Source organism: Callospermophilus lateralis, chromosome 2 (assembly GCF_048772815.1).
Source record: "Callospermophilus lateralis isolate mCalLat2 chromosome 2, mCalLat2.hap1, whole genome shotgun sequence".
Classification (NCBI taxonomy): domain Eukaryota; kingdom Metazoa; phylum Chordata; class Mammalia; order Rodentia; family Sciuridae; genus Callospermophilus; species Callospermophilus lateralis.
This window is the reverse complement of record NC_135306.1, coordinates 124,088,655-124,232,833: the sequence shown is the minus strand read 5'-3', so window position 1 is coordinate 124,232,833 and position 144,179 is coordinate 124,088,655. Positions and strand designations below refer to the sequence as shown.

Genomic DNA, 144,179 nt, shown 5'->3' with positions numbered 1-144,179 from the left:
TGTTAATTTTGATCTGATTCTTTTTCTAGTTCTTTGAGATATAAGGTTAAGTGTTTTATTTTATAATATGGGTATTTATTTTAGAACTTTTTTTAGTGAATCCTATGAATTTTGGTATGTTATATTTGAATTTTTGTTTTTGTCAAGATTTAAAATTTTTTTCCATTTCTTGTTTGATCCATTAGTTGTTGAGGTACAAAGTGTATTGGCTTTTGTCCTCTTATTGATTATTTCATACTAGTATGATCTGTAAAGATACTTGAAATGATTTTAGTCATCTTGAATTTGTTATGACTTGTTTTGTAATCTAACTTATGATCTGTCCTGGAGAATTTTCTTTGTGTGGTTGAGAAGAATGTAGATTCTTTTGCTGTTGGATGAAGCCCTCTGTATGTCTATTTGGTTCTGTTTGGTCTGATGTGTAGTTCATGTCCAACATTTGCTTACTGATTTTTCTCTCTGGAGGATCTATCCATTTTTTCGAGTATGGTATTAAAATCTCCTACTGTTGTTATATTGGTATCTATTTCTGTTAAGACCTTTGTCTCATGTTACAGTTTGTTTAAATATAACTATCCCTGCTTTCTTTTGATTTTTATTTGCACAGAATTTTTTTTCTACCTTTACTTCCAAATTATGTGTTCTTACAGGTAAACTGAGTCTGTTGTAGATTTTTATCCACTCAGCTACTGTGTGTTCTGATTGAAGATTTTAATCCATTTACATTTAAACTAATTGTCAGTATGTAAGGACTTACTATTGCCATTTTGCTAATTGTTCTCTGACTGGTAGTTCTTTTATTTCTCTGTTGGTGTCTTTCTTTGTGATTTGATGATATTCCACGTGTGCTTTGTTTTCTAACTCTGCATCTTTTGTTACCAACTGTAGGTTTTTGCCTTGTGGTTGCTGTGAGACTTATGTAGAACATGTTACAAACATAACAGTCTATTATAAACCAACAGTTTTAATTTCAGTTGCATACAAAAATTCTCCCCTTTTGCTCTACCTCCTCCCCCTTACATTTTATGGTTTTGATAGTATTACATCTTTCTTTATTACATATCCATTAACAAGCTATTGTAGCTATAGTTATTTATATATACATATATGTTTATTTATATAAATAACTTTGGACTTTGTGCTTGCTGGGCAAGCACTCTATCACAGCCATACTCCCAGCCCCTTTTTTCTTTTTGACCATTATATATTAAAGTGATTTATATATAGTCATTACACATTTTGAGTATTCTGAATTTTATTGCATTATTTATCTTTTTTTAATATATATATTTTTAGTTGTAGATGGACACAGTATCTTTATTTTATTGATGTATTTTTATGTGGTGCTGAGGCTTGAACTCAGTGCCTCACCCATGTGGGACAAGCACTCTACCACTGAGTTACAATCCAGCCCTGCATATTTATCTTTACCAGTAAATTTTACACTTTCATGTGCTTACATGTTACTAGTTAGTATCCTTTTATTTCTGCTTGAACTCTTGGACATTTCTTAAACCATTGGTTTTGTTTTGTTTTGCCTTTTTTTCCTCCCTCTCTATTTTTTGTGGTGCTGGCCATCAAACCCACAGCCTCATTCATGCTAAGTACATTACCTATAATTGAACTATATCCCTAACCCTCTAGTATTCCTTGTAAGGCAGATATAGTGGTATGAATTCCCTCAGCTTTTTTTGTCTGGTAAACTGTATGTCTCTTTCATGTTTTTGAAACAGACATTTGCCAGGTAAAGTCTTGATTTGTAGGTTTTTATTTCCAAACACTTTAAATATATCCTTGAACTCTTTCTTGACCTTCAGAGTTTCTGCTGAGAAATCTGCTGGTAGCCTTTTGGGGTTCCCTTGTATGAAATGCGTATCTGTTCCCTTGCTGCTTTTAAAATCCTCTCTTTTAGCTTGACATGGTGTCATTCTCCCATAGTTCCAGGTGTTGGAGGCTGAGGCAGGAGAATTGCTTGAGTCCAGGAGTTCAAGGCCAGCCTGGGCAATATAGTAAGATCTCACCTCTACCAAAAAAAACAATTCTCACTTCATTTTTGATTTTTGACATTTTAACATGCCACAGTCCTCTTTGGGTAGAATGTGTATGGGGTCTTCTGAACTCCCTGTGCCTGGACATCCATCTGTCTCCCTAGATTTGGGAAGTTTTCAGCTCTTCTCTAATTTTTTTGCCCATTTTGCTTTGAACTTGTGATCCCCCTTCCTCAGCCTCCTGAGCCATTGGTATAACAGGCGTGCCCCACTGCATCCAGCCTCATTTTTTTTTTTTTTTAATTACACCTTTTTTGGTGGGGAGTAGCCTTGCATGTGTTCTGTGTGTTTTTTGTTTGTTTGTTTTTGTTTTAATTTTTTTTCTTAGTTGGATTGGCCACAATACCTTTATTTTATTTGTTTATTTTTATGTGGTGCTGAGGATTGAACCCAGGGCCTCACACATGCTAGGCAAGTGCTCTACTGCTGAACCACAACCCCAGCCCCATGTCCTGTGCGTTTATTGGCACAATTAACTCTGTAGACTTTCTGTACTGATTTTGTTGAGGAAATATCTTTATCTAGGGTGAGTGTGATAGCTTTGACTCTGTAGGATGCCTAGTGGCATAGTCTCTATATGACTCTGTTAGCTGAAGTCATTATGAGTGAGGAGTGCAAGCATCCTGTATCCAAGGAAGCAGCAAGGGTTGTTTGGGTCTTTGGTGGCAAAGTTGCTGCAGACTGGATTTCTTTTTCTCATGGGAAGTATCATGGCCAGTAGCATCTCTCTTGGCACCAATTCTACTCTCTTGGGCAGATTAAAATAATAAAACCTTTTCATTTATTTAACAATGGCTTTTGAAGAGCAGATGCTTTTAATTTTGTTGGTGTCATTTTTTCAACTTGTTTCTTATAGATTATGTTTTTGATCTTTTTTTTCATTCTGGGGTTTTTTCTTTTTTCTACTAGAAGTTTTATTGTTTCAGGTCTTTCATTTAGAAACTTGATCTATTTTTAGTTTATTTTTGCATATGATATGAGCATCAGTCAAAGTAGGGTTTTTTGGCATATGGATATCCAGTTATTTAACACCATTTGTTTAAAAAAGAAATAGAATGGTGGTAGATGTTAAATGAACTGCTTCCTGGAACAACTTTGAGAAGCTGTAGTAATTTAAAGACAAGTGTTTGAGAAACACAGTGTATGTAGATGAAAATATTTGATTTTATATTTTCCAGAGGGAATATGGTAGATTGTGCCTCAAATATAATTGAAGAGTAAACGTTATCGAAAGTTTAGCAGTTAATATAATATGAAAGATAAAATTTTAGGAATACTGATTTACAATTTCTGTAATACTGTTAAGCTTGGTAAGTAAATTGTGTTTAACAGTTTTTCAGCTTGTGCTCCTTTCTAGGTTGATATCTCTGGTGTGTTAATTGAATGATAGAAAATATCAGAATATATCACATATTAAGAATGTGTATGTTTTATGATAATATTGTTTCTCTAAATGTTTTTGCTATGAGTTGTTATCAAGTAGGTTTGAAAGCTACTTTTCTAGAATAATCAGATTATGCTTTTGGTATGAAACAATATTTAAACATATTTTTCTTATGTTTTAGGTGTGAGTTCTTGATACGAATGAAAGGGCAAGAGTTTGTTGATGAGATTCAAGCTAGATATCCTCATCTTCTTGAACAGGTAGTTGTATTTCTTAAATTAATAACATTGAATTCTGCTATGTGATAATTACAGAAATAGTATTAGAAGTGATATTTACTTCTGTTTGCTTATTAATTCTAGTTACATAGTTTGTGTCTGTATTAATAACACCTGATATTTAATTTTGTTACCAATGTGTTTGTTCAGGGCTCTTTAAAAAAGATTCTTTTTAATTTTTTAAAAAATTTTCATCCTACCACTGAATAAATTTGCAATGGGGTTGAAGAAGGATTTTAGTGGCTTTATTTTTTTCCAGGAAACAAACAGAAAAATAACTTGTTAGAGGTTGAGATCTTTTGATAGTAATCCAATTCAAACCTTACTGTCCAAATAGAATGAGAAAACATTACTATATCTTCTTACTCCTGAGGTGGGAGAAATACTTGAATTCTAATTTGGAATTGAGTGAAGTTTAAGGAAGGATATATAATTATGGTAAACAAAGCAAAGTGAAGTATGTGAATTACCTGGTTTTCAAAAGAGCATATACATTTATTTAAAATAAACTTACTGTAGTGCTACTGTTCAGATTGTTTTGAGATTACTGATTTTACCTTTTAACTTTTCTCCTGTTTCATAGCTGTTGTCAACTTCAGATACTACTGGAGAAGAAAATGCTGAACCAAGTATGTGTGAAAGTATTTCATATATAGAATGAGAATGTTTATAAGAATGTTAGGAATGAAAATATGTTTTAAAAAGAGAAGAACAAGGGGATGTTTCTGAAGCCTTAGGAAAAAATGCTGGGAAATTAACAAATATTATGTACATACTAAGATTCATGACATATTAAAGGTTTATAGAAAGTTTTCCAGTATTTAAAGTACTGATAATTCCAACTGGGAGACAAGACACATGCAAACAACAACAATAAAAAACAGCTCAAAGCAAGGTCAAATGAGAGGTACAGATATGTCCTCGGAAGAGGAAAAGATTGTTGTGACTACCATGATTTAGAAACGGCCCAGTTTACATTTGAAGTAAGAATCAAGTTAGATGTTAGGTATTAAAGTCAGATATATAATATTTCAATGCAAGGATATCTTTGAATTAGAACTTAATTTTAGCCATATCTGTTAGTATTTAAATATATATATGTACATATATTATGTGTCCAAAATTATTAAAATAGTATACCGTTTTATGTACTAATCACATCTGCAAAGGGGTGCACTCTGTTCTTTGGACAACATTTCAAGGGGAATTTGCAGATTTGTAACTGAAACAGAGAAAAGTGACCACCATATGTGAGTACTAGAAACTGACTTAGAAGGACTGGATAAAGGATTAGGTGACATTTGAACAGAAGGAGTATCTTGGTACATGGTAACTATCTCCTGTAATGGAGCTGGGAGAGATCAGATAAGTCATGGTACTCATTGTTATTTAAAATTTGTAAACACAGCTGTCAAGTGGACTGCCCTGCAATCTTGCTGCAGTTCCCTAATAAAAATCACTTTGCCAATCTTCAAAATGGCTATCTCACAAACAGAACCACCAATCTACATTATATATCTATATTTTTCTTTTTGTTCTTCTATAAAACATGAATTGTTCTTGTCCTTAATCTAAGACTGACCCTTTTCCTTATTCTCTGGATTCTTCCCCCTTCCTACCGGTACTGGGGGATTGAACCCAGGGTACTTTTACCACTAAACTGCATCCCCAGCCCTTTTTATTTTTTATTTTGAGACAGGGCCTTGCTAAATTGCTGAGGCTGGCCTTAAACTTGCAATCCTCTTGCCTCGGCTTCTCGTGTCACTGGGGTTACAGACATGCACCACTGTGCTGGCCTCATTCTTTGGATTCTGTTATGATGTTGCTTTGGTAGTGATTTGCCTTTGTCATAATCACAGAGAACTGCTGTTAGCAAGTTATGATCTGTTAGTTAGCTTTTGATGTAGTTGAGTGCTTTATCCTATTTTTTTTCCTTCCTGTTTTTGTTTTTGCATCCCGCTGCCCCTTGTAACATTCCACATACTCTGCCCACATAGCAGGACCTCAGCCTGTACCCGCCCTGTGCCTGTGCTTTGCCCTCCTTAACATACCCTCTTTCTTAGCTTCCTTGATATTAGACTCTTGGTTTTCTCCTATTTTCTTCATTGATCATGAACAGTTTTCTTTGCTGCTTGCTTTTTCTCATTTCTAAATGACGGAGTACCCTTCCTGTTTAGCTCAAATTTCTTTCTTTTTCCTAGCCCCAGTCTATAATGTTCAACCATCTGTTTAAATTGCAAAAATACTTCCCATCTTATAAGGTGTATCAGAGTTAATATTGCAAAGCAATTTCTCTTCATCCTTTATTCCTCAGATTTGCTTCTTTTCTGGTCTTCCCCATCTCAGTTAATTGTACTTAATTAATGGTATTTGCTAAGGTTAAAAGTTCTTAGTTTGTGTATTTAATCTATTAGGAGTTCTTATTTCTGTCTTCACAACATATTCCAAATATGACTGCTTTGTAACCATCTCTGTTACTATCAACCTAATCCATAATATCATCATCTGTCATAATATTTTAATAGTTTTTCCTGTTATTCATTTTACCTTATTTTCCACAAAGCAACCAGAGTCACTTTTTGAAAGCAAAACAATTTTATCAATCCTCAGCTTAAAGCCCTCCTAGAATATTCTGACAAACTTAGAAAAAAAACAAAAGATAAATTTCTTATGGGCCTCTATATCATCTGGGCATTGTCCTCTCTGATCTTCTACCACCTTCCCTTTCTTGACCATGTCAAGCTTTTCCCTTGTTTTAAGGGTTTTGCACTTGATTCTGGTGAGAGACTTCTTTTCAGGTATTCCAGTAGCTCACTCTTTCCTATCATTCAGGTCTTTGGTTTTGTTTTTATGGTGCTGGGGATCAAGTCTTTGTTTTGAAGTTTTTTCTTCAGATAGGGATTCCACATGGATTTGAACAAAGTTGTCCAGAATGCTTTTTTGACAATGTATGTTTTATGTTTATTGGAACAATTTTCCAGCAGATGGCAGTAAAGTTTCTCGAAGAAGTATGGCTGTAATTTCACAAAATGCCATATGAACTAGCATTTACCCTTTTACCAGAAAATGCTTCCCCAACTACCCTCTCTAAATGGCCTCCTGCCTCCTACTTTCTTTTTTAATCACTTATTTTTTTTCCTTCAGAGAATCCGTTTCTATATAAAACCATATTACTTGCTTACTATTTTAACCACATTTTTTATTACTACTTTACATACATTTTTGGGTGAACCAGTCTTCTATTTTATTATACTTTTTCATTTTATATTATTTGGTTCCAGCTATCCACAAGCTGGATAGTTTCTTTTCATTCTTCCTGTGATACTCTTTTTTTGGGCGGGGGGAGGGTGCTTAGGGTTGAACACAGGGCCTCATGCATACTTGGCAAGTGCCTGGAGATAATTTTTCACTTTTATTTTTATAGCATATTGTTTTCCAAAAATGAATATATATGAGAATCATTTGGGTGAATTTTTAAACCGTAAAATTCCTTTCTCAGGTATGGTGGCAGAGGCCTGTAATCCCAGTGACTCAGAGGCTGAAGCAGGAGGATTGCAAATTTGAGGCCAACCTGGGCAACTTAACCAGACCCTCTCTCAAATAAAAAGGGCTGGGGGTGTGATAAAGTGGTAGAGCACCCCTGGATTCAATCTTCCGTACTGGAAGAAAATAAAAAAGAAAAATTCAAATTCTTCAGCCTTTTTTCCTAGAGAGTCCTTCATTAAATAGGTCTAGGTTGTAGTCTGGTAAGTGGTATTTTTAAAAGGTATACCATATTAATTAGCCATTATCGAGTTCATTATCGAGTTCAGATTTTTAATAGAGTTATAGGTAAATTGATGCATATAATTCATCTTCCTGACCAGGATGTGAGAATAAAGGTTATGTCATAGTCATTTTTTTCCCCATAGTTTATGAATTTAATACCTTATGTGGAATTTAATATTAGCAAATGTCTTTTCTAATAGTTGTTCATTTGGGACCTGGAGAAAGTTCTTCAGAAGATGCAGTCATGATGAATACACCTGTGGTTAAATCTGCTTTGGAAATGGGCTTTAGTAGAAGTCTGGTAAAACAGACAGTTCAAAGTAAAATCCTAACCACTGGAGAGAATTATAAAACAGTTAATGATATTGTATCAGCACTTCTTGATGCTGAAGATGAAAGAAGAGAAGAGGAGAAGGAAAGACAAGCTGAAGAAATGGCATCAGGTATTCTGGAATGTTAATTATCTACATTATTTTTCAGTGAAGTTACTTACTGTCTCATGTTGCAGGACAACATCCTTTTCTCGTACCTACTTAATGCTGGTAACAATTCTTAGGCGTTTCTAAACTATATCTTCTCTACTACAACTCTCTCAGTTGCTTCTACTTAAGAACCACTGACTATGGCATTTTTCTGTATGATTATTTCCTGTTAAGATTCTCTTAGTTATACTAATCAGAATTTTTAACAAAAGCTCTTTTCTTGAGCAATATTACATTTCTTCTTCATACATAACAAATTTTAATCATTTTTAAAGGCAAAATTTTAAAATTCGCTACAGATATTACTTCTACTTAAAAAAAAAGTTCCTTCAAATAATATTCTTAATATATTTTTCTCACCAACCAGGAGATCCTTTTATACATATAAAAGGATCTCCTAAACAAGGGAACTTAGAATGAAATCCTAGGGTTTGATGAGAACCCTCTGTCCAACCCGAGGATGGTATGGAACTGATTTTGGTATTCATCTAGATTGTTTTAAGTCTCAGCCTCTCAGAACAAGTAATCATATATTCCTTAAACCAGTATTTGTTGCATATAAACATCAGTGCTAATACTGTGCTGATCTTGGTGATTGTTCTCAAGGAGCATGTAGATTAGCTGGGAAGAATCATGCAAACGACAGGATTAAAGAGCTAACAAAGATAAATGTTGCATAATGTAGTTTAAATTGCAGTATTGGGTTGTAAGAGACTGTTCTTTTTAAGCTTGTAAAGTAGTTAGGAATAATTTAAGACACCCTTATTGTGTGGCCATGGAGCAAAATGTTTAAGACCCATGGATTGAAATAGATTTGTGTTTAAATTCTGGCTTTTTTCAGTTACTAGGTTAGCAGTTCATTCAGCTATAAGTCAGCTTTCTGATCTATAAAATATGGACAGTAATAGTACCTATCCCACAGGGGTACTGTAGGAATTAAATGAGATATTTCTAGTAAAATACTTGAGCACAGTGCCTGGCACATAAAATTTCTTTTCTGTTAATTTTTTATTGTTGTTTTGGTGCTAGCAATTGAATCCACAGCTTCATGCATGTCAAACATACAACACTGCCACTGAAGTACGCATCCAGCCCACCTTTTAAGTATATTGATTTGGAAAGTACGAGTGGCTGGTAAAAGAAAGGATCCTAGGAAAGTGAAAAGATTTAAGGATTATAAAGCAGTTAAGCTCATGTAGAATTACTGTTGTCAGTGTACTTACCTTAATTTTGTGTCTCCAACTTTGTGTATGTTTCAGAATAGTCTTGAATTATGGATATGGGAAGGTTAGTATGTGAAAGGTCAAATAAGGAACAGGGTAAAGAGCTAAGTGTGCTAATCAGAGAACATCATTGGAATAACCTAACTGATCTGTAGATTGGAATGGGAAATAAACAAAACCAAGAGACAGCTCTTGTGCTAGTAAAATTGGGAATGATGTGGGATTTTGAAAAAATAAAGAACAAATTTGTTATCAGTGAGGCACAGATTGTGGTCAGAGAAGGAAATTTCATAGTTTTAAATGAATAGAGCTGTTCATTTCTAGAAAGTTGTAAATGGGGAAGGAAACTGGACTTCTCTTTTTATAATTTATTTCTAATGAGATTTATACATTATAGCAGTGTACTTTAAAAAAATGTTTTAAGTCTGAAAATAAGCAGCTTTATATAGTGATTGGGGCTCCAAAAGGAAGAATTATGAATAATACCATAGCAACTTATATTCCATAATAGTAAATTACTTATGAGATTTTATGTGATTTGAGATTAAAGGAGAAACATTTGCTTTTTAATAAAATCAAGCTTGATTCATATGTAATGTATTTAAAAATTTTTATAAATGTAGACAGTTTATTAAAAAAAACCCAGCCAACTATGTGCCAGATATTATACTAAATTCTTTTTGTACATTAATCCTCAAAACTCCAATAGACTGTTATTTATTTGTATTTTACAGATGAGGAAATTGATTGAGGTATATGGATGGGGATGTTAGAGAACTTGGCCAGTAAGTGGCTAAGCTTGTATGGGAACCTAAGTCTTATCTTGACTTTGTAGCTGAAGCTCTGCAAAATTATAGTTCTGCTTTCTGAGTATAAGATGTTCAAAAGAACCACTGGTCTAAGACACCTGGTTTTGCACCTTATTCTGGACAAGCCACTCATTCTTTTCTGAGTCTTTTTCTCTATCTGAAAATGGAAGGCAGTAATACTTGCCTTGTTTGATTGTTAGGGTATATGTATCAGATGAAACAATTGATATGCAAATGCTTAAAAAAAGTAAAGTGATATAATGTAAATAGAAGTATTATTGATTCCATGGTGAGAAACATTTACTACCTTTATATTTGCTGCTTACTGTCAACAGAATAAAGAAAACAGGGTTCTAATATGTGTTAGTATCTCAACTTTAAAATTATAGAAATAGAGACCCTTATTTTCTCTATTGTTTTATAATCTTCTGGTTTTATAAGTTTTCCAAATGAGAGACTTTAGAATGTAAATAAGTCATTTTGTTCTTTTTCAAGCCCTGTTCAGTAGGGTTAGTTGTTAATGACTATATGATTGTAATGGAGGAGTTTAATGGATTTTTTTTCTTTCTTTTTTTAAATAAAGATGATTTGTCATTAATACGGAAGAATAGAATGGCTCTTTTTCAACAGTTGACATGTGTCCTTCCTATCTTGGATAATCTTTTAAAGGCCAATGTAATTAATAAACAGGAACATGATATTATTAAACAAAAAACACAGATACCTTTACAAGCAAGAGAACTGATTGATACCATTTTAGTTAAAGGAAATGCTGCAGCCAACATCTTCAAAAACTGTCTAAAGGAAATTGACTCTACATTATATGAGAACTTATTTGGTGAGTCTGATGGGAAAATCATTTTAAGAAATCCTTAGCATTATGTTAATGTTTCTGACAAGCAGAATAAATCCAATTAAAAAATTTAACTTCTGCACCAAAGGTGGTATCTTTTATTGTCCAAGTAATATACCTAAATGTAATAGTTCTTGATAATATATAGCTTTCTGTAATGATATTTGTATCGTTCATTGGATAGTATGTGAAAAAAAATTAAACAGTTTTGTATTTACCTTCATAGAATGATGATTTTTGTATACTTTTCTTTCCTCAGTGGGAAAGAATATGAAGTATATTCCAACAGAAGATGTTTCAGGTAAAATAGATTTAAGACTTAAAACCAATGTGAAATATTAACCTTTTTTTTGTATCAGATGTAAAGTGAAAACTGAATTTCACTAAAGTTCTTTTTGTTATTAGGTCTGTCACTAGAAGAACAGTTGAGGAGATTACAAGAAGAAAGAACCTGCAAAGTGTGTATGGACAAAGAAGTTTCTATTGTGTTCATTCCTTGTGGTCATCTGGTAGTATGCCAGGAGTGTGCCCCATCTCTAAGAAAATGTCCTATTTGCAGGGGTATAATCAAGGGTACTGTTCGTACATTTCTCTCATAAAAGAATAGGCTAGGGCTGGGGATGTGGCTCAAGCGGTAGCGCGCTCGCCTGGCTTGTGTGCGGCCCGGGTTGGATCCTCAGCACCACATACAGACAAAGATGTTGTGTCCGCCAAATACTAAAAAATAAATATTAAAATTCTCTCTCCCTCTCTCTCCTCTCTCTCACTCTTTCTTTAAAAAAATAAAAAAAAAAAATAAAAGAATAGGCTATATTTTAGTCTTTACCAAAAAGCCTTTAAGCTGTTGTTGAACATTGCAAGCCATCTAAAATTAAAACAAGGAATGTTTGGTTCTTTATTTAGTAACATTTATGTTCTATTCTATTTAGGTATGAATAATCTTATTTCAAAAAGGGATAGTATTGTATATTTAATCTTAATCCATTTAGTTGTAAGACTTGTTTTTCATGAACTAAATCAGTATGTAAATGTGAATACAGGAAGAATTAAAGGAGTAGTGTCAGTGTTGTTATGGGTCATTTCAGGAGTTACTGGATTTGGTATTTATGAAAGCTTTGAGTACTACATTACAGTATAGTTGAAAAACTGTAAATTAGTAACACTGGAATTCATCAGAGTTGTTGACAGATTCTTTGGTGCTTTTCACTTGTTTTGTTAAGTAAGGATTTTTCTGTTACTGATAAACAATATTTCCCCTAACCTGTGAGAAACAATAAAATGCTTTATAATTATTGTATCATCAAAATTTATTTTTTTACCCTATTATAAAAAGTAATTTTCATCTGTGTTTACTCATTTGCTATGAAGTAAAAAATTGAATTCATGAAACAAATTATTGTTTTTTAAATATGATTCATGGGAATTCCTTTAAAAGACAATATAGTTGCTTTCTATAATATAGATAAAATGTTGGATTAAAACTGAATCATTATCAAAACTCTTAGTAAAATTAGATAAATCTACATTTATTTTTTTTTAAATAAAAAAAGCTTTGTTGCATAGGTGTTGATAGGGTGAGCAGATAGGAAATGGACAACTGTAGATACCTCCTTTTTGGCACAAGCCTATTTGCCCTTTCTTACATCTAACTCTCTGACAGACCTTGGAGGCGAGGTAGATATAGATAGGAGGTTTAGTGTTTAAAAACTCCATTTTCCTTTCTCCACTAGTCTTTTAGATTTCTTCAAATAGAGAATATGCTGAGAAGGGTGGGTGAAAATTTCTCCGTCCTCCAGTTTCTTCTCTTGCATTTGTTTCCCTCTTAATGTTCTGATACATGTCTGTAAATGCAGGTGCATACATCTAGGTTCAAGACCTCATATCCAGTAAGAGAAAATCTCATTTTATAGAAGGAATGTAAAGTGAATTTTTTATGCCTTAAGTTTTATTTATTTATTTATTTTTGAGGTACTGGGGATTGAATTTGGGTCCTCTACCTCTGAGCTACATTCCCATCCCTTTTTACTTTTTATTTTGAAACAGTGTCTCGCTGGGTTTCCTGTCAGATTTTGCAGTCCTCCTGCCTTAGCCTCCTGAGTAGCTAAGTAAGGATTTTTCTGTGGTTATCTGTTAGTATGCCAGGAATGTGCTCCTTCTGTAGGAAAATGTCCTATTTGCAGGAGTATAATCAAAGGTACTCTTTGTACATTACTCTCATAAAAGAAAAATAGGTTATATGTTAGTCTTTACCAAAAAGCCTTTAAGCTGTTGTTGATCATTGCAAGCCATCTAAAATTTGAAAAAGGAATGATTGGTTCTTCAACACCTGTATCTCAGACCTAGAACTACAAGAATTACAGATGTATCCCAGCAACCCCCTAAAAGTTAATAGATACAAAACATTGTTAATTTTTCTTTTATCCTGAATATTACCATACCTGAAGAGTTTATCAGCTCTTTTGAGGAGTAAGATGAAGTTCTTTAGTCAAATAACCAGTGTATCTAAATCATAGAACTAATCTTGAGTTGAGATACAGCCAGGTGGTAGAGAACTTGCTTAGAATGTACCAGGCCCTAGGTTTGATCCATAGCACTACAAACAAAAATTTCCCCACCCTTGGAAAAACAATCCCTCTTGTTATTATAAAATGTTATTAAATCTTTTATTTTGCTTTTTGCTTAATATAATAGCTGCTATATATCAAGGAACCACTGTGTGCCATGCAGAGTCAGAGGTGTTTTAAATAATTGAAATGTGCTCTGGGCTGAATTTTATCCCCTTTGAAATTCTTGAGTTCTAATCCTCAGTACTTCAGAATGAGACTGTTTTTGGACATAGGGCTCTAAAAGAGGTAATTAAGGTGAAATATGATAATATAGGTGAGTTCTAATCGACAGCCTCTAAGAAAAGGAGATTTAAAAACAGGCACACAAAATAAAGACCACCTGAAGACATTGGAAAAGATGGCTACTTAACAAGCCAAGAAGAAACCAAGCCTGAAAGAACTATGAGAAAATTTCTGTTACTTAAGCCACCCAGATTGTGGGACTTTGTTATGGTGACTTAAAACTAATATAAGGTGGTTGGTACTTTAAAGGACATAAGCTCTAATCTTTTCTGCAACTCCACAAAATAAAATTTGAACATGGGTCTCACCTGACTTCTTATCCTATGCTTTCTGAACTGTACTATGAAGCTATATTGATGTTTTTAAAAGTTGCATGGACTTATAAGAGTTCTACTTAAGTGCTTATCTAAAATTGCCATAATTTTGATCTGGAGTGTCACCCTAAGGCCCACATGTTAAAGGCTTGGTTGTCAGCTGTGGTGCAATGAGGAGGTATGTAGAAAGGAGGTTGGTCCTATAAGAAGGAAATTATCTCACTGGGAGCATGCCTTAGAAGGGATATTGGAACCCTGGCTCCTTCCTCTTTTGTTGCATCCTAGCTACTGTGACTTGAACAGGCCTCATATATCATGCACTCCACCAAGATGTATTGCGGTGCCACAGGGCCAAGTAATGGAGAATTATTGAAACCTGTGTGACTACAAGCCCAAACAAACCTTTCCTGTTCTTAAGTTGTTTATGTTGGGCCTATTGTCACAACAACGAACTATATAAATGATGTCGTTCATATTTTATCCATGTGCTGAATCCTCACACATGCCTACATCTTATAAGGTTTTATTCTCTTACCCCTTTTGTACTCTTAATGTTGGTCTGTGTCCTAATAGATGCTCATCATGTTGAGCAGATAGATGAATGTCAGATGCTTTGTTAGTTTACATATTGCCTTATTTAATTATTAAAGCGAGGGGCTGGGGATGTGGCTCAAGCGGTAGCTTGCTCGCCTGGCATGTGCAGGGCGCTGGGTTCAATCCTTAGCACCACATAAAAATAAAGATGTTATATCCACCGAAAACAAAAATAAAAAATTGTTAAAGCTATACAAGATACAATATCCCTTTTTATAAATTATAAACATGGAAATGAAGACTCAATGAAATGATGTAGACTGCTGGAGATAATAAGTGGTAGACTGAAATGTGTATGGTCCATGTAGGGGATCCTCCAGAACATGTATCTTTTTCTTGATATTATACTTCAGTTGTCTACTTTTCTTGTGTTTAGAAAGAATGTTTCTTCACCTTTTTAACCCAAATAAGGGGAACTATGTAAACATTTGTTAGACTTTTGTTTTTGTTTTTCACATTCTTTCTGAAAAGAGCTCAATTTCTGGGTCTAGAGTTCTAAAAAACTACCTGTTGACTGATACTGAAGCCAGAAGTAGGCAGTCAGTATAGATAGGTAAATCGAGTCAGGTTGGATCAAGAAGGACAATTTTGAGTCATTCTGGGAAGTTAATGAATGTGTCCTGGGCTGCCCTTCCCTCTTCAGCCTACCTTTTCCCACATTTTGGCTAGCCCACCAAGCATTTCCTATGAGCATTTCCTAGGCCTAGAGGGGTGTGTCTAGGAATGAGGCAAGGAGAAGAGAAAGGGCAGGAGAATAAAGGAAGGACATATAAAAAGGGCAGAACACCTCGCTTCTTGAGATACCAGGATACCAGCTATGGCCCTGCTCCCTTCCGGGAGAAGTCTGTTACTCCTTTTAAAATAATCCCTGCTTTATATGCTTGCCTTGGCGTGCTTCTCTAATATTCAGACTTCATGTGAGGAAGCAGAACTCGTCACTGATAACCGGCGGTATCACTATTCCATAAGTAAAAGGACACCATCAAAAATTTTTCTAGAAATGTTAACATTTTAGTGAATATCCCCTACAATACATAAAAACAATGAGTGCATAATAACACAATTGGATTTGTTGATCTCAAAATCCCTTTTACAATTCTAAAAATTAAGGAACCCAAAGAACTTGTGTTTATGCACGTTTAACATTTTGTTACCATGTTAAAAATTAAAACAAAAATTGTAAAATATTAATTCATTTAAAATAATAACTATATATACACATACTATGTATATATACACTATATACTATATAGTGTATACACACACACACATACTATATGCTAGTGTAACACCTCTTGAAAAATAAGAGTGTAATGGTTAATTTGAATTGTGAATTTGGATTAAGATGTCTAGGATTGATTTATGGGTGTGGTCTAGGAATGATTGGCATGTGGGATAGTCAACCGGAATGGAGACCCTCCCTAAGAGTGGGCAGCACCAACCAATAAGATGATGGCTTGGATGGAATAAAAATTGGAAGAACAAGGAAGTAGCAGCAGATGCATGCTGGGTTCTTGTAGAATGGATTCTGATTGCTGCTGCAATGGTCTGAGAATATTGGACTCTTGCTTCTTCACTCTTCTAAAGTGGACTCTCATAGTGATTCTTCAGAAGCCTTTGACTAGGGTAGCACAGTTGAGCTCTCTTGTTCTGGGGCTTCAGCCTCTTGGATTATGCAGCTCCTGGTTCTTCTAGCTCTCTAGCCTGCAGATGGCCATTATGAACTATCCAGCTTCTTGTCACGTAAGCCAACCTAATAAGTCCCCTTTTTATAATTATACTTCCTGTGGATTCTGTTTCTCTAGAAAACCCTAATACCAAGAGTGACATTGTTTTAGTTTTAGCTCAATAGAAGACAGCTGGATTCTCATGTGCTTATATGTCTAATGATACGTTTTTGTGTGTATGATGAAAATTCAGCCTCTCAGAGGTATATATTTGGCAAAGGAAGAATTTTTAGATAATTGTAGGTATTATTTCTTGATGTAATGTCAAAACTTGACAAGTGGTAGTTTCTTAAAGACAGTGGAGAGCTGGGAGCTATGGCACATGCCTGTAATCCCAGCAGCTGGGGAGGCTGAGGCAGGAAGATCATGAGTTCAAAGCCAGCTTCAGCAAATTAACGAGGCACTAAGCAATTCAGTGAGAACCTATCTCTAAATAAAATACAAAAAAGGGTTGGGGATGTGATGCTCAGTGATGAAGTGCCCTTGAGTTCGATCCCTGCTACCAGGAAAAAAAAAAAATTTTTGGAGTATAGATTAAACAATGTCAGTTATCTTTTTAAAAGGTAAAATTTTTAAGAGCCATGTTAGATTTATTGCAAAATGAGTGGAAATTACAGATAGTTCTCATATACATCTGTGTCTCTACACATGCACATCCTCTTCCACTGATAACATCCCACACAGCGGTGGTTCATTTGTTAGTTAATGAACCTACATTGACACATTATCAGTATTTTGTCAGTTATTCTTTTAAAGATGCTGTTCCATGAACAGAGAGCAAATTCAGCTTAACAGTTCAATCACAGAAGTGCCTTTCTTTGAGAAAATCTTTGTACTTTGGTTAAGTAGAAGCTCTTTTTGTGCACTTCCCATTTTGTCACATATTATTCATATTATTAAAGCGATATTGATGTTTACTCAAGGGTCAGATTTCATTCACATTTTTATGACTTCACTAGAGATAAATTCTTTTTTTTTTTTTGTACCGGGGATCAACTCAGGGTCACTCAACAACTGAGCCACATCCCCAGTCCTTGTTTGTATTTTATTTAGAGACAGGGTCTCATGAGTTGCTTAGCAAGCCTGGCTGTTGTTAATCCTCTTGAACTTGCAATCCTCTTGCCTCAGCCTCCTAAATTGCTGGGAATACAGGTGTGCACCAGCATGGTCAAAAGCATTTTTTTTTTAACTGAAAAAAAATGCTCAAAGCATTTTTTTTTTAACTGAAGATATGTTTTGATGCCACTATCTCAATTCATGTAAAGGTGTCAACAGTTTGACCACCATTGTTTTTTCACCATCAGTGCAAATGTCAGCCCAGTGAAAATGGCAAATAACTTTTTAGGATTTTTTGGTTTTGTTTTTTAGAAATCCCAAAAGGATTTCCAGGACCTGCAGAGCCTATGAACTACCGTGTAAGAACTATTAGCATGGTAAACATTAATCTTACTTTTTTTAAAAAATATTTTTTTAGTTGTAGATGGACACAATACCTTAATTTTATTTGTTTTATTTTTATGTGGTGCTGGGGATCAAACCCAGTGCCTCTAGCATGCGAGGCAAACACTCTACCACTGAGCCATAACCCCGGCCCCCAATTTTTTTTTTAATAAAAGTAAATCCAAGAAGAATTAAGGAAGAACTTTAGTTCACTCAGGCTTCCTTGGTATAGTGGGAGCTCTCTTTGCACCTGCACTTATGTTTTTGGTACTTTTGAAAGAGAAACTTGGTAGCACAGTGCTGTCTTGCCTTGTCTTTGTCTTTGGTAGCTGGTCAGCCTGCCCACTGAGCATGTACTGTATTCCTCTGTGACTCTGGCATCACAGAAGCCTGCCTTGGTTTTTCAGTATTGCCAATGACTGGCAAATAGTTTAAATATTTTGGGATTTGTATTAGGAAATCTACACCTAAGTGTTTTCCTCCAAAGCCTTTTTGGTAATAAAGGTGAGTTTTCATCTCTATGTGATGATTCTTTTTATCCTTTATTGGTTCTTGGGTGGGAGGGATGTAATTTAAAAAAATTATTTTTTTAGTTTTTTAATTTTTTGGTAGTGGGGATTTAACCTACAGGCGTTTTATCACTAAGTTACATCCTCCTTTTTATTTTTTATTTTGAGACAGGGTCTTGCTAAGTAGCTGAGGATGGCCTTAAAATTGTGATCCTCCTACCTCAGTCTCCCGAGTTACTGGCATTACAGGTGTGTGCCACAGACCCAGCAGAAGGGGTGTAACGTGCCCTACAAATCTGTAGCAGACCTTATTGATCTTTTGGTGTATGCATGGTTATTCAGGGGAAGAGGGATAGCTTAGTAGAAATGGAAAGACCATTGTAATAGTGCTAGATCCTGTTATCTTTCTGGTATAATGGTGTCTATAGATAAGTTTTAACTAGAATCCTTGGAGCTTTAAGCCTTAACAGCTCTGGCAATAAAGGGTTAATAGGTGAGTAAGTTGGTGTCTATAGACAGGTTTTAACTAGAATCCTTGGAGCTTTAAGCCTTAGCGGCTCTGGCAATAAAGGGTTAATAGGTGAGTATGATATTACATACACAGCTGCATTGCTCAGTATGGTGTAGGAAAAAAAGCCCTGCATTTCAAATCTGAAGACTTTGGGTCTCTTGGTTCTCCCATTTAAAAAGGCCTTTGACAAAGCCTTTATAATTCTCTGATCCTTAGGGTTTCTGTGAGCATCCGTATCTGCTCTATTTATTCCTTACAGGGCTATTATAAGGTATAATGTGGGAATGTACATAAAAAGCTTTGTGTTCTTTATTAGTGGACGATGCTAATGACAGTGTCATGGGTCTGATCTGCAAGTAGCAAGCATCCTGTTCTGTATTTGACCTGGACAAACTGAGGCATAACATTATGCTCTACCTAGTGTTTTTTGTTTGTTTTATTTTAACACGAATATCTTGTTGTAACAAATTTAAACAAGTATATAAAAATCAAGTATTCATGTCCCACTTAATTTTTCCCTACTACTACTATCAATTCCTACCCAGTGGTGATCACCATTAAATTTGATTTGCATTTGGTGTGTGGTGTGTATATGTACACATGCATATATATGTGTGGTTTTATGAATGTTCTTTATATTACTTTTTTCACTAGACATCATAATTTCATGGCTGGGGATATAGCTCAGTGGTAGAATACTTCTTGCCTAGCATGTACAAGGCCCCAAGTTTGATCTCCATCCCACAAAAAAGCAAACAAAAACTCAATTATAATTTCAGCTTCAAAGCTATAAGAAAATCAAAGCATTTTTTATCTATTTATTTGATATGTAAAATCTTTTTAAAAAATTTTTAAAAATCTTTTGTAATATTTCTGACAAGTATTTGTACAATCTGTTTCTAACAGCTTTGTCTTCCTCTTGAGGAAGCTTATCCCTTCTGAGAATATTTTGATTGCTGGCATAATTAATAATATAGCATAATTTTGGGATGATTGGGGAATGTATTACACACACAGGTGAAAAATCATGGATATAGATGTAGAGATTAGTGTTAGGTTTGGCACATGTCAAGGTACAAAGGTGCAAAAGAATGAACAGGAAGATGCACTATGAATTAGAGCACATTGCTCCTGTTTCACTGAGGCTCAGAAAAAGATATTTTAATCCAAGGTAGAAAATAAGTGACATAAGAAAAGTTCAGATAAAGTGCTGTTGGTATGATTTTCAAAGAATTTTAGCATAAGTTGGATGGGTGCGTGTGGTTAGTATGTGTGAGACCCTGTGTTCAATCTAGCACCAAAAAAAAAAAAAAAAAAAAAGCTAGAGTTGCATATCAGTTGTGTACTGAGAAGTAAGATAAGAATATACAAAGTTGGAAAATGGAGACAGGTCAGGGAGGAACATGAAAACAAAACTGCATGAAGCATATTTGGAAAAAGTGAATATTCAGTGAAAATGAATAATGGAAAAGAAGGTTGGGAACATAGGCTAGAGAACCGTTTTAAGAATATTATGAATTAATGAGCTTTTTGTTGTCTAGACTTCATTCTGTGTAGGTAGAGAGGAGCAGGAGGAAGAGTTATGGTCAAAATAGTTATTTACAAAGAATAATGTGGCAGAACTGAATTTCTATATTAAAGGGAATTGGGAAGGCAAGCCAATTGGGTTCAAAGCTAACTTCATAAAGCATTATAAGTAATATTGAGAAAATATGATCTGTGTCAGAAAATGGAGGGGATGCAGATTATAAGATAGTTAAGCCTCCCTTAAATAGCCATTGAAGGTAGCAATTCGTAAAATGTTGGGAATGCAGAAGGACTTAAATGGAAATCTCTGCTTGGATTTTCTGTAATTCACTTGATGTTACATTTCCCATCTCTTCTATTCTGGCTTTAATTTCCTACAAAGGTTGGTACTAACCCAAGAAAGGTTTTTGGTTTACCACCCACAAAACATTTTTTTTCCAATTTTGGTTAAATTCACCTTACATCAAACGAACCATTTTGAAGTGTAAAACCATTTTCAGTAGAATTTAGTATTCTCAATATGTATCCATTACTTTATCAAATTCCAAAACATTTTCATCACCCCAAAAGAAAACACCATACTCTTTAAGCAATCAGTCTTCATACCTTCTTTCCCACTGTCCCTCACAAACATTTGTTTTTGTCTCTCTGGATTTACCTATTTTGGATATTAAGTCATTTGTTGATGAATTTGGGCTCTTTTCACCTTTTGGCTAATGTGAAAATAGTGCTGCAATGAATGTTCATATATTTGTATCTTGAGTACCTTTTCAGTTCATTAGGGTAAGTATCTACAAGAGAAATTGATGGATCATATAGTTATTCTGTTTAACTCACTGAGGAACTGCCAAACTGTTTTCCACAGCTGGTGCACCTTTGAGTTTACATTTCCACCAGAAATTCACAAGGATTTTCATTTCTCTACATCTCAACCATACATTTCTTTTTTCCTGGTACTAATAATTGAACCCGGGATCTCACATGTGACATGCTATGAATGCACCTTTAAACTACATTCACAGATTTTTTTTTTAACAGACATCCTAGTGGGTGTGAAATGGCATTTCACTGTGGTTTTAATTTGCATTTCCCTAATGACTGACAGCAAGCAGCTTTTCATGTGCTTATATCATCTTCGAAGAAATGTCCATACATGTCCTTTGTTCATTTTTAAATTGGGTGGCTTGTTTTTTGGTTGTTGAGTCCTAAGAGTTTAGATACTATATCGTTATCATTTATATGATTTGAAGATATTTTTTGCACTCTGTAGGTCTCTTGACTTTTTTTTTTTTTTCTCTTGACTTTTTGATGATGTCGAGTTTGTCAAGTTTTTCTTTGGTTGCTTTTGTTCTCATATCTTAAGAATTCATTGTAAAATCCAAGATCATAAAGTTTTAGAGTTTCATTTGTTTAGGCATTAGTCCATTTTAGTTATTATTATTTTTTTTGTATATGGTATAAAGTAGGGTCCAACTTTGTTCTTTTGCATATGAATATCTAGTTGTTCCAGCACCATGTGTTGAAGAGACTGTTCTTTCCCCATTGAATGGTCCCTGTCAAATATCAATCAGCCATAGATTATGGGCTAACTTCTGGGTTCTCGGTTCAGTTTCATTGGTCTATATATCTATTCTATGCCAGTACCACACTGTTTTGATTACTGTAGTCTTATAGTAAGTTTTTAAATTGGGAAGTGTGAGTTTTCCAACTTAGATTGTTTTGACTATTTGGGACTCCTTGCAATTGGATATAAAGTTGAGGATAAATCTGTTGGAACTTTGGTAATATGCAATTGAATCTATAGCATGCTTTGAGTAGCATTGCCATCTTACCATCGTTAAGTCTTTCAATTCATGAATCTGGCAATGTTTTCCATTTAGTTTTTTTTTTTTTTTTTTTAACTTTCAGCAATGGTTTGTAGCTTTCCATGTACAAGTCTTTCCTGTTTGGTTATATATCTTCCTAAGTATTTTATTCTCTTGGATATTATTGTAAGTGGACTCATTTTCTTAAAAAGTAATATTCTTTTGGTTCAATAGGAATAATCTCTAAATTCATATTATCCAAAGATTGCCGGAGAATCTACAGTGGAAGCTTATGGGATTGTCTACAAGCATCCCAGCCCCAGGAGTGTCCATTACTCCCACAGCGTCCAGTGAACTCTTGTTTTATTAGTACAATGTTACCTCACCTGTGGTTACCTTGACTCCCAGGAAAGTGGAAGTATGGAAAGCAGGGCTAATTAGAAACCTCAACCAGAAATTCGGAACCTTTTATAGATTTAGTTATCTTCAGTGAAAGCTGTAGTCGTCCTAAGTATCTATCTTCAATATTTCTGTGATTATGAAAGAACACATACTTATTTTTGTCTCACATTACAGAAAATTTGGAGTAAAGGTAAAAATTAATAAAATTCTACAACTAAGTAAAAAAATAATATTCTTTTAGGATTCAACACTCTTTGTATATTCACCTTGTACTCTGCAACTTTGCTGAATTTATTCTTGTAGATTTAGGGGGACTTTCTATATTGTAGGGTCATGCTGTCTGTAAATAGTAGTTTTACATCTTTCCCGTTTTCAATACTTTTTCTTATCTAATGAAAAAGTGGAACTTCCACTGCAGTGTTAAATACAAGTGATGAAAAAGTGGGCTTATTTGTATTGTAGGTGATGTTAGGAAGAAAGTGACTAGTATTTTATCATTGAACTCATTAGCTTTTTTTTTCTTTAAATAAATGCCATTGATCAAGTTTTGAGGAAGTTCTCTTTATTCCTAGTTTTCTGAATATTTTTACCATGAAAGGATGTTGAATTTTGCCAAATGCGTTTTCTGAATCAGTTGAAATAGTCACCCACCCCCCATTTTGTTCTATCAGTGTGGTATATTGTATTAGTTTTGCCATGTTGAACTATTCTTATATTCTTTAAAATCTGTTTAATATGTTGTTGGACTTTGTTAGTTTTCTCTTTCAGTTATTGAGTTTGTTGTTTGTTTTCTTTTCTTCTTTAATACCCCTGTGCCTGAGTTCCCAGAAATTCCCTTCCTGATCCCATAGAAAAGCAGTAGTATAGGACTTCCAGGAGGACTTTTGCTACATGGTCTCAAACTTTGTGTGTGTGTGTGCACATGTTTGTGTGCGTGCTGCAAATTGAAATCAGCTTTGTGCATGCTAAACAAGTTCTACCACTGAGCTATACTCCTCTCAACTTTTTTAAGTATCAGCAGTAGCATCAACATGGTAAAAGTTCCACATAAAAGTAAGCACTTTAAATGGTTCTTTAACCAATTATGATAAATGTTTTTAATAGAAATTAAATGTTTTATTAATTGATGATAAATATTCTTTTAATAGGAATTGACATAGTCTTCAAGTAGTTAGAAAGTGATAAATCCAGACACTTGTGGACAAAAGACCATCTTTTCCCAAGATGGGAGAGAAATGTTAGTATGCAGGGGTGTGTACTGGTAGAAGGTAGGGGTGGTGGTGCTGAAAAGGACAGAAAGCTGAATTCTTCCCACAACAGAAATCTTCTAGGACTCCATCTTGGGCCTCCAACTCATTTTCCTCTTAAGATTTTTCACAAGGTTGTCAGCTGTTTATATACAAAATATCCTTTAAATTGTGTTCTCCCCTTTACTAAAAGCCCAGTAATGAATCTGTATGAACATACAAAAGTGAAGTAGATATAAAATGTTTGTATTTATCAAATGTTTCACTTTTAATAGGTATTATGTATTTGGAGGTTGTCAATGTATCTATACTCCCATATAGAATAACTGAAAGTATTAAGAATAACAGAATTTTTGAAGCATTTTCAAAGGATATAATGAAATACTTTTTTGTTATAAAAATTTAATGAAAATAGTTTGTATATGCCATATACTATTTCAGTTAAATGGGGATGAAGTTTAAATAGGTACTTACTTCACAAGAGTATACTTCACACTTCACAGAAGTATAATCAAGGTGCCAACAAATATGTGAAAAGGTGTTTAACTTCATTAGTTATAAGGGAAATGGAAAAATAAACCACAGTGCAAAACCACTGCACACTTACCAAAACTACTAAAGTTTGGGACTGACAAATAAGGTGTTGGTGAGAATATGGAACAAAAAGAACTCTCTCGTTTCCATGTGCATGCAAAGTGTGAATCACTTTGAAAATTACTTAACATTATCTGTGAAAGCAGTGCATGCCCATGCACCCACACCCAGCAATTCTAGTCCTACTTATAAACACAAATAAATATATGCAAGTTTGCACCAAAGGTCATATACAAGAATTCACACTGGCATTATTTGCAATGACCAAATATTGGAAACCTGCAAGTATGTAGTAAATGAATAAATTAATGTGATCACAATGAAAGTAAATCAGCAGTCTAAGTAAATCACTCTAGAAGAATCTTATAAGCACTGAGTGAAGAAACCTAGATGCAAAGGAAACATGATTCTGCTATATAAAATTTTTTAAAAGGCAGTACTAGGGCTGGGGCTGTAGCTAAGTGGTAGAGCACTTGCCTTGCAGGTGTGAGACCCTGGGTTTGATCCCCAGCACCACATAAAAATAAATAAGTAAAATAAAGGTATTGCATCTAAATACAACTTAAAAAAAAAAAAAAAGCTAGGGAGGACCAGGCTCCATTGACCAACGAGCTCTCTTCAAATCCCACTCTATAGCACAGGCAAAATCTTCATTATGCTAGCGGAGTCCCTCCCCACATCTAGGAAGGAAAGAATATGTTTAAGAGACCAAATTGATGGTGGCAAAATAAAAAAGCAGACATACAACATGTATCAATTATTTAGATTCTTGGTAAGAAATTTAGGACACCAATTTGTGAGGATAAACTCTTGTCAGAGCAAAATGGAGCACATGTTGCCCTGGCGCTGAGGAATAGCTATGGTTTGGGGTTAAATTTGTGAGTTCACAGCTTTCTGATTAGCAGTGCTGCTCTGTAATCTTGTATTTCTATTTCTCTGCATCAAGGATCTCATCATCTTGGCGTCTGGCTTCCTTGAAGCATCAGTAAGGTGTTTTGGAGTTTTCACGTTGCTGATCTCAACCTTTGTGGAGGTGGCAATAACAAATTTCTGGTGTGTTCCACACAAAGGAACCTATCACACAGAGATCAGTGAAAAGTAACAAGCCACTGTTCAGCTGCTTCAGGAATATCACTCTTACCTCTGTGGCGCTCAGTGAGGATGATCAAGATAGTCCCAAGAATGATGCTCAGTTTTCGCATATGCTGACTGAAGGGGTTTTTGCTGTGGCTCAATAGCTTTTGTGGCACATCTTAAGTAGGATGTAGGTATTTTGTGAAGTTTAACCATCCTGGTACCAATGTTTTTGTCACCACTGTTTTTGTGAACAGTAGCAACAAACTTCTTTTCAACCTTGGAATATATAGGTAAGGAGCATCTGCCAATTCCTCTAACCAAGACAGGGTTTCAACTGCAGTAGAGCTTTCTCTTTCTGTCTTAGGGTTACCCTTTTTAACCATAACAAACATATCAGCCTTTTATGTTTTAAACTTTATCTTTTTATTTTTTTTAAAGAAAGAGAGAGAGAGAGAGAGAGAGAGAGAGAGAGAGAGAGAGAGAGAGAGAGAGAATTTTATTATTTATTCTTTAGTTTTCGAAGGACACAAAATCTTTATTTGTAGGTGGTGCTGAGGATCGAACCCAGGCCGCACGCATGCCAGGCGAGCGCGTTACCACTTGAGCCACATCTCCAACCCCATAAACTATCTTTTTTATTTTGGTTTGTTATATATGACAATAGAATGCATTACAATTCATATTACACATATAGAGCACATTTTTCATATCTCTGGCTGTATACAAAGTGTATTCACACTATTCATGTCTTCATACATGTACTTAGGGTAATGATGTTCATCTCATTCCACAATCTTTTTTACACTCCTTAACCCCTCTCCCCCCCTCCCTTTGTTCTATCTAGAGTTCGTCTAATCTTCCCATGCTTTCCCTCCCAACTCCACTATGAATCAGCCTCCTTATATCAGAGAAAACATTCAGCATTTGGTTTTTGGGATTGGCTAACTTCACTTGGTATTATATTCTCCAACTCCATCCATTTACTTGCAAATGTGATGATTTTATTCTCTTCTATTGCTGTGTAACATTCCATTGTATATATATGCCACATTTTCCTTATCCGTTCATCTACTGACAGGCATCTAATTTGGTTCCACAGTTCCACTATTGTGAATTGTGCTGCTATAAACATTGATGTGGCTGTGTCCCAGTAGTGTGCTATTTATTTTTTAGGTCCTTTGAATATAGACCAAGGAGTGGGCTAGCTGGGTCAAATGGTGGTTCAATTGCAAGTTTTCCAAGGAATCTCCATACTGCTTTCCATGTTGGTTGCACCAATTTGCAGTCCCACCAGCAGTGTATGAATGTGTCCTTTTCCCCACATCCTCGCCAGCACTTATTGTTGTTTGTATTCTTAATAGCTCTATTCTGACTGGAGTGAGATGAAATCTTAATTTTTTAAAAAATATATATACATTTTTAGGTGTAGATGGACATAATACCTTTATTTTGTTTATTTACTTTTATATGGTGCTGAGAATCAGACCCATTGCCTTACATGTATAAGGCAAGCACTCTACCACTGAGCCACAGCCCCTGCCCCCTTAGTTTTGATTTACATTTCTTATGTTGAACATTTTTTTCATATATTTGTTGATTGATTGTATATCACCTTCTGTGAGGTGTCTGTTCAGTTTCTTAGCTTACTAATTATTAGGGGTGTTTTTTGGTGTTTAGCTTTTTGTGTTCTTTATATGCCCTGGAGATTAGTGTGCAATCTAATTAGTGTGCAAGTGGTGTGCAATCTAATTAGTGTGCAAGTGGTAAAAATTTGTTCCCAAAATGTAGTCTCTCTATTCACCTCACTGATCGTTTCTTTTGCTAAAAAGCTTTTTAGTTTGAGTTCATCCCATTTATTAATTCTTGATTTTAATTCTTGCACTATAGGAGTCATTATTAAGGAAATAGGGGTCTAATCCGATATGATGGAGACTGGGGCCTACTTTTTCTTCTATTAGACACAGGATCTCTGGTTTAATTCCTTGGTCCTTGATCCACTTTGAGTTAAGTTTTGTGCATGGTGAGAGATAGGGGTTTAATTTCATTTTGTTGTATGTGTATTTCCAGTTTTTCCAGTGCCATTTGTTGAAGAGGCTATCTTTTCTCTAATGTATGTTTTTGTTGCCTTTTTCTAATATAACTGTACTTATGTGGGTTAGTCTCTGTGTCCTCTATTCTGTACCATTGGTCTACCAGCCTATTTTGGTGCCAGTACCATGCTGTTTTTGTTACTATTGCTCTGTAGTATAGTTTAAGGTCTGGTATGTCACCTGCTTCACTCTTCCTGCTAAGGATTGATTTAGCTATTCTGAGTCTCTTATTTTTCCAGATGAATTTCATGATTGCTTTTTCTATTTCTATGAGGAATGTGATTGGGACTTTGATTGGAATTGCATTAAATCTGTATAGTGCTTTTGGTAGTATGGTCATTTTGGTAATATTAATTCTACCCTATCCAAGAGCAAGGGAGATCTTTCCATCTTCTAAGGGACTTCTTTGATTTCTTTCTTTAGGGTTCTGTAGTTTTCATTGCAGAGGTCTTTCACCTCTTTTGTTGCTTTCCAATTTTTTTTTTTTTTTTTTGAGGCTATTGAGAATGGGGTAGTTTTCCTCATTTCCCTTACAGAGGATTTGTCACTGATATACAGAAATGCCTTTGATCTATGGGTGTTGATTTTGTATACTGATACTTTGTTGAATTCATTCCTAGTTCTAGAAGTTTTCTGGTGGAGTTTTTTGGGTCTTCTAGGTATACAATCATACTGTTGGCAAATAGTGCTAATTTGAGTTCTTCTTTTCTTATCTGTATCCCTTTAATTTCTTTTGTCTAATTGCTCTGGCCAGTGTTTCAAGAACCATGTTAAGTAGAAGTGGTGAAAGAAGGCATCCCTGTCTTGTTCCAGTTTTTAGAGAAAATTCTTTCATTTTTTTTATCTATTTAGAATGTTGTTGGCCTGGGGCTTAGCATTTATAGCTTTTACAATATGTAGATATGTTCCTGTTACCCCTTAGTTTTTCTAGCGTTTGAACATGAAGGGGTGCTATATTTTGCCGAATGCTTTTTCTGCATCTACTGAGATGATCATATGATTCTTATGTTTAAGTCTATTGATGTGATGAATTACACTTATTAATTTCCATGTTGAACCAACCTTGCATCCCTGGGATGAATCCCACTTGATTGTGGTGCACTATATTTTTGATATGTTTTTGTATTTGATTTGCAATAATCTTATTGAGAATTTTTGCATCTATGTTCATTAGAGATATCGGTCTGAAGTTTTCTTTCTTTGATGTGTCTTTGGTTTTGGAATCAGGGTGACATTGGCCTTATAAAACGACTTTGGAAGTGCTCCTTCTTTTTTCTATTTCCTGAAATAAATGGAAGAGCACTGGTATTAGTTCTTTAAAGGCTTTGTAGAACTCAGCTGTGTATCCATCTGGTCCTGGGCTTTTCTTGGTTGGTAGGCTGCTGATGGCACTTTCTATTCCATCACTTGAAATTGATCTGTTTAAATTGTGAATATCATCCTGATTTAATTTGGGCAAATCATATAACTCTAGAAATTTGTCGATGCCTTTGATATTTTCTATTTTATTGGAGTACAAGTTTTCAAAACAATTTCTAATTATCTTCTGTATTTCTGTAGTGTCTGTTGTGATATTTTGTTTTTCATCATGTATGTTAGTAATTTGAGTTTTCTCTCTCCTTTTTCAACTTTTTGTTGTCAATTTTTTCAATTGTTTCTTTTGTTTCAATTTCATTGATTTCAGCTCTGATTTTAATTATTTCCTATCTTCTACTGCTTTTGGTGTTTTTTGTTCTTTTTTCTAGGGCTTTGAGATGTGATGTTAAGTCATTCATTTGTTGACTTTTTCTTCTTTTAAGAAATGAACTCCATGCAGTCAACTTTCCTCTTAGTACTGCCTTTATAGTCCCAGAGATTTCAATACATTGTATCTGTGTTCTCATTCAGCTCTAAGAATTTTTTAAACTCCTCCTTGATGTCTTTTGCAGCCCATTGTTCATTCAGTAGCATATTATTTAGTCTCCAGGTGTTGGAGTACCTTGTATTTTTAATTTTATCATTGATTTCTAATTTCATTCCATTCTGATCTGATAGAATGCAGGTTAATAGCTCTACTTTTTTTTTAATTTGTTAAGAGTTGCTTTGTGTCATAATATATGGTCTATTTTAGAGAAGGATCCATGTGCTGCTGAGAACAAAGTATATTCATTCATTGAAGGATGAAATATTCTATGTCAGTTAAGTCTAAGTTATTGATTGTATTATTTAGTTCTAGTTTCTTTGTTCAGATTTTGTTTGGATGATCTATCCAGTGGTGAAAGAGGTGTGTTAAAAGTCAACCAGAATTATTGTGTTATTGTCTATTTGACTCTTGAACCTGGTAAGAGTATGTTTGATGAACATAGATGCTCCATTGTTTGGGGCATATAAATTTATTATTGTTATGTCTTATTGATGAATTGTTGCCTTAAGCAGTATGAAATATCCTTCTTTATCCCTTTTAATTAACTTTGGCTTGAATTCTACTTTATTTGATATGAGGATGGAAACCCCTGTTTGTTTCCGCAGTCCATGTGAGCGGTATGATTTTCCCCACCCCTTCACCTTCAGTCTGTGGATGTGTTTTCTTATGAGATGAGTCTCTTGGAGGCAGCATATTGTTTTTAAAAAATCAAATCTGCCAGTCTATGTCTTTTCATTGGTGAGTTTAATCCACTAACATTCAGGGTTATTATTGAGACATGATTTGTATTTCCAGCCATTTTTTTTTTTTTAAATTTTTGGTATTCAACTTGACTTGGTTTCTCTGTTGATTAGTTTTTTCTTTAGTGTAATACATCCCTTTGCTGATTCTCATTTTTTTTTTCAATTCCTCTTCATGGAATATTTTACCAAGATGTTCTGAAGTGCAGGCTTTTGAGTTATTAAGATCTTTTAACTTCTGTTTATCATGGAAGGTTTTTATTTCATCATCAAATCTAAAGCTTAATTTTGCTGGGTATAAGAGTCTTGGTTGGCATCCATTTTTTTATTTTTCAGAGCTTGATATTAGCAGCAAGAGAAAGGAGAGGAAGTAAATTTGGGTAGACAAGTAAGTGGGAAGGAAGTAGAGTACATAAAACACACACACACATATATATCAAGAAAAATTAAAAATGTTAAAATAGCAGAAATTGGTGAGGAAAAAATTAACAAAATTAAAAAGAATGCACAACACAACTATAATATACTATTCATACATCCCAGTCCTCAAAATCCTAATTCATATAAAGTACTTGGTTTCACATATGTTGGGGATGTGAGAGCCGGAGAAAGGAGAGGGAGAGGGGGAAAAAAAGAAAAAAATATCTTGAAGGAAGGCATTGGACTTGTTTTGATTGGAGGTCAGTATCTTTCCTGCTTCCCTTCTCATCCAATAGATGGGGTCATCTGTTGTTAGGTGGTATCTCCGCCTCAGGAAGGTGAAGGTAATTAGGGTGTCATTGTGCCAGGTTAGCGGCTGCTGGGAAGAGGAGGTTGTTAGAAACTGGAAGATGGTGATGAAGGTTACCCAAGATAGAGGCTCCTGCATTCAGTGGTGGAGTGTCAGTTTGAGTGTGGGGAGTCCAGCGATGGTGTTGGATGATGAGTTCAGTGGCAAGCTCTGTGGCTTGTAGTGTCAGCTGACTTCAAAGCCTGTGTGAAGTTCCCCGATGCAGGCAGGCTACTGCACTTAGGGGATTACGTCTGCTGTTAATATCAAGCTCTGAAAAAAAAAATGGAGAGTCCCAAGATGGCAGCCACTGGTGGAGCCCCACGTTGGTAGATGGGGGTCCACACAGGGGTAGTGGCATCTTGACAGTTCCTACTCATGGGAAGCTGCCGGGTGTCCTGTGTGGGAGTGGCATCCATGATTTCTGCTTGGGTGGGTGGCCAAAAGTTCTTCGTGGGTGCTGCTGCTGCCACCAATGGTCTCCCTTGGGGAACCCAGTAGTCCAGCATGGGCATATAGTTGGGAGACCTACTCTGACACTGAGGCCTGGACAGGTACGCTGCTTCCTGGCAGAGTAGTATTCTCACAACTTGGATCCCAGGTCAGAGTGACACAGACTGCTGCCTCCTTCTGGGCCGCTGTCTTGGGTCCCACCTATTTACTGGCATCAGCCTTTTTGCATCCAGGTTTCTTCTCTTTAGTGTCCAGTTTCTGGTCTACAAGCAATGAGGGAAGGTGTCTTATCTCTAGTAGCTACCACTTTTAAAATTTTGTCTTTAGCAGTCAATTTGTTAAAGTTTGTGGACCCACTTGTGGTGGCAGTGGCACAGGTGTCTGACTAGTGACACCTGTGGAACTCCTATGGAGCAACAGCCCAAAGCATGGGTCCATGTGGAGGGACCATGGTCAGAGGTCGAGGATGTAATGGCATAGGCTCCCAGAGTCGGGCATTCCAGCTGATAAGTGGGTGCTTATGAAGCAGCCAGGGAACTGGAGGTAAGAGCATGTGTGTGCACATGGCTACAGTGCCTGAGATCAAGGTGACGCCTAGTTCTCTGTGGTGGCTGAGCTGGTGTCTGGGCATATACAAAGAGACAGTGGCTTTAGGATCATAGGAGTGAGTACTTTTGCTGTAGTAGTAGCTTTGGTGTTTGAGATGTGGGCATGCTGCACAGCCTTGGAGCCAGGGTCTGGAGCATGGTCTAGCTTTCAGTGGCAGTTGAACCTGGTGTCTGGAGCACTGACATGAGGACAGGGTACAAACTAGCTTGCTACGGCAATGGCTCCCATGTCTGAAGTGTGTGTGGGTATAGTACAGAGCCCATATATAGAATGTATTTGCACAGAGGTCACAGGTTTAAGCACTAGGTACATTCAGGGTTGGGAAAGATGGCAGCTCTCAGAGTGGCATATACTGGTTGCTTCATGAAGTAAGGGGGTTTTGGGGCTCTCTCTGCTCTAGTGGAAATGGCTATTAACTTTGTGCAAAAAGATGCTGGTGTTCTTAATGAAGCAGCCCAGGTGGTTTATACCCACAGCCTTTACTTTTCTTCTTAGCTCTCTGCCTGTCAAGTATCCAATCCCATCAGCAATCTTTTATATGTGGATATTCTTTGTTTTGCTCCAGATTCTTTAATGGGTCCTTGAATCCTCCCAGGGCTAGATTGGTTTGTGGGTAGCTATACTTGGTACTGTCTCTTCTGTCAACTGAGTGATGTCATTAGCCAACATTCCTGTATATTTCGTATGTAGTTTTTTAGGCACATATAACAATTTCTTAAAAAGGGATTAGCTGAAAAACCAAGAGGACCTCCTCCCCACCTCCAGACATAATCTTTAAATCAAGACCAATCAGCCAAAAGCAAGTTACACAAGCCCAGAATAAAGCCACAGAAAGCTGGGGAGGGAAGATTTATAAAGAAAAAAAAATACTAAAAGTTAGGCTTTTTAAAATCTTAGAATCAGAAAACTGAACTTACTAATAGAGAGTATCTGCTATGGCTTGAATGCTTGTTCCCTCCCAAACTTAAATTGAAATTTAATTGCCAGTGTGACAGCACTGAAAGGTAAGACCTTCCAGAGGTGTTTTAGGTTATGAGGGCTCTGGTGGCATTAAGGGACGTTTTAGCCAGCTTTTTCATCACTGTGACCAAAAGACCTGACAAGAACAATTAAAGGAGTAAAATTTTGGCTCAATTTTAGAGGTTCAGTCCATGGCTGGCCGACTTCATAGCTGTGGACCCAAGGTGAGGCAGAACATCGTGGTGGAAGGGCATGGCAACCAGGAAGCAGAAAGAGCTCCACTCACCAGTAATCTATGTCCTCCAGCCACATTCCACCTGTAGTTCACATCAGTGGATCAATCCACTTAATTAGGTTACAATTCTCACAATACAACCACTTTACCCCTGAAAATTCCTGCAGTGACTTTCATATGAGCTTTTGGGGGATACCTTATATCTACGCCATAACAGGGACTAACACTGTTACTTGGGAGTAGGTTCCAGTCCCTCTTGCTCTATACTCTTCACCATGTGATGATGCACAAGGCCCTTACCAGAGGCTGGCCCCTTGATCTTGAGACTTCCTATCTTTCAGAACCTTAACCCAATGAATTCCTAAATACTTTGAGGATAATCCTATGAAATAAGGACAGGAGTAACTTACATCCAAGGTCATACAGCTAGTAAGTAGTAGAGCAAGATTTAAACCTAAACAATCTTTGAGTTCAGAGCTTACCTAAAGGAGGGTACTTTATTATATAAATAATGACAGCACCTTTTTTATTTTTGATTGCTCCATAATATTTAAGTCACTCTGTAAAATGCCATACATTAATGTATTTGTAGCCAGTGTGTCTTGGGAACAGTATGCTCTTAAAATATTCTGCCTAGCAGAAAAAAAGAGCACATTCACATGAAAAATCCTCCAAGCCGTGGTTCTCAAAACTTTGGTGTATATCACAATAATCTACTGGGTTTATTAGATTGCTAGGTCTACTTATAGTTTCTGGTTCAACAGGACAGGGTTGTGGTCTAAGAATTTGCATTTTAAAAAAAGTTTCAGATAAGGCTGCTGCTTGTCCAGGCAACTACATTTCAAATACCACTTCTTGGGACTGTTAGCTTAGCACCTGCAATCTCCCTTTGGGCTTTTGTTTTCTATTAATTTCTCTTGAATTTCACAAAATGACCAAGCACTAAAAACTTTAAATGGAGAACAAATTTTATTCTAAAAATAGATCTCAGTAACAATGATATACCAAAAGCTGGTCATTATAAAAGAAAAAAAAAGTTCACAGGAATTTCAAAAAAATTTTCTGAGAATACAAATTTTATCACTGTATACTGCCAACTTTCTATTTGAATTATTTCTATTATGGATTATCCAGAGAAGTTTTAAAATCAAAGCATGGCTTCTGCCTGATATTTAAACATTTAATAAGTACATTTTAAAGGAATGCAAAGAAAATCAAGCATTTGTGTAAGTAAACAGAAGATAAATTTATGCTTACTGAAATGTGTTCCAAAGTAATATATTGTTTTATATTACTGATTTTTTCCAATTTCTGCAGATATAAAAAAAAAACTTTACTGAAAGTACTGATATTTGAAGGTAACAAATTATACTGCTTACAGACAGAAAGAACATAATTACAATATTCCCAACCTATAAAGCAAACTTGCAAGGCAAAATTTAAACACTGAGTACTTAAAAAGTGGTTTTCTGTTTTCAAAGTGCTAAAGAAGTAAGTATTCAAGAAAAACTTCAGGCTGGCAACTGAAATATCAAGAATGCAAGAGATAAAACAAGTTCAACTAAAAGGCCCTCACCACTATAAAGTATATCATAACTATATGTTGCAAAGAAATGAATGCAGTGTTTGCACAACCAGTTAAGGCCTAGTAATAACAAACTTACCCATCAGCCCACATTTCAAACTATCTAACCATACAAGTTTCATAAAATTTCCTCCATATTTCATGTGTCACAGATCCAATGATATCCATATTTTGAATAGTTTTTATCCATATCACCACATTAGTTGGCCAAAATGCACAGCAAGTAGACATGATCCTTTTATACCAAATTCTTGACATTGTCATTCTCTGCAAACCACAAGCTGATCACAAAAGCTACCTTATCTTTTGTTCCTATCATGTTCATTAGGAAATCTTAGCATATTTTTAACCTGTCAGAAATTGGTGTGATTTACTTTGGCCTTCTAAGATAGAAATATTATCTTAGTATTTAGTGACTAAATAACTCTTGTTAAAAGTTCACCCTGAGTTTGAGTGCTGGAATATAAACTGTAAAACTAAAAACACTCCAAAATATAATGTGTAATTAAAAAAAAAAATACTGTGCTTTTTTCCTCTTCATTAACATAGTGCATCTGAGAGTAACTCCTCTTAAACAGTGGAGTAGTCTAGGTGAATACCCAAAAGGAAGCAGGAAATTTCCTGATTAAAATAAGAGTTTACTCCAACAATGTACTTAAGTATGAAAATGTCATTTCCCCAAATCTGAGTCAAGTTAACAGTGTATGAAAACGCAGCACTTTCATCCTGCAGGTTTAGTAGCCTGGGGAGAGCCCATAATCCCTGGTTTAAAACAGCATTAATCTACAGTTTTGATAATACAAGGTTCTAAATATTATTTTGGGGAAAAAATGGAGCTTTTTAAAGTTAGATATTTTTACATTCTATTAAAAATTTCTAGGTTTTGAAAGCAGCTCTACATTTCTTCAAAATAGTCACTAAATATAAAATCAAGTGAATATGAAATAAAAGCAATTTCCAGTGGTGACAAAATGATCACAGTAGCAAATAATCTAGTTTTTTCCTATAATGCTAGTCTTACAACTGAGTTTTAAAAACATTGTGTTAAAACACTGCATTTGCCTAAATTACAGAGAAAAAAAGATTATATCAAACTAACACTGAAAGTTCAAAAAGAAATTAATAAAAATACATGCTCTCTAATGAATCATCAATAGGGTGTTTGGGGTTTTAGTTGAAGATTTTATTTTTGGGAAGTATGTATTGTTTCTAGACTAACTACTATAAAACAGATGTTGATGCTTTCTTAAATTATGTTTCAGACCTGGTTTACTCAATTGTGTAATTTCTGCTGGTGGCATCAGTAATTAGGATATATCCAGCTCCAGAAAAGCACTGAAGTTCTTTGTGTGAGCAACAAAGACACTCAGGATCCTGAGTGTTGTGACAATCTCCTTATTTGTGCACCCAGATGGCAGCCTGCCCTTTGGTGATATTGTCTTTCAATTACTGGTCCCATGGAACCAATGCCACAAAAAGTGAGATAGGACTTGTCTTACTATGTATTTGCTAAAATTGAGTATGATCACTGTATAAATTATCTATAAGCTCCAAATATTTAAATACCTAACCAAGCCCCTTTTACCTATAGTAATGATGAAAAAAAATCTATGCACATTTATGTAACAGGTTTTATATTATATGCATGGTGGTCCAATTATGCTTTTTTCTTATTTTTAAGAGAGCATTGTTTTAAAGTAGTAAAACCAAAGTGAACAGGGCTGCATCAATGTTTCTTCTTTCCTTGGTCCTTGTATTTCCTTAAATGATAGCGTCATGTTCATCACTGAAAGTTAAAGTAAAGTAAAAGTTAAAATTATATTGTTTATATTTGTATCAAAACTACTAATAGGAAGCCTGCATGGTGCCCATCTGTTATACCAGTAGCTTGGGAGTCTGAGGCAGAAGGATTGTAAATTTGAGGCCAGTCTCAGCAATTTAGCAAGGTCCAAAATAGCTTAGTGAAAGCTTTTTTTTTTTTTTTAAAAAGGGCTGGGGATGAAATGCTGAATGTTTTCTCCTATATAAGAAGGCTGATTCATAGTGGGTACAGAAGGGGAGCATGGGAGGAACAGACTATCTCTAGATAGGGCAGAAGGGGGGAAGGGAAGGGGCATGGGATTAGAGAAAATGGTGGAATGTGATGGACATCATTATCCAAAGCACATGTATGAAGACACGAATCTAACCCTACAAATATATGCATATTTATAAAGAAAGTAGCATTACACCAATTTCAAGCTTCACAATCAAAATTGTCCCTGCTCAGTATAAAGTTCAAAGTATTCAGTATACCATGGTGGTTAAGATTTCAAACCAACCTGTTCTCAAATCCCAGCTCCTTAAAGGCTATATGACTTTGTGACTTTCTGCCAGTTGGCTATCATAACCATCTTTAAGCTATCAGATCCCTCTTTGAAAAGAACAACAACTTGTAAAGTGTTTTGTTAAGGCTTTACACCCATATCATTTAATCATCACAAGAACCCCATGCAAAAGTTTTTTTTTTTTTTTTTTGGGGGGGGGGGGTACCAGAGATTGAATCCAAGGGTGCTTAGCTTCTAAGCCACACCCCCATCCCATTTATCTATTTATTTATTTGGTACTGGGGATTAACTCAGGGGCACTTGACCACTGAGCCATATCCCCAGCCTATTTTGTATTCATTTAGAGACAGTCTTGCCGAGCTGCACAGCAGCCTTGCTTTTGCTGAGGCTAGCTTTGAATTCATCATCTTACTGCCTCAGTCTCTCCAGCTGCTGGGATTACAGGCATGTGCCACTGCACCCAGCTCCATTTTTCTACTTTGACACAGGGTCTCACTAAATTGCTGAAGCTACCCTTGAACTTGCAATTCTCCTGCATCAACCTCCAGTGCGGCTGGGATTACAGGTATGTGCCACTGTGCCTGGCCTGCAAAAGGCATCTTATTCATCATCTCATTTTGCAGAGAATTAGATGCTAAGCATTCATGTAAATGCTCTCCAGAGGCTGGGCTCTTGACCACACACACTATGATGTCTTGTTTATATAATACACAGTAAAGTGGCTATCTAGTCAACAACAGAACTAGACTCAAAACTAAGTCTGAGGCTAGGGAGAATGTGGAAATTAAGAGTTGCTAATAAATGGGTATAAAGTTTATTATGCAAGATGACTAAGTTGTAAAGATCCACTGTATAACATTGTAAGTAATCCAATATTATACTTAAGAATTTGTTGAGGGTGGATCTCATGTTAAATATTCTTACCACTACTTAAAACACAAAAACAGCACGTGTAACTAAATTTGTCTTCCTCAAACATTCCTTTTAACCATTTCATTCTACAGTCTATGCAACTCCCCCTTCCCCCAGTACTGGGGATTGAACCTTGGGGCACTTTACCAATGAGCTACACCCCCAGCCCTTTTTGAGATAGGCTCTTGCTAAATTGCTCAGGTTGACCTCAAACCCTCGATTGTCCTGCCTCGGCCTCCTGAGCTGCTTGGATTACAGGTGTGCATCACAACATCTGGCTTCTCCATGCAGCTCTTAAGAAACAAAAGGAACTAAATTTTTTTATAAAGCATTATTATTCAATAAAAGGAAAGTTAGAAATGTCTATGAATGATAGATATATGAAGTTTCAGTTTCTTTAATGGGACAAATATTATCCTTACTTATGGAATGCCATTTTTAAAAACAACTTCAAAGTAATTTCTAGCTTTAAAATGGACTTTGTATTTTTTTAGGGTTACATTAAAAACAACCAATTTGGGGCTGTGGCTCAGTGGTAGAGTGCTTGCCTAGCATGCACGAGGCACTGGGTTCAATCCTTAGCACCACATAGATGTAAAGATATTGTGTCCACCTAAAACTAAAAAATAAATATTAAAAAAATACAACCAATTTAAATTACAACATAGTACTTTCTCAGTTAATGGACTGTAAGATGTACCCTAATTTCAGAGATATTAATATATGGAGAAAAAAACCCCTCAAAATGTTGAAGTTACACTTGCTTATGTTATTTTCATCATCTACTGATTTATGCATGAAAATAGGAATTAAGTGAAATTTCTCAGGTGTTTGCTTTTGCCTGCACATTTTCCATATAATACAGGATTTTGGACACTGGCTTCTTTACATTGAGCATTATCTGGTCATATGTATGTGGAAAAAATCATTCCCAAAAGGCTAAAATTATGTACTTGGTACTTAATTTAAAATTTAAAAAAAGCAAGTTTGTTTCACTACTCAGTTAAATAAATGTAAAAATGGCTAATTTACTATAATAAAAAAGTGCCTTTGGTGAAAGTAACCAAGAAAACAGATAAATCTCTAGAAATAGTGATTTAAAAAACTCATCTCAAATTGCTACACACTTTATTTTTGGACACAATACTTTTATTTATTTTTACATGGGGCTGAGGATTGAACCCAATGCATTGCACGTGCTAGGTTACATCCCCTGCCTTGTATGTGTTGTCAGGAATTAATGTTTCTGAATACTTAAACCTCATAAAATACCACTCATTCTTTTAAAATGAGTTTGATATGTTGACTGTCATTTTTTATTTAAATATTTAAAAATAATATTTTTAAGTAACAGAATTTGCTAGATCCCACTTTCATTTACAAAATGACATTTGTTTTGTCAATGAACTGAAATTTTCAGAAACTTTCCATCTATTCATTTAGTATCAATAGATACATTTGTATAAATACTTTTTTTTGGTATGGGGAACTAAACCCAGGGGTGCTCCACCACTGAGCTCTATTCCAGCTTTTTATTTTGAGAAGAAGCCTCTCCAAGTTGCCCAGGTGGCCTTGAACTTTCAATCCTCCTACCTCAGTCTCCCAAGTAGCTGGGATTATAGGGGTGAGCCACTGGACCCAGCAAAGTAATTCCTCTTTAATGTATCAAGAAGTCTGATTTGCTTTTATATGAAATCATACCTAGTGTCAAAAAATGAAGGATCACATGAAAATAGAAGAGAGACTAGTAGAGGAAGGAGACATGGGGAGGAAGAAGGCATGGAAAGGAAGGAGGGGAGTGAAAGGGAGGTACTAGGAAACAAAACTGACCAAATTCTGCTGTTCTCTTTTGTGCATGTACGAATATGTGATGATGAACCTCATGATTGTGTAATTGTAATGCACCAATAAAAGGGGGGGGAGATCATTTCAATGGCCTATTCCAATATTTCCCATAATGTATTCCATACAATACTAGTTCTGAGAGGTACATCAGCTCTACCTGAACAAAAGTAGGTCCATTCATTTAACAAATATTTCTGCCAAAAAAGTTGAGTATTTCATACTGTATTTCACTTTTGAAGTTACTAATGCACATCAGCATATTAAAAGTTCAGGGGAATTTTAAGTAGCCTATTTATTCAGTCCAGCATTTCCCAAAATTTTTTGATGTAAAAGCTTGGTGGGGGTGCACATGTCAATGATAACTGTTAACCTATAATTTTGAGCAAGTTTTAGAAATTATTTATATTTATGTACATTACCAAAAGAATGAACTGGCTCTTGTACACATGCAATGGATGGATGTGTCTATCCCAAATTCATGTCCCAACGTGATATTTGTTGATGGAGACTTGGAGGGTAATCAGATCATGAGGGCTAGTTAGAGGAATTTCTTTCGTTTCGGTGTCTTTGTCATCACCAGTAAAAAACACCTGTTTACCAAAAATGCTTTCTCGTAACAAAAGACATAACACATACTAGGTCCATAGGCTGATGAGACCTGATATAGGATTTTTTGGGATTATTTGAGGTTACAGGTATAAATAAATAAAAATCATTGGCTAAACTTTGGTTAAATTAAGATACAATTATGTTAATAGGTACATGCATCTGCTTTCATTTACAAGTGTAATTGCAGGCTTTATGTTAACAATTTACTTTGGGCAGAGGGAGGTAACAATATATAAATCTATCCTTGAGATGAACATTGGCCTGACTGGCAATCTGTCATAATAGAGATGTGAAGAAATAGCCAATCAAAACTTACATTGTTCTATATCGGATGCCTCTTCTTGAATAATAGATTTTGCAACCAATGTAAAGAATAGATAAAACGCCCAGTGTTAACACAATACCACCAACAAAGCTGCCAGTGTCAAATTTTGATTTTTCATTAAAATGAATGGTTGCTGTGACTAGAAGAAAAATAGAGAACAAGCATTAGTGCATTTTTAAAACATCATAATATATAAACATCATAATTAACTAAAACTTTTTGAATTTCTGTGTATGAATACTTATGTGGGACCAAGGGAAAATTTGGCACAGAAAGTTTTTATATTTTTGCAGAATGGAATGATGTGGTATTTAACAACTTATTTGCAGCACAGAAACAAACAGGTCAAATTTAATACGTACTTGTTAATGATGTCGCTAAACTATTTTGAGTTGTGGTTGTCGTAGATGTTGACATCTGGGATATGTTCTGTGAAACACTTGTTGCTTTGGATGTAGACTTTAAAGTAGTGGAAGTCGTATTTGTTGAGAACCCTGGTGTTGCCATTTTAGAAGTCATTACTGGTTTGGTGGTGACATCTGTCACATTTTTTGAGGCCAAGGAAACTGAAGTTGGTGATGGTTTCACAGTGGTGCTGCTGTTAGATTCAGATGTGTAGTTGTTATGCATACTATCTGCAAGAAAGTCAAGAAACATAAAACTGGTGCTATAAGGGAAAAAAAATCCCACCATACTGTCACTTTCATGAGTACACACAGCAAGAGATCAAACAAATATACTATACTGCAATAAAATATTTCAGACTAAGATATCCAACAGAAACCAGGCCCAGATTTATATAAAAAGTTAATTTTTGTGAAGATATTAAAAAGGTAAAACTCCAAAAACTGAGTTCCTTCTGTGCAAGGAGTGTCTTGACCTCTGTGTATGAACATCTTATCATTATTCATATCACATTATACGGTTTCAACAAATGTTTGTTGACTGGCTGATTAAACTAATCAGTATTTTAAAAAGGGTTTTTAATATCCCAAGTTTCTCCAGCACATCCTTCCACGAACTTCTGAGGACAATCAGTTGCTGCATGTTTCTCACCCCCAGGACTGGACACGAGTTACTTTTTGTAAGCATTATAAACAACACCTTACTGGATCATACCTAAAATTTGAGTATTTTTTTGGTATAAAATATTATTATGTCTACAAAAAGGAATAGGTACTGATTATGTCGACTCTACTTAAATAAAACTCCTAATAATAAAAATGTATTTCTTTTTATTTCTCATTCAGTAAAGGTTTCTTTTTTTGGTCATATTCCATATGACCAAAAGCAATCCTTTCTATGTTAACAGTTTATAAAGTATCTTCTTTTAAAGTCCACAATTTTAACTATTTACTAAATTATTATAACCAAAGTACCCATAGTTGTAGACACTACCTAAAGAGTGAACACTTAATTCAGGGCTTGGGTTGTACCTCAGTGGTAGAACACTTGCCTAGTATGTGTGAAACAATGGGTTTGATTCTCTGCACCATCAAATAAATTAAGGTCCTTCAACAAATAAATTTTTTTTTTTAAACTTAATACACTTTTGTCCCTTTAATATGCTGTAATTTACTTCCGTATGTTTCCCATATCTCAAAAGTTTGTTTTCAAGTTTTTTGGTTTCCTATGTTGCCTACATACATCCACTTTACTCTCTAGGTCCAAAGAGAGGATGGGGAAAAAATTAACCACCTGGCCTGCCTTCTTTCCTTTAGTCAGCACCAATGCCCTCAGGTTTCCTGTATCACTGCTGCTGTCATGGACCAAGTCATTCATACATTCAGTTATTATCATCCTGTCTTCCACAACTATTTTAGAATTGTTCTTGAAAGATTTCAGTATTAATTTTCAACCTAATGATACAGGCTGGTTTCAATAATGTGGCTTATCTGCACTTCAGGTTGTATTACTCACATTCCTGCCACATTTTCTTAACTTACTCTTCCATTGAATAGCACTTTTTTTTTTTTTTTTTAAGACTAAGGGTATTAATACCTTTTTACTACCTATGTAACCTATAGTTATCAAGTATCTAACCATATTTGAACTAATGTTTTTATTATTCAATTCTGAATGCTCTACAAAGATACAATATACTTTAGTATTAAAACAATCACATTTTAAACTGCTGAATGTGTTGTACTGCTTTGAAATTAAAAACAGCAAAGAGCCAGAATTTATAGCCTATCACTAAACAGAATGATCTTTTGCAAAGTAAAACAAGGAACACACTGCCACTTTTGGATTCAACACATACAGACTACCCTCCCCCTCTGCATAAAAAGACATTTCTAAAAGAGGCTTGTACAAAGTCACATGGGCTAAAGAAACAACAGTAGCTGAAATTTTCTACAAATTGAAGAATACGCCAACTGTATTTATTAAATTTTATTAAACTGTATTTCAAGATGTTTACAGGCATGAACTGAAATGGATGGCTATTCTCTTCAAGATTAGAACTCAGAGAACCAGGTGTGGTGGTGCATGCTGGCTCAGGCAGGAGGATCACAAGTTCAAAGCTAGCCTCAGCAACTTAGGCCCTAAGCAACTTAGCAAGATCCCATCTCAAAATAAAAAGGACTGGGGATGTTGTTCAGTGGTAAAGTGCCCCTGGGTTCAATGTGGGGGTGGGGGGGGGTTGGTTGGAATTCATACCTGGGGACCCAACTCCCTTGTTTTGAAATATCAAAAATTTGTTTTCCTCTGCAAATGATAACCATCTCAAGACTGTTTTCTTCCCTCCCTTAACCATTCAAAGGCTACTACCTCCAGGGAGTAGCAAAATTAATACACAGAAGTGTCAGCAGAATAGGCCACCTACACAGGACTTGCTAAGGGGAAGCCCTAGCTGACTATGTCTTAGCCATTCCTGGAGCCTCTTATAAGGCTGAGGCTGGAAAGGTCCAAGGAGAGTATGATGTTGAAGGATGTCCACTGCCACTTCTGCATATGGACGAAAAACAGAAGGATGCTACTTTTCTGCTTGCATCAAGCTGGAAAGGCTTCAAAGGAACTACCTGAAGAGCTGGGCAAGTACCTCCTGCCACAGACTAGGATCTGATTGAAGCCTAAAGGAGAGATGCTTTGGATGAGCTGTATCTACCAACTGACAGCAAAGTTTCTCAATTCTCATGAACCAGACCCTACAAAGATAGCTGGCATACAGATGCCTTAAAAGATAGCTTCCCAAGAGCATAGTCTAGAGGACTGAAGCACCAAAAGCAAGGGTCTGAAGGGGTTTAGCAAGGGCCAGTAGGAGAGGCCCTGCTGCACTGAAGGAGCTAGGACTCCGCAAGACAATTTCCCATGAATCTGCCAAGAAGTACATACCTGCCACCCAGAGGGCACCTATGTCAGAACATCCCAGCCATCAACCATCAATGGCTTTTTCCCCTTATGCCTCTCTAGGCCTGATCTTGTAAAGGTCATGAACAAAAGGAGCTGGGCAATATCACGGAAGGAGCCCTACAATGTCAATTTTCCCACTGGAGGCTTCTAACAATGAAGCAGACCTGGAGTGGCAAAGGAGAGTTTCAATCTCGAATCACTATACAGTTTCATTATTTGAATATTATTCTGGATGGGAACTGTACCCTACTATATAAAACTTAGTCAATAAAATGGGTATATGATCTATAAAACTTCAGCTAATACAGATGGAGGATGAAGCTACCAGGAAGAGGGTGTATATAAACAAAGTTGTCCACACTCAGTGCTATGATTGAACTGTGTCCCCCAATTCATATACTGTAAGTCCTAACCCCTAGTACCTAAGAATATGACCTTGGGGACAGGTGTTTTTTCAGAGATTAAGTTAAATTATCAGGGTAGCCTGTATTATGGTGTCCTTATGAAAAAAAGGGAAAATTTGCACAAATGCTCACACATAGAGAACACCATTTGAACATGAAGGCAAAGGATCATGGTGATGCTTCTTTTATAACCTAAGAAACTCCAAAGACTGCCAGCAAACTACTGGAAACTGGGTACGAATCATGGAACAGATTCCCCCTCTCTCAGCCCTCAGAAGAAAGCAAACCTACTGACACCTTGATCTCCCATTTTAGCCTCCAGAACGGCAGGACAATAAATTTCTGTTATTTTGGTAGTTAAGTCACTCAGTTTGTGGTACCTCCCAATCCCAGCAAACTGATATACTCAACTTTTCTCACAACAAAATTTGCCTGCAACTACACAAAGGGATTAGTGGTTGTACTAATACTTTTACAGATATCTAAAACTAATCTCTGAGATGAAGTAGTAAATACTTATCAAACCAGTCTGAAAGCTTGTTAGTTAAATAAACTTTGAGATCTATAGATTTCAATCAGAGATACAAGCATTTCTTGATCTTAATTCCTGCTTTCAATTAACATTACAGGAAAAAATGAAGCAAAGGGCTGTAATAAGAGCACCTGTGCACTTCCCTCCCAGCAGCTACAGCTGGCAATAAAAGAAAAAGATAAAGAACATGGATATAATGATCTTTTGGAACTGCTGGGGGAAAAAAAAGAGATCAGGCAGTCCAGTCAGTTCCCTCTACCTATTTTGTGATGAAACTACTCCATCAGCTCAGTTTTTCTTATGACAGAGCCTCCATTTACTCTACTCTTTACCACACCAGGCCTGGTGATGTTTTCCAGCACAGTGGGTATGAGTTTCAGTTCTGGATCAGTTCAGCTATTTACTTGTTGGAGTGTCTGATAAGTTACTTAACCTCTCTGAGATTCACTATTCTTCTGAATCTATATTACATAGGTATCACAAGGGGCTGGAAGAATTTACTTTTTGTTTTTGTGGTGTTGGGGATTGGACCCAGGATCTTATGCATGCTAGGCAAGCACTCTACCAACTGAGTTATATCCCAAGAAGGGGCTGGAAGAATTAATGGAGATAATGTTTGTCTAGCACTTGGTAACATGCCTACCCTGGAAGTGCTCAGTGATTTTTTTTTTTTTACCATTAGTTTCATTAACCCTAACCCCTACAAAGCTGCACTATAAAGTTACCTAAGGAAAGCTGCAGGGTAGGCTCAGTCAGATCTCAGATTTCCCAAGATTACCATAATCACCATCTGAATACGCCCCAGGCTTTTTCCTTTGCTTTTCTTCTTGTTGTGCTAGGGATAAAAACCAGGGCCTCAGGTCTCCAGCTCCAAACAAGCCCAAGGACTATCAATGAGGCACTTCCCCAGCCTGCCCCAGACCTTTGCTATTAACACAGCTCAGTGACCTTTCTATCAGAGCAAGATCAGGACACTGTGAAGCAGTCTGCTTTTTCCTAGAACCAAATAAATGTCTTCAAAGTCTGGATGATTTATTCCTCCTATCTTGGTATAACTCTGCTGTGTTATTTGAAATAACTTATTTCTATAACTGAGTCCAAAAATATCTCAATGACACTTTTTTCCCCTTTAACCTAAATATTTCAAAGTTAAGGGTGACAGTTTTTTTCCTCTGGGCATGAAATACACATTTAAACCGACCTGAAAATATATATTCAATTTTTTTTTAAAATCTCACTTATTTTTAAATGGGACAGTAGTAGCTTTTCATTTCCTATTACAGTTGTTAAAAATATAGAGCTATTTCAGACAAACTTTCTGGTGTCACAGTGTTATTTTGAGGAGTCTATAATTCTAAACATGATTTGCAGCTTCAATGAATTAAGTTACTTTTCAGGGTTCCAGGAAATTATTATTTTTAATTTATTTATTAACTTTTTTTAGTTGTAAGTGGACACAATACCTTTTTATTTTATTTATGTGGTGCTGAGGATTGAACCCAGGGCCTCACACATGAGAGACGAGTGCTCTACAGTCCCAGCCCCCTAGAATTTTTTTTTAATCTCTCCTCTCCCATAAAATATTTTATAAACTTATCCCATTAAATAAGTCAGTGTAATCCCAGAAAGCAAAGAGGCCTTCTTTCTCACTGCACAGAGTCATTCTAAAAATTCTTCTCTAAATGCACAGAACTGAAAATCCAGACTTATAGAAATCTACCTTAAAAGAGACCTACCAAAATCTAGATTTAAAAAAAAAAATCTAAAACACTGAGACAAAGAGCCTCATCATCATAAAGAAATGTTTGCTTTCTGAAAATACAACATGAATTCCTAAATTTCTAAGTTGAAAAACTAAATTTCAAGCAGAAAAAATATTAAACAAAAATTTATATATGATTTTTTTTACTGTATACCTCTGTTTTCAGTCCCACATTTTACATTATCGTTTGCTATACTTAAATATTGTATTAACATAAACAGGATGTTTGTTTGCTCTGAACTGAAACAGGCATTTTCATTCAAAGGAATTACTTGCCTTAAAGACAAGTAAAGGATTGTGAATGTCTCTCACTAGTAGAGTACTAGCCTAGCAAGCACAGGGCTCTGGATTTGATACCTAGTGCTTCCATTAAAAACGAAACAACCCAACAACGAGAACAACCAACCAAACAATGGCAAGATGCAGTCCAGGGCTATATGGAAAGAAGCTGAGCAGAGGGTTAAGAAGGTAGCCAGGTAGCTTTCTTGCTCTCAGGCCATCTTGACGGCTGCTCTAGATTGGGGGCTGTCCCGCATCTAAGGTGGGAAGATGGTGGTCGCAAAAAAAAAAAAAAAAAAAAAAAAAAAGACTAAAAAGTCTCTGGAGTCGATCAACTCTGGGCTTCAGCTTGTTATGAAAAGTGGAAAATATGTACTGGGGTACAAGCAAACTCTGAAGATGATCAGACAGGGCAAAGCGAAATTGGTCATCCTTGCCAACAATTGTCCAGCTTTGAGGAAGTCTGAAATAGAGTACTATGCCATGTTGGCCAAAACTGGTGTCCATCACTACAGTGGCAATAATATGGAACTGGGCACGGCATGTGGAAAATACTACAGAATGTGCACACTGTCTATCATTGATCCAGGTGATTCTGATCTCATTAGAAGCATGCCAGAACAGACTGGTGAAAAGTAAAATTTTTCTTTAATAAAACTTGGCAGAGCGTGTTTAAAAAAAAAAAAAAAAAAAAAAAAAGGAAGGTAGCCTGGCTTCTTAGTGCCCTGTGACTGCCTGAGAACACGTTGCAGGCTGGGGTTGTGTAGTTGGTGCCCAGGCATTAGTGTACTTCTGTTATAGGTCCTGTCATTCTACTCCAGAACCACACACTTCACCCAAGATTGGTAACCTCCGCTAATTACAAAAAAGGCATGAACCACAGTCACAAATTCATCAAATAAGTCTCTTCTTTCACTATTTTCCATTTCTGCTCAAAACCTCCAGTCCTATGTGGCCATCCTCACTCTTTGTTATCCTGACACATTCCTGTTAGGCTGGCAGCTCAGTTCTCCACCTTCTGAACACTTGTTTAGTACCTAACTCCATGCCAACAACTACACTAGGAGGCTCTGTTGACACAGAAAAGATCCTTACCAGGAAAGTTCATGGTCTAGTGAGGAAGACAAGGTTACAACAGTTACTGGCCAGGGGCCAGTTCAATTTTCATCTCTTTCCTAGGCATCTCCATCTGTCTTCTATTTTTTTTAAACTCCTAATTGTATTTTCACTATGACTTTAAAAATTAACATATGTGGCAAAACATGAATTAATTTGATCTTTATCCCTAGTTCTTGGCACAAAGCTCTTAAAATCGAAGGACTTTCAGGAGTGCTAAGTCTTTTGTTATTTATAATGTGCCCCTGTGATCATACCTGGGTTTATACCAATGAAGTGACTTACAGTAGGAATCCAAGATAGTATCTGGATGGGGCTCCTTCCCTAAAAGGCCAAGTGACTAGATGGTTAGGAAATTAAAAAAAAAAAAAAGAGTTTATATTATAGAGTTTCAGTTTACCTTTCCTTTTCAAAAAAAATTTTTTTGGGAATAAAGAGTCTCAAAGAAATGCCCTAGACCCTTGTCTTAACATGAGGACAAGGCCAAGTACAGGGAAAACTGGCTGAAATTGTGTAGGTTCACCCTGGTACCACCTCTAATAGTCCAACTCCTAGCAACCAGCTCATTATAAATAATAACAGGTTGATGTCTCTCCCCCTTGAGATCACCCCCATTCTCCCTTGGACATGTATCTTGTTGAGAGCCAAAGCCAAAGGGGCCCCAGCAAACTTCCAGCTGCCAGCTGATTGGCTCCTCTGCGGTGATTCTCATTGGTCTGTTTCCCCGCCCTTTCAGACCACGGAGCTGCTCATTGGGGGACTCTTTTGGCTCTGCCCACGCAACCCAGCCTATCAACCTCAAGAGCAGGAGGAGTGGGGAGGGGGCGTTGAGAGGCTCCTCGGAAGCCGGTGGTGGCAGCTGGGGGCTCTGAGGGAATTCCTGAAGACCTGGGGTGGTGTGGAGTGTGTTCTAAAAATAAAGTTCATTTCTGCTTGATAAGTGGCTCCTGAATTGTGCCCAGCCAGACTGCGGCAGTATCTGCTTTCCTAAATAAACCTGTATTTGCCATTGGTCCGAGCTGAAATTCTTTTCCATCAAGTATGCCATCAAGTATGTTGGTCTTAAGTTCCCCCTTTCTCTGGAACTCCTTGGACCCTTTTTCAGAGATATCTCTTCTCCCATGATACTGGAAGTTGGTATTCATGAAGAGACCAAAGAAACTGCAGCTCCTCCAGTCCCATACCTTGTCTTATGCATTTCTTCCAACTTGGCTGTTCCTGATTTTTATGCTCTATAACAAATAAGTATAAGTAAAGTGTTTCCCTCAGTTCTGTGAGCCATTCTAGTAAATTAGCTAACTTGAAGAGGGGGTTGTGGGGATTCTTAAATTTACAGCTGATCAGTCCAAAGTACGTGATTGGCATCCGAAGTGTGGGCTGCCTTGTGGGGCTAAACACTTAATTCATGGGACCTGACACTAACTTCAGGTAAGTAAACTTGGTCATTTTTAGCATATGCTCCAAACTGTGCAAAGTACTAGAGGTGACACCCAAGAGGTGTCTAAACCCTTTCATGACAGATAAGGCCCCAGTGTCTCTGTACTGTCTAATCTTCTGCTAGTCCCTTCTGCCCCAGCAGAATGATCTGTATTTACCTAACTTTCCCTCAGCACCTGATTCCATGGTTTTGTTGCTTTAACATGTTCCTTCCTCTGTGAGGATAGCTTCTCATCTATTCTCAGCCTGGTGAAGCTCTACTCATGCTGAAGGCCCAGTCCAGAAATTATACTGAAGGTACATTATAAGTAAGTGGCCTAAATATGTGACTTAAAAGACAAAAGATTATTAGACTGATTTTTTAAAACTTTAGTTTTAAACAGAAGAATGCAGGAAAGCATTAAAAATATAGAAAATATTACAACATATAAGTATTAACCAGGAAAAATGGTGATGAAGCTCTATCCATATCATATGAAATAGTCTTTAAGGCAAAAACCTCCATTAGAATTTTTTAAAAAGAAAGAACATTTGTAATCTGACAAGCTGCATTTTATATATGAAATGAGATATATATAAAGAGAAAACTGACAGACCCAATAGGAAAAAACCAGACAATTCTTCAGAGCTTGAATTTTGTCAACACCCCTTAAAAGGAAAATAACAAACAAACCAAAATAAGATAGAAATAATAAAGATTTCAGGAAGAATTTAGAAGTTCCAAACAACATTAACACACTTAACTTCAGTGACAATGTAGAACATGTACCTAACAACTACAGAATTCATACACCAGTAATGAACCTGAACTTCATGATAAATTTCAGGTCTCAATAAATTTGAAGGATGTTATTTTTGGCCACAGTGAATTTCACCTAAAATCAAGAGTAAACACCTGCAAATTCCCAAAGGACTGTAAAATAAGCGACAGCTTCACAACTATAGATAAGGTAAAAAATTACAACAGAAAACTATTTTGATAAGAACTCTGTTATAACTTACTAGGTACAAATATGGCTTGAGTTCAAGCCATATTTAAGACAAAAGTTATAGTTTAAATGCATATATTAGAAAGGGAAAATAAAAAAAAAAAATGGTGGTGGGAAGCAGCACCAGGGATTAAAAGTAGGTTCTTGTGCATGTTAATGAAGTGCTCTCTACTGCTAAGCTACATTCCCTGCCTGGAATATGAATTTCTGTAAAGATAAATTTAGAAAACATTAATCTCTTCCTGGAATTCACATAAATTCCATTTGGGGGGAGAACTTTTGAATGTTGTATCCTCCTTAATAAAATCCATTTTGAGAGGCTTTCTTTAGATATTCATCTGTACTAAGAGATAGAATCTAAAATTCTGTTGGAAAGGCATCCTGAGATGCTTAGGTAGCCAGATACACCTGATTAATAAAAGCTTGAGCATCAAGTTTGCTTCCGAAATTCTTTTTAGCTTTTATATTCACTATTCTAAAAATTAAAGTAGACATTGTACTAAAAGTTTATTCACTCTTTCTTATTTTATTTTTATTTATTTTTTTTTAAAGAGAGAGTGAGAGAGGAGAGAGAGAGAGAGAGAATTTTTTGATATTTATTTTTTAGTTATCGGCGGACACAACATCTTTGTTTGTACGTGGTGCTGAGAATCGAACCCGGGCCGCACGCATGCCAGGTGAGCGCGCTACCACTTGAGCCACATCCCCAGCCCACTCTTTCATATTTTAAACCCTTGATTCTTTTATTCCATCCATTCACTAAGCATTGAGCACCCTTCAACATATCAGGCACTGAGATACAAAGATAGATACATGCTCCCTTCTCTAGTGGAGGGGAAAGACCAACTGAGACAGAGAGTATTTCATGGTAATACCCCAAAAGTATGAAGAAAATGCTTCTTAGCTAAAGATAAACTGAGAAATCATGTATTTAATTTTATAAATTCATAATTTACAGAATTTATTATATAATAACTTACCAGCTGTTTTATACAAGAATGCTAAATACTATAAGAGGAATGAAGATAAAACAATTCAAGAACCTTTCAACCAGTGTGGAATATCAGACATGTACTCTTTTATGTTACTAAAATATAAAGAGAGAGAGAAATGTTTTTATAGAAGATAGAACAGATGCAGTTAGAAGAGAAACAAAGTCTGGAAGGAGGAAGAGACTGGGGGAAGTGAATTTGCATTTTTTCCAACCCAATCCTGCTCTATACAATAAAATGAAAAATAGAAACATTTTTAGCGGAGGCAATTGTGCAAGAATAAAGGGGTAAAGTTATAAGAATGGTAAGAAGCCCAATTTAGCTGAAGCATTGTGGTGTGTGCAATAATTCAACAAATAACTGGAAAGTGTACTATGTGTCAGACATGTGCTAGACACTGGAGGAAGAGTGGAGAAGATATTAAAGGCCCCCAGTTCTTATTTATGCAGACGTGGGGCAATGACAAAAGTAACATGATTCCCTTAATAAAGACCCTGAATCCATCAACCAAGATACAGAAAATTGACAATAGGACCAGAGTGGTCTTTGCTATTATTATATACCTAATGATGTGGAAGAGTCTTTGGAGTGGGTTTGCAGGAGTCTGGAGGAACAGGCTAGCAGAAGCCTAGAATGTTCTGAACAGATTTTAACAGGTAATTTTGGTGGGGGGGGGGCACTCAGAAGACCAGAATGCTGTAAAGATTGTGGGTGGTAAAGGCAATGTTAATGAATTTTCAGGTAGAAACAAGGAATCAGTATACTCAGAATTAGACTATCCTCGTACACCATGATAAAGAGTTTGGATGCATTTTGTCCATGCTCTGAGACTTTGTGGGAGGCCAAGTTTAAAGTGTACCTGGGGAGGAGATTTCAAGAGAGTATAGCTGCAGCATGGGTATTATTGGCTGATTCAGTAAAATTTATATTTAAAATCAGGAGCAAAGAGCAACACAGCAGAAAGATTTGGAAAATTTGCAGTTTGGCTAGAAAAGCAGTGTATGTAAACGTGATGTCAAGGAGGTTATAAATGCTAAAAACAATAAAAAGAAGCCAAATGCTTTACTTCAGAGAAAAAGAAGACTGTTGTTTTGGGCCAATGATGAAGCAGCATATTAAGGCAGAATGCATGGTGCTGCAAAATGTCTCATCTCACGGACAGGAAGCAAAGCCACAGAAAGGTGCTGTGATCCCACAACCTCTTTCTGGCGCATGCCCCCTGTTATGGTTTAGATATGAGGTATCCCCCAAAAGCTCATGTGTAAGATAATGCAAGAAAGTTTAGAGGAGAAATGATTGGATTATGATAGCCTTAACCTAATCAATGCATTAATCCATTTGAATGAGTTAACTATGTGGTAGCTATAGGCAGATAGGGTCCCTGGGAGGGTCACTAGGGGCATGCCTTTGGTGTTTATATTTTGTCCTTAGTGAGCACAACGCGCGCATGCGCGTCTCTCTCTCTCTCTCTCTCTCTCTCTGCTTCCTGGTGGCCCCTAAGCTGCTTTCTTCCGCCATGCTCTTCTGCTGTCACGTTCCACCTCACCTCAGATCCAGAGCAATGGAAACAGTATCTATGGACTGAAAGACCTCTGAATGTGAGCCCCTAATAAGTTTTCTTCTAAAATGTTCTTGTCAGGTCTTTTGGTCACAGCAGCAAAAAAGCTAAAATGCCCCAATGTCCTATGAACCTCCTGGCCCTCAAAGGTTCCACCATCTCCCAATAGTGCCACCCCAGGGAACAAGTCTTTCACACATGGACTTTTGAGGGACATTTAATATTCAAAGCATAGCAGGTGGCCAAGGAAAATATTTGGTATCCATAAACTCAGGGTAAAACTTTCATTTGAGAGATCTAGGCCTGTAGAAAATGAGTGCGCATTTTAAGAGTAAATCCAAAGGATCTATAATTTAGGGAATGTATACAGTTGCCCTTAAAAAAAAAAAAAAAGACACAGGATGATCCAAAAACCACCACCACTGTAGAAATGAAATGGTTAAGTAAAGTATAATGAGTGTCTCCATTTGGAGAACTATGGACTTGGGACATCTTCCCTGGAAGATCTAATGGGTTTAAGCTTAAACAACTTGTAATCAATAGTGTACAAGTTTTCTTTTGCTACGTATGTAACTAATTACCACAAATGAAACATCACCAATTATTAGCTCACAGTTGTGTAGGATAGAGATGCAGATGGACTCAGTAGGTCTCTGCTTACAATCTCAAAAGGCTGGAATGGAGGTGCCAGGTGGGCTGGACTCTAATCTAAAAACTCGGCTTCCAAGCTCATTCAGCTTGCTGGTAGTATCTGGGTTCTTCAGTCTGTAGGTCTGGGGTCTCCATCGTCTTGCTGTCAACTGGGGTTGCTCTATGCTCCTAAAGGGCACCAAGTTTAGTGTCCATTCTACCATATTCAAAACCAGCAAGAGAGGGGCTAGAGCTGTGGCTCAGTGGGTACAGCGTTTGCCTGGCATGTGTGAGGCCCTGGGTTTGGTCTTTACAACCATAAATAAATAAATAAATAAATAGTCCATTGACAACATGGGAAAAGAAAAAACAAACAAACAAAAAAAAGAAACAGCAACAGCTCATTGAGTTCTCAAATCCAATTTCCTTTTCTGCCACCAGTCAGAGAAACCCTTTTAAAGAGCTCATATGATTATGTTAGGTCCCTCCATATAATCTCTTAAGGTCAAATGAACAGTAATGTTAATTGCATATGGAAAATCCTTTCACTCCAAAGATAACAATCACAAAAATGATCTCTCATATTCACAGGAGAAGGAATTATGCAAGGTAGAGGTTAAGATTCTGCTTTCCACACAGTTTTTGGGAAAAGTAAACTTCCTTTCAAATGGGACAGAGCATCAGCAAACTTTCACTGAATTCAAAGGTTCAAAGATCAGGGAAACAGAACTGGCCCCAACCAAGTTCTCTAATACGAATTCACTGAACACACTTGGGGTTCTTTTTGAGGCTAGAGAAATTTTCCAAAAAGCTTTCATACTATTAGGGATCCGGTTTCTGTTTTTTTTTTTTTTTTTAAATTAATTAATTAATTTATTTTTTTAGGGGGCAAAATCATTCATTTATTGTTTAAAGATCACAAGACAACATCTGAATTTCTGTAGCACAATTTAAATGTTTTACTTTTTTGATAAAGCAGAGTATAATAGAAAAAAAATTAGTTTCCAGTAATATCTATATCTCTATTCAGAATTAAGTCTTCCACAGACATGTTACCTGGAAATAAAAGCCTGTTACAATAAGCAAAGCTTCAACCAGAGCGGCTACTTTTCGTGCCAGGAAGAAGTTCATTCCTATAGGAGGAATGATGTGCTATGTAAAATGGCTGTAAAGTCACAGCCTTGAGGGCACTGGAAGTATATTGTCCTATTCCACATTGAGTAGTTCAGTGAACTTCAAACATCAAGTGCTAGGGATGAACATACTAGGCAAATGCTCTACCACTAATCAACAATGCCAAGCCTTAGGGGCCAATATTTGTTCATGTCCTGAATAAATATTTATTAACTATGAATGTTATCTCTCAAACAAGGGTTTGACATAGTGCCACACGTCATAGTGCCACAAAGTCAAAAAGCTCTAGATGGTCCAGTTGGAATGGCAGTTATCATGAATACAAGCAGCAATAAGTATTGGCACGGATATGGGGGGAAAGGCACACTCTTAAATTGCTGGTGGGACTGCAAATTGGTGCAGCCAATCTGGAAAGCAGTATGGAGATTCCTCCAAATACTTGGAATGAAACCACCATTTGACCCAGCTATCCCACTCCTTGGTCTACACCCAAAGGACTTAAAAACAGCACACTACAGTGATGCAGCCACATCAATGTTTCTTTCTTTCTTTCTTTTTTGGGTGCTGGGGATTGAACCCAGGGCCTTGTGCATTCGAGGCAAGCATTCTTAACAGTTGAGCTATATCCCCAGCCACCACATCAATGTTTACAGCAGCACAATTCACGATAGCTAAACTGTGGAACCAACTTAGGTGCCCTTCAATAAATAAATGGATAAAGAAACTGTGGTATTTATACACAATGGAATATTACTCAGCATTAAAAGAGAATAAAATCATGGCATTTGCAGGTAAATGGATGGAGTTGGAGAATATCATGCTGATCCATAAAGAAGGGGTGGGGGCATGGGAGGAATGGAGGAACTTTGGATAGGGCAAAGGGAAGGGATGACTATGTCATTACTCCGATGATACAAATATTGAATAGATTTTATGTAGAAAAAAATAACATGATCAGAATCACTCCAAGTAATTAATAAACTTCACCTGGGTATATACCAAATACTCTTGATGTTCCATGTTCTATAAATCTGTATATAAGAAATGCTAATAGTCTGTATCATAAAATCCACATAAAGAAACAACAATTTCTCCTACCCTTACATACCATTCCATTGTCACAGCAGAGCTAAAATGTGTAAGAAAACATGTATGAAGTATCTTTGAAATAACATTATTAGAGCATTATTTGCAATCTGAAAGGCTATGCAGGTGGTGCTGTCACTCAGTTACTGGAGATTTATGGCCTAAACATGGAGAATAAGCATGTGTAATGTGCAGCTGCCACATAAGAATTTGGTCATTAACAAGCTCAACACACCACAACAAAGAGATATTCAGTCAGCAAAAAAACAGTCTGCTCAAATGTCAGCACAAAAGAAATCCCTAGAGATGACAACTGTACAGTTTAGTATCCACTACTAACTGATTTTAATTCACTGTGTAAAGGCTCTAGAAAATTCAATATTTAATATCAACTTTTTTTCCTGCAAGACAAAGGAAAAAATGTAAACACTAAAATATAAACACACTTAACGTTAGAAATGGTACCAGCTTCAAGATTGCAGTAATCTGTGAAAGCAGGAAAATACTGAACATCTGCTGTAACTATGTTAGGTTTTTCATAATTTTGTAAAAAAAGTTCACATGATCTGTATAATAGCATTGGGAAATGGGTTTGGTCCCCACAAGTTACAGAGGAGAAAACTGACCTACAAAGTTAAGTAAACATTCCTAATTGTTATTGGATATGATGGTAAAGACAGCTTAGCAGAGACCTTTGGATTTGATTTTTTTAGAGAGAAAATCTTTTTTCTTTCTTTCTTTTTTTTTTTTTTTTTTGTAGATGAACACAACATAATGCTTTTATTTTTATGTGGTGCTGAGAATTGAACCTGGGTCCTGCCCATGCTAAGCGAGTGCTCTACGGCTGAGCCACAATCCCAGCATTAGCAGACATCTTTGGACTCCTCCAAGGCTGGTGCTCTTGCTGCTAGTTCTGTCATTGTTTACTGATGAAAATCCTATATAACTATCATGCAAAATATATTGCTATTGACTTTTTATATTCAACATAATTCATTCATTTCTCAAAGTATTACTTTTTTTTTTTAATTCTAAGAGCTCCGTTTTGAGATAGTTTCAACAGAAATGAACTCTGATACCCTTATGAACAATCTACCCAGAACACAGATGAAAAACAGAAAGTAGATTTGTATGTTTTCAGGTTCTTCAGTTTTAAGAGAGAACTTATCCCCTAGTTCCTCAGAACCCAAAAATACTGACCTAATAATCCTACTTTAGGAATCTTGTTAAAATCTAGTTTAAATTGTTAAAGGTGTATATGTATGTCCACTGTAGAACTGTTTAAAAGGGTAAAAATATCCACTAATGGGGACACTATTAAACAAGGAAATCACAAAAAAAATCCAATATAACGTAACACAAATGTGAAAATCAATGAGATAGAGCTATACATTCTGTAATGACTTTTAAATAGCTCCACAAATTATTTGATATGCTTCCTTTCAAAAGGTGAAGCCTAATTCTACATCCCTTGTAGGTAGGCCTAATTTAGAGATTGTTTTCTAATAAAGAGAATATGGCAGATGTCATACCATATGATTTCTGAACTAAATCTTGTAACTAAATGTTGTAAAAAGGACAGCTTCTGCCAGCTCTCTCCTGAACCACACACTCTTAGGGAAGCCTGCACTGAGTTGTGAAGAGACTCGAGCAGCACTATGAAAACCTCTCCTGGAGAAGAACTGAGGCCTCCTGCCAATAGCCAGCCATAGGAGTCACCTGAGAAATGAATCTGCTACCCCAGTCATGATCACGCTTTCGTGACTGCACCACAACTCTGAGCCTAGTTAAGCCACTATCAAACTTCTGATGCACGGGGATCATATTTTAAACTACTAAGTTCTAGAGTTCTGCTATTTAGCAACAGAAAACTAATAATGTTCTAATACAAAAATTAAAAACAAAACAAAACCTAGTAATTCACAGTTCAGTTGAAAATGCAAGTTGTAGAACATTAGGCATGAGGGAAGCAAGGGAATCTCAGATGAAGCATCCACTACACCAATATTTATATATTCATACTAGTTAACAGGGATTGTTTCCAGGACGATGCTGGGAAGAAAAAGGAGGAAGGAACAGGATACTTGCTTTGTTTTAGATGTTTTTGCATTACTTGAAAGATTAAGTTCATATATTTTCAGTTTGCACAATTTTGTAAAGGCCTATAAAAATGTAAAAAAAAAATAATGAAAAAAACTTAAAAAACAGATTTAAAAACTCATCTTTCACGAAAGGAAAAACAAAATTAATTTTAGACACATTGCTAGTAAGTTCTATTATGTGGCTTCCTAGTTGACTGCTGATTAAAAGTGACAAATTGAGGGAGGAGTGGGCTATTAGAGGGAGGCATAATGCCAATACAAAGACAAGATAGTTGAGTCTGTCAGAAAAAAAGGAGACAAAAGCTAAAATAAGCCATCTGAAGCCATTCAAGTATAGGAACAAAGACCCCTTCGTATCTAGAAGCCTTGGAGGATGTAACTGCCTCCCAAGGCTATGATTATAAAAATAATATTTATAAAGTATTACACAGGCAGAACTTTCTCCTACAATAAACCTGAGGTCTACTAGAGAAGTATTTTTACCATCATTTAACAAACTGTAAACAAACTCAGGAAGCAAATGGAGCAAGAGCACAAAAGACCCCGAGTTCTATTCTAAGAGCTCAAAGCTTGTAGATGTGGTCCGTAAGACACCATGGCCAGGAGATTTCCTCCAAACCATCCCACTCTGCACTGATACAATGCTTACTAAGCAACCTCTTTGGACACAGTCTTGGTGAAAAGTAAAAATCTGTTTTCATCATGATATTTGGAAAACACTGGAGGCAGAAAAATCTCTTAAAATTTAGAAGAGGGAATGAGGAATATCTTAATTTGTAACCATTAATTTTCAAGAGGCAGGATATATCATTATGTGTCTCATTATCTGTCAATCACTTAAGATTCTCAAGCAGCAGTCAAGCACATTAGAAACAGATTTTTGTTACAGCCAGTTCTGTGCTTCAATTGTGGTGCAGTCATTTTCCGTGTAACTTTTTCCTCATCTCTAAAATTAGGAAAATAACTCATAGGTTATTGTGTGGAATGTAGAAAACAAGGGTAAAATATCTTGCACAATTCTTGGCAATGGCATTTTCAAGGAATAGTTACCACTGTTGTTACCCCATCAGCATCATTTTATAACAGGGTACAAGCAAATAAAGATGGCCTGGATTTTTGGAGTACAGACCCATTTCCTTCACCTGGGTTCACTGTTATGCCCTCCAATGATACATCTTAATTTTTCTCATTCCACCTCTGAATGTCACATCCACTCAGACCTTGTTCTAATGCTATTCTTCTAATATTTTCCAAACTGAAATTAATCTCTTCCTTTTCTGAGTGTTCACTCATGTTATTTGCTCCTTTAATACTGTGCTTATACTGGTCTTTGATTACAGCTATTTTTTAAAATCAAATTTTAAGAATCCCAACAGTTGCACCTATGTCCAGTTAAGTCTCTGTAGCTCCCACAGTCCCTGGGACATTGTCCTACAACGTTTTTGTTTTGTTTTTTTTTTTTTTAAACTAAACTCCTTTTAAAAAAAATAGCTTTATTTGATTTTTTGTTTTTATGTGATACTGAGGGTCAAAGCTAGTGCCTCACACATGCTAGGTGAGTGCTCTACCACTGAGTCACAACCCCAGCCCTGTCCTAGGTCATTTTGAACATAGAAGGTATAAAATAAACATTTGCTGAGTGGCTATTACAAAAGAATATTGATGCTTATATAGCACAATTATCAAACATTGATAAGGTCATCTGGATTTCTGTAGCTTGGCTTAAGAGACCAATTAACTATAGTACCCTAATCAGAACTCTTGACTTCTTCACTTCTGACCACTGTATCTGGGTCATCTCTGACAGTGATGGGTAAGATGTATAGTACGTATTATGTGCCAGGCACTGCTGTAAGTGCTTTACTTATGTTTACAAATTTAGTCCTCACAACCCTATAAAGTAGTACTTGAAGGAAGTGAGGCATAGAATTTAAGATTATACCATAGTTCATTTTTCTTTTCCCCTAAGTATAAAAGAAAAAGAAGGACTGGGAGATTCAGTTTAATGGTAGAGCATTTGTTTAGAGGATGTGAGGCTGTGGGTTCAATCCCAACCTCAGGAAAAAAAAAAAAAAAAGGGAAGGAAAGCTAATAAAAACTCAAATCATTCACAACAGGAAACAGTTTTTAAAAGCTATAATGACCAATGAGAATTTATTAACCACCGAAACACTCTGTGTTGTTTACAAAGCATATTCTGACACTTCCATAAATTTTTATAACCTCCCATGGGTTAGAATCCATTGTATCCTTTATTTTCCATTTCTCCCTATTCACATTTTAACAGATATTGTGTTTACTGCCCAAAGGTAAAAGAGGTTTCTACTATCTATCTTTTATAAGCAATTTTAACTAATCTACTGAAACAATTTTAGTTACTTACCTCTAACTAGTGTGAAACTAAAGCAAAATGAGCTTCACATCTATGGGCACCGGACTTCTACAGGAACTTCCCTTGCCTGAGGACAACTGCTTTGAAGTTAACTAGATTTCCAAAGCACATGTAATATGATATTTTAAAAACAAAAAAAAAATTTAACTCAAACTCTTGAGTAGAAAATTAAGATCAATTTTTTTATAATAATTAATTTCCACTTAAGGAGATGACTGCATAATTTATTTTTTGCCATGCTGGGGACTGAACTGAGGGCCTCCTGCAAGCTAATCAAGCTCCCTACCACTGGACTAAACGCCCAATCCTAAGTTTTAGCTCTTTCAAGAAAGATACAAAATTACCTCTGACTTCAAAATGGCAAAACCTAGAAAGTTTGCAATCAAATAAGATATGCAATGACTTTTGGTGTGCTTTTTATTGCGGATGTTTAACAATGAAAGCAAAAATTACTAGAAAATGAAGATAAAGACTGAATGAGCATGTAGCACAATGTTTAAAAAGTTTTTCTTGGAAAAATGGAGGCTGAGTAAGCTCCTTCAGTGATCATTTCCCCACAGGAACACCAAGTTGAATAGCTATTCACACACCCAACTACTTTCACAAGAACTAAGGAAATAAGTTGCTATCATTTCAAGACAGCTTGTTATTTAAAAGATGTTTGTTTTTGTTTTTGTTACAAGTCTCATACTACTTTAAATGGTCAAAGGAATCAAAACACACTGCTACAGTAATGTACTTAACCACAAAGGAAAACTGTAAAAGAGGATGAAAGAAAAGGAACTATGACAAAACTGAAAAACAAGCTATAAAATAGCTGTGGTAAGACCTTACTTATCAATAATTACTCTGAATGTAAATGGATTCCCTTCTCCAGTTAAAGGGACAGAGTGACAGAATGAAAGTAGAATGTACTTAGAAGAAACTCACTTCATCTGTAAGGACATACACAGACTACAAGTGAAGAGTCCATGAAAATGGAATCTACCAAAAAAACAAGAGTAACCATACTTACATCAGATGAAACAGACTTTAAATTAGAAGCAGTAAAAAGCAACAAGAAAAGTCACTATATAATGATAAAGGGCTAAATTCAGCAGTGGAAATAACAATTCTAAGTATTTATACAGCCATTACTGGAGTACCTGAATATATAATGCAATTTTTTTTTTTAAAGATTGATGTGATTTTTTTAGACCTTTATTTTATTTATTTATATGTGGTGAGGAGGATCGAACCCAGTGCCTTGCACATCCTAGGAGAGCGCTCTACCACTGAGCCTTAGCCCCTATAATGCAAATATTAACAGACCTAAACAGAAAGACGAAGTCCAATACATTAATAGTTGTGGACTTTAATACCACTTTCAGCAATGAACAGATCTACACAGAAACTCAACAGGAGAGTTAAACTGCACTCTAGATCAAGTAGACCTACAGACAACTACAAGAACATTTGACTTAACAGGTGCCGAAGGCACATTTTCTTCATTACAATGTGAAACATCCTCCAGGATAGACTATGAGAAACCACAAAATAAGTTTCAATAAATTTTTAATAATTGAAATCATATCAAGTAGCTTTTCTGACCACAGTACAATTAAAACTAAAAATCAATTTAGAAAAAACTACAAATATATGGAAATTGAAATTGAATAAATTACTTTTGAACAATCAATGTACTAAGAAAGGAATCAAGAAGAAAATTTTAAAACTTCTGGAAACAAATTAAAATGGTGACATAACATACTGAAACCTATGGAGATAACAAAAGCAGTATTAAGATAGAAGTTTGTCAATGCCCACATAAAAAACTAGGAAGCCCTCAAATGACAAGCTGTTACTGCATCTTAACATATTAGAAAAACATGAGCAAACCAAACCCCAAATTAGTAGGAGGGAAGAAATAATAAAGATCAGAGCAGAAATAAAAGACTTTTGATACCAAAACAAATAAGGACACAATAACAACAAAAAACTATAGGTCAATATCCCTTGGTGAACACAGACATAGAAATCCTCAACAAAATTATTAGCGAACTTAATCCAACAGCACATTTAAAAGATTATTCATTAATCAAAAGATTAATCCAAAGATCAATGAAACAGTTGATTCTTCCAAAAGATAAAATAGACAAACCTGTGGCTAGAGAGAAAACTCAAAATCAGATGAAAAGGGAAACAATTACAATTGATACCATGATACAAAAGATTTAACTATATTTTGACAAATAACTTAAAGGAAATTAACAAATTCCTAAATACATATACCTTACCAAATCTAGATAATGCTGTAATTCTAGCTATCCTGGAGGCTGAGACAGGATGATTGCAATTCCTGGCCAGTCTGAGCAATTTAGCAAGACCATGTCTCAAAAAATAAAAAGGGCTGGGGATATAGCTTAGTGGAAAATAAAGCACCCCTGGTTTAAATCCCCAATACTCGGGGTAGGAGACTGAATCATGAAGAGATAGAACACCTGAACAGACTCATAACAAATAATCGGACTGAATCTGTAATAAAAAGCTTCCCATCAAGGAAAACTCGAGGTGTGGATGGTTTCATTAATGAATTATACCAAACATTTAAAGAAGAACTAGTACCAGTTCTCCTTAAGTTATTCCAAAAACAAAAACAAACAAACAAACAAAAAAAAACAGAAAAGAATTCATCCCCATATTTTCTATGAGGCCAGCATTACCCTGATACCAAAACCAGATAAGGACACAATAACAACACAAAAAACTATAGGCCAATATCCCTTAGTGAACATATACATAGAAATCCTCAACAAAATTACTAGCAAACTTAATCCAACAGCACATTAAAAAGATTATTCATGCTGGGGATAGCTCAGTTGGTAGAGTGCTTGCCTTGCATGCACAAGGCCTTGGGTTCAATACTCAGCACCAAAAAAAAAAAAAAAGGAAAAAAAAATCCTGTCATTTGTGACAACATAGAGCATTAAGTGAAATAAGCCAGGCACAGAAATAGAAGCACCACATGATCTTACTCATATGTAGAATCTAAAATTAATCTCAAATGCCAGGCACAATGGCACATGCTTGTACTCCCAGCTATTTCTCAGGATGAGGCAGGAAAATCACTAAAGTCCATGAGTGCAAGACACAAAAGAGATGCCCATGTTTAAAAAAAGAAAAAGAAAAAAAAAAAGTTGATCTCATAGAAGTTGAGAGTGAATGGTAGTTGGAATGGGAATATGGGGAAAAGTCAATCAATGGGTATCACATTAAACAGGTGTGCTATTGCACAGTCTGGAGACCATAAATAACAATAATTTAACAATTTCAAATCCTAGGATGATTTTGAATTTCACTATAAAGAAATGGTAAAAATGAGCTAAGTTTAACCTGATTTAAACTGTGTAATATATACACATATCAAAATATTACATGGTACCCATTACCACATGTTTGTGTCTGGGCATAGTTAGTTATCAGACCTTCTATAATAATTCAGATGTCACCAAACCAATTCAAAGGTTTCTATGTATGAATATATTGATGCTTACTTGTGGAAGCAAGCTTTGAAATTAAGTTGTAAGGCTCTTTGGGGTTTTCTTGCTGGTTCATTTTCACAAGCTAGTCTGAAACTGGAATACACTACACTATAAGTATCTTCTTTCCCCATATCTAGTTAACTTTCTGCCAAACACTGTTATTCATAGTTGGCTTTTAATTTCTTAAGTGATATGTACCTTTTAATGTCAAATGGCACCATGTAATCCCACATTTAAGTTAACTTGATAACTGCCTTGATTTGTGCCTGGAGCTTCTTGTTGATTATGCTGAGTTCTATGAAAGATGCCCCAGGTCCCTGCTGAAGTAGTACATACCCAAGAACTACTATGATTAGGGGGAGAAGACAGAAGTGGGAGAGAAGGAACAGGAAGGATATAAATTTCAAAAAAAACCAATTTAGATATTTAGCTAGTTCACTTAGAAAGACAAAGACTATTTTCTTGCTGGGTGTTATGGTACATGCCTATAATCCCAGTGTCTGAGAAGGCTGAGACAGGAAGATCACAAGTTCAAGGCGAGCCACAGCAACTTAGCAAGACTGTCTGAAAAAATAAAAAGGGGTGGAAATATTGTTCAGCAAAGCACCCCTGGGTTTTATCTCCGTACCCAGGGAAAAAATCCAAAACAAAACAAACAAACAAAAAAACCTCTCTCTCTCTCTCTCTCTCACCTCCCTCTTTAAAAAAAAAAAAAAAAAGGGGGCTGGGGATGTGGCTCAAGTGGTAGTGTGCTCGCCTGGCATGCGTGCGGCCTGGGTTCGATCCTCAGCACCACATACAAACAAAGATATTGTGTCCGCCGAAAACTAAAAAATAAATATTAAAAATTCTCTCTCTCTCTCTCTTTAAAAAAAAAAAAACCCAAACACATCTTATGTTGAGATGCAGCAAAGAATATACATATACTTTATATAAAAATTATGATAACTCTCTAGCAGGACATACATGTTCTAGGGTATGAACTTATTGGGGAAAAAATAAGATGCAAATAAGTAACTCAACCAGGCCACACTAACAGACCAACTGAACAATCCCTTCCTCACTATATTTAGGAATGTGATTCTACTGTTAAGATAGTATTAACTAAGAAAAAAAAAAAACCAGGGAGGTTTAATTTTTAAAGTTTTCCTTGATTCAGGATGTTTTGAGAGATTTCAGAACTTAAAATATTTTTTCACTAACTACACTACTGCATGATATAATTTTAATGCACACCCCTCCTGTACGCCCCATGCTGGGATTTTAAGCCAGGGCCAGGCAAGCTCTACCATTGGGGTACCCTCCCTGCTGCCATATTTCACAATAAAAAAAAATGTCATTCTTCAGAAGTGTTTCCCCCTAGATTAATTTTACCCTATATCAGAAATCAAATAATTCTGAACAACTACTTTACAGAGCTAACTTTAAAAGACATTCAGAAACCACTACTTGACCCAGCTTTTTTATAACAAAAAAACTTAAAATCAGCATACTACAGTGACACAGCGACATCAATGTTTACAGCAGCTCGAGGGTTCCATGATGAACAACCTAGATGTCCTTTAACAGATGAATGGATAAATAAAATGTATATATACATAATGGAATATTACTCAGCCTTAAAGAAGAATGAAATTATGGCATTTGGAGGTAAATGGATGGAACGGAAAAATATCATGCTAAGTGAAATAAGCCAATCCCCCAAACCAAAGGCTGAATGTTTTCCTCTGATACGTGAATGCTAATTTCAAAATGAGGAGTAGGGACTAGGGAAAAATAGGGACACTTTGGATTAAAGGAGAGTGAAGGGAGGGGCAGGAACAAAGGTAGAAATGATAGTAGGACGAATCAGACATTATTATCCTATTACCTAAATGATTACATGATCATGTACATGAGAAGCTATACTCCATTTACGTTTGATGTGTCAAAATGCATTCTACTGTCATATATAAAAAAAAGACATTCAAAGATCATTAGAAAAGTATCCATCTCCAATTCAACTATAACATATTTCACCAGAGCTCACAAATGTATAGGACACAAACCTGGCAAAAACAAACCAGTAGTCACTGTGAACCAGGAGACATGGGTGTTTCTACAGATGGCTATGAGGCAGGTATGCTGGATAACAGCTTTTTATTCCCTGCTAGCTCTTGTCCCTTGTTTTTGGTAACAGCTTCCAACTGCCCTTCAGGGAACCAAAGTTCCTGCATCCCAGGTTTGGGGAGGACTGTCGATGGGTAGGCATGTATTCAAACTAGGTCATCAGACTCTCAGGAATTTGAAACTTGAGCAAAGTATACCGGCAGGGAAAACAGCTGACACAGTCATTTTGATGGCAATCCCCTAGAGAGATTTTGTTCACCCCTGACCCGGAAGTTCACTAGGTCTGGCTGTCCATTCTTATAGATTTTTGTAAGTGATTCAATATGGGTCCCACAATTCTTGTTTACCCAGGTTAGCTAGTATTGAATTCTGTTGCTTATTACTAAATAATCAATAATATGAAATCTACATTGAGTGATATCTACTTTCTTCCTTTTTTTTGGTTTGTTTTTCTTTCAAACAGAATGTTCTTTTCAACTCAGGTCAGCAAGAAGTTTACATGAAACTATTAATTAAAAGTTTTAGTGTAAAACTACTACAGACAAACCTTCTTTGTTACTCCTCTATGAATTTTTATGTGTGTGTGTGTGTGGTGCTGGGGTTTGAACCTATGGCCTTGTACATATGAGGCAAGCACTCTACTGAGCTAAATCTCCAGCCCTCCTCTACGAACTTTTGATTCTTGCCTAAACATTTTCTTAAAAGTAACATGAAAACATGATTGCTTGTGTCTATGTACTGCAATGTTTCTACACTGATGCAAAGCCAATCAGACTGTCCTCAGTTCAAAAGTAAACTGTTACTCCTATAATCTCAGAGCCACAGACAGAAGGATCTTGAGTTCAAAGCCAGCCTCAGCATCTCAGTGAGACCCTGTCTCTAAAAAAGGGCTGGGGGATGTAGTTCAGCAGTTAAACACCCCCAGGTCCAACTGCTGGAACCAAAAAAAAAAAAAAAAAGTAAATTGTTGAAAATCATACATTCTAGCAAACAAATGTTTCACTTCCTGTAAACTATGATAGTGGTAGATTTCAGATGCAGCTGGAGTCACTGAATTTACAGGGACTTAGCATTTATAGCAGTTAGCCAAAAAAGTTAATTTTAAGTCAGAGTAGTGTGGATCCTAGAATTAGGAGAATCATCCTACAACAAACCCCAGACCTCATATGTAGGGAAGTTAACTTCTTTACAGCAATAGCAATACTAAAGACTATGAAACTAGTATCATTAATACAATTACCCTGTAGTACATGCAACTATCCTTGATGTATAAGTAACTACAGATTGCAAAATCTCAAGGTTATTTCCTGAAATGGAAATTCTGTGGATAGAGAGCATAAAGTTATGAGAAAACACGGATTAGACAATAACTCTTACAAGAAAGTTTAATACCTACAATAATTAAACTTGATTGCAAAGAAATTTAGAAGGTGAATACTTTCTCTGACATTCGAAGGTTCCATGATGAACTGAATAGTACTTCTAAGCTTACACAGTAATTTTTGCATAATTCAGTATTACTATGTCCACATCTGAGAGAAGAAAGCTTAAGCAGGTTACATTAAAAAAAAATTATTGAATTAGGAGAAAGATGAGGTTTCCTGTTGACATTTTTTTTCTTAATCTTGTGGTCTCTACATAATAAAATCCTGAGATTGTCTTTGGATTTTATCTTTATAACATTTGAAGTCATAAACGTTCTAATTTAAGGGTATGCAATCTATTCAGAGGTAGTAGGGGTAGGAGAGTTGGTTTCTGGAAGGGAGAAGGGGCAAAAATTCCACGGTGATTTTCATTTTTACCACTGTGAGTGAGTGTTCTCCGTTTGGAGGTTATGTTCTAGTAAATTCCCATGGGTCTGGCTAAATCAGTAACTTATTTTTGTTTTATCACTGGATTTTGGATATATGTACCACATGGTATTGCCTGCTCTTGTTTATGTGTTTCTCAGGACCACAAACTATACAGAAGGACAGGGATTCTACCTTCCAGGAGGGTGGGCAGGGATTCTCTTTCTCACAGTTGTATTTAATTTAGCAATGTTCCAGGGACTTTGTATAATAAACTTGTATTGTTTATTAAATGTAAAGAAACAGGTTTTCATCTATAAAAAGCGGGTCAATGACATCCACATTTTAAAACTTTTCAAGTTGACATTTAAAAAAAAAACAAAAAAACAAAAAAACCCTGACCCTTCCCTATACTGAGAAGTTGTGTAATGTTTCTTCTTTAAAAATGTCTGAAGCAGAACAAATTGATGAGAAATAATTTAAATAGCAGTGAGAGGCATCTACTTAAGAAATGACTTGATTTTTAAGTGTAATAACAGCATTATGTTCCCCTCACCTCCCATCCCTTGGGCGGCATTGTTTTTAACGTCCTCACACATGTATACGTGAAATATAAAAAATAAACATGTTTGTTTATGATAAAAGCCACGATGTACCGAAAGACAAAGGATGAACCTAATTTACTCTGGAAAAAGACATAAATGATTCCTATTCCATTATATGTAAAGTTACTGCTATTTACATTTTTTTACCTTGTGATATAAAAAGAGTTAACAGAGACAAAATACTTTTTAGGATGAAGTTCAGCTTTTATGTCTCAAAATTTTCACAAATAATCCAAGAACAAATGTTAAGAACACATATATTAAGTTGACAAATACAATAAAGTTCTTATGAATGAACCTCTCAACTGTTCTGTGTGGTTTTTCATGTAAGGAAGTCTTTTGGTTCTGAAGCTTCTCAAGGAAACTACATTTTTGGAGAATTAGTCCTTATTCTCCCTTGAGAACTAATGGGCTTTCTAGAAATAAATATACTACTAATATAACTACTGTTATTCTGTTGCCATCCTTCTGAAGTGGGAGAGGGGACACTTCTCTGGATTACTGTGATGTTTTGGGGGTGGGGGAACTTTCATGAAGTAGCCAATATCATGTGATGTGTTTTCAAAAGCCATTGAGAAATAAGAACAAGCCACCAACTTTACCAGATCCACCCAAGTTCACTAGAATGACATCCAGATATAGGCAACTATATTTTTTGCATACCCTTATCTTAAAAGTTCTAAGCTCCCCACAAAAAGACACCCCCCACCCCCACATAGCAGTCATGTATTCCACACACCCATACAAAGGCCATTAGGAAGAGGCAGCCCTGTAGTTACACTCCAAAGCCACTGACTCAACTTCAGCTACACACTGGAATTTTAAAATGCTACCCTGAGCATGTTTATATACGATCTCATCCTCCGCAAGATTTAACTGGGGCCCAGACCAATATTTTTAAAATTCCAGGTAATTCCACTGTGCTGCAAAATTTGAGAAACATTGCTCTGATTAAATGTCCAGTTGTAAATTTTATAATGTTAACAATCAAAATGTGATAAATAACAGAATCTTTCAAGATTCAAGGAGCCATTTATCCTGCATGAAACCTCTTTAATAACTGGGTCAGGCAAGGAAGTTAAAACTTCCTAATTTTAGTGCTGTCATCACCTCGCCCTATATTCATCTTTCTCAAAGATAAGGAAGTTGGATTCTCTCTAACCTTCCGTTCTTTCTCCTTACTCCCTCTCTATCTCTAGTCCCAAAACTTACCCACTTCATTTTTTTTTTCCTTTTTAGTACTGGGGATCGAACCCAGGAGTACTTTACTACTGAGCTATATCCTCAACCCTTTTTATTTTGAGACAGGGTCTAGCTAAGCTACCCAGGTGAGCTTCCAACTTGTGATCTTCTTGCCTCAGCTTCCCCAGGCTGCTGGGATCACAGGCATGTGCCACCAGGCCCAGCAACTTTCCCATTTCAAATGCAGCTTTCCCTACAGGGTCCCTCTGGTTTGTCTTTTCTTTCTGTCTTTTTTTTTTTTTTGAGAGAGAGAGAGGAGAAGAGAAAGAGAGATGGGGGGGGGGATTTTTAAATATTAATTTTTCAGTTTTCGGTGGACACAACATCTTTATTTTATTTGTATGTGGTGCTGAGGATCGAACCCAGCGACCCGCGCATGCCAGGCGAGCGCGTTACTGCTTGAGCCACATCCCCAGCCCCTTGTCTTTTCTTTTTAAAAATTTCCTCTCTGAAATGATCTCTCAGATATAGGGCAGTTAGGTACATTTGAGCTTGAACTCAAAATACCAGCCAGCCAGCCCCTGCTCAGTTGCTATACCCAATCCATCATCAAAATCTCTTTCATCTCCCCAACCATCCTGGCCCATCGGCCACCTGGACTCACTTAACAGGTTCCTAATTCCAATCTTTGCTTTTTGTAACATCCATCAAATCATGTGATTACAGTCTTGCAATGGTTTCTCCCTGCATTATAATCAACTCCAAACTCCCTCAGCGATTTCAGCAACTCCCTGTGTCTAGTCAGTAAAGCCTCACATCCACCCTTTCCCTACCACCTTTACTGCCACCTGCAGGTGGACATGGAGCATTGCTCCTGCCTTGCCAAAAGGCCACACAATCTGACAATCCTAGAGTGCTCCTTGGGAGGAAGGCTAACCATAGTATGGCCCTATGCAGAGGCAAGGTTCTCTCTGACGTTCTGAATGCTCTGTCCACCCTCTTTTGCCACACCACTCCCACCATCAAGGATTTACTGTAAGGAAAAGAAAGAAAACCAACTTGCTTAGACACCCAAAATCCAGTGATGGCAAGTCTGCCATTAACACATAACACATTCTCCCTACAATAAAGTGAAAGGTCCAAGTGCAGACGATTCATTCAGACCAGGGCACTCCCGACCAGTCTCACAGCTAAAGCTGGGACAGCAAGCACAACTGCTGTTTTCCTCCTCCCAAAGCAGTCACCCATCCTTACTGTTCGAACAGAAATGTGTGCCAGGTCCTGTGTGGGATGCTGGGGATGTGGTGGAGAGTGAAATTAGCAAGGCCTTGTGGAGCCAGTTTTCCAGTCAGGAAGGCATTTTGAGAGCATCATGCAAACAGATGTAACCACTAAACAACAGGTTCCTCCTCTGCAGCCTCTAACTCCCAAAACAGTCCCCCAAAGAAATGGAGCTTATGCAAAGGTTAAAAGGCTGAATAAATGTTAGCCAGGGAAAGACAAAGATGGGGTTGGGGAAAGGTATCAGGAATAGTATATGCAAAAGCCCTGAGGCAGAGAGGACTGAGCCAAAGGTGGGGGGGCAGGGATTACTGTAGCTGGAGAGCAAGGAGGAACACATTCAGTTATTAGATTGTACAGGTGCTGTTTTAAAGCCAGGACTTTACATACTAATTTATTTATCCCTTGAACTAGCCACACTGTTTCAGCCCCCATGAGATAGCTGTATTATCATCAGCTTTATTTTACAGAGGAAAGTGAGACTCAGATTAAATAACCTACCAACACTGAATTAACAGCAAGACAATTATTTTTCTCTTTGTATTTCCCCTGAAATACAATACAATACACACACCAAGGGTGGGAGCACTAAATTTAATGAATCAAATTCATTGTGGGGTGAAAAATGTAGACAAACCAATTCTGACTGAACTGACAGGTAACAGAATAAAGTATCACTTTTCAACTAGTTGTTTTCATGTTATAAAGATGCAACCACAATGAACTATTTTGTAGAAGACGGTTCCCGTTTTAAGAAACTGTGTGGTTAAATTTCATTTGGGGAAAAAAAAAAGCTAAACTAAAACTAAAAATACTTAGTGGAGTACTTTCTCCTTTCTTAAAAAACACACCCTGTTCATACTTACAGGATACAACATGTTTTGATGTGTGTATGCTGTAAAATGGCTAAATCAAACTAACATGTGCACTTTCTCTCATAGGTTTTTTTTTTTTTTTTCTTTTTTCTTTTGTGGTGAGCAATCAAAATGTACTCTCAGCAATTTGTTACCAACTACATATGACAATAATCTCTGGTGGGAACCCTCTGCTACAGTTTACACAACTTTCACAAGAATCATACATTATTTTTACAATCAGAAAAAAATTAATAAAAAGGATCCAGAGAAGCTAAGAAAAAGGCAACCCAATTTAAAAAATGGGCAAAGGCTAGGTACAGCTGCACACACCTGCAATCTCAATTACTCAGGAAGCTGAGGCAGAAGGGTTTCAAGTTCAAAGCCAGCCTGGGCAACTCAGTGAGGCCCTGTCTCCTGGGTTCAATCCCTCCACACAGATATACAAATTCCATTACATTGAAAAGACCAAAAAGAAAAAACAAAACAACAACAACAACAAAAAAAAAAAACAAGGCAGAGGACTTGAATTCTACAAAGAAGACATTCTACAAGGAAGATGCACAAATGACCAATAAGCATATGAAAAAATGCTCAGTATCAATAATTATTAAAGAAATGCAAATCAAAACAACCAAACATACCCATTTCAATGACCAGTAAGTTTTGAAGTGAAAAAATCAGAACTGCTGAAGGCAATGTAAGATGGTATGCTTTAGAAGACAGTCTGGTAGTTCACTAAATAGACATACCATATGATGCAGAAATTACACTCCTAGGCACATACTGAAGAAAAATTAAAAACATGTCCACACAGGAATCTATACATAAATGTTTATAGCAGCATTGTGCCTATTTCACCAAAAGGTGAAAACCTAGATGTCCACTGACAGATGGATAAACAAAATATAGTTTATTCATTCAATGAAATATCATTTGGCCTCAAAAGGGAATTAATGATAAGTGCTATGACTTGCATGAACACTGTAAACATTATGTGAAAGAGCCAGTCACAAAGCTATTATGTGACACCTACTCAAAGTTCAGAAGAGGGATTATGGAAAAACAAAGTAGACTAGTTGTTGCTTAGGGCTTAGGATTGGGAGGTAGGGGTGACAACTAAAGGGCATAGGGTTTCTTTTGTCCCAGAATTGAGTATGGTGATGGTTACATATATCTATGAATATAGTAAAAGACACTGAATTATCTGAAATGAATTATATGGTCTATTAGTTAAATTTCCATTGCCATCTCAGAATATGAGACTCTGGGTACTTTATAAGGAAAAGAATTTTATTTGGCTCACAGTTTTGGAGGTCCAAGGATATGGTGCCAGCATCTGCTCAGCTCTGGGGAGATAGGTCCCTGTGGCTAAGCCACCATGCGGTGGAGGAACAGAGAGGATCTACAGCATACAGAAGGGGCTATGCTCACAGGGAGGCATCACTTTATAACAAACAACTCCCACAAAATAGGCATAATCCCTTCAAGAGGTGGTACATTATCTCCTTCCCAGGCCTGACCTTTTGCAGCTTTCATTTCTAACACTACTGAGCTGGACATCAAGCTTCCAACACATGAGTCTTTGGGGGGAATACTTAAACCACAGCAAAGCACAGAATATGGCATGTAAACTACATCTCAATGAAACTGCTTTAAAAAAAGAGAAACGACCAGGTGCTGTGGCACATTCCTGTAATCCCAGTGACTCCAGAGGCTGAGGAAGGATCATGAGACCAGCCTCAGCAACTTGGTAAGACTCCACTCAAAGTAAAAAGGATTAGATTTATAGTTCAATGGTAAAACACTGGGTTCAATCTTCAAAAAGAAAAAAATAAGAAAGTCCCTTAACAACAACAAACAACTCCCAAAAACCAATATGAAAATATTCTCAAACTGACCAGAATTGAAGTAATTAACTCGGAAACAAGACAACTGGCTATTTGGTGGCATATGCCTGTAGTGTCAGTGACTCAGGAGGCTGAGGCAGAAGGATCCCAAATTCAAAGCCAGTCTCCACAAATTAGCAAGGCCCTAAGCAACTTAGTGACACCCTGTCTCAAAGAATAAAAAGGGCTGGGATGCTGCTTAGCGATAATGCACCCTTGGGTTCAAGCCCAGTCTGTTTGTCTGTCTGTCACACACACACAGAGAGAATACAGATGCTACAGTTTGGATTTTAAATGTCCCCAAAGGGGACATTTAGAGCCTGGTCCCCAGGGTGGTGCTAATGGGAGGTGGCAGAACCTAACAGAAGTAGCTTATAGTCATTGAGGGTATGCCACTGAAGGGGGACCATGGATCCTAGTTCTTTCCTCTACTACCCCCCCTCCCGCCCATGAGGTGAGCAGTTTTACTTTACCATTTACTTCCATCATGATATGCTGCCTTGCCACAGGTACAAAGCAATGAAACCAACCAATCATGCACTGGAACCTCCACAATTGAGTTGAAATAACCGTTTTCTCTTTATAAATTGATTGTTACAGGTTATTTCACTATAGTGACAAAAAAGCAGACTAACAGAATAGGTATCATGTACTTTAAATTTTCCAAGTACTGTTTGACTTTTTATTATGTACATGCATTACTTGCATTTTATACTAAATTTTAAACAAAATTACATATTAAGGAAAAAATTACAGATGAGCAAAAAGATGAAGAATCAAGCTGCTAATGTCTAGTATTACTGCTTAATCAGTACCTCACCAAAGTCTCTTCCTAAGAACATTATACATCTTAGAAAAATTATTCCTGAGAAGTCTTTATGTACTGCTCAACCTAAGTCATCAATTTCAGTCTGAAAGAAATAGTCGCAAGAGTCAAGAGGAAGACATCAAGGCCAGACAGTGAACTCTGAGGAAGGTTTGTGCAGATCTTTATAGAAATATTATGGTGTCATATATAAATAGCACGAGGCTCGGGCTAGGAGGAATCAGTGCTGTGATCTACTGCTTCCTTGTCCGCCCAAAGTGAAGAGGTCTCCAGTCAGAACCTGTTATTTTCCTTTGTCACTGTCCTATTCCTGCATTATCATAAATTCTGCCTATAGACCATGTGGTCCCCATCTGGTTTTCTTCTCTGGGAACCGTCTTCTAACTTGCTCTTTGGTGTTACTATTGTATTTCTGAGATGGGGTTGAGTCTTACTCCACCAACTTTCCACTGGGCAGTTTGTTACTATAATGTACATCTTTATCAGTCCACACCTAATATCTCTTGACAGTTTATTTTATTTTAGGTTGTTGTGTTTTGTTTTGGTTTTGTTTTTGTTGTTATAGATAGACACCATATCTTTATTTTACTTCTTTATTTATATGTGGTGAAGATCGAACCCAGTGCCTCACACATACTAGGCAAGCCCTCTACCACTGAGCTACAACCCCAGCCCCAGGTTGTTTTTATTAACTTTAAATTTTTTAGTTATTTGTTGAACAAAAACAAAATAATATTTATAAGCAATGTGCAAAGCATAAAATACTGATTAATTTTAGTTGGTAAATTTTATGATTACTCACTTCTATGTTCTAAGAAATCTTTGTCTATTTAAAATCATAGAGAGGTAATTTTATGTCGTTTTTTTTCCCCCTCCTGGAAACTTTTTAGTTCTAGCACTATGTTTAGGTTTATGATTTATCTTTAATTTTTGTATTGATGGATCAATTTAAGAACTGACACCTTAAAAATATCAAGTTGCTTAATCCATGAATATGGTATATCTTTCTATTTATTTAGGTCTTTCAGACTTCTTTCAGCAGTGTTTCATAGTTTTTAGTAAAGTAGTTTTGCATCTTGCTAATTAGATTAATTTTTGGTGACTGTTTTTATTAATTTTACTGCAAATGATAATTTAAAAAGCTTTCATTTTCTAATAATTTTGCTAATATGAAGAATAATAGATTTCTGTATAATGACACTGTATCCTGCAAAATTGTTAAGTTCAATTCTTCCAGTATATTTTTTGGATATTTTATGGAATACTATATACTATACATACACACATCATTTGTGAATAATGACAGCTTTACTTCACGACTTCCAATATTTATGAGTTTTATTTTTGTTTTGCTATTATACTGTCTAAAACTTCTAATACAAAGTTCAAGTTATCAATTAAAGTTGTTATTAATTTTATAAAAAAAAGAAGAAAAAAGCAGTATTCAGTTTCAGTGGAGTTCATTTTCCTTTTCAAACTAGAATTCAGATTCCACCACCTCTTCACTTTGGGTGTTCTAGACCCCCCTGCAGGCATTACTGAAAGACAACAGGAATAAAGACTAGATATTAATCAGGTAGTTGACTTCTCTGACCTAAGTTTATTTTTTTTGGTCCTATGTTTTATTTTGTACATCACCTTCTGCTTGTCCAGCTTTTTTGGAGGGGAGAAAACATTAAAATGCTCCAAACTTTCAATTTTTCTTAGTTTTGTTGCCGTTTTTCAATGACTTTCTGGGACTTTTGCATACTTTCTCAGTGTGTGTGCATTCCTTATTCTCTCCTAATTCCCATTTATCATGACCTCTCCCTGTTCCTATTATTTCAAGTACACAATCATGATTTTCTGGGTTTTATTAAAATTTATACAAAAGTCTAGTCACTCACTACCATCTCTGTGACCCTTGAAATAATTACATATTTAAAATGTAAATTTTCCTTTTATAATTTATACCACAATAAAATACAACAGCAATTCTTGATCTGAACTGGAAGCATTTCAGATGGGAGTCAGGCTTATTATTATAATTTAAGAACAGAGGAATGCTTCTGGCAAGAAAATACCAGGATAGTTACAACCTTCTGTCTTGAAGGTTCAGAACGTGAGAGAACACTGTGGTTAAGAATCATTAATGCATAAAAAGCTTTAATGCATAAAAAGCTAATGCCTACATGAAGGAGGGGAGGGGACAGAAAAAAAGTTGCCAGAATTCACATTTCTGGCCTTTTACATTCTCAATATCTAAAACTTAATTCTTTTTCTTAAATATTATATTTTGTTTCTAATTTTCTGTAAGAAAAAATATAACTGCAACTGCCATTCACCTCCGTGTGCCAGCCACAGTATCCTGATTGTGTTCCTCGTATACAAGAGGCTCACTCCTTCTTCAGAGTGTCTGCACCAGGGCATCTATACAGTTATTCCTTTTACCTAGAATGTTCTTCCCTCTAGTACATGCAGGACAGGCTCTCTTCTGCCTATCAGGTCTTACTTAATGACCCCACCACAGAGAAGTCTTTTCTGACCAGTTGATGCGACGCTGACCTTCTCCGGTCATTCTCTACTTAGTTGTGTATGTATTCTATGTAAGTGTGTATTCTAACCCTTTTTTCAGCAAGATCCAAAATCATCTTTAGTTGTTTACCTTCTTATAGTTGCTCTCTCTCTACCTGGATATTATAATAAGCCAGAGAGCAGATACTTAGCTATCATTAAATGCCTGTGCCTAAAACAGCAACTAGCAGAGTGGGCAGTCAAAACACACACCTATTCACGAAGTAAGTGAATATAGTATTGTATGATTATTGCATTTTACATTCCTTAAGGAAAAAAACCCTACATGCACAAGGCCTTGGGTTCAATCCTCAGCACCAAAAAAAAAAAAAAAAAAAAAAAAAAAAAAAAAGTCTGATGATGTTAAAAATTACCAATTTTTGAACATGATCTCAAAAACATGAGTTAAACACAATTGACAGTCTCTAAGGAACTGAAATTGTTCTTTATGAATATGTTTTTCCAAGTAATTAGGGAAATTCTTTCCTACATCAAATCTCTATAAAAACCAATATCAATAATAGATATAAATATCTATATATATCTAATAGACATAAATATCAATAATAGATATAAATATACATCTATCCAACCAACATTATCTCCATCCAAAGCAACTTTTCAGAACTGTTTCCTATCTTAAAAAGTGGTTCACAGCTCACCAAAAGTTTTCATCTAGTACTTCTTTCATACCCAAAACATTTTATTGAAAATAAAAAGAAGGTCTGAGGTTGTAGCTCAGAGGTAAAGCATTCACCCAGCATGCATGAGGAACTGAGTCTGATCCTCAGCACCACATAAATATAAAATAAAGATATTGTGTCCACCTATGACTAAATATTACTTAAAAAGAAAGAAAAAGAAGACAGAAGTATGGAACATGAGCTTATGTACCTCATAAATTCTTTCCACTTCAGACTTCCAGTGTTTAATTGGTATATAGAATTATCTGAGTAAGCTATGCCCAAACATCCATTACCCTCTTCTGCAGAACTCAAGGCTGAAGCCAGGTCCACCTGCTCAAAACTGCTGTGTCCCTCCCTGCCATGTCTGGATAAAACTGACCCTACTAGAGTAGCCTAAGTGATAGGGACAAGGATGGGTAACTGAGCCAAAGGCAATAATGCATGACTAGAACATGCTTGATTAGGAAATCAACTGCTTTGGAACTGCGATTTTCTACTGTAAACTTACTCCTCCTCCCGTTTTCCCAGTTGTTACATCACCAGCTGCTCAACCCCTAAATCAAGGTCATCCTTCATTCCTTCCTCTTCTTTGCCCCACTAACAAGTGATCAGCCCCTGAATACTTATCTACATTACTACTGTCATCTCTTGCTTGGACTGCTGCATATGCCTCTTGTTTTCACCTCCTTTCTGTTGTCACTCTTGCAAATTAGAATGACTTGTTTCATTAGCAAGACCTGCAGATTTACATATTCATGTTTCATATCTGCAGGCAGAATATAAAATATTCACTTCTAAAAACGTGCTTCAAAATTCATAGTATGAAATTCCAACAAGCTTGTTTTAGAATTTATTCACACCTTCGCTAGGCTGAGAAAGACTATTAACCCAGCAAACTATCATTTATTAATGCATACATTGGGCAGCCCTTCAGGTAGACTATATGGATTCATGGATGAATAACACGGTTAAGACAGGTCAGTGTACCAGCTTACATGTACACCTCTGGCTGTTATTACTTTTGCACCTTAGAATAAGATCCATTTCTTGGATCTTTTAAAACTCACCTGCTGGGGAGTTAGCAGTGGAGTTCTGCAGAAGCACATTGGAAGACTCTACAAAAATAAAGAGAGATCCTGTTATGAAAGAACATTTAATATTTAACTAAGAACACTGGCAATATGTTCTTTTTCTGCCCCTGGGATGTGATGGTGGTGATATGGGGGAGGGTAGAATATTCCACAGGAAGTTCTACTTTTGCCGCTGTTGCTATGAAACATACCTTGAAGCCACCAGTAATTCCGAGATTATATTATTGGAGCTTTCAAGACAGAAAACATCTAGCTTATGTAACACTTAAACAGTACTTACTATGTACAGCCAAATAGCTTTGCCACAGTTCATTCATCCACATGAAGGCAGAAAGGCAGTGACAAATGAACCAATTTCTGCTACTGACAACTCTGCTCTTCTGAGTGGAATGGACCATCTCAGGATGGCCCCTTTCTATTCATGGGTGCCTCAAGGTCTTGCATTATCCACATCCTAACTTCACATAATGGAGATGAAGTAGGTAGCATTTTTGTTTCTTACTGAAAGTCTCAGTACGATTCTTTCAATTTTTTAGCCAGTACCTTAAAATTTGAAAAAAAAAAATTTAAGAATTCTATGCCCCAGTTACACAACTTTTCAGACTGGCTTGTCCACCTTTAGTATTGTATAATGGAAGATTAAATACATATACCACAGGGGAAGAGACCAAGTGCATTACTGTGTAGTTTTCATAAAGATGAACACTCCCACTAAAACAAAACCAAAAAATCCCTCAATGTTCAAAGAGAAGAAGCAACAAGAACTTGGAAATCTTTATAACTTGTGCAAATATCTTTCTATGCAAATGTCTTCCTCTTGATGAGACTATAATCCATTTATCACAAAAGGATACAGTGTAATATAAACTCAAAAAAGGTCAAGATCAATGGACTATACCAATGTATTCAGCAGCAAAGTATCAAATAATTGTTAACATCACAAAGTACTTACCTCACACGAGGTCTTGGGTGGATCATGCTACCTGCATTAACCCTCCCCAAAATTCTGAGACAGGAATACTGTTTTGCAGTGACGGATACTGAGGCCCAGAGAAGGCCATCCACCTAGATAAGGGGCAGAGTCTGAACCAGGCTGAGGGCAGAGTCTGAACCAGGCTGATTTGATTCCAAAGCCAGAACATGAGTCCCAAATGGAACTGCTGATTTTCTACTGTAAACTTACTCCTCCTCCTGTCTTCCCAGTTGTTGCATCACCAGCTGCTCAACCCCTAAATCAAGGTCATCCTTCATTCCTTCCTCTTCTTTGTCCCACTAACAAGTGATCAGCCCCTGAATACTTATCTACTTTACCACTGTCATCTTTTGCTTGGACTGCTGCATATGCCTCCTGTTTTCTCCTCCTTTCTGTCATCACTCTTGCAATATGATTTGTTGATGACTTATTTGAACACATGGCCATTTCCAAGCCACCTCAATCCTTAGACTTTTCAGTTTTAAGAGTTAGTAAAGTCCCTTCTTTCCTCTAATGTTGTTAAAAATGGGTTTCTGTCACTTGTCACCAAGAAAATAACTAAGAACTTCTGGCCTATTCTGTTAGCCCTTCAGTGGGTTACCACAATCTATCCATCCTGTTTGCTGATATGCTAACTTGTTCTTTTCTCTATCCAACTCAGGATATTTATAAAACCATGCAGCAGACTGAATATTTTAAAAGTAGAATTTTAACATTTTTATCTTTTCCCAGAACATTCTAGACAATGGCAGTATTGTGGAATACAAACATTACCTACTTTAACAGCCAAAGTCACCCAATGTGACTTAATGGTGAAATGGCTGAAAGTTTGGATACTGATCTGAAATAAAAAATGCATTAGTTGTTGACTCACTTCTAAACCTCAGTTTACTCACTTGTAAGATGGGATAATACTATGATACTGTGAAGATCCAATAGGATGATTTATGGCCCTCAATTAGCATAGTGTATGGTATATAGAAAATGTGTCCAGCAAATATTGGCTATGTACATTTTAGTATGATTGTTAAAAATTATTATACCTTGTATTATTATACTGATTACACACTGTATATGAAGACTAGAAGGGTTGATTGATTTTTTGAGAATTCTACTGACCCTTCAGTCTAGTTTCAAGGTAACATTCTAGTTTGCAGAAATGAATTCCAGCTCATGGTGGTAATCATGAAATCAGTGTTCTCCTATAGTAGAACATTCCAAAATTTCCAAATAGCACTAACACCTAGTAACACATTAACAAAACTAAACCCTGTTAAAATAGGGGGGAAAAAACCTGTTTTATGAGGGCAAAAGAAAGAAAAACAAGGACACTCCTAATTAATCAGTTCATTAGAGAAACAGTAAAAACATTTACTTCCACACACCAAACCAACAAATTCTAAAAAAGGAAATCCATCTCCTATATTAGTATAAAATCAGCACCATGATAAACCACAAACATGATCTTACTGATTTCTTTAGAAAAGATTTCAAAATTAGGTCTGCAAACTCCATTTGTCACAGGTACAACTAAGCAAACAAACAAATTCAGCAAAACAAAAGTTATTTAATTCACCCAGACTATTCCAGCAAAACCAGGTGTTGTGCCATAACCAGTTGGTTATGCAAAATGACTTCCTTATCTCTTGCTTGATAAAACTAATCTAAGGTTAACTATATAGCGGCTGAACAGACTTTAAAACCATGAAATTTGGTTACTTAAGGCAATTTATCCTAGTTCATTTGATCAATACTCAGTGACTCAACTTCTATAACAGTTGACAAAGGAAAACAGAATTTACACAGCAAATCCCAGCTTCCTGGCCTTATCCAAAAAGTTCTTTTCAAAGACTCCAAGGGGCCAACGTCCTTAAAGGAAACAAAATCCCTTCCACAAAAAAGAAATGTCAACGTTATTTTGTTATGTCCTTACTGACGACCTCGAGGGCTCCTTACGACCCTGCAGCCATGATCTTAAAGGCTGCGCAGCTGACGCGCAAGTTGATGGCATACACCACAAGCCTCACCTGCGCCGGGGGGGGGGGGGGGGGGGGGGGGGGGGGCAATGGGTATGCTTTTCAAAAACTCCCAACTAGCCCTAAAGTCTAACTTTTAAATGTCTGGACCTTGAGACTGCAATCCATTTGGATATTCTACACAAGAGGAGGATGAAACTCCCGGGAAGGCACTGGAAAGGTTCCCCAAGTAGCTGGTAGACATGTTTCTGCAGGAATCGGTAGACATATTTTTCAACCCACCTAATCTTGTTTACAAACAGAAGCCTCCAATTCTAACCCACATTAACTTCGGGGAAAGGCTATAAACACGAACTGGAGCCCTCCGTTTAAGGCCCGTCCTGGGGATAACTCCACAGGTTATAAGCACCCCTCCCGGCCTGCGAGTGCCGCTTCCCAAACCGGAGAAAGGCCGGACAAAGTTCTGAGCAGGCGGCTCGAGGGCAAGCGGAAGACCTGCCCAAACCTCAGTTTCCCCCAACGCGTTCGGTCTCCTCCAGGTCGGCCCCGAGCCTTCGACCTGCAGAACTTTGCACAAGCGAGCCCAACTTGGAAAGCCACGGCCAGCAGCGCGTTTCCTCCCGGGACCGGGTGACTTACCCGCCGGAGCTGAGCCGTCCGCCGCGGCCCCCGGCAGCGCCAGCACCTGCAGCACCCCCAGGAGCAGCGCGGCCCGAACACCTCGCGCGCCGAGTCCCATTGTTCCAAAGCAGGATGCGGCGGCCTCGTGAGTCCCAAACGTGCCGTGAGCCGAGGTAGCGGAGAAAGCGTTTCTTCTGCGCACCCGATCCCGCCCCGCGTCCCCTTCCGCCGCGCACAACTCCACGGCCGCCTCCTGTACCCCGAATGACCAAATAGGGCGCGGGAGCCGGGCCTGAGGGGGCGTCGCGCGCTGCGCGGGGCGGGGCCCTGGGCGTGGCGAGTCTCCTCCCGCCTCCGGGCCGAAGGCACGAGCTGCAGCTTTGCTCTTCTGCAGGGGCCGCGTGGTTCTGGGTGAACTCCGGCGCCGCTTCCTCTCTGGTCACTGAGCGCCCCGGGCTGCGCTCGGCCTGGGAGGAAGGCTTTTGAAGAGTAGTTTTCTGGTGGGGACTCGGGTGCGTGCGACTCTAAGGGACGGGGAAGTTGCAGGCGGGATGATAAAAGTAGGGCTAATGAGAGAAACCTGAGAGGATGGGACTTCCTCAGAGAAGTCCTGGGTGCCAGAGCCCCCTTGGGTGACCCAGCCTAAAGGGGGAAAGCGGATCGACAAATTCGTCGCTTAAGTTCAAACGTAAAATATCCCAGATCGACATGCCCCAGTTGTAGCCCATGTACTCCACCAAAGACGAATTCGTGCCGAAAGACATTAGTGGAGTGGGTCGTGGGGCTCGCGGAGGAGTTGGTAGCTGTTTACCCTGAATCGCAGCCACCTAGGCCTGGGACACGTGAGTCTAACCTAGCCCCTTTTCCTCTTGGCATCTGCTGTGTGGTTGTGATGAAATAGCTTGTTGGGGTTTTTTTGTTGTTGGGTTTTTTTTGTTTTGTTTTGTTTTGTTTTTTGTTAAATCCTTTAAGCCCTTGGAGCTATCATTTGTCTTGACACAGTGCTTCTGAAGTCTGCATTTTTGATTCTGCTCAGAACTCTGAAGTATCCTGTGGTTGATGTAGGAGAAGGACAAAGACTGAGTCCTGGTTTGGATGGAAACCCTCAAGTGAAGTGGAAGACAGAAGGATCCAGGGCATTTTAAAGCCCTCAGCGTTCTAAGTATTGCAGATATTTGGAACCTGACCCAGATTGTATGACATAACGACTACATTGCACTTAAGTTCCCACAACTTCGTTATGGGAGATAGTACTTTCTTTTGGGGGGGAGGGTACCGAGGATTGAACTCAGGGGCACTCTACCATTAAGCCACATCCCCAGCCCTATTTTGTATTTCAGTTAGAGACAAGGTCTCACTTGAGATTCTTAGCGCCTCACTTCTGCAGAGGTTGGCTTTGAACTCGTGATCCTCCTGCCTCAGCCTCAGAGCCCCTGGGATTACAGGTGTATGCCACTGTGCCCAGCGAGATAGTACTTTCTGTTCTCGGGCAAATCAGTATAGATGTGAATGATCATAAAGATTAACCAGGGCAATTTATTCCAAATTTACAAAGACTTCCATCTGTAGATTAAACCAGCTAACCTGCAGATACTTCCCAGTTTCTTCCATGGCAAAAAGTAAGCACTGCACATTTAGGTGTTGGTTGCTTTATTTCACTGAGAAATCTGGAGGTTCAGTGGATATACAACCTGGGAATCTGGGATAAATAATGGGTGCTTCCAGATATGAACTGGGAAGTGTGTGATGCAGCCTCAATGTTTATATTCCCCACTCCCTAAATTCAAATGTTGAAACTTAACCCTTATGGGGCTGGGGATGTGGCTCAAGTGGTAACGCGCTAGCCTGGCATGCACGGGGCGCTGGGTTCGATCCTCAGCACCATATAAAAATAAAATAAAGATGTTGTGTTCGCCGAAAACTGAAAAATAAATATTTAAAAATTCTCTCTCTCTCTCTCTAAAAGAAAAAAGAAAAAGAAACCTAACCCTCACAGTGGTGGTATTAAGAGATGGAGGTTTTTAGGAGGTGATTGGACTGTAAGGGCTCCACCATTGTGAGTGGGATTAATGTTCTTATGGGATATAAATTTATTATTATTATTTTTTGCCCCTTCTACCATAAGAGGACTCAGTAAGAAGCAATCAAAGAAGCAGAGAGCCTTCACCAATCAGTTAATGTCTTGATCTTTGACTTTCCAGCCTCTAGAACTGTGACAAATTTCTGTTGTTCATAAATTACCTAATGTAAGTTATTTTCTTACAGCCGCAGAAATAGACAAAGACAATATAAAGATGTCAACTTGACAATATTTCCTGGGACTGACCTTGATGTAAGACACCTCAGATCTCTTGTCTGATTTTCACACCATGGTGTGAGTGGGTGTGCACAGCAGCTTTGCTTTGATGACAGTCTATAATCTCACCAAACTACTCTAAATTTCCAAACATGCTAGAGTCTTCTACGGTTTTGTATCTATGCTCCTGTTCTTCCTGTGATGGAAGTGTGAAAGTTGTGTGAATCAAAATGGAATCCCTTATGTCAACCCCTCCAAAGGAAATAAATAAATAAATAAACTGGGAAGTTAAAAAGAAAGGATTCTTACCAAAGATTTCCTGATAGTAACTATCAAAAAGGTGGCCAGAACCACATGCTTGCACAGAGGCCACAACTTTATACAAATATACTTCTATGAGGACATCTGTCTAGCAACTTATCTCTTCAACCTTAAATGGATGCTACTCTTGTTATTAATCTTTGTGGCCAAGAATTATTGTTTCAAAATGTGTGATGTAATTCTTTTTATTTTTGTCCTTAAAATTTTCCCATTTCAACCTCTTGAATAGGCCTATAGTTCACTATGGCGCTTTTTTTTTTTTTTTTTTTTTTTTTTTTTTTTAGGTAGATGTTCCATTTGCACAAGATAACCCTCTGACGTTTTATCCTGTGGTTTTCATTCTTCTCTCAAGATCCCTTCACATTTTACGTTCCCCCCCGCCCCCCCCCCCCACATACTATCTAGAAGATCTTAGTGATCTGATTCCTCTGCTCATATTTTGATCAGCTTGGTCTCCCCACTTCTGCATTTGTTCCCTAAAATCTGTTCTTCATAGATTAGCCAATAAAAAATATGTCAGATCATGCTTTTCACCAGCTGCCTAACTGAATCCAAAATCATGGCCTGTGAGGCCTGACCTGACATGGTTCTTGGCTGCCTTTTCCACCTCATTTTCACTTTCTCTCCCTTCACTTACTCAGTTCTGTCTCTTTGCAATACTCAAAATTACCAAGGCAATTCCTATCCCAGAGCCTTTGCTATTGCTGCCTCATATCATTTAGGCCTCTGCTCATCTCTAATCTCAGAAAACCTTTCATGGATACCCTAGCTCACAGTTTTACTTGTCTTTGTAGCTAGATAGCACTATCCATCATTAGGCCCAATTATATGTTCATTGTTTTTTCTTTCCTAAAGTTCCATGAGAACAAAAGACTTTGAATATATATATTCAAATCCAGCTCCTGTCATGTGTTGATACAGTTCGAGGGCACTTGTCAAATTTAGAATTGCCCGTCATCTTTTGACTACCTTTCTTTTATTTAGAACTCAAATTCCTATCCTTCCTTGCAACTGGTACAAGAATGTTACTTAGATTCTACCAGTCAGGCATATTCATGTGAAACTTAAAATTTGGGTAAAAATAACCAGAAGAAACAGTCTCTGGGGCTTTCAGTTTTATTGGTATAAATCAAGCATAAGTAACTGGCTTTGCTGGTTTTCAGTGGCTGCAAAATTTTGTTTTTTATGCAGAAGTGGCATTAATCTAGAGCTGCAACAGAGACTCATTGAGCTAGTTCTGCCATGGTTTTGTTTATTATTCCTGGAGGCTTAGCCTCAGTTCGGAATCAGTTCCAACAATCCTGCATTAGAACCTGCTGCATTAGAAAGAATCAGCAGCTTTTGATTCCCACAATCAAGGATCCTTACTACATATGATTGTGAGTCTTTTTCCCCTTAGCAGGCTACAATCTCTGTGAGATTATTTACTAAATACTTTCTGGGTGTTTGTTGGGCTGACCTCACACAGTTTATAGTGTGGTAGCAAAATAAATACATAGACAAATATAAAAGAGTATGGTAAGTGCTATGGTGTAATAATAAGAAAGCTCACATTGTCCTCTCTGGAAACCTAATACATTTCCCATCAAATAGAAGGCATTCAATTTATGGAATAAATTTTGGGTGGAGATAAAAAGCAGGAAAGCTCTGATACCCTTCTACTTCAATGGTGTTCTTCTTCTTCTTTTTTTTTTTTTTGTCCGTCTTGTATTTCCTGTATGTCTGTGTCTTTGACTTAGAGTCACCTGAAGGTGCCTACATTGGAACCATCATTTATTCAATCAGTCAATAATTAAAAATTAACTGAACACATGATATGTACCAGGCACTTTGCTAGATGCTGCAAAACAACAATAAAGAACACAGATCTCCTGGCTCATTCAAGAGACCCCACTGAGTGGTTTAAAAGTGAGTGAGTTTCTGCTTATGGACACAGAAGGTGAAATGGTGGTTGCCAAAGAGTTGGGTAGGGGAGAATGGAAATTATTTAATATGTAGAGTTTTAATTTTGCAAAATAAAAATAATTACAGAGATGGCTGATGGTGATTATTATACAACAATGTAAATATACTTTACTCAACTGTACATTCAAAAATAGTTAAGATGGGAAATGTTATTATAACTATTTATCGTAATTAAAAAAAAATCTCCCCAGTAAGTTTTGAAATATTGATAAAAGAGAAAGGTGAGTTGGTTTCCACATGGGAGTAACAGAAGATGCTTTTGTTATACAAAAGATAATACAAAAGATTATTCAAAAGATAAATGACTTCATGTTTTCCTGGTGAAACTTGTTTAAAACCCACAGTAAATTTTTATTCACTGAAAAAGAAACAGGTGATAGATGAAGGTTCATCTAGTTTGCTGTCTACAGACCTTCTACGAATAAATCAGACTTTTTGATAAATCAGTATTTTCATGAGGAAAGAATCAGAATCTGCCTGGCTTTGTGGTGGAGATAGCTGCAAATTAGGCACTGCTGTGGAAAGATTTAACAAAAGAGTGTAAATTGGCCTGTGTCCATTTTTCTGTTTCTGCCAATTTTCTGTCAACTTCCATTTTAGCAGATTGACAACACATTATAAACTATGATTAAGTCCTCACAATGAAAGCTGATTGGTGGGTTTCTTCCCGCTTCCAGTACCTTGCTTCCTTTCATCTGCATTCTGGAGCCCCTATATTTCTTGTGTTTTTTCCTTCCCTCTCCTTTTAGTTTTCCCTTCTTGCCTCTTTCTTCAAACTATACCCAGAGTATGAATCTTGTTAATTAATCAGAAAGAATTTACTAGGTATCTATTCTGTGTAGGATTCTAGATTGACACAAGAGCAAAGGTAGAAATAAAATGAGCAAAAGGCAAGTGAAGGTAAAAATAAGACAATAAGCAGAGAACAATGAAGTCCTACACAATTAGATTTTCCTTTTGAAATAAGGAGATCAGAAAAGAAAGTTCTGGGTGGATTGAAGTTTTAAAGGGCTGATTTCTCAAAAAGGGAGTGGGGAGCTGAGTTAGAATCCAAAGGATTTGCCTGGTTGGGAGGTGGTGGTGGTTCTAGGCAGGATTATGCCCTGCTATGAGGACAATCGCAAGAGAAGAGATCTGAGTTCACAGGTTTCAACTTGGGTGAGCATAGGGAAGCCTCACGATCCTTCCCCTTGTAAAGACCCTAGTTATTTATCTGCTCTTCCTTTGACTCCTTTTGTTTCTTCTGTACTGGAGGCAAAAGGGACTGAGCCTATTTTTCTTTCCTGTATAAAGTCACTGCCACCTATCCCGTCCTTTGGTGTTCTTATTTTTTCAGCCTACACATGGAGTTCATTTCAAGTCTTCAGCCTTTCTTCCTTGCTGCCTCTGAACATAAACATTTTGGATAACAAGGATTTCATTGCTACTCATGACAGAGAAGCTGGCAAAAGATAAAATAACTATTATAGGGAAGTTTAAATTTTTTTTAAAAAAAAGAAAGAAAGTTGATATAGTCTTAGTCCCAGCTCAGTATTTCCTGTCTCATCTGGAAAGTGAAGCAATAGGATTTACCATTCACTCAAAAAAGTTTGAGCAGCTGATTTACATTTTTTTAAAAAGATGGTACCAGTTGCTATAGAAAGGACCAAAGGTAGAAATAGGGAGAGCAGTGAGGAGGCTATTGTTTGGAGGCTTGAAGTAGAATAGAAGTAGTGAAAACAGAAGAAATTAATGTATTTGTGATGTGGATTGAGAGTAAAATGAATTGGATATGGTGGTTGAGGGAAAGAGAATTAAGACTGACTCCTGTGGCTCGAGTGGCTGGTTGTTAGCTCGACATCCCACATCCTGAAATATTCACACTTTAAATTTTGTCATACTGTCTTCCTTTCTAGAGCTTGTTTGGGGGTTCTAGCAGGGGAGAGCAGCTATTTGTATACCTTGAACGAAGCATGGTCCTCTTCTACAGAGTACATTGCTTTAGGAGGGACACACATGAGTGGTGAGGGAGAAAGGGGGACACCTGCCTTCCCAACCAGATCAGCCAAACCAACCCTGGTGATCAGTGGAGTGACAGATGTTGTAGCCAGATTGCCCTCACATCCCTCCTGTCATTTCTAAATTTCCTGTATCACCCTCCATCAGAAATGCATACAGAGGTAGGCAACCTCAAATAGTTTTAGTGTTCACATGTTGGTATGTACATGGGATCAAGGGGGAACTACACAATAGACATTACCTAAGTCTACTATCATCCAATAGTGCACTTTGAGTACCACTGAACTGAAGGAAGAAACCAGACAATAGTTAAATAGACAAAACTGGTTTTGGAGAGTCATATAGTGTGGGGGAAATTAATCCAGCAAAAGGACCTTGTGTACCAATGAATACAATAAGAATAGGTAATGGGCCCCAATTAAGGTTTTTTCCTTCGCATGTAAAGGCCACTCCATGAAAATAATCAAAAACATTCCAAACATTCTAGCCAAGCCTTTGTTTGAGCTTTGGGAAAATGGAAGTGGGGGCTGACCTGAATGGAGGTTACAGGAAAGTTTAAACCCAAGAGCTATAAAGATACAATTAATTAGAGGGTCACAGTCTGAACCAATAGCATTGATACTTTTCAAGTAACTGTTTAGCACAGATGCTGACAAAGTACTAACTTGGGAACTTTCCTAAGACCTGATTAGCATGGATATTGATCAAAGCCCCTACTCAGGACCTATATAAACCCATAGACTACTACACTGAGGGGAACCCCTACTGGGTCTCCTCTCAAGCTGTGGAAATTCTATCTCTTTTCTTCTCACTTAAATAAATCTTACTCTATTGGGAGCCGTGTGTGAACTACATGTGAACTATTGCAATGTTCGAGCCATTAAGGCAGAAGCTGCTCTTCTGGGAACTCCTGGGTGAAATTCCCTGTTGCAGAAAGCCCAGATTATGCTGACATCCTGACCTAGTTCACAGCTCCACACAAACCGCTGGAGGTGGGTGTGACCTGCCAAGCACAAACAACCTGTTTATCTCCACTCTCATCCTGTTCCCCCAGAAGAAGATCCCTATTGATCCCCTTTAGTCTGTACCGCTATAAATAAAGCAAGCTCTGGCTTTTTCTCTGTTACAAGTCAGACTTCTCTGGTTGGCTCAACCTGTCACTCACCTGGCTTAAAAATATAGAATTCTTGCCTTTTGTCTTTATTTCTTGATATGTTACTTTCATATCTTATTTTGTAGCCAGCCCATCCTTCAGATGGTTACCTACTCCCTGGCCCACTTGGGATGAAGTGAAAGGAGATTACTTCTTTCACTCTTCTGTTTTTTTGTCTGTGGATTTCCTTTTTGGAATTTGCAAGAACTTGGAAAGAAATTGGCAGTGAGCTGCTAGGGTCTGCCGTTAAGCGCTGCAACATGCTGCTGGGTAGTAGCAGAGAAGAATAGAGAAGAATCAGCTTTGCTGGTTGCAACCCTTGATCCTCAGAGTTTATGCCAGCAGGCCTCCCTTGCTGTGATTAGCTGCTAACGCCAAAACAGGTTTTCTTGGCTACAGAGGTCTGCAGTTTATTCAGACTCCACCTGCCAGCAGAAGCAGAGAATCAAGTTTCATCTCAAACTTGGGTTTCACCAATATAGAAGCGAGAGAACATAATTTAAGTTAGGTAAGCATTATTAGGTAACACAAATGTGATGACCAAGTCTGAAATTTTCATACAAATTTATAAAGAAAAATTGGAAACAACAATAAAAACTTCTTTTAACTGAATTACAAGAGCTTGTACTTTGTGATTATTTCATACTTATAAGAGATTTTTGAGCAAATCAGAGGAAAGTATTTATAGGGTCATTGTAAAATCAAAAGGTCAGGCCAATTTTATTAGGCCTATTATGTTCTCAAAGTGACACCTTAAAGAGAGGTAGGTGGGTAGACGGTAGTCTCTCTTTTGAAAGAAAAATTCATCATTTTACCCCTACAGTGACACATGTTTTTCCAAAGATCTTTAATGTAATCAATCCCAAGGAAATAATATATGAGAATTCTATCATTAAGTGTAATGAGAATAAAAGGAATGATACTACATCAGGAGCATCTATGGTCTCCTACCCACTCCTCTTTTGGGCCTTAACTCCTGTGTCTCTGTCTAAGAGAAGGGCTGAGTGTACTGTCACCTTTCCTGAGTGTTTATGGTGCAGAATCAAAGATGGAAGAGAAAAGGGCTGAGTTGAAAAAATAAAAACAAATGCCAAAATGATGCAAAGGGCGCTGATTAAGTAGCAGGAAGGTAGGAGTAGTAGAAGGTGAAGGAAAGAGGAAGAAAAGCAAAACCAAGACTCACAAGGAATCATTTTGAGAGAGAATTGTGGGTGGAAATGTCAAAATTGGGACTTTAAATCCACTGTGGACTTGAGACATACTGAAGCAAGAGAAATGGGGTGGGGGAGAAGAATCTGGACAAGGAGGTTTTAAGAAGTATCACTACAGGTTACAAGTTGATTCCCCTTAACATTCTTCAAACATGGAAGTAAGACTCAAATGGCTTTTAAATTTTTTATTTTTCAAATCCATGGTGCTAGGCATTGAACCCAGGGTCTTGCACATATTAAGCAAGTACTCTACTGCTGAGCTACACTCTCCATCCCTAAGTACCTTTGATGAGTGAACCAAGTATCCTGGAAGGTGAAACCCTACCAAGATGGGGCCCCCCATGGAGACTCTGAGATGTGTTAACCTTTAAAATAATGTGAAATTGATAAAAAAAAAATTACTCAAAAGTTCTTTACTGAGCACTTACTGTGTTTGTAGCATTGTATAAAGCATGAACGAAGAAATAAAATAGTTTAATGTGTGGCCATGTCCTTGACACTCTCATATAAATGATACATTTCCATCCAGACAGGTATAATAATATACTATCAAAATAGATGCCACAAGATGATGAGGGCTGTAAATTGGCAAGAAGGCACACTAATTAAATGTATTTGGGTACTTTCCTAGACTTTAATATACACTTGTCTTTGGTCTATTTTTGAACTTGACTTGAAAATTGAAATAATTTTCTTAAGTTTTAATATTCTATAATTCTATTCATTTATACTACACAAAACCATCAATGCCTCTTCCACCTGGAAAAAAAAAAGACTGGAAAAAGTCATTTATCTGGTTGATTTTTTTTTCTTTTTTTTTTTTTCCCCTTTCCCACTATTCTGATTTTTCTAATTTCTCTAAAATGATTATGTATTTTTAAAAAATTTTATGTGATTTTTGTACTGGGGATCGAACTTAGGGGTGTGTATAGCTGAACTACATCCCCAGCATTGTTTATTCACTTATTTTGAGATAGGGTCTTGCTAAATTGTTTAGGGCCTTGCTAAGTTGCTGAGGTTGGCCTCGAACTTGCAAACCTCCTACATCAGCCTTCTGAGTTGCTGGGATTACAGGCAGATGTCTCTATACTCAGCTATGTATTGCATTTCAATGAATTCTTCCAGAAAACTTTATTTTGGAATTGTATGTCAAATGACAAGAACAACAACACCAACAATAATAAAAGTTTTCATGACTATTCTACAATTAAATATTAGGTTGGACATAATATTTAATTTTCTTTTAAAGTTCTGGCCTGAGGGGGGGAGACCAAAAACAAACAAAATGTCTTCCATGATGGAGAAAAAAATCCAAATTTATTCAATATTGAATTCAGATACAGATATGAGATGTGTTTTGTTTGTTCACAGTATTTACCAACATGGCATTTAGAATTCAAATATAAAATTTTTTTATTAGTTGCTAAAATTGAAGATAGGACTACTAATATAAAAATTCTGATTTCTATTTCTTTTGAAACATTGGAAGATCTGGTCATACCTGACCTATCTTGTCATCTGGAGTTGTAGAATACCATTGCTTCCTTTAGGTAGTACTTGAATACTCCCTACAGTCCCTCTGGCTCTTATGATTTTATTCCCAGTTGGCCTCATTAAGTTCTGATACTTGCATTTGAATTTGTGGTCCCTAGCATAGAATAAGGATCTGGTGAATTGTTTCTGAGAGTCTTGTTCCTGGGTTGTCATTTTTTTGTTTTAAGTGTTAAATATTTTTTTCTTTTAGTTCCTTTTTTTTTTTTTACCTCATCTACAATATGTAACTATTCCATGCTACTACGTAAGGTTTCAGAGTTCTATAACTAACACACATATGAGTGAATATTTTTGTTAGCATAGAGTTCCAAGGAATCCTTAAGAGATTTTGTGCATGGATTTTCTGAAGTTGGATTACTGTTTCCTAGAATATTGAAATGTTTTATAACTTTTCAGACCTCTACTAATTTTATTTATTTAATTTTTATTTTTTTAAAAGTCAAAGTATTACATCAGTGTTGAAAAAATTTAAACAAACCAGATGTGGTGCTGGGAGATTGAAAAATTCGAGGTCAGCCTGGGTGGCTTTGTGAGATACTGTCTCAAAATAAAATGGGCTGGGGATGTACTTCAGTGGCAAAGCACCTCTGGGTTCAATCCCTATTACCACCACCACCATCAACAAATCCATCACACATACATAGATACATAAATATACATGAAGTAAATAGGACTAATGTTTTTCCTATTTTGTCTCCCAGGTATAATCACAGTTAGAACTTGATATTTTTCTTTGTAGACCTTTGTTTTTGTTTGTATGCTTTAGTTTTGTTTTTGCACAGTTATATAAAAATTTGGGAGCTGGGAGTGAAGCCCAGTGTTAGAGCATGTAATTAGCATGCTTGAGGCCCTGAGTTCAATTCCCCACCCCTAAAAAAGATTATATATTTATATGAATATAGAGGTATAGATTATATTTGTTTTTCCCCAATAAGGGGATCATACTACACTTAATGCCTTGCAAACTTTTAATTTGGCAATGTCGTAACCATTTTTCCATGTAAGTACAAATAGATTTGCTTTGTTATGATGCCTACATAGCCTACTTTATTTACATGTCTTGTTTTTGACAGATATTTAGATTTTTTCTGATTTCTACCAATATAAATTCAATGGCACTGTGGACATCTATAGGTCAGTATCTTGGCAATGAGTAAATAGTAGTTCCAAAGGGGAGATTCCTAGAAATGGGATTATTTACTTAAAGAATGTGTGTTGTAAAATTTTGACATGAATTGGAAAGTGCCATTTAAAATTTATGTTCCCATTCTTGCTGACACTGAACATTATCTGTCTCTATAGTTTTTGCCAAAGTGGTAGGCAAATGACAATGTCTCATTTTGCTTAATTGGCATTTCTCTTTTTATTAACTGAGATGGCACATCTTTGCCAATATTTATTAGCCATTTGTATTTACTCTTCTGAGAGTTAGATATCTTTAGTTGCTTAACTTTCATATTGAGTTGTAGACATGAAAATATGGACTCAGTAAATATCTGTGTGTCCTTCTATATACCAAGGAAGGTTTTAAAACCTTCTTTCCCAGTCAGAGTGCATGTTTGTGTTTCCTCCTAGTATGTAAGTTTCCTTTGTTGTGGCTTGTACATATCGGTGTCAGCCATCAGACTAGCAACATTTGTTCTTTGCCAAGAACAATTAGCTGGCGCAGTGTATAATTTAAAAAGATGCAGAGGTCACTTATTCCCTTTTATAAGATCACAATCTAATGAGGCAGAGAGGAGTAATAGATGGGAATTACACATGGGAACCAGCTATAGCAACAACAGTGCAATGCACTTGCCTTTGAGCAATGTCTTATAATTTAAATTATTTTAAGAAAGAAGAAAGGTACACAAATAACTAATATTATTACGTTAAAAAGGTAGCTATCATAACATTGGAACAGGGTTTTGAGGGGAAGTAGAAATAAATTGAGTGTGGGGACTTGATTGTAGAACTGGAGAAAACTCTAAGAAAGACAACAGAGAGATGAAGGAGGAGAGAGGAGAGAGAAAATGTTTTTTTTTTTTTTTTTTTTTTTTTAGTGGGTGGAAGAAAACAATGTGAAGAGACTAAACAAAAGGGCTAGAGTCTATCTTGGAAAGAAAGCCCAGTTCCTATCAGATTGTGCACAGTATTCGGAATGCTTGAGAAGTGACCACAGGAGGAAATCATCCCCTATTAACCTCTTCTTCTGAACACCATACTCCTATCCTATTAAGTCAATCTTAAGGTTATGTCCTCATTTTTCTTATATCAGCATATCATTATTGGCTTATATTGAGTTTGAGATGAACTTACTTCCATCTTCTGGTATTTCCCTGTAGACTTTGTGACCCACAGAAGGAATACTCTGTCCAGCGACCAGTGCTGGCTTCATTAAAGAAGGTTCGAACCGTGAGCAAAACGCTAGGGAGTTTTAAATTGAAGAGACAAGACTCTAATTACCTTTAAAACCAGCTCCAGGACAGCTTCTCCTAGCTCCAGCCTCCAGCCACCTAATGCAGTAGCAAGGTTTACTGAAGAGGCCAGAGAGAGAGAGAGAGAGAGAGAGAGAGAGAGAGAGAACACTCCAGGGAGTGGACTTTTATTGGGGAAAAAAAAAATTCCGGGGAAAATCCCATCCAATGAAGATTAAGGGGGGCGACATCCCAAGGTCAGGGGTGACGATTGGGTCTTCAGGGCAGTGGCCAGACACGCCTCTGCATGGACAAGCCCTTGGACCTGGAGAAGGGTGGGGAAAGCTCTGACACAGCTGTGTCTAAGCGCTTCTCACCCAGCCAGGGAGGTAACTCAAATCACGTGGGAGGATGGCCTCCCACAGAATACACTATATCTGAACCATTCTGCCTGATTTTCAGTCACAGGGACATCCATTAACTCACTGATTTCTTTATTTCCATTTGTTATAAAATCCCACAATATGCATCAGGGCTGTGCTGGGTGGAGAGGAGACAAAGATAAACATGACGGTTTTCCTTCTTTTGGAACTTATTTATCAAAGACCAGGAAAAGTAAGCTACTCATATATTCAGCTAGAATACATGAGAACCCTATGCTCAGGGGTAAAATGTTTGTATTTGAATCTGGTTAGCACCTCTCAATTTCCACTCTTGTTAATGAAAATTGTCATTCAAAGATGCTCTACAAATGGCCTGAGTCTTGTGAGACAGAACACTGTACACACCACGTCAGGCAAACATTTTATCACTCACAGATAGGCTATAAGGATAAACAAGCTTAGAGCTGGGCACAGTAGTGCATGCCTGTAATCCCAGTGACTTGGGAGGTTTAAACAAGGGATCACAAGTTCAAGGTCAGCCTCAGCAATTTAGTGAGGCCCTAAGTAACTGAGTGAGAAACCTGTCTCAAAATAAAAAGATTTAGAAAAAGAGGAGGGGTTGTTTGAGGATCTAGCTCAGTGGTAAAAATACCTCTGGGTTCAATCCCCAGTATATAAACAAACAAACCAACAAACAAATAAATGCCTGGGATCTATGACAAATTAGTCTCCAGAGACTCAAGAAAGCTGTCCAGGATGGTGGAGCCTCATCTGTGCATACCCAACAACCTACCACAGCTAGGGGCCCTTGGATTGCTGAGCTTCAGGTTAGAAGAACATGATGTTCTATGAGGAGGAGGACATGGCAAGGTTGTTCCAGACCTTCCTCTTCATCCCAGGATGTCACATTCTCAGTACATTTCATGAGAGAACTGAATTGACTGAGGTCATCCAGGGGCCTGTCTTCCTGCATCGCATCTCTGGGAGGGCCTGCCAGGTAGCCTGCCAGTTCCTGAGACCCAGGGACTACTGAGCTGAGCCACGTATGGGCAGTGGTGTTCACATTTTTATCAGGGCAGCCTTGGTTTTTATTTATATTATATTTGGTACTTGTTCACAAAGTTGAGCATGCTTCAGCAGGAGGAGGAAGTTTTACTGAGGAAGAAAAAAAAATGTTTTTTTCTTGCTAAACCAGTTAGGTCACATGACCTTCTGGTATATTAAATGAAAGGTGGAAAGGCTCTAATGACGATGCCATTATAATTTAATCTAGTTGAACAACTGTTAATTGTTTGAAGGTTCCTATTAAGTTTTGCTTTGCTTTGCATCTTGTTTTATTGTTTCCTATAAATTGTAAATATAATCTTAATAAATTGACCTAGGTGAGAATACTTGTTAACTAGCTAAATTTCAATGTAGATAAGACAATTTGTATTTCCCCCACATGGATGAACTCAGTTAATTTGTAAAACACCAATTAAAAAGTCTGACTTCAGGATTAAGAAAACACTGTAGTACAGTGAATGGACACTGTTGCTAAGCTTCTAATTGTGGAGCACAACCCACCATTTATGAGCTCCAATTTCCTCTTAAGTAACACAGGGAGACTTCATTTAACAAGGGAATCTTTAATGTCCCATGCAACTCTCTGAAACAACAAGAGCAACTGTCCAAAACACCAGTGGCAACCCCAGAACCAAACCCAAGAATTAGAGGGACACATCTGTGTGCTGAGCCCAGAGATGCATGGCTGTACACCTACCTTCCTACTTAAACACACTCACTGTGCCACCTGCCAGTGTGACTCAGCCTGTCTCTTCCTCTATTCACAAGACTCCTTGGAATCTCTGTTTCTTCAACAGGACAACAAGGGTACTATGTCATTAGGAATATCAGAAAGCAGAAATGAGATAATTCATAGAAGATCCTATCTGTTGTGTCAGGCATTGTAAGTATTCATTAAATATTAGTTTTTCCTTTAAATAAACAGGAGTCACTTGAGTTTTTCACCAGCCTAAGATCTCCTTCTTTCAGTTAATGATCAATCCTCTGTTCTTTCCCAGATCCATTCTCGCCTAGCACATCAAGGCCCTGGGTTCGATCCTCAGCACCACACAAAAATAAATAAATAAAATAAAGGTATAAAAAATTTTTTAAAAATTGGAAGTGGTGAAATTTTATATAATGATAAATAGAGCGACTAGCCACAGACTTGCGTTCCTGGCAGTGCAGCTGATATCTTAGCTGACTCACAGAGAAAATACAAAATGCTGAGTAAAGTATAAAAGGACATTTAGTAGGGCAAGACTTCAGCAAAGTTGATGAGGAAGTTAGCATTTTTTTTCTTTTTTTTTTTTTTTGGGGAAGTTAACGTTTTTCAGAGGCTAAAAAGCAAGTGAAAGGAGAAACACAAAAAGGTCAGTAATTTGATTTTCACTATCAGGAACATTTGTCAAATCAAGTCCTTGAGGGGTCCAGGTGATTGGATGACAAGGCTCACCAAAGATAAGGGGTCAAATAGCAGATTCCTATCGAGTCTGGAAGAACCCAAGACTGGAAACGTTGGTGTCCTCTTAGAATTTTTCCCTCTCCCTTTTTTTCCAGAATTAAATTATTATCAAGTGTAATCCTTTCTATATCTCAACCAATGGTCCTCATCTTCAACTATTTACTTTGCATTTAGTAAACAGGAGTCACTTGAGTTTTTCACCAGCCCAAGATCTCCTCCTTCCAGTCAGTGATCCTCTGTACTTCTCCAGATCTATCTCCTGGGTGTATTTACTTCTCTTCTGTTGCCCTGGCCATCCATGTACTCTGCACTCTGCCATCTTGTCCAGGCTCTTCCTGTGTCCATGGCTTTGCTCCTGCTGTGTATCTGACCCCTACCTGTGATGATCATACTACTGCTGTCCTTCAAGTTAGCTCAAATGTAACCTTTTTTGTAATATCTTCTCTGACTTAATTTATTCATACTTCACTTATTAAGCATCTCCATTCCAGGCACTGTGCTAGTGGAAAAAATGGTTAGATGAGGTTTCTCATAGTGGTAACTAACAAACTCTGGGTAGAGCTGATTAATTCTTCTCTCTCTTCCAATGGAAGAGAAAGGAAACTAACATATTCTGAGCATTAAACCCACTATCCATTAACTAAGAGCTTTAGGGTAGTTTGATTGAATTCTCCCAACTTATTCTTTTATACGTTATTTTATTAATAAATATTTATTAAATGCCTAATTTGTGATAAATGTTTAAATGTTAGGGACATTATAAAAAAGACACACTTCCCAAAGCTTATAGTTTATCTCTAGGAGAGGGGTGATTTCATCCTCTACTTCCAAATAAGACATAGGAGACTCAGAGAGACTGAGTAACTAAGGGTCACACCATTATTAAGTAGAAAAGCTATATTTGTTTCAGTCACTAATCCTTGCCGTTTTTACCCATTAAACTACTTATTTAAGATTTGCATCAGTGAAGACTGTTGGGTTGCAAGTAACAGAAAAGGCACCCAACTGTGACCACTGAAGGAAGCATGAACGATGCTGACAACATACCAAGTGCTTGATAAATGTTAGCTGAAGAACAACCATAGTAATTGTCTAGTACAGCACCTTTGCATCAGTATTCACTAAAGAAATTATACTCAGATTTTTTATATTGATCAGGTTTGTTCTGCCATGGAAGCTTCTCAAAAATCAATTAGGGAATTTGTCCTGTTTTATTCTTTTCTAAATAACTATATACATATATATTGTGTGGAATACACACATATACACACAGACACACACACACTTTGACAAATAAACCAAATCCACAAGTTATAAACATTAGATCTTGAATTTTTTTGTGAAGTAGATTTTGAGGTAGGATGCTAATGTTTATTTAAAATTTCTTCATAGGTATTAAAGAGTGTTCAGATTTGCACAATTGATAGCATCTAGTTGGTGCTCAAAATATGTTAGTTTCCCCTCTCTTCAACTGGAAAACAGAGGATATTGTAACTTTGAAGATACTTGAGGAAGAGCGTAGCATACTTGAGGCAAAATTTTAAGACTATTAATATGACAGCATTATTGAAAAAAAAGTATTAGAGAAATTCTTTTAGACAATTTCTCAAACTGTGATAAAAAACCAGTTCCCTTCTCCCTTCCTCCCTCCTTCTCTTTGCCATTGTGGGTCATTTGTAAAACATAATTACACATTACTAGAAAAGTGAAATTTAAACACCTGGTATACAAAACAAAAGCCCAGGGTTCTATCTAGATTCAACAGACCTAAAATTGCTGTCACATTGCTGTAAACTTTTCTAAACAGTTCCTAATTTCTGTACTTCCCTTGAACTGGGAGCAAACTGTTCATGAAGGCTACTGTCTGCTGTAGCCCTGGCTGGGAGGTGGAGCAAAAACCCTTCTGTCAATGCCCTCCAGTCGGAGACGCCAGGACACCACCTGTTGTTGAACAAGTTGGGTGTAGAGCATCGGTGACTCCACCTGAGACATCTTAGTAGGAGTGAATTAGAAAGGACTCACTTTAGATTTCAGTTTGTATTGTGTAATATCAAGAAGTGGGGCATTGTCCAGTATGGGATGGTGTCAGGAAGCGGGTGCAATTCTGTGATTGGGTCTTTTAAAATAATCTTATTGAAAAAGGGCAGGAATAACCGAGATCTAAGTTTTAATTGACAAAAAGGCAGCAGCCACTCCTGTTAGCTACGATGGGGGATGTTTGGGTTCCTTTTGTGGATTTAATATGTCCATGTCTTTGCCTGTGTTCAGGTGTGATTATGGAGTGGTCTTGTTTTTGTCATGATCACGAATTGTCCTGTCTGATGTTGATGTTCTGTGAAATCATGTTTTACATCAAAGCCTAACTCTGAATGCAAGCCAGATCTCAGATATCAGGGGTTGCCTTGCTTAGTTTGACAGGGTAAGGATAAAATCTTTCGAAAGGTAAGGAACATGAAGTAGCCAGTTGCTAGAATGAATCATCAGGGATCTTCAACTGTGACATGCATCAGGATCACCCTGCAGGCTTGCCCAAACCCAGGGCACTGGCCCTCTGACCCAGAGTTTTCTGACTCAGTGTGTGGGTGGGGGTAGGGCTCGAAAATGTGCATTTCTAACCAGTTCCCAGGTATTGCTCATGTGGCCAGACTGCACTTGGAAAACCAATGATCCCAGGCTTGGTGGCTTATGCCATTCCAGCTACTCAGAGGAGGATTGAAAGTTCCAGGCTAGTCTCAGCAAATACTTGGTGAGACACTGACCCAAAATTAAAAAAAAAAGAAAGAAAAGGGGCTGGGGATGTAGCCCAGAGGTAGAGTGCTCACCTAGATGTGTAAAGCTTTGGGTTACATCCTTGGTACTGCAAAATATAAGAAGGAGGAGAAGGAGAAAAGAAAGAAAACCACTCAAGTACATGGAAGTATCAAAGGCAGGGGTGATCACAGGAAAAGAGATAGCCTAATGGAGTTAGAGGCAATTCCCAAGATAAAAGTCTAGAACCTTCTCCTGGTAATAATCGCATGTCCTGATGCATTCTAACACTGTGCTACTGTGAATTTTCCTATCTTATATTGCCAGTTGTTAAGCGGGAAGACCATTTAGGAAGAGTCTTCTCAAAATATTGTGGGTGAATTGTTGATGCTGAGATTCATCATTCACATAAAAGTAAAGTGCTTGTTGTTCATTTTCTAGGAAATTCTCAGCTGCAAATAGTCAAAAATCATTTTAGGAAAATGGGTTAGAAAACAAGTTCTTCCAATGGATTGTTTGCAAATTGGCTTATTTGCAAATAGATGCTATACCTATAAAGGTAAAAGAGCCCTTACAACCTCCCTCTGAACTTTTTTTTTTTTTTTTTTTTTTAAGCAGTCCTGTGGGTTGAACCCATGGGTGCTTTCTACCACTAGGCCACTTTCCCTGCCATTTTATTTATTTATTTATTTATTTATTTATTTATTTATTTATTTTCCCCTGCCATTAAAAAAAATTATTTTGAGACAGGGTCTGGCCATGTTGCTAAGGCTAATGTGGAACTTGTGATCTTCCTGTTTCAGTCTCCCTGTGGCTGGGATTATAGGCATGTGCTGATATGCCCAACTTCTCTTAACTATTTTACTTCTCCAATGTTAAGAGAATTCTTTAAAAGCAATGTAATGGTTCATTCTCTTGAAGTGTCTATTGTGTCTTTACTAAAAATTTGATATTTTAAATTAATTTTTTAAATTTACTTTTCTGGGGAAAAACGTGGTAAGTAGGGGTCAGAACAGGTAATCCTTGCTTTTGAAAAATAGGTTTAAATTTTACTTTCCTCAGCTTTGCCTGTGTGTCAGATAAAAGCAATGTTAACACCCATTGGGTTAGCTGAATTGCCTCTGACTTATAATTTATATTCAAACATATCATTCTTTCCCTTAAAAAATTAAGTATCTTACCAGTCTGTATAAGAACATATTGATGGACTGAGGTTGTAGCTCAGTGGCAGAGCACTTGCCTAGCATGTGAGAGGCACTGGATTTCATCCTCAGCACCACATAAAAAATAATAATAATAAACAAATAAAATAAAGGCATGTTCTTCATCTATAGCTACCAAATTTTTTTTAAAAAGAACATATTAATATGGTTTCTTACAGCATTTAAAACAAGCTATAAATTGCTTTATTAACACTTTAAAAAGGAACCACTAGTCTGGTAATTCATGAGAAAAAGGTCAAATGACTAGAAATTATTGCCATAGAAGTAGAATTCTGGGTCCTCTTTCTAAAACAAATTCATCATCTGTACAGAGAATAGTCTTTGGCAGGGATCTAAATCTTACAAATCTAATCAATTTTTTTTAGTTTTATATCATAATAAAAATCCCACTAAGATGATTCATTTGGGTTCTATGTATGGACCCACCAAGAGCAGGTGTTACTCTGATGAGTAAATCAACTTAGGTTTCTTCATTTGTGAGGTGAGGGGCTTAGACTAGATGACATCTAGGGATTCTCTGAGCTCTTTTTTTTTTTTCCTCTTTAGTTGTCAATAGACCTTTATTTTATGTGGTGCTGAGAATTGAACCTAGGGCCTTACACATATAGGCAAGTGCTCTACCACTGAGTCACAACCCCAGCCCATCTCTGAGCTCTTAAATGTTTAAGCTCTTATACCAGGGCTGTCTGTTTCAATTATTATGTTGCATTTATATGTTTAATGGCTCTTATTTTTCAATCAAAAGGCTATTGACAGGGGCTGGGGCTGGGGCTGGGGTAGCACACTTGTCTGGCATGTGTGAGGCACTGGGTTCCATTCTCAGCAACACATATAAATAAATAAAATAAAGGTCTAATAACAACTAAAAAATATATTTTTTAAAAAAGACTATTGATAAAGGGCATGTATAGAGATGCTAAAAAGTTTGTTGGGAACATGGGAAATATGTGATCTCTCTAAATAATGTGTGGAACCTATCATGTAAACAAAGCAAATATGTATTCCAAGATGAAGGGGTAGAAATTGCAAGGAGACACATTTTGGTTCAATGCCAAGAAATACTTTTCACTTATTCAGTCAAACATTACCAAATATTTATTTAGCACCTACTATGTACCAGGCACTGATTTAGGTTCTGAGGATCTACCTTTACTTCTTATTGGTATTATTGACTATCAGGCAGATGTCCCACATCTGTAAAAGATAAATGGATACAAAACTGTGCTAAACAATTATCCTGTGAGTTATACATTGAGTCAAACAAAGTTCCTGTGGTTTCCTTTCTTTTCACCCATCACTTGCACGTATCTCCCATCACATGGGAAATATATTCAGATGGGGGTTAGCCAAGGAACTAAAATATAATTAGTTCTATCCTGGTATCTACAAAATTTCTGAACAAATTATTTCTCAGTACACCTTTTGCAAGTCTCACAGAGTTCCGGAGGAAAGCAACATACCTCAGGAAATCCTCTAATGCCTGTACCTGCCCCTCTTAGTACCTAGATGGATTTCCCAGATTTACATGCAGGTTTAGCTAGTCCCACTGTTTGGTTATTGTATGTATGTTTAGTGGATAGATGGAATACTTTCTGGTTGGATGTACTAATGCCAAAAAGTTGTGAAAAAATGAATAGCTGAAATCATTCCTAATTTTGGCATTCCTTTGTGGATGGAATGAGACCTAGGAACTTGTTTTACAACAGAAATAAATAATTTTCAAAAAAACTCTGCAATTATTTGCAAAAAACTCTGGGATACTTATTAAAATTTTACGTTTTACTCTTCAGGGTAAGTAAATTATAAAATTGAGATATAAAAGGGATGTGTCTGTCCAGAAAATGGCCTTACATGGTCCAAAGCATTAACTGTGGCCCTTATAACAATCTGAAACATTCCAAATAGAAATGTGGATTAATCTGTTTTGAGTTAGTGTTTGGTTACCCTCTGCTTATGGGCATCTCAAAATTTTCCATTTCTGCATTGAATGAACATCATGGAGACTTGAGTGAACCATTTCATACTATGATGAACTATACACAAGAGCTGACTTAAGTTTGGAGCACATCATCAATAGGTAAAAAAAGAACATAATTAGTGTATATAAAGGTTTTCAAAAGAAAACATCACTGCCACTTCGCTGGAAAGGGCCTTGAAAACTACTACACTACTGCTAGCCACCTATACCAACATCAAAACAAAAGTTCTGGATTCACATGACCCATGCCAAATGAGACCCAAATCAGCACTGCCAGGACAACAGAAAGACCCATCCTTGCATTTGACCTTTCAGTAAAGATTTCCTAGGCCTTGCAAGCAAATGATATCATCAGGTAGTTTTCCCTAAGATCATAGATCAAGAAAGCAGCTTCACTTCCACTTATTTTCCCACTTCCCTGCTTTCTTTCTTTCTTTCTTTCTTCTTCTTCTTCTTCTTCTTTTTTTTTTTTTTAAATTCAGGGTTTGAAGCCAGGACCTTTTCAATGCTAGGCAAGGGCTCTGCCACTGAGCTACATACCCGTTGCTGATTTTCTTCCCTTTATAAGCCTCCCTACTTGGAGGTAGGTCAGGGTAAGAGGAGATACAACAAAATAAAACAAAACAGACTTTTTATGATGGTCTCACTCATCCACTCATTGGCCATTTCTTTAAAGGTGGACTACAGATTGCTTGTAGCAAGATCTCCTGTGCCTCTCTGATCCTGCACTTTCAGCTTTGTTTAAAAATTTCTCTCCCTATTATTAACTTTTACTAATTTCTTAACAGGTTAAGCACAGATCTGACATGCTTTCTACCAGTTTTCCCAAACTCTAGCCGCATTAACTAATCAATTTGATTGATGCTTAATCTAGCTCATGAAGAAGAACCTGTACTATTTTGTTTCTATTAACCCAAGCACCTGGTGGGTCATCTCTGAAAAACAATGCATGACTGGGTACGGCACACATGACCTAAAACACAACATCACTCCATTTTTATTTTGGTTAATTAATTGGACATGGAGAAACCTCTCTCTATAAAAGCTTAAGGACTGTCCTTTGCTTAGGTAATGCCATTAGAAGGGAGTTTTCCCTTTGTTATTGAAAATAGGCATGGTACTGCACTCTTCCTAAGTGACACATAAAGATGATATTGCAATTGAATTGCCTATGGTTTGAGTCCCGAGGAAGTATCCCCAAGCTTGTTGTGGCAGTCTTAGATGGTCTTATCTCTAACTATTATGGTATGAAAATTTACCAGATCCACTGATGTGAGAGCTAGCCTCCAACCCAGCCCTGAATAACCTGGGTGGCTCAGCTTCCAAACACCAAACATTACATATGAATAGACTAAAACTGGGCACAAACCTTGTAGATGCCAAAGCCAAACTGTAGGCCTCCTATGTTGTGACATAGCTCCTACAGACCAATGGGGACAAATGCAAGATGGAGATGTGCAGATGCCAACATGGCAGATGACGAGACATAACAAACCCCATGCTGGGTTTCATTTTAAACTCTTCTGTGAAACGGTGTTTTTAATTCTATTTTTTTAATCTTACATGGTCAGAATAGAGGACACAGAGACTAGTCCACAAAGTTACAACTATCTTATATTTGATAAAGGGGCTAAAAGCATGCAATGGAGGAAGGATAGCATCTTCAACAAATGGTGTTGGGAAAACTGGAAATCCATATGCAACAAAATGAAACTGAATCCCCTCCTCTCGCCATGCACAAAAGTTAACTCAAAATGGATCAAGGAGCTTGATATCAAATCAGAGACTCTGCATCTGATAGAAGAAAAAGTTGGCTCCGATCTACATATTGTGGGGTCAGGCTCCAAATTCCTTAATAGGACACCCATAGCACAAGAGTTAATAACAAGAATCAACAAATGGGACTTACTTAAACTTAAAAGTTTTTTCTCAGCAAGAGAAACAATAAGAGAGGTAAATAGGGAGCCTACATCATGGGAACAAATTTTTACTCCTCACACTTCAGATAGAGCCCTAATATCCAGAGTATACAAAGAACTCAAAAAATTAGACAATAAGATAACAAATAACCCAATTAACAAATGGGCCAAGGACCTGAACAGACACTTCTCAGAGGAGGACATACAATCAATCAACAAGTACATGAAAAAATGCTCACCATCTCTAGCAGTCAGAGAAATGCAAATCAAAACCACCCTAAGATACCATCTCACTCCAGTAAGATTGGCAGCCATTCTGAAGTCAAACAACAACAAGTGCTGGCGAGGATGTGGGGAAAAGGGTACACTTGTACATTGCTGGTGGGACTGCAAATTGGTGCGGCCAATTTGGAAAGCAGTATGGAGATTCCTGGGAAAGCTTGGAATGGAACCACCATTTGACCCAGCTATTGCCCTTCTCGGACTATTCCCTGAAGACCTTAAAAGAGTGTACTACAGGAATACTGCCACATAGATGTTCATAGCAGCACAATTCACAATAGCAAGACTGTGGAACCAACCCAGATGCCCTTCAAAAGATGAATGGATAAAAAAAAAAATGAAGCATTTATACACCATGGAGTATTACGCAGCACTAAAAAATGACAAAATCATGGAATTTGCAGGGAAATGGATGGCACTAGAGCAGATTATGCTAAGTGAAGCTAGCCAATCCCTAAAAAACAAATGCCAAATGTCTTCTTTGATATAATGAGAGCAACTAAGAACAGAGCAGGGAGGAAGAGCAGGAGGAAAAGATTAACATTAAACAGAGACATGAGGTGGGAGGGAAAGGGAGAGAAAAGGAAAATTGCATGGAAATGGAAGGAGACCCTCATTGTTATACAAAATTACATATAAGAGCCTGTGAGGGGAATGGGAAAAAAACAAGGAGAGAAATGAATTACAGTAGATGGGGTAGAGGGAGAAGATGGGAGGGGAGGGGAGGGGGATAGTAGAGGATAGGAAAGGTAGCAGAATACAACAGTCACTAATATGGCATTATGTAAAAATGTGGATGTGTAACCGATGTGATTCTGCAATCTGTATTTGGGGTAAAAATGGGAGTTCATAACCCACTTGAATCTAATGTATGAAATATGATATGTCAAGAGCTTTGTAATGTTTTGAACAACCAATAAAAAAAAAAGAAAGTTTAAAGCCAACCTCAGCAACTTAGTGAGGCCCTAAGCAACTTAAGACCCCGTTTAAAAAACTAAACATAAAAAGTGTTGAGGATGTAGCTCAGTGGTAAAGCACCCCTGGTACCAAAAGAGAGAGAGAGAGAGAGAGAGAGAGAGAGAGAGAGAGAGAGAGAGAGAGAGAAGAGAAATAAAGCTGTATTCAAAAGATAAAAAAAAAAATCTTACATGGTGACAAGGGGGGATCCCACCTAGATGGTCAGAATGGTATAGACTTAAATATCAGATGCTTCCTTTTACCAGATACTCTAAATGCCACCCAAACTGAAAACTTGAGCTCTGTGATAGTCAGCTTTGCATTACTGTAACAAACACCTGAATTAAGTCAACTTAGATTGTAGCTAAGTGTTAGAGCACTTGACTAGCATGTGTGAGGTCCTGGGTTTAATCCTCAGCATCACATACAATAAAATAAACAAAGGTATTGTGTCCATCTACAAGTAAAAAAAAAAGAGATAAGCAAGTTTATTTTGGCTCATGGTTTCAGAGGTTTCAGTCTGTATTCACTTGGCCCTGATGCTTTGGGCCTGTGGTGGCACAGTATATCATGGCGGGAGCATGGTATAGAGGAGGCTAAGAGAAAAAGGGGAAGGGCCTATTCTCCATATCCCCTTCAAAGGCACATTCTCAACGACCTAACTTTCTTTCATAAGGCCTATCTCTTAAAGGTTCCACCATCTCCCCATAAGAGCCATCGGGTGGGGAGTAAGCTTTTAACACACGGCCTTGAGAGAAATCTAAGATCCAAACCATAGGGAGCTCCTTTATTTGGCATAAAGTAGTGCCACACATATGTACTAGAAGTGACATGGATAACCCACTTGTGTATTACAGTTGTAAGTTCTTTTCAGGATTCTAATCCCTTTTCCCAAGGCTATGCAACTTATGAGGTAGAAAAGGCAGTTCTAAAACTTTTCATAGTGATGGAAGACAAGTTCAAAAGTGCAGGTTTTGGAAACTCCTCAATATTCAACTATTGATAGTTTAGCCTCTGTTGTACTTCAAAATTGCCATGCCCTGGACATACTAACAGCCCAACAAGGAAGAATTTGCTCAATCATTTGCAAGGGGTTGGGGGAGCTACTTCTACGTAAATTGCCCAGAACATATAGTGTTTAATCTGCGCTGTTTAAAAAGAAGATAAACTCTGCAGCAGATAAATGAGACTCCCCATTTTACCAGACTGACCCATTTTCAGGAATAGGAGACTGGTTTAACAAGATATGGAGAAATATGCTTAGATTTGCTTTCTCTGCTATTCGTACGTGCTCTCATCTGTGTTCTTCTCTCCGTTTGCAAATCTCTAACCACTCAGGTGCTAAGCTGATCTTTCTCTTAAGCCACCAAGTGGACTTTTAATTTTTTTTTTTAATTTTTTAGTTGTAGGTAAATAATACCTTTATTTTATTTTTATGTGATGATGAGAGGATCGAACTCAGTGCCTCACACATGCTGGGCTAGTGCTCTATCTCTGAGCCACAAACCCAGCACTCCAAGTTGACTTTTAATACATAAAACTTCCAGGGAAATTTCAGATGGGGGAAATTCATGAGTTAAGAACATGTAACTACAGGCTGTGGCCAAGTACTTGCCTACTGGGCGTGAGGTCCTGGGTTCAATCCCCAGCACTCCCACCCCTCCCCTGACACAAAGAATAGACAGCTCCCAAGTCTGCCCCTCTGGCATGCTGACTCTACATAGAGGCACTTGAGAAAGAGCACGTGCAGGAAGATCACTTCAACTTTCTGTTTCTTAAAAGCATGAGATGAAAGTCCCATATGGAGGTTGTCTTAGAGAAGAGTACCAGAAGGGGAGTATGGGAGGTGAAATACAAGGAGGGAGATCCCTAACAAGCTGAACACAACTTGTTAAACTGATGCTTATCTTCCTAGTCAATCCTCTACCCAATTAACCATCCTAGTTCGAGTCCCTTTGCCTTGTCGCATAAAGTCACTACTCTTGGTCCAACTGAGAATATGTGTCACCTGTGTGTCTTTGGGTACTCATTTCCTTATGAAGACTCCTGTGCTATGTAGAATTTATATCGAACAGGTCAATCTGGTAAAATGGGGAGCCTTATTTATCTGCCGCAGAGTTTATCTTGTTCTTTTAAAATGGTGCAGATTGAACATTATATGTTCTGAGCATATGGTATTAACATATATTAAACACTATGTTCTTTTGTTGATCTGTCTTATGTTGTTATGTAGCTCTGAAATAGTTTCTACATGAAATAGTTTCTACTTCCTTTGCTACATGAAGCTTTTGTTTTGGAGTGTATTTCCTCCTTCCTTAAAGAGTGTAACATCTTATCAGACCCTATATGTGAGAACTTGGAGTGATCTCCTTGCTCATTTTGAGTGTGAAATGCAATCTTGTCAGACCTCACATGTGAGATCTTGGGACAAATGGCTCCTCATCTCAGGAGGGGCGGTTTGAGACTTTAGGTTGTGATAGGGCCATAGTCTGTCACCTGTTTCTTGGAACACTGAGAGCTCAGGGTGCAGCAGAGAAACACCCTGTCAGTATTGGAACTTTGAAGACTCACCTGGCAGAATTGGCACCACCCTTTGGCACAGAAGGAACTTCTAGGCTACGGAGGATTTCTCCTGTGGGGTCAAGCCAGCTTCTCCTAAAAACTCATATAAGTATACCTCAGGCTTTAATTAGACCTTATTTTCTATGAAGGCCTACTTTCATTCCAATTGAGCAATTAGACTTTAATAATTTTAGAACTCACTGTATAGTTAGTGTACTTTGATTATCAAGTATATTCCCTGTGAGGTTTGTTCACATTACTCTACCCTTTTTTAAAGCGCTGTAACCATAAAAAAATTCTCTTTGGCAATAAACCATGTGGTACATGAAATCTTACTTTGATCATCTCCTATTTCTACCACATATAACATATGTCAATTTACTTTTCAGGCTGAACTGAAAAACCCCGGGGAGGGAGAGAGTAAAATTTTGCCTCCCTATATAGTTCTGTGATTCTTATTACATTCTAATTCCCTAAAAATAAGAAGGGGATTGTTACCAGCAGTTGTCCAGGGGTCATTTTGTGTCTCTTGGCTTTGCATTCTTGCAGGAGAAGATTTCAGGTGAGACATGAAATGCAATAAAAGTATAGCAAAGTTTATTAGGAAAGAAAGAACTCTCAGGAGGGGGCGGGTGTGGGTTATCCCTAAGAGGATACAGCAATGATACATTCTGTTTCCTAGTTTTATCGGGGTCTTAAGAAGTTTCTATAGAGTCCTGTCCAGGTGCCACATCTCAGCTTTTGACTGATAGTAGGATTTCATCAGATTTCTATGTCCCTATTGTACATGGTCTTATCCCAGGTACCTAAGTGAAATCCAGGGGTTGGGATTTTACTATTATGATGAGATAAAAATCATATGTTAAGATCTAAAGGCATCTCTAAGTCGCCCTGGTTTGCACTGGCTGGTTCCAATTGGAACTAGTGTTTATAGATTTTATGTTTGGTGGGCATTGATAAAGGTCGTAACAGTCCTCCCTTCAGGCTAACTTGCGTTCTGTCAGTATTGGAATTTTGAAGTATTGGAACTTTCTTATTGGCAGGAAGGAATCTTATAATTAAGAGCTTTGAGAGACATGGCTCTACAGATAACAGATTGTTTACTAAGGAATGTAATATATTCTGTAAGCACGAATAACTAAGATCGGAGCAAACTTCAACAGATTCAGTGCTACCATTTTATTAAGCCACAGAATCAATCAGTCAGAGAGTCTCATTTTGGGGGTAGAAAATGGCTTCTGGTTACAGAAGGGCTGGTGTTATATAATTTACAATGAGAGTGGCTTAATCATCGAAGACTAAAGCAGAACGTGTCTGTTTGGGCGGTCAGGGGAAAAAGTTGTAAAAAGTCTAAAACTCATTGTTATTGGGAAGGGTTAAAATCTCAGAGCTCAGTGCTCATTGCTTATCTTCTTCCTCCAGGATCCATTGTTACCTAGAACTTCACTATTTGCTTTTCTCCTTCCAGGACTCAACAGCAATGGGAAAGGGTGAAAGTCCAGGGCCAATATCCAGGGTCAATATCCAGGGTCAATATCCGCCTCCTCCCTTCAGGGCCTGTTGTCACTGGGAAGGGATGAAGGTTTGCCTTATTCCCCCAACTCCCCCGAGGCCACACTGTCCTCCTTTCTTCCTGGGGGCTGTCTTGTTATTTTCTGTATCTTTCATATCCATTGACTTAAGCCAGAGCAGGACCAGAATGACCTTAGGCTTTTAAAGAGAAAGCATGTGATGGGTCAGTACATAGGTCCAGTCTATGAAATTATCTTCTAATTTTATGTTCCCACCAGTCATGTCTCTCCACTACCTATCAAGATGGGAACCATAGTCACTTGGAATATGTAAGTATCCATGCTTTTTCAGGGTGAATCCCAGAATTTGATAAGGTAGCCTGATCATACATATTCATTTATTCATGCATTATTCTTTCAATAATCATTGAGTATATATTATGTGCTAGACACTTAACTACACTGACTGTGTTACAGGAGGAAATTAGACCAAGTTATTGTCCTGGGACAGGGTGGGGGGTGGGTGATGTCCAGGATAATGGAGAAATCAGACACAATGATTTTTTTGGGGGGGGGAATAACATGTGATAGGTTTGTGATAGACATTGGTGTAAGGTTGTTGAGGCTATAAAGACTAACTGAGGAGAAAAGATGGGAAACGAGAGAAGAAAGGGTAGGAAAAATTTCACAGAGGAGCTGACCCTTGAGTTTTGAAGATGAAAGGATTTTACTTTGAGGATGGACAGTAAAAGGAAGGCCAGTCCATGGGCTGGTAAACAGCAGGGTCAGTGGGTGGGCACTTTCATTGTACCATATCACAAAGAGCTTTAGGTATGTATCACAATAGGGAATTTGAAAGTCTCCTGAACAGGGCCCCCATACATAATACCTGTGAGGTCCAGAGCAACATCATAAGTACATGTTCCTGGCTGGTCTTCCTATCTCTCCTCAAAGGACCTTACACACAGGTGAACATCCCAAGCTGCTTATCTAAACTCTGGCCTATATTTCAGAAAACATCTGCCTTTTGGTCACTTTTGAGACTTAAAGGGGAGCCCTGGCAGCCAAGTGTCTCATGGTTCCAGAAGTACATGCAGTTCTTAGAAATTCCAGGAGTGTTGTCTAGAAATGGGGTAGTCACAGCTTCTGTGTGCAACAGCCCTTTGACCTAGGAGGACTCCTGGCCCTGAGAGAGGAGTAGCTGGAAGAGGGTCAGAGTAGAGCTATCTAAATTTTAGAGGCAGTAGGAAACTTTTTATGTAAAGATAGTAAACAGTTTAGGCTTTGAAGGTCACATGGCCACCATTGGATAGTTTTATTTGTTTGGTTTACACACTTTAAAAATATAAAGTCTATTTTTTTTTTTTTTTTTTTTTAGCTCAGAGAACATACACAATTTTATTGAGGGCTGGATTTGGCCAGGAACCCTAGTTTGCAGACCTTCTGTGTGATATGTGAAGAGGGTAGGAAAAATCACTAGAGTGTTAAAAGGGGAGTGACCGTCATTTGTGTGTGTCTGACTTTGTGGAGATAATATTGGAACTGGACATGTTACAATAGTAACAATTCAAGCAAGGAATTGATGAGACCCTGAACTAAATCAGAAACAATGGGACTGAAAAAGGTGGAGAATTAAGGACACTTTAAAGGAACTGGTAATTTTTTTTGACTTTGGGTTTTTGATTAAGGTAACTGACTATTGATTCTAATCACTGAGATGGGACATCGAAAGGAAGGTGGCAGAAACTAATGGGTTATGTTTTAAGCCTCTGGAATTTGAGTTATACACAGGATATCAGAAGGCTGTCACACGTGTGCATTGCTATTCTATAGTGAAGGCAGGGCTGGAGAGACACCAGGGGACAGATAGCTACCCTAGAACATTTGGAAAGTGAATTGGAAGAGGAGAAACTCCTTGCACCCTACAGTTGTCTCTTTCCTGAAACCAACCACATGAAGACAGGGCAGGGGAGGTGACCCTGAGGCCCTGTCCTGGCAAGCTGGTCTAGCTCCTGGAGTCAACGGAAGCTGGGGCTGGTGAACAGTGTGGTGTTGGAGGCTGAGGCATGATTGGAGTGTGACAGTGATAAGTCAGGAAGGGTGATCAAGAAATGGCCATCAGAGAGATCTTTCTTCCCAGGGTAATCCCTTAGTAAGGAATCTACCATACTGCAACAAGTTAGATTCTAAGGCTGGAAACTCAAGCATGCAGGAAATATCGTGTTTCTTTATGACCTATGAATTGACTCAATCTTGACTCCATGTTGCCATCCTTTCGGGCTGGCGGGAGTGCGAATAGAAATCATTGCAGCAGTTCTACAGCCCCACCCCAGTCACATTGCCTCACTACACCAAGGTTCCAGAGACCCTGCTCTACTCCTCAGTCATCTCTCTGTCCCAGTTACTGCTGATCTGCCCATTGTTGTGTCTGCACAATCCCTTCAGGTCTGGCAGCTTCCAAGCATTTCCCTGACACATTTAGGTCACAGGAAAATTTAACAAAGCTCTGAAACCCAGTCTGTAGGACTCTATTTCCCTAGATGAACCAAGTATGTCCAGTCTGGAGTCTTACTGTTTCCTGGTCACTACTAATAGCAGAGCCTGGAGGACTCTAGGAGAGGACCTCTCTGCCTTTAGCCCTGCAGGCCTCTTTTCCCACCACCTGCAAAGTCAAGTCTGGTCTGGGTGGGTGTTTCTCCTTCTTGTTCTTTCACTACATGTTTTTTTCATCGTTCAGAAAGTCTGTAACTTGAAAAACAAGTTCCCCCTTGCTCCAGGGAAGGGAGGGCTTACTTCTTCAAAGATGAGGAAAGATATTTGCATTTCATATTCTAGTGCATCAAAGAAAGAGAAGAAAAACAAAAGCAGTTAAGATCATTCTTTACAACGGTGTGAGTATTTATACCCTGCTGCATAAGAGGAGGCAACGGCAAGGAAGAACCCAGGCCTTTGAAGGACTGAATGAATGAGACATTAGTGGGACAAGCCATGGGGAAAAGGAGTAGCAGACCTTGTCGTCTTTGCACTTGAGCTTCTCTGATGTTCATAAGGAGCCTGCATTCAGAGTCCAAAGACCTGACCTGGATTATCCCCAGTTACCCCGTATACAGGGCTGCAGGTGGTACATGTAGTTATGGGATCAGGGGTTGAGTGTTCCTGATGTAGCCTCATCTATGCTTTCTTGCTTCTAGTTCAGATGGCTTTGGAATTCTGTTAGTGCTGAATCTGAGTGCTGGATCTTTTCTTTATCGTGTGGATTGCTAGAGATGGCTGGTGCTGCATTCAACTAACTTTGTTTTAGTTTTTAGAATTTAACAGTTTAGTTGCTTTATTTCACTTGCTCTTCCAACCACCCAGGGAGATGTTACAATTTCCATTGTTCTGATGGGAAAAATGAAGATCAGAGAGAACAAGTGAATTTACCACAGTAATACAGCTAGTATGTGGCATCAAAACCATGTCAGTTATGTAGGTTCATCTCAATGGATAATTTATTGTCCAACAGTAACATTTTAAAAATGAAAGGGGTTGCTATTAGAAATTGTGCCAGGACTATACGTTCAAACTGGCATTCTCCTTTATGACCAACTTATTATTTCTCTATTTATGAAACCTTTTATTTTTTATGCCTGCGGCTAGGTAACTATGACAATTTTTATTTTCATTTATTTATTTTTGGTGCTGGGAATTGAGCCCAGAGGTTCACATATGCTAAGCAGGTACTCTACCATTGAGCTGCCTACTCCCCAGCCCCTTTCTTTTTATTAATTTTATAAAGAAAACTGTAATTTTGATAATAATTTGTACTTTTAAAAATTCTATTTTACTTATCTGTAAAATTAATTTTTATTATTTCTTTCCTTTTAAAATGATAAGATGATCATTTTCTTTTATGAAACCAATATACAACCCTAATCTCAAAACTTGATAAGAGTAATGTAAAAATGTAGATTACAAATCAGTTTCACTTTTGAACATGGATGCATGAATCCTAATATGCATTAGTTTTTAATGATGAAAAGAATATAAAATAATTTAAAGAGTATATCAAGACCAATTATAATTAATTCTTAGGAGTACAAGGAGATAATTCTACATTAGAAAAATCTATTAGTGATTTCCCATACCAAGAAACTAAAAAAGAAAATACTTTAAAACATTTTAACAGATGCAGAAAAAGTATTCAATAAGGCTTTATATTTCTTCAAAATTTAAGTTAGTGGAGAACTGGAAACAGAAAGTAACTTTTTAAATGTGATATAAAGGTATTTGCTTTTTACCTACAGAACTTGAAAACCATTTGCTTCAAGATTACAAAAATACAAGAATACTTGCTATATGAGACTTTATATCACACTAGAGGCCAATGTTATAAGAAAGGATGAACGTTAAGAAATATGAGTGGGATCAGGAGATGAAACTGTCATTTGCAAGTGTTATGATTACTTAGATTAAAAAAAACAAAGAGAATCAACACTCTTGGGAATAATAAGACGCAGAAAGCTTGCTGGTTAAGCCAGGTGAGGTACACACACCTGTAATCCCAGTAGCTTGGGAGGATGAGTCAGGAGGATCTTCAGTTCAAAGATAGCCCCAGCAAAAGTGAAGCACTAAGCAACTCAGTGAGACCCTGTCTCTAAATAAAATACAAAATAGGGATAGGGATGTGGCTCAGTGGTTGAGTGCCCTTGAGTTCAATCTCCCCCTACCAAAAAAAAAATCTTGAGTGGGTGGTGCAGTGATGTGGGGACAGTTTGGAAGAATTTCCCTGGGGCAGCACCTGTGGTAATACCAAACCAGCCCTTTCTGCAATGTAGCCACGTTGCCATCTGCAGTGCCACTGCCAGGTTAGATCCTGTCCTTTGAGCCTGTTTTTCTGGAATTCTCTCTGGTTCTTTGAGCTGTCAGATGTATTTTCCAGTAAATGACATTTTTTCATTAAGTCAGAATCAGTTGCTGGTCCCTGCATTGTAGAAATGGGAAGTGGTCTGGGGTTTTAGCTCAGTGATAGAGTGCTTCCTAACATATTTGAGGACCTGATTTCCATCCCCAGCACACCATCACCAGTAGGGCCCCTCCTCGTCCCGAAAAAAGAAAACAAATAAACAAACCAGGATTTGGAGCTAGAACATTTACAAAATGATACTGAAACATGTAGAATATATACCCATGAGTCATTCAGACCAAGGATTGGTATACTTCTGTAAATGGTGATATATTAAACATTTAGGCTTTGGTGACCAAACGCAAGTATTCAATTCTGCCTTTGTAGTGTTTAGAAGTCACAGACAGTATGGAAGCAAATGGCAGTGGTTGTGTTTGAATAAAACTTTATTTACAAAAAACCCTCAGTGAATAGGGTTGGTTTGGTTCATGGACCATAGTTCCCTGGCCTCTGACTAAGTCAATCATGAAAGAGAAGAGGGTACAGAACCACTCTCTTAGATCTTCAGGTATATCATCCAGCCATCATAGTTAAAACAATACAGGAGTGGTACATAGATACAGGAGTAGACTAAGGAACAGAAAAAAAAACCCAGGAATATGCACAATAGAATTTGCTTTATTTAAATATTTTGTAGGAAAAATTAGTTTGCTATATTATACCAAAACTCTTAAGAACAAGAAATCTCTGAATAAAAGGATTTATTTCAATAAAACCTTTACTGAAAAGATTAAGCCACAGCAGATGCTGCCCAGAAGAAGAAATGTCCTGCTGCCGGGTACAGTGGTGCATTCAGGAGGCTGAGGCAGGAGGATTGTGGGTTCAAAGCAAGCCTCAGCAACTTAGCAAGGTCCTGAAAAACTCAGTGAGACTCTGTCTCAACATAAAATATAAAAAAGGGCCCAGGATGTGGCTCAGTGGTTCGGTCTAGGGACAAGTTCCTGTAACCGTTAGCAGTGGGGCTAGGGAGTAGTTGAAATATGTCTGCCAGACCTAAAGCTAAGGAAAGAATTTTTATAAGTTTTGGGAATGGGAAGCACTGTTCACATTGACCCTACTTTGTCTATTGATAAGAGGGCAGGACAATGTGAAGCGGGCAGCTTTGGGATGGGAGGACAGTGTGTAAGGAGAAGAGCTTCTACTTCTTGCATGGTTGGGTTTGTCAGCAGATTGAATGGCACCTTGATGGTGGTCCTGCGGTCCTGAGTCAAGGGTTTCAACACACATTCAGGAATGTGGAACAGTTTTGTCTTGTTTTGTTTTTCCTAATTGTTGGTTTGGTCCAAAGCCAAAGAGGAGTTGAGCATCTCCTCTTCTTCTCCTCTATCCTCCAGCCTAGTAACTAAATTGAGGATATTTCAGATTTTTTTCTCTTATCGTCTATATGGAAAAACTAAATTAGATCACTATCTCAGGCAAAAAATATAAAAACATGAAAGGACGTAAATGTGAATATTTAAAAGTTTTACCAAAAAATATGAAAATATCTGTAGGATTTTTGGAGCAGAGAAGAGTTGAGATTGCTAGCCAGTATTAAACTGTTTTGTGTCCTCTGGGAACACATCCACTGAGACAGTGACTAGGTGACAAAGGCGAGTTGCCTGGAGCTGAGGTCTGTGTGGGTAACTCAGGTCAGCACGTTCTTCGTTCAGAGAGCCGAGGCCTGGGACACACTGGTGGCTGAACAATTGTCTGGTTTCTGAAAAGGAAGGAAGCTTGGGCTGAATAGTGGGTGACTTTTGTGTTGACCAGAACTGATTAGAGATCCGAAGGAACAGGATTTAGAGCAAAAAAACAATACACCATCCTGGTTATTGATTCTATGACTAAGATGGTTTTCTGGGACAAACATGAGGCAAATGGCCAAGTCCAGTTAGATATCCAGTAACTTTTGTTTTTGTTTTGTGTATAACTTTAATATCTTACGGAAGAGTCAATGAAAAGACTTTGGGAACCTATAAACATGGCTTCGAATCCAAGAGCCATCACATTCTGGACGCGTGAATTTCCTCAATTATAAATGAGTGGGATAAGGCCTACCCTTTTGAGTTGCTGTAGTGGTTAGAATGTAAACACGTGGGGTGGATTGTAGATGGTTGTAGTTCTTTGTCAGGCATTCCCATTGAGAAATGGAGTTTATTTTCATTCATTCATTTCTTTGTTCAACAAATACTTAATGGGTGTCTACTCTGTGTCCCAGGTTCTTCCAGATGCTGAATAAAATAGATAAACTCCCTGCCTGAAAGTAATTTAGATGAGACCTTTTAATCATTGTTGGTGATATAATGGTTATTAAGATAACTAGAACATTAGGGTCTAGCCAAAAAGGACTCATTGTCTGATGTAGACATATAAGAAATTAACTTCCAGCCAGGCAGGGGAGGTACACATCTGTAATCCCAGCTACTGTAGAGGCTAAAAAAGGATTGAAAAGTTCAAGGCCAGCTCCGGCAATTTAGAGAGACCCTGTCTCAAGACCAAACAAAATGAGGAAGACTGGGATGTAGCTCAGGGGTTAAGCATTTAAGCACTTTTCTTTTTTATGCAAGGCCCTGAATTCAATCCCCTGAACCCCTCTCCCCACCAAAACCAGTTCAAAGGAAATCTGTCCTAAATTATAATTAACATACAACTATTCATTTTTAACAAGCTGGATAGAAACCATTTGGCTGTTTCAAATTTAAAATAGCTTCCTTTTCCCCTCCTGTATTGCATTTATAAATGCAAAATTTATAAATGAAAATTTTAATTGAATGAGTTAACTCAGATAAATATTCATTCATTCAACCATCCTTTCAACAAATGTTTGTTGTGTTAATGTGCAAATGTTTCATGTGCTAATGACTGTGGTAAACATTAAGTTTCTAACTGAATAATTCAGATATAGATTCTATTTGTTCTGTCAAGAATTTCACTTTTCATATCAATATTATGGGGAAGAGGTGAAATTTGAAAACATTTATTGGATTAATCATTTTTTTCTATATCTGAAGGACTCCTTAGATTAACATAATCTATTTACTTGAAGTTAGACTCTTTCCTGAATGGCATGATCTAGTAGTTGACAACTGAAAAAGTACATTTAGGTATTATTAAGTTGGAATAGAATTTTAATTTGTTATTTATCCTTTCTAACCTTTCTATCTATCTATCTATCTATCTATCTATATATATATATATTTTTTTTTTTTCAGGGCTAGGTAAACTTGGAATTTGAGAGGCAAGAAGCAGCAAAGGCAAGGTGTTTTTCTTTTCTTTTTAGTATTGGAGATTGAACCCAGGAATGCTCTACCACTAAGTTACATCCCCAGTACATTTTATTTTTTATTTTGAAACAGAATCTCGCTGAGTTACCCAGGCTGGTCTTGAACTTATGATCTTCCTGCCTCAGCCTCTTGACAGGCATGCACCCCTGCACTTGGCCTCAAAGTTTCTTTCTTTCTTTCTTTTTTTTTAACCTTTATTTTATTTATTTGTTTTTATGTGGTGCTGAGGATCGAACCCAGGGCCTTGCATTGCTAAGCGAGTGCTCTGCTGCTGAGCCACAATCCCAGCCCTCAAAGTTTCTTTCAAGTGAATGTTAGTTTGTATGCAGGCACACACACTTGACTTTCCCCATCATGATGCCTGGATGGTGAATCTACCCTTCCTTTGTAACCAAGGTGTCATTGTTTCTTGGTCCTAAAATGCTAATCCTGATGATGCCTCATCAATGGACATCAGTGAGGAAAGACTGTGCTGTTCCTTCATCACTTGACTCTTTGTCCTTGGACCATCATAATTCCATGCCTTGTCCTCACCAATGAAAATACAAAAGGCAATAGCAGCTCACAGCTGTACCTTAGCTGGAGTTCAGACCAAAGCACAATTCACCATTCTTTTGTGATTGCTGGTTATCAGAGGAGTGTTTCACATGTTTGGATCAGAGATCAGGGTTCTGTTTTTACAGAACTTGTAGAAAATATACACTTTTAGAAAATATAAAATTTATACCCAACACCACTGTTATTTTTGTTTTCCAGGGTCACAGTCTACAGATTCATGCCATCTGAACATTAGTACTAGTTCAGAATTCGCTTTGGGGGTCCCAAACAGCACTGTTGTTGTAGAAAGTATACTTTGGTTGGTATTATTGTGTCTTGTGATTAAAGTGACAGATGTTTTCGTAAGAGGAAGGGTGACCCCTTGTGGCAAATTAGAAGCATAACTGCAGATTCTTTGGCATTTCTTCAAGGTGGCATCATGGCATTTCAGTTTTGGGAGTTTTTGTGATTATTTTTACCAGTGGGGCAGAATTGATGTTATCTGGCTTCTAAAGCTACATACATCCAAAAAGACACAACTAAGATCTGCATTCTGAGGATGCCATGTGTGGGCAATATGGTTCACAGACTAAATTGAGTCAGCCCAGATTTCCAGCCACATACATTAGCATTCCAAGCCAGCCCATCTTCCCCTTGGAACAAAGGAATCACCACGGGAGCCTTCCTTGAGTTCAAATTCATGAGATATAATATTATGAGATAGAACATGTTATGTTCTATCTCACGAAATCATGAGATATATTAAACTGGTGTTGTTTTGAGTCACTATTTAGCATATATTTTTTTCAATGATAGAAAGTTTTGCATTTCCTATTATAAGTTCAGGTTTCCCAAAAGCAGATACCAAGAGGAGATTAGAAATGCAATACATATTTTTTGGGAAAAGCCTATGAAGGATAAAGGGGAAGGAGTGGAGTAGGGAGAGAGAGAGAGGTTTTAGAACATGATGCAGGCCTGGAGTTTGTGAAGGAAGGAAGATTAGGCAGGAAGAGTCTTGGGGTGTATCACAGTTCTTCGAAAGGTTTGGCCAGGCTGGTGGGCAGTCCCTTAGCATAATGCAAAAATTCTGTTTATCCATAGTACTTTGTGATCAACTGGAATTTTAGACTTGCATATCTATGGTGTACTAGAAATGGTAGAATGTAGATCAGAAATTCATGAAAATAACAGAGAATTTCAATAGGACTTCCCCCTTTGAGATTGCACAGTCCTCTATTATAACTCTTAAAAATGTACTATAGTTATTTCTTTCATAACTGAATAACTGGTTAGATTTTGAAATTCTTGAAGGCAGTGTCTTTGTAATTCATCTTTGTATCTTCTTTACTCCCCAAGTTTCTGGCTCAATGATTGCTTGTTGAACGAATGAATGAGAATAATGGTCAAATTGTGTTTCCTGTATAGTTCTCAGAATAAATTATAGTTTTCTGGATTTAGTTATAAGAAATTCATTGTAGATGATGAAAATATTATCCTTCACAGTTCACTCCCCTGGCCTTCTGTGTAGCCACACTCACCTTTCTTCTCACTAATAGACTATAATCACTACCTACAAATAACGCAAGTCCTGTCTGAGTGCTGCACCTTTCTCAAAGTCCAGGATCTCTGGGTGATGTGCTACCTTCTCCATCAGGTGTCAGGGTGGCTTCCTCAAATTGTGTGCAAGCTGTGGACCAGCTGCTTCAGGAACAGGTGAATAGGTGCCTGCCATGGAGATGGATCACTGCTACTGTGCTAAGAGCTGAAATGAACTGAAATTTATTACCCACATTTTCTCCTAGAAGCTGCATCAAAATTCTTCTGGAGCAATTGTTGTCTAGTTAGGGAAACATATTTCTGATGCTTCCAACTCATCCATCTTTCCAGAATCATCATCTTCTTTTTAAAATTCTTCTTTTTTTCTTAATTTATAGGACATTGGTTATGCACTAATTGATAATTTGATCTTATGAATTTTTATATGTATACCCTCTCATCCATGGAGAATACATTCTAAGATTCCCAGTGACAGTCTGAAACCATGAATAGTCCCTAACTATATTTAGACTGTTTTATCCAATGTGCACATACCTATGATAAAATTTAATTTATAAATTAGACACAGCATGAAATTAGCATGAGATGAAGTGAGGTGAATGACAAGTTTTTGTTGTGTAGCATTGGACTGCTACATAAGTTGCCTGAATACAAGCACTGCAATACTTTGGCAGTTAATCTAATAACTGAGACAGCTGCTAAGTGACTAATAGGTGGGTAGCTTTTACACCATGGAGTTGCTAGACAAAGAAATGTGTAGCCTGGTTGGGATGGAATGGGACAGTGTGAGATGTCATCATGCTACTCAGAATGGTACATAATTTAAGACCTCAACATTGTTTATAGCTGGAGTTTTCCATTGAATGTTTTTGGAACATGGTTGACCACAGGTAACTGAAACCATGGTCCAGCAAAACAGGTAAAGATGAACTACTGTATTAATTTGAAAGCAACCTTAATGGGAAGTTTCAATGAATGAAACTTTTCTAACTTTTGAGATAAATTTTCTTAATACAAATGCATATTCAATGTCATTAAATAGCTGACAGTCTGGAGTGGAATTTCTTATTAAATAGAAGTTTATAATTCAGTGGAATAAGTGATGACTGTGAAGATTTAGTAGTAGATACCAAGGAAGCTCTTATGAGTAGCAACCACACAGGCATAAGGAGGGTGAGGTGAGGGAGAGTTTTACGAATATAGAACTCTAAGCCCTCAAGAACTGCAGAAGTAGCCACGTCAAGAGAAGGGGGTGCTTCTATTAGTGATGGTGGGGATCAAACCCACGGGTTCATGCACGATAATCATGCATTCTACAACTGTTCTACATTCCTAGGCTTATTTAAAACATTTTTTTTGTATCTGCTGTGAGCTATACAGTGTGTGGTTTTTTTTGTTGCCTGATAGAGCCTCAATGAGAGATTCAGAGGGTAGACATTTTTTGCCTTCATGTCCTTGGTTTTCATCATCAAATTGATAAAGTTGGTAATTTTAATCAAGTGGAAAAACAAGTATTTTTTTTATTTATGACAAAAATTTATTGATTATAGCAGCTTTCTGAATATTCAAATCTCTATAATAATGGTGTCAATATCTGAAGATAAATTTTACACAGTATTTATCATTCTTATTTGTTGATGAGTGCTTGTGGATCGAATAAGCCTATAAGTTAATATGTACACAATTCATTACTTATTATTTTTAAAATTGCATTTGTATAATAACATCACTGATCTAATAAAAACATTTTATGTATTGAGAAGCTGCAAGTTTGTGATGAAAACAAGTTTTCTCAAATCCTTACACACGATGAAAAGATCACATTATGTCTTTGACCACAAATGTGCTCATTCCTCCTAGAAGTTACAAGTTTGCTTCATTCATTTCTGATAAAATATCCACCAAATGCCCCAATCTAAATTGCCATAGTGTGTCATCTTCCTTCTCTGTAAAAATTAGATTCCATGAGAAAAAAATGGTCCAATCCAGGTTTAAAATTTACCTTGTATGTGCTGTTCTTTGATATAATTTTCACACTTCTATATGTAGTTGACATTCTTTATGTGTACTTCTCATTGGATAACGATTTAATGAATTTCATCATTTTATGTTTTCATGGTTATTCAAAATGACACTGGGTTCTTTTTTTTTTTCCTGAATGTTGTGGCAAAGAATCCTTCTAGTGCAGTTTGGTATCACCTCTGTGATTTGTACTTATGTGCCAGCAATATTGCCTATTCTTAATTTCTTTCTTTCTTTTTTTTTTTTTTTTTTTGTGGAAAAACAAGTATTTTGGTACTTAAAAGACTCCAGAATCAGGGGCTGGGATTGTGGCTCAGTGGTAGAGCACTTGCATAATAAGTATGAGGCACTGGTTTTGATCCTCAGCACCACATAAAAATAAATAAACAAAATAAAGGTTTGTGTACATCTACAACTACAAATTTAAAAAGACCCCAGAATCATAAAATATTATCAAAATATTAATAAAATATTATAAAATATTTTATGATTAGTTGGTTTTTAGAAGTGGAAAGATCAAAAGTCTCTGCACAAAGTGAGGAAATTAAAACAAAGAATGGTTCATAGCCAAGAGAAACATGGAAGCCCAGTCTTCCTGATTGGGTAGAGTAGAGCCAGGATTCACACAGAACTGCAGACACAATTCAGCACTCTTTCTGTTACATATCATTATTTTTGCATCGGGAAAAAAACAGTATAAATGCAGCTCTGGTTAGCTTCATGCTGGCATAAGAAAAAGAGCTGGCTTACTTGTCTTTACCACTTCAGGTCACTTTTTTTTTTAAATTAAAATTGGTACTGGGGATTGAATGCAGGGGTGCTTTACCACTGAGCTATGTCCACAGTTCCTATTTTTTTATTTTGAAACAATAATGGTTTCAAACTTGCAATCCTCCTGCTTCAGTCTCCCAAGTTGCTGGGATTATAAGCGTATGTTTTAGCACCTGGTAGCTTCAGTCACTTTTGATCTGATATTTTGTCTGTATGATCAGATTCTAATTTTTCTGAAAGGTTTCATGGCAAGAATGGAGTATAATGCTAGTGAGGAGAAGAAAATGACTATATTATATTTTCCCCTTTATAGTTGAACTATTTTTTTTTGTTCTAGTGTAATCTAAAAGGGAATTTGTTGAAAGGACATTAACATACCTCATGGAATAAAAAAAAATTGTTGAACAACCAGGTTTTGGGCAAGGAAAGTTATAAAGCATTTCTAGGGTCTTCAGCAGCAAAGACTCATGGATCTTTCCTATAGAATCTCAGCATAAACAAGCCTCAGCTCAGAACCTCAGAACCAGTCTCAGGTTCCTCTGTTAATTGTTCATGGTGAGTTTGTTGGGTTCATGTGCTTTCTTTGGGATCATATTCTCAAAGTTCAAACAGCACTTGAAACAGTAATAAATGTTGACTAAGTGAATGAAATTCTACAGTTCTCTGGAGAAGGTACCTAATTGGCTCTGCCTGGGGCAGGTGCCTGCCTCTGCTCCAAACACCTGTAGAAGGAGGTGGCATAGTGCAATTTTGGCACCAGAGGCTCCTATATAGGTCAGGGGACTTTCTCAGAGAAGAGGAGAGGACAGACAACACAGAAGTGAGTAATTTATCTTTGCTTCTAAAAGACTGATAAGAAATCGACAGTTTTGGAGAACTGATATTTAAAACAAGGATATAGTATATAATGTACTGTATATGGTATGGTCTCTTTTCATCTAAACTTGGTATCCCAATTAGCACATTTATGTGCATTAAGGTGTCATCTATTGTGGGATGGACCATTTCTTCAAATTCCATTAAAAAGAAAAGATAGGCAGAACTTAATAGTAAAGATAAATAGAGCTTAATAGGAAAGAAATCCTGACATAAAACTTGAGCGCCAAATGATTGCTCCTTTTGTATGAGGATCGATGGGACATAAATCTACAGTATCAAAAATATAGCAAGGACACATGACTGTCTCAGTAGTAACACTGGGTGGGAAAGGCCTGAGTATAGAACCCTAAGCTGAACCTCCTACAGGTGTGCTAACTGAATTCACATGAGCAGTGTGTCCTAAACAATCTTTTCCATGAGATTTAATATAAAGTAATCTCAGGTAGATAGGGACCTATGTGATTAACATAAGCAAACCTAAATTCTTTCTAGGAGAACTGCAGCAGCAATTGTAAGATGCTGTCTTAGCAATGTAAATGTATGTAAATGTTTGTTTCACAGTCTGAGAAACTGGCAGTGTATTGAATTGGTGACAGTTGGGGTAATTCATCCAGTTTGCTTTTGTCCTACATTTACAGGTGAATCACAGAACATTGGTGTTTTGGTTGGCTTTGAGAGACTGGGAGAGTTTAACTACGCAATTATGAAACAAGAAATACATGAAAATTAGAAATAATTTCTGGTCTCATCAATAAATGTTTGATTTTCTTGAAACAACAATTACAGAAACACTACAAAATTTATAAGTTTTGCATTCCCAAATTATAATTTTATAAATCAGCTGTAGGAAGACCTTTATAGCTTATTATATTTACCTTCATTATTTCTGTATGTGAGATCTCTGTACTCTTCCCCTCATTCAGAGTCTTCATTTCATCCCATTTATGTACGCTCAAGAAAGGATCAGCATTAGTTATTTTCTTCTTATTATGAATTTTTGTTCACATATTAACTTTTTCCTTTTAAAAAAATTAAGGGAGGAATTTGTAGACATTTGCTCAGAAGTGGAGAAAGCATTGAATTTTAAAGGCCCTTCTTGGCACACCTGAAATCATACCATATGAGCAATACCCTTTTCTTCTTTCCTTGAGTTTTTTTTTAATAAATAAAAATAAAATAAAAATCACAACAGCGATTATTTCTGTTTGATTTTATATTAATTTATTTTTCCTCTTTATGTGTATTTCTATTTTCAAAAATTTCTGCTATAAACATATATTTACTTATTTTTTTAGTGAAAGTAATACACTGTACGTAAATTAGAAAACAGAACCCCGGAAGGCTTATAACAAAAAGCAACTTCTCCTGTTTTTCTTTCCCCCACTAGAAGTAACACATTTTCTTTCATTTTTGGTTACCTCTAAGTAGTTAACTCCATATTAATAAATAATGTCCCGTCACTATTTGTCAGTTTTAGACATTTTCTGTTCAGATAATTTAGCTCAGTGCTACCCTCTGCTGTTCTTCCCTTTTCTGCACATTTTCAGAGTGGCAGCATCATGGCTGTCACCTTATGTGACATGTTTAAGTCCACATTTCTTATTCCATCAGTTTTCCAGAGCATCTCTTGACTCCTCACTTTGTAATCAGGCCTTTCCTGAATCTCTTCCCCTTTCACCTCCAAACTGCCTATATTTTTACAATTAACAAAAATTTACATTTCATTCTTAACCAGAATTAGGTTGTCTAAGCCTTTTTCTATATGTCAATTCTGAATACTGAAAACCAGTAAAAAGCACTTAAAGATATCACAGTCTCAGTATCATTCAACCAAGGGCCAGCCGTGAGCCACGACTACACGGCCTTCTCTGGGGTTCTGGGATGGGACCCTTAGGCTCTAAATCCTCTTAAGGAGGATTTCCCCTCAACTTCAAATGAACTCTCTCTTTTTTTTTTTTTTCGATTCCTCTAGTTACTCAAAATCATGTCACTTTTGATTTGGTCTTATATTTGGACCATGGTTTTTATTATAATTCATCATTTTGTCACTATTTTCTGATTGCCTCCCTCACCCCTGCCCCTCTTGGGTGAAGAAGTGTATGCCTCTTCACCACGTCCTAAGATTTTTCAGGTTTGTACTCATTATATAAATGGCTTAGCAGCTATCTTGACTTTCCTTCTTTCTTTACCTTTCTTTCTTCCTTTCTCCCTCCCTCCCTTCCTCCCCTCCCTCTTCTTTCTTTCTTCTGGGAATTGAATCCATGAGCACTTTACCACTGAACTGTATCCCCAGCCCTTTTAGTTTTTCTGAGACAGGCTCTCAGTAAGTTGCTCAGGGCCTCACTGAATTTCTGAGGCTGGCCTCAAACTTGTGATGCTCCTGCCTCAGCCTTCTGAGTCCCTGGAATTATAGGCATGAGCCACCACACCCAGCTCATTTTTCCTGAAGAGCATATTTTTTAGATCTCCTTGACTTACTGCTCTAATTTGGCCTGGTTACTTTCTCACTCTGGTGCACAGCTATCATTTTGAGATTTCTTTTCTGCCATTTCTTTTGTTTTCCTTTATATATATATATTTATTTATTTTTTGTACCAGGAATTGAACTCAGGGGCCACATCCCAAGCCCTATTTTTTGGTGTGTGTGTGTGTGTGTGTGTGTGTGTGTGTGTGTTTTATTTAGAGACAGGGTCTCACTGAGTTGCTTAGTGCCTCACCTGTTGCTGAGGCTGGCTTTGATCTCAAGCTCCTCCTGCCTTAGATTTCATCTTAGGGGCTTGCAATCTATCATTAATCAGCTATCTTAAAAGTGCTTGAGAGATAGATTTCTGAACTCTTGTTGTACAAGTTGATTTTGTCTTTACATTTTTTATCAGTTTCCTAGGACTGCCATGACAAGTGCCCCAAACTGTGTGGCTTAGGACACAGATATTTATTATCTCACAATTCTGGAAGACAGAGGACAAAATCAAGGTGTTGATAAAAGCTGCTTCTTTCTGGAGATCTGGGGGGAAAAATCTGTTCCATGTCTCCCTTGTAGCTCTGGGTGGTGCCAGCTCTCCTTGGCATTCTTTGGCTTGCGGCTGTATTACTCCATTCTCTGCTTCTGTTGCATCTAACATGGCCTTAGTGTTTTCACACAGTCTTCTTTTTTCTTTTATTAATTTTTTATATATGACAGAAGAATGCATTACAATTCATATTATACAGATAGAGCACAAGTTTTCTTATCTCTGGTTGTATAAAGTGTATTCACACCAATTCGTGTCTCATACATATACTTTGGGTAATGATGCCCATTACATTCCACCATCATTTCCAACCCCATGTTCCCTCCTTTCCCCTCCCATTCCTCTGCCCTATCTAGAGTTTGTCTGTTCCTCCCATACCCCCTCTCCCTACCACACTATGAATCAACCTCCTTATATCAGAGAAAACATTGTGCAGTTGTTTTCTTGGGATTGGCTAACTTCACTTAGCATTATCTTCTCTAACTCCATCCATTTACCTGTAAATGCCATGATTTTACTCTCTGGTATTGCTGAGTAATATTCTCACACAGTCTTCTTATAATGACAACAGTCATTGAATGGAGAGCCCACCTCCATTCAGTCATAACCTCCTTTAATCTTTATTACTTCTGCACTGACTTCATTTCAGAGGAAAGTCATATTCACAGGCACCAGGGATAAGGATTTTAATACATCTTTTGAGGGGACACAATCAACCCATAACCACACCATATATTGATGGTTTGGCTGGATATAGAATTCTAAGATCAAAATAATTTATCCTTAGAACTTTGAGGACTTTTTGGCACTCTAGGTTGCAATCATTTTTGCTAATATCAACTTAATTCTAATTCTTTTGTTGGTACTCTATTTTTTAAAATCTTGGGGCAATATTAAAATTTCTTTTCCTTTAGTGTTCAGAAATTTCAACATGATATAGGCTCTTTCAATTTGAAAATCTCCTCAAACAGTTACCCTTCTCAGGACTGGAAAATGTCCAATTATTGCTTTGATATATTCTTTATTTTGCCTAGACTCTTTTAAAATTCTATCAGCTGTTTTATCAGACAGGGTTCAAAGAAGAAGAAACATTTAGAATGATATTGAATAAGGAACTTACACTGTTGTGGGATCTGTGAGATTATCCTGGTTTGTCTGTTTCTTCTGCATCAGGTGCTGAGCTTGCCTTTACAGCACAGGTATAGAGGTTAGTGGATGGACGAGAAGAGGTACCAGGAGGACAACTGGGACCCATGAGGGAAAGCTGGAACCCCTGCCTGCCTCTCACCAGAACTTGTGACGGTCTCTCCATAGGTGAACTATAGGAGGTCCTGGGATTCTAACTGTAGAGCCATACACATGCCTGGCTCAGGATTTGGAGAAATTGAAGCAAGAGATCATGTGGTAGCTGGAGCTGTAGGCCTTGCAGCATTTTGGGTCCACCATATGAATTAACAGATCTGTACAACTGGCTATGAGCTACAACAGTGCCAGACTACATCAATCCTGAGAGAGTAAATTAACTATTGCTTTATTTCCACCATCCAAATCCCACACCGTGTGTGTGTGTGTGTGTGTGTGTGTGTGTGTGTGACCAGCCCTAACTAGAAACATATGAAGAACTGAGTGTGATGACACACATCTGTCATCCCTGTTATTGAGGAAATTGAGGTAGGAAGATCACAAGTTTCAGGGCAGCCTGGGCTGTATTTTTATGTGGTGCTGAGGATCAAACCCAGGGCTTCACATGTACCAGGCAAGCGCTCTAACACTGAGCCACAATCCCAGTCCTTCCTTTATCTTCTTGCTCTTTTTTTTTTTTAACTGTATTTCTATTTTGGTAAACATATTTTCAATTTCCATAAGCTTTGGCTTTTTCTGTGTTTATTTTAAAAATAACATGTTGTTTAAGTATGTAATATCTTTTCAAATTTCTCTAAGAGTATCTTATTTTTTTCTTAAATCTGTTCTCTAAATTATTTCTGTTTCTTCAGGGATAAATCCCTTTGCTGCTACAAAATTTCCTCTAATATCTAGTATTTGATCCCCCACTTAATCTTATTAATGGGACAATAATGAAGATGACTAGATGATTAATGTAAATGGATGCATCTTGTTCACTTGTACATTTAATGTAGGATGAGCAGAAGGGTGGAGTCTTTACCCTAATCTCAAAGCCAAAACATGGTTTTTGGTTTTTGAGACATGGAATCTACTTTAAACATCCTGTCCTCTCTCAAAACATTTAAAAATTTACCTAGCAAAGAATCCTTTGATATTTTGTCTGGAAATGAATATCTGGATCTCTCTCTCTCTCTCTCTCTCTCTCTCTCTCTTTTTTTTTTTAAATACTAGGGATTGAACCCAGGGTTGCTTAACCACTGAGCCACATCCCCAACCCTTTTGTATATATTTTTTAGAGACAAGATCTTGCTAAGTAACTCATGGCCTCACCAAGTTGCTGAGGCTGGCTTTGAACTTGTGATCCTCCTGCCTCAGCCTGCTGACCTGCTGGGATTATAGGTGTGTACCACTGCACCTAGCTTTGGGCGTTTTTCTTGGAGGGATGAGATGAAATCGAGTGTCATATTCACACATAGAGCTGGTCTCCTGACTTTACTTTTCACTTTGCCTTCATTATACCTTCCAACTGTGTCTTCAGAGCCTTTCTATAGTTGTGCAATTTAACTGCCATTTCAACTTTTGGCCTCTTTGCATATCCCAGGCTGAGGTGGATTATATTTTATTTAGTGTCTATGTTAGGTCTTCTATAATATATTGAAAAATCCATTCTTCCTCCTATTGTTTTATTCCTTCACTAATTACTTATATGAAACCTTAAAGGGGGAAAAATAAAACAAAGCCATGTGCTTAGATCTCTTTCTTAAACTGGAGTTTATTGACAGTAAAATAAATTCACCCAATTCAAACAAATCTTATGCATTTCACACATACATTGTATCTTGGTTTGGCATACTGGAGGGTTTATTTCTTAACATATGACAATCCTTTTCTCAAATAATGTCAAAACCAGCCAGTGTCAATCTTTTACTGGTTTTCTTTCCTATAGGATAGCACAGGCTTAGAGGATGGTTGGGTACTGGGTGAATAAAAGGCAGAAGAGACACTAGGTGTAATGCAATGAAATAAGAACTTATTTTCTTTGATGTAGTGGTTCAGAACAGGATCTATTTTCCCCTCTGTGGAAACTTAGCAATATTGAAGACATTTTTGATTACTATGGCTGAGGATATTCTGCATCTAGTGAATAGAGGCCAGGGATTACTGCTAAGCACATTATAATAGAAAGGATAGGTCCCCACCCCAACAAAGAACTATCTAGTAAAAAATGTCAGTCATGCTGAGGTTAAGAATCTTTTCTCTTCTATAAAAATTTGAATATACTTAATAATAAAAAACTGTACACTTAAAAATGGTTAAGATGATAAATTTTATGTCGTGTATTTTTTTACCACAATTAAAAAAAGAAAAAAAAAAGTGGATCCTTATTTGCTAGGAAAGATTTCTATTTCCAAGTCAGCATTATGCTATTTTGATTGAAATAATAAAATGTTACTTCTTTGCTCAGAGTTTAACTTCATTATTAAGACTGAAGAAAGTAGTGAAATATGCAACAGAGTTCATATGTGAAATATGATAGGAGAGCCAGCCAAGTTTCCAGGCCAAGGACTTTTAAACCAAAGATGTGCATTGAGGCTGGATAATTTAAGTAGTAGACAAAGTTTGTTGGAAGACAATGCAGTCAGTTTTGAAATCTGGAAGAGAAGCCCTGCTCCTGAACTCTGAGGAGGACAGAACCCAGGCAGCATTGAATAGGCAGTGTCTCCAGAGCCCCACAGCCAGGGCTTATCAGTCTTCAGTGTTCTGGAGAGAGAACATCTGATAGGCCAAGCTTTGGACCTGTATCCGTCTCTCAACCCAGACGGACGTAGCATCCTAAGTGATAGCTTGTGAAGAGTGTGCACAAAAGGGAGAGGCATGGTGGGGAGCATGGGAAAAATGGAGGAACTTTGATTGGGCAAAGGGGAAGGTGGGAAGGGGAGGACGCATGGGGGCAGAAAAGTTGGCAGAATGAGATGAACATCATTACCATAGGTACACATATGAATACACAGATGGTGTGATACTACATTGTGTACAACCAGAGAAATGAAAAGTTGCACTTCAATTGTGTACAATGAATCAAAATTCATTCTGATGTCATATATATTGATTAAAATAAATAAATTTTTTAAAAAAAGGCAGGGAGAGGCAGCTTCCTGTCCCTGAAGTTGGGTGAAGGAATGCTGGACATGTAAAGATAATAGGCAGCCACTTCAGCTGCAAGATAGACACTGCCTCCTGCTGCTCAAAGCAAAATACGACAGTTAAACAAGCAAAAATTTGCTTAAATCATGACTACATTTGCTTACTGTTAAACAGATAATCTGTTTTGTTGTCTATAAAATGAGTAATTTGAATTCAGTGACTTGTAACTTCCTCTTCATTCTAATATTGTTAGTTATATTCCATTATGCTTTAAAGGCCTTTGAACTCTTGTTCATATATAGTTCATATTTGCCTGGATTAATGGATTCTTCTTGCATTTGATCTATCATGGAGTTGTTTCCTAATGGCTAGGGTGGTAATTTTGATTTTTGGAATATTGATTTGTTTGGGGTGAAAAAAAGTCCTTGAGTGAAATTTTCAAAAAATGAATGCATCTGTTCAGGATGTGTAGGGGGGTGTGATTTATATTAGTATAAATGTAAATTTCAAATCTCTGTTTATAAGGAGAGTCATGCATACATATGTGTGAGAGTGGAGAAGGAGGAAGAAAGGAAAGACTAAAATGATAAAAACCTTTGCCAGCTGTGTGTCCTGCTCTAGGTCAAGCCCCACATAGAGATGCTTTACCCAGAGAGACACATTAGGGAATCTCAGTGCTTGAAAGGGGAGGGTCAGGGCAGAACAACAGGAAAATGAATTGCTGGAGCAATAGGAAAGAGAGGGGTCTAAAGATCAGAGGCCTAAGGAGTGATGTGGTGGAAGGCTGCAGCCTGCAGAGGTAGATAGCCAGTGAGAAATGGGCTGATACAGGGTAGATAAAGATTTGAAGGATGGGGGTAATATCCCAAATTGATTCTGTTTAATTTCATTGCCTAGTGCAATGTAAAATCTTATTGTTCACATGAATCTTCAGCAACATGTACAGTTTCTCTTTTAGGACTGGTTGGGGGAAAAAAGAGAGGAGGATGAGACTGATGTTTTATTTGGTACAGGGCAGAGAAAAGGGAATTCAGAGAGTGGCTGTGGCAGGAGAGATACCCTGGCAGGAATTTAGAGTTGGCAGTGACTCTGAGAATCCAAGTCCTCAGGAATTTACAGACATTTTGTGGGAAGAACTGCATTTGGCAGGAGACTCAGTGAGAACCTGTGCTGAAAGAACAAGGAAAGTAACTTGGGCTACATTAATAGACAACAAAGAGTCGAGCTCGTACTTCCATCTAGTGATAGGGTGAGATATGTCTGAAGACTCCAACCTAATGTGGTGAGATTTTTTTTTGTTTTATTCTTTGATTTCATTATATGCTTTCCCTTGCCACAGAAAAATTACTCCCAAGTATAAGTATTTTTATCATAGAATAAGAATTTTATTTATCTGTGTATACAACATTTACTGACATCTGCCAATTGCATACTGTCTGAGGATCATCATAGGTGAGTAAGATGAAGGCAAAACATAAAGTTTAACCTGGGGGACAGAGAGACGTAAAAAAACCAACCACAGTGTAAGAAAGGATGGAGCATGTGCTGAGTGAAGTGCAGGGAGAGAGTTAATTGTGGTTGGGGAATACTGATACAGAACCCAGTGAATGAATGAATATTCCCACTGAAACTTCTATCTCCTTCTGAAATTACTTCTTCCTGTTAAGAAAAAAAAAGCATCTGACACAGTATACAAATGCATAAAAACCATCCTAAAACTGTAAAAAGGAAATGTCATGGTATGTATAACTTATCATTTCCCTGGTCCCAGTTTTCTGTGTCTGGAACAAAGATTTTTGAAGTACAACCTTCAAAGGCTAAGGAAGCAATATTGCACTGAGTGTGGGCCCTGGGGATCAGATGCCTGTGCACCTCATCTCTACCATTTTACTAGCTGTGTGACCTTGAGGAAATGACTACTTAACCTCCTTAGCATTAGATTAGCAGTCTATAAAATGGGATAGTACCTCATGGATTCAGTAAGCTAATTCATGTGAAGTGCTTGGATACTGGAAGTAATCAATGCATTTTAGCTATTATTTTTGTTATTCTGAAAATAGCATTGGGAGTTTTGCATTCATTCATGACTCTAATCACATTCTTTTGAATCTATATTTTCTGCTCATGTTAACTTATTTTTTTTTCTTTTTTTTTGTGATGTTGGGGGTCAACCTCAGGCTTTGCACATGCTAAGCAAGTACACCATTATATTTTGGATAAATGAAATCCCTAAATTTACAGCTTACACGATTAAATCCTACTTTCTGTTGTTCAGAAGTTTCTTCTTTCCTACTTGGATAAGGGTGTGTGCCAAATGCACCAAATCAAACATAACTTTCCTGTGTTCATATGTGAATACATCACCAGTGAAACTCCAAAACATGAACAAGTACAAGAATGGGATCCTAATTAAAATAGGTTATACTCCACATATGTATAAGATATGTCAAAATACACTCTATGGTCATGTATATATAAAAAGAACAAATAAAAATTGTAAAACTAAAAAGAATCAAATGCACCAGTTTTCTTCCTGTTAAATTTAATCAGTCTGCCTCATAGCTTCTTTAATCTCTTTGTATTTTTCTTAAGGTCCTGAAATAGTTATAGAATGCTATATTCTCAGAGTTCTGCTATTTTATACAAGGGAGTAGTATTTTCTGTGAGTATTTTGTGAGTCCTCTGGACAGAAGCAGCTGTTTGTATCTGATCTGATCTTTAGGGTCTAGTTGCAGAGTGTGTTCTCTAAAGTATTATTTTGTAGGATTTCAATGGGTATTCCAAAAAAATTATTATAATTTAGTAAACACTGAGTTAAACACTGTTCATTTAGTACTATTTAGTATGTATTGAATTTTTATAGGTAGTGTGTCTTGAAGTTATTTTTCCATAGCATGCTTCTGTGGAAATTGTCTTGAGGCACTAGCATTCTAGAAGTGAAATTTAAGCAATGCTGATACATAGTAAATTCTAGGTTCAGCTGATAGATTAAATCCATTTTTTTCTGCAGTAATAATTTTCCTTGAAAGACAGTACTGTTTTATGTGAAAGCATTTTTGTTGTTCTTTTGATCACTCAAAAACTCTTAAGTGATCTTTTGATAGAGTATTCTTATCCCAGTACATACATCTATTTATGCATACATATTTACAAACACACATCCATAAAAATACATATATTTATCCTGATATTTTGCTGGATAAGTTTGACTATGTCTGCTGACTTAAAGATGAAATTCTGTATTTTCTTGTTCAGCTTGCTTTTTTGAAAGCTTTCTAGGTAGTGATCGGCAGGCATGTATGGGAGGGTATGAAATCATATAGCCCTGATGTGGAATCATTGTTCAAGCACTTGACAGCCACATGATTTTGAACAAGTCACTTTTGCATCTTTGGACTCTTTTTTTTCCCCCTAATTTTTATCCAGAAGCATGAGTTTTTATCCTTGTCCTTTGAATCCTTTCCTGAATACTATTTCTAACTGACTTCATCAAGTAAATACAAATCAGCATATTTCAAAACTGAATTTGGAGCTTAATTTGAATTAAAAAGTATATATTGGGATGTGAGATATTCATAAACTTCTTGACTAATTATTAGCAGTGGCTGTCCATGGTTAATTACTTTCCCTACATGTGTATGTAAGCAGGAAAAATGGATCACTGTTGATCACCTAGTGCCAAATCCTTGGCACTGGGCAGCTGTGGAGCATGGTGTCATGTTCCTCCAGTCCACTCCATGGGAGACACTCCTAAAGAGTTTGAACTGAGCCAGGAAGAAGAGTGGGTGACAGCTTGAAAAGAACCTTGATAGTGTCATTGTCATAATTTCACCATATGATACTGTATTACTGAAGCTTAAAACTAAAACGAGGATCACTATAAAGTGATAAAAGAAATGGCTAGTATAAAAAAGTCTGATCAAATTCTGAGTATATAAGGTCCAGTTTTTCTTTTCAGTAGATTTTTAGATATAAGTTACAGTGTGGTTTTCCAGGTAAGTGCCCATTTCTCAGTCTCTTTCTTCCAAGCCTATTCTAAGGGGGAAATAAGAAATCCCCCTTATTTGAAACCATAAATATTACCATATAACTTCTGAATGCCTTCAATATCATCCTGTGCAAGTCTGAAACTTTGGGAATCTTCAGTTCTATAGGTTGGATACATCACAGCTCTAGGATCAGAGGAATGACCCAAGCCCAAAGAATGGCCAAGTTCATGAGTCGCAGCATACAGGAAGTTAATTCCTACAACCAAAGAGGTAACATAGAGTAACTATTAAAATAAGCATGTAAATACCTAATATATAATAATAAAAATAAAGTAACTATAAAAATACCCAACTCTCCATCCTCCATAGCTTACTTATTCACTTCTGGGCCTTGAAGACTGGGAAGGGGTGAGAAGGAGATTCTGCATAGTAGTTCTTAATATTACCACTTCTGCTTATTAAAGAAAAGTAATGTTTTTCTGCCTATTTTCTTCTTATATAATCACCTGCAGTGATATTCTATTGTGGAAAGCAAAGACTTTAAAAGCTTTAAGACCTGCATTTCTGATATAGCTCTGCTACTTAACTGACTGGACAGTTCTGGACAAATCAGTTGATTCTGCTCAGTCTCAGTTTTTTATCTATTAAACAGAGATAATAATTCCTACCCCATAGATTTTGTCAAGATAATTAGACTTTCCCTATATCTGAAAAATAATGGCTATTCAACAAATTATTATGACTTTGAATGTTAGGATAGAGAAGGTTAGTTTTGAGATTGTGAAGACCAAAGGCAGTATCTCCGGGCAATACTGGGTTTTGTTTCTGATCTTGATTCATAAAATTGTGTGTGTGTGTGTGTGTGTGTGTGTGTGTGTATGAATATATAATATATATATGTATTATATGAATGTTATGCGATATAGATGGTATATAAATCATATGAGATGGTAATTGAATATCTCTCAAATACATAGAATGTTTTGCAAGTTGGGGGAAAGAGTGAACCTGTGAATTTGAGGAGTCACCAGACCTTGATCTGTGTTGCATTAGATTGAAGGAAGCTGTCTTTAACTTACATGAGTGGGAAGAAAGAAGAATGAAGATGTGCAAGATGTGGCAGGAAGGCAGCCTCACCATGTTACACAGGTTAGATTTTCACTGCTTTGCTCAAACTGTGGTAAATTCCCATAGGCAAGTACAAGTATTAATTTCACTTCTAGTGATAGTTACTAGCCATTTCTTTTAAAGGATTGTTTTCTCTGAGGATTATTTATGTCAGAGCTTCACTCCATTAGTTCTCAGATGTGTCCATAATCTTTCACATTGTAAAATGATGAATATGATGGGTTAAGTCATGGAGCTTCTTCTTTTCATACAATAGTGAATAATCCCAGAATTGCATAAAATTTTAAAATATTATAGTCTTTGTTCCCCCTGTTTTTAAAGACACTTACTTTTGAGAAATATGAAGAGCCAAAATTCATTGAATTTTTAATATATTCCAAGCACTGTGCTAAGCATTGTACAATCATTTAATTTAAATAATCCTCAGGGGAAACTATTACTAGTCCTATTTCATAAAAGAGAAAACTGAGGCTCAGAGACATTAAATAACTTAAAGACACCCAACAAGAAAGATAGAGGTAAAACAAATTGATCCTGACACTGCTTGACTCCATAGCCAGAGTTTCCATCTTTAGTACTTGTAATATTATGAATATATTGAATGAGATAAAACATCTAAAGTATATAGGACAGTGGTTGTCATTTAAGTTCTTGCTAGATATCATAAATTAAAGCAAGTATCAGATGAACGTTAGAGTAAGTCTGGAAGTTGAAGGAGGTACAGTAGAAGGGACATGGGACTCTGTACCTAGACCGCTGCCATCAGTCCAGAGTTCATCCTTATCAAAGTGAGCATCTCCTCCTAGGCCTGGTCCAGGTGCAAAGGCATGAGCCAGAGTGTTTCCTGGTCCATCAAAGGGGAGGAAGTCCCCATGAGCTGCAAGAAAATTGAGTGACTTCCCTTAGTGACTGGATTTTTTTCCTAGTCATTTCATCTTTTTAGTTTACACGATTATTGAGACTGGAAAGAACAGCCCATTCTAAATGGTCCACACTGCTGGTAGCAGAAACCAGATGCATTTAGTTGCTTATTCAGTAAAGGCACTATTCTTTCACAGAACCACTGCTCATCACCAATAACCACCACACAGTAAAGGTTTACAGGATATAGTACTTTAAACATATTTATATCTAACTTATGATTGCATTTAAGTGTTTGTTAAATTTTATCATTTTGCTTGGCCAAATGGAGATGGGAGGGAGCATGAATGTGAACTTTGCATTTGATGGGTAATTTGTGCATCATTTCATGTATATTTTTCTTAAAAAGCTATTTTTTTGGGGGGAGTATACTAGATAGTGTTGGAGAACTATACTCAAAGTCTGTTAAAAAAGATTTTGATAGTCCTTTTATTTGTGAGTCAGAGTTATTTATCTTTAGATGAGTGTCAGGTTATACCTGGTTCATCCAGTTCTTGATACACTTGTAGTGCTGTTATCACTGCTTTCCCTTACATTTTCTTTAATGTTGTTGATATTGTGGGCTCAAGTTCAAGGTACAGCTAAATTCATAGTACCCTGGCAATTCAATATTAGAGAAGACCAAAATGGAAAATATTTTTCTAAATTTGCACCGTGAAACCCTATTAATTAAGAGCAGTTCGTGTAAATGCATTATATCTCTACAAGCCCTTTAATAATTCATGCTACAAAAAGATTATATATGTAAAGATTCATACTATAAAAGAGGGGTTGGCAAATGTTTTCTAAGAAGGGCCTGATAACAGATAACTTAAGTGCTGTGCACTTTATGGATGCTGTCACAATTGTAGCCTGTCTGAAAGTGATTATAAAACAATAGTTAAGTGAAGGAGCACGGCTGTGTTCCATAAAACTTGGTTAAAAAAAACACACACACATGTTGGGCTGGATTGGGCTCATGAGTAATAGTTTGCAAATTCCTGCATAAAAAGTGACTTTAATTTAACAAACTAGAAAAATTGCAATAATGTCTCATTAAAGGTTTTTTTTTCTTTTATTGTGATGCTGGAGATTGAACCCAAGACCTCGCACATGCTTTACCATTGAGCTATATCCCCACTCCTTATCAAAGGGTTTATATTTTTAGAAACAGAGAGCACTTGTATAAATAACCAATAAATAAAATAGCACATGGGAAGAGCCTACAGGACTCATTCTTACCTCCTCTTGCAAAGCCAATCATGATATCAGCAGTTCCCATCCTAACTCTCTTGAAACGAAGTGGGATGTGCCTGCTCCACATGCTAAAAGCCTTTGCAACTATTTGATCCACTACAGCAGGTGTTAAGTCTGAAGTGTACGATAGGATCCTAGTAGCAAACAATATAAAAAAAAATTTGACCTGTTAGGACAAAGGCTTTATCAATTGTTTTTGTCAAAATGAGCCAAAACAAAACTGACCTGTAGGTGACTATTCTGGAAGTCCATTTTTGCCTCTTTGGGAATAGTGAGTATTCTGCAACATCTGGCACTCCACATCTGGGCTTCTGCATTATTTCTATGATGTGGGAGTTCAACCTTCCAGTTACAGGCAGGCCAAAGAACTTTTGCATCTCCTTGAGTTTGAATTCTAAACTGTTGTCATCCTTTTCTTTTGAGTCATGAAGATAAAATCTCTTGAGATAGTGCTATTGAAAAGAGAGTAAATAATTTGTAAGTCTTGTTTATTGTCTTTTTTTATTTTAGAAATTTGCACTTCTTTTGCCTCTTTTTGTAAAAAAAAATTTAGTTATTGATAAACCCAATACCTTTATTTATTTATTTATTTATTTTTATGTGGTGCTGAGGATCGAACTTAGTGCCTCACATATGCAAGGCAAGTGCTCTACCGCTGAGCCACAACCCCAGCCCTGCCTCTGGTTCTTGTGGATTTGAATAGTGGTTTCAAGTCAGAACAATTATATAGTTACTGAGTACAATAAATATGCGCTAATAAAGAGAAAATTTAATATTGATAATGAAGCACAAGTGTGCCATCCAAGAGAAAAATCTCCCAGTTGCTCTTTTTTTCCCACCTTAAATGTTTTGAGGAAAACATACTGCACACTTTATATAGCATAGACTTGTTTTTAGAACTTTCGGGAAGAATATCCTAGCGTGATCTCAAGAGGCACACCAAACCCTCCTTTAGCGCCATGGACCCTGTGGGGAGATCTGAAGACCCCTGGCCCATCTGAGATCCTGCTGAGGTCTGGTACCAGCTAAAGGTTAAAGGGTCTTAACAATTTAGTCTGGGAAAATATTTAGGAGATTATTAGTTTATTAATTGAATTAATTGTCCAGATGAAGAAACCAAAGCTCATAACATCCAAATGATTTTCCTGGTTTCACATGATATGTTAGTAGCAGAATTGAGCCTGAATTTCCTGCCTCCCACCTCTTTTCCCTCTCTCCACTCTTTCCACCCTCTAGTCTCTCTTTCTCTCTTTTAAATCCCTACTACAACCTCTTTGAGAGGCTGTTAGATAAAGCAGATCTCCCAGATCTATCCCATGTAAACTGGGGCCCTGGGAATTTCTTAAAGTTTTCTAGTGTTTGCAAATGAAGATGGGAATCTAACAGAAAAAAAAAAGGAATGCACTAAAAGCAGCAGCAAACTCACAAGAACATTTTAAAGTACTTACTAGAGCCATTTATTTTGATTACACCTTAAACATCCTGTGAAGCAGGCATGGCAGTTATCTTTATTTTACATATGATGAAACATGGCTTGTAAAAATAAAATAAATATAAAGTCACTCTGAAGGAGACTGTGTTCTGATTCCAAAACCATTTCATTAGAAAAATGTATAGGTGACCAGAACAATAATGCATGCCTATATTCCCAGCGACTTGGAAGGCTGAGGCAGGAGGATTACAAGTTTGAGGCCAGCCTCAGCAATTTAGCAAGATCCTGTCTCAAAATAAAAAGGGTTGGGGATGTGGTTCAGTGGTAGAGCACCCCTGGGTTCAGTCCCCAGTATTTTATGCATGTGTGCATGTGTGTACACAAACATAGATTAAATGAGTAGGCTTAGCTGATGTATGATAATATTTTTGTTGAAATGATTTAAACATTGGTTCAGTGATTTGCTATCAATATTGGAGTGGATGGTACTGGTCACTTGTCTGAGAACCTCTCAGGAGTATGAATTTTGCTTAAGAAACCTTATCAATATTGTGTTCTCTATATCTGTTACCAATAATTGTGTGTCATTCAATACAACAAATACTTATTGTTCATGACAATTATGAATTAATTTCTTATTTAAAAGCAAATATCCTTTTATCCCTTCTAGAGCCACAGACTTTATAAAGATACTCATGGAAGAAGCACCTCTGCATTCTTGAGATGACCTTTCCTGCTATGCATTAAACCTAGCTAAGCTCCTTTTAGTTTTGACAGCCTGTGTGTTAAATAAAGGAACTGAATATTCTTGAAAATCAATTCCTTTTGGAGAATTCATTAGGTAGACAGAAATTGCTATAAAAACTGCTATTTGAGATGTTAAAAAACTATTAAATATCAGTAATTTCATATGGTTTAATTTAATATATTATTGGACTTTTTAAAAAATCCAAGTTCATGTGAAGCAAAATTTGATTTTTCTTATGCTTCAGGCTTAAATTTATAAACAATGCTTAAAAGTAATCATGTACTATTTTGCCAAATAATATTTTTAATACTTATTAGACTGCTTATTAAGTAATATATTAGAAGGAACATCATTTTTATAGAAAAACTTGTCCTTGATTCTTATCTCTACCACTAAGAATCTACTACCATTCTAAGTTGAATGGGAATCAACTTAACTTTGCTTTCTCCTTGTTTTTAGAAAAAAGCTAAGGAATAAATGATGTAGTTTATATGAAAGTGCTCTATAATTGGCAATTATTATTCACTAGACTAATTCTTCGAGGTATAAAACATATAGTCTTATTATTTCCATTGGACTTATGAGAAAACAAATCCAGGAGTTATTGCCTAGCCTATTATCAGCTTATGGCAAAGCCATAACATCTACCCATATTTTCTGAATTCAACAAGTAATTCTTATCTTAAGATGCAACATTCTATATCCTTTATGAAAAGAATTTCAAGTTGCAATAAAAAATATAAATCTTCAATTTATTGAGCATCAGTAATGTTCCAGGTACTGTGTTAAATGCTTTATAACACCCTACTTGCTGATATTATTATCTCCAACTTCCAAATTGGAAAACTAAAGATCAGAGAAGTTAAATGACATTTTGAGTTTCATCTACATTGTGAGTGGAGGAGTTGGAACTCAAACTCAGTTTGGATAAGCTTTAAAGCCCATTTTGAATGGTTACTTGATAAAAGCATATATTCCCTTTATTAAAAAAATATTATGAGAAAACTCATTGCAATATAACATGGAAGGAGAAATAATTGAAAAACACTTCTAATGCTGACAGCAAGACCATTGAACCCAGGTGAGTGGACCGTGACATACCTGAGCCTGTTCCCACTGCAGCTCACTCATGCCTCCCGCCTCTGGGGGCAGTGGCAGGGCCAGGTGTCCAGACAGCAGACACATAGCCCACAGCAGAGGCAACTTCATAACTGCCAGCAAGAGATGACTGTTCTCAGACCTGCGGTTGGTTTGATGTTTTCTGCCAGAGGCTGGAGAAATTTATATAGCTATTCAACCCTGGATATGGCAATAGGTGACTCATTTGAATGTTTTCTTTCTTTTCAGAAAGTATGTGCTATTCTTCATTAACGACAATGAGGAAGTATTGTGTCCTTATTGGCAAGAGGAGCGTGATGTATTTATTTTTCAAGGGATTTTTTTTTTTCTGTCTGCTATATAAATTGAACCCATGAGAAAACTCATTTTATTTGCCAGAATCAAATTATTACTCACCAGGCTTTCTCAATTTAAAAAATTTGGGGTTCATCATTTAGGATATTATTGTATCATGTATATTAAAAGGATTTTTCAAAAAATTGAAATGTTTAGAAGAGTGCAAAAAATTATAAATAATCAATATTATTAAGCCAATACTGTAACAATCACCAAAGTCAAGAAACAGAACATCACCAACATCCCCTGGTTCTTTATAGAGGAGGAGGACGATAGCAGTGGCAGATGGGAAGGCGGTATTATGATAGTTGGTGGCCACCAAAGAGCTGTGTTTCATGGCCTCACCTTCCAATAGCTCAGTCAAGCAGTGAAAACTCCCTTCTTTAGGTGTACTTTTATGTAGGTTATTTCTTTTCTTCGTGGTTAAAACTGCTTCTCTTGAATTACATGAAAAACACCAAACAAAAAAATCTTTAAGCATGGGCTTGACTTGTTCATCTGCCCCACTTACCTTGCA

The 144,179-nt window shown here is 37.1% G+C and overlaps 2 protein-coding genes and 2 pseudogenes across 3 annotated transcripts in view; 2 read left to right on the top strand and 2 right to left on the bottom strand.

Moving 5' to 3' along the window:
- The window catches only part of Birc2 (baculoviral IAP repeat containing 2), a 17,900-nt gene extending 5,755 nt beyond the window's left edge, over positions 1-12,145 (top strand). The window contains exons 4-9 of one of the 2 annotated variants that reach the window (XM_076846474.2): positions 3,614-3,692; positions 4,294-4,339; positions 7,679-7,921; positions 10,753-10,830; positions 11,105-11,146; positions 11,251-12,145. In XM_076846474.2, coding sequence (XP_076702589.2) covers positions 3,614-3,692; positions 4,294-4,339; positions 7,679-7,921; positions 10,753-10,830; positions 11,105-11,146; positions 11,251-11,444 — 682 coding nt within the window. In that variant the 3' untranslated portion in view covers positions 11,445-12,145. Of the gene's footprint in view, positions 1-3,613; positions 3,693-4,293; positions 4,340-7,678; positions 7,922-10,575; positions 10,831-11,104; positions 11,147-11,250 lie in introns of both variants that reach the window. The other variant, XM_076846473.2, reaches the window with a different exon arrangement.
- Positions 12,146-25,145: 13,000 nt separating this feature from the next.
- On the bottom strand, positions 25,146-31,458 carry LOC143387660 (large ribosomal subunit protein eL6 pseudogene; annotated as a pseudogene).
- A 2,692-nt stretch (positions 31,459-34,150) lies between these two features.
- On the bottom strand, positions 34,151-143,419 carry LOC143387646 (uncharacterized). Its single transcript, XM_077108297.1, has 11 exons — positions 143,309-143,419; positions 140,253-140,479; positions 140,013-140,161; positions 138,619-138,747; positions 136,837-136,998; positions 127,044-127,162; positions 82,546-82,915; positions 78,934-78,981; positions 41,166-41,438; positions 40,795-40,942; positions 34,151-36,571 (listed from the first exon to the last, which is right to left on the bottom strand). The coding sequence occupies exons 1-11, from the start codon at positions 143,414-143,416 to the stop codon at positions 36,547-36,549; spliced, it is 1,758 nt and encodes a 585-aa protein (XP_076964412.1). The 5' UTR covers positions 143,417-143,419; the 3' UTR covers positions 34,151-36,546.
- LOC143392094 (large ribosomal subunit protein eL30 pseudogene) lies at positions 47,405-47,773 on the top strand (annotated as a pseudogene).
- Positions 143,420-144,179: the final 760 nt, after the last annotated feature.

Coding starts and splice junctions, on each gene's coding strand:
- LOC143387646 (XM_077108297.1), bottom strand. CDS start 143,416: ATGAAGTTGCCTCTGCTGTGGGCTATGTGTCTGCTGTCTGGACACCTG. Junction 140,480..143,308: donor TGCAGTGGGAACAGGCTCAG/GTATGTCACGGT, acceptor TCTTTTCAATAG/CACTATCTCAAGAGATTTTA. Junction 40,943..41,165: donor TTTAGCGACATCATTAACAA/GTACGTATTAAA, acceptor TTTTTCTTCTAG/TCACAGCAACCATTCATTTT.